At 39.9% G+C, this 144,179-nt stretch overlaps 2 protein-coding genes across 4 annotated transcripts; both read right to left on the reverse strand.

Annotated features, from left to right (window-relative positions):
- Positions 1-5,090: 5,090 nt before the first annotated feature.
- PHKA2 (phosphorylase kinase regulatory subunit alpha 2) lies at positions 5,091-51,619 on the reverse strand. 3 transcript variants are annotated; one of them, XM_065628309.1, is made up of 32 exons: positions 51,416-51,619; positions 46,131-46,289; positions 44,704-44,751; positions 44,052-44,220; positions 43,113-43,195; positions 42,410-42,490; positions 39,156-39,254; positions 38,691-38,837; positions 38,404-38,457; positions 37,726-37,848; positions 35,601-35,696; positions 34,057-34,164; positions 33,300-33,378; positions 31,741-31,875; positions 30,277-30,386; positions 27,711-27,855; positions 27,151-27,229; positions 26,091-26,254; positions 25,271-25,444; positions 24,042-24,130; positions 22,770-22,903; positions 21,087-21,243; positions 19,539-19,618; positions 19,212-19,290; positions 18,957-19,086; positions 17,203-17,304; positions 16,449-16,567; positions 13,447-13,494; positions 11,392-11,559; positions 8,758-8,811; positions 6,541-6,741; positions 5,091-6,019 (listed from the first exon to the last, which is right to left on the reverse strand). In XM_065628309.1, exons 1-32 carry the CDS (start codon positions 51,491-51,493, stop codon positions 5,846-5,848), a joined length of 3,666 nt encoding a protein of 1,221 aa, XP_065484381.1. In that variant the 5' UTR covers positions 51,494-51,619; the 3' UTR covers positions 5,091-5,845. The 3 variants fall into 3 exon arrangements, with proteins under 3 accessions (XP_065484381.1, XP_065484391.1, XP_065484400.1); XM_065628319.1 differs by lacking the exon at positions 13,447-13,494; XM_065628328.1 differs by lacking the exon at positions 8,758-8,811.
- Positions 51,620-55,207: 3,588 nt separating this feature from the next.
- ADGRG2 (adhesion G protein-coupled receptor G2) lies at positions 55,208-98,182 on the reverse strand. The gene is made up of 27 exons (XM_065628908.1): positions 98,065-98,182; positions 92,860-93,477; positions 80,897-80,938; positions 79,484-79,522; positions 77,560-77,592; positions 76,609-76,650; positions 74,997-75,053; positions 73,803-73,870; positions 72,116-72,189; positions 70,992-71,031; positions 70,826-70,860; positions 69,358-69,440; positions 69,073-69,133; positions 67,835-68,562; positions 67,089-67,278; positions 66,604-66,760; positions 64,397-64,546; positions 64,049-64,171; positions 63,622-63,667; positions 63,416-63,519; positions 62,704-62,828; positions 61,601-61,869; positions 60,673-60,772; positions 60,101-60,375; positions 58,043-58,144; positions 57,145-57,297; positions 55,208-55,829 (listed from the first exon to the last, which is right to left on the reverse strand). Exons 1-27 carry the CDS (start codon positions 98,180-98,182, stop codon positions 55,645-55,647), a joined length of 4,017 nt encoding a protein of 1,338 aa, XP_065484980.1. The 3' UTR covers positions 55,208-55,644.
- Positions 98,183-144,179: the final 45,997 nt, after the last annotated feature.

Here is a 144,179-nt window from a genome sequence, read left to right on the forward strand (position 1 = left end):
GAAAAGTGAGAAAACTTGTGGGCTGAGAGAAAGACAGTTTAATAAGTAAAGCAAAAGCCACACGTGGAAGCAAAGCAAAATGGGATTCATTCACCACTTCCCATGGGCAGGTGTTCAGCCATCTCCAGGAAAGCCGGGCTCCATCACATGTAACAGTTACTTGGGAAGACAAATGCCATCACTCCAAATGTCCTCCCTTTCTTCTTCTTTCCCCAGCTTTATGCTGAGCATGATGCCATATGGTGTGGAATATCCCTTTGGCCAGTTGGGGTCAGCTGTCCCGGCTGTGTCCCCTCCCAGCCTCTTGTGTACCCCCAGCCCTCTTGCTGAAAAGTCCTTGACTTGGTATAAACATTGCTTGGCAACAACTAAAGCATCAGTGTATTATCAACATTCTTCTAATGCTAAATCCAAACCACAGCACTATACCAACTACTAGGGAGAAAACAAACTCTGCCCCAGCTGAAACCAGGACACTATCTATCCTCCTTGAAGTTTACAGACACAACTTAAAGGCATTTAAGCTTGCACTAGATTTCTTCTTGCCACTGGTTATTTTTCTCTATATTTGTTGGGGTTTGGAGCTAATAAAAGTCATAACTCATCACCTTAATGCTAAATCCATAGCATGTTAATGTAACATAATGTAACATACCATAGATCACAAGATAAAGCTTTATCTTCACAGTAATATGTAAGTGTGGTGTCTTTTTGCCTGTATTTTGACGTCTTATACATACCAGAGTACAACATGTTTTTCCTGACAATTAACTGGACTACTTTAACACAAAAAGATGAGTAAGAACACAAAGGTAAAAAAATTTTCATACTAGTGAGCCTAAATATTCTTGCATATACTTAAGCATGCATCCTTTACCAAGTAAACCGAGAAATTCTGAAACGGAGTTTTTGGAACAAAGCAAGACGGAAGAGTCCTGAGCCCCCGGCCTTCCTCCCATTCCTGCAAGTACCACCCTGCTGGCTCCTAGGGGGGAGAGTAGGGAGATCTGCACCTAATTCTCTTGCATAATATACTCTGAAAACAACACACTGATATCAAGTGAAGTGCAGCCAGATCAGGAGCTTCTTGAAAACAGTATTACTAATTCACCTTAAGTAAATACAGTGTGCAGAAAGTGCTTTTTGGATAGGAAAAGGTTCCAGCCTAGCCTGTCGTTAAATTTTAATAGCAAAAGATAAACTAAGTAAAGTAGCTATTTTTTATTTCATAACAGTGTTGAAAGTACAAAAAAAAGCACACGTCCTTCCCAGTTTATCATCACAGAATGTAACAGCAGCCCAAACTTAAGGTACTGCATGCACATACTTATTTCCATTGCCTAGGGGAGAGGAAAAGAAAAATCTTTAACAGTGCAAACACAATTTACAGTAACATTTTAATGGCATTGGTAATTGTGAATGTTTATTTGTAGCATGTATTTATCCTGATCTATGGACTGTATCAGTCCCACCCTATTCCAGTGGAGTGACAAAAAGTCTTCGCCTGAGATGGACAAACACCACAGTGTGTGGTGGGATCTTGCTTCCCACTGTCTGTTTCCCTGCTGTGGGCACAAAGTGACAAGGTGGAATAGGCAAGTGCAGGTCTCGAGTCCTCCTTTGTCACCACCACCCCTCCAGAAGAGAGGACAAAGCCAGGGTGTGCAACAAGACGTGGGAGCTCAGAAATGTGGCCAACAGCCTCCAGCTTCGATGTCCCCCTCTAATGACACACTGCTGAAGCTCCCCTAGCATGAAGTTGAGGGATACTTGCCTTGAGGGATCGCATCCTGAGTGGGGATGGAAAGGTAATGTGGTGAAGCAGTGCTTCCCTCTGCAGGCAGAGAGATGAGGATTGCAGGGATGTGGCACTGAAGCATGAGAGGAGCTGAGTCATTGAGCCAAAAAAGAAAAAAGCCTGCCCCGTCAGCTGCTAGCGCACACAGAAGCCCCTTAACCCTAACGGAAGAAGGAGGGACTAACTGTGAAACATCTAATGCCAGAAATAAAAACCACTCCAGACTAAAACTAGGAGTGGGAGAGACCCCGGCTACTTGTACTTAAATCAAAACTGCTCCAGCTGAAGCTCTTTTTCCATAACCCCCAATCTTTTTTTTTTTCCCTATCCCACTGTTTTATGCAGCAGCTACCCAATATTACAGCTGTGAGCGGTCCTTTGAGCAGGGACTGAATCAGTCTGCAGCCAAATGCCCAAACTCTTGCCCTACAGGTGCAGGTGCCACCACTGGTGGCATCTCCCTTTCTCCCACTTTCTGAACAACTCTGCTCCTACCTCTAGACCACACCAGAAAGTTTTTTAAGCTGGACCTGGACTGACCCAGGCTCCCACTTCACTCCAGCCCCTGGCTGCTGCCAGAGGGGTGACACAGTCCCGCAGTGCCCTGTCCCTGCAGGGGTGCAGCCCAGATGTCCCATGACCCACCACAGAAAGTGACCGTCCCTTTCTAGAACTCCTGGGGACTGCCCAGCTCCCCTCTGCCTCCCAGGAATGAGCGGGGCTCTTTCCCTGAGCAAGGACACCGCAATTAGCAGGACAGAAGCCAGGCAAATTTCATACTCCGACCATTAAGTTTTCACATCTGCTTGTAGGAGCAGCAGCCGAATGGGATTAATGCCGCTTGCGATCTGTCCAGTTTGACAAACCTGTGTCCTTTGCACGGCAGCCCTGAGGGTGGGCGCTGGCCTGGCGGGGCTGGGTTGGGGCCAGCATGGGGTATGTGCTCCGAGCTGGACACAGTTCATCGTTCTGGCCAGTGCCCCCGGTCAGCCCCAGTTCTGTCTGCGGGCACAGCTAGCTGCCCCCAGGGCCGTGGAGGTGCTTCTGTCCCCACAGCTGCAAACCGCTCAGGGCAGCAGTGCCCGTCAGACTAGAAAGACCAGGTCTCCGGTGGGTCTCTTTTAATTCATCAGTGCTCTTATTTCTGAGGCACAGAATGTGTCTGTTTGCCTTCTTTCCATAGATGAGTTTTCCAGGGACTTGGAGTTGGCCATGTCATCCTCTGCTGGCTCCCCTGGGACGCCCGACGGCCAAGTTGAGCCTCTGCCAATCAGCTCAGCCCGGCACAAACTGCAAAGCTGCCACATATTCTAACTGGGAGCACACCCTCGCGACCGCCGGTGCTAGCTCTGCTCTGCAACAGCTTAACACACACACAGGGGGATCCTCAGCAAAGCAGGGGCTCTATATAAAACCCGATTTGCTTAATTAGGTTTGCACTAAAATGGTACTTTCCATTTGGAATGGTTCTTCGCCCTGAGTAGTAACACAGCAGCAACTTGCAGCTGTGCCTGATCTGGATGAAACACAAGTTTCCCTTCCATTGGTGTTGTGTTTCCAAATCCCACCCTTCACCACCAGGTACCCAAACTTTTCAAATTACCACATAAATACTACCTGAGTGCCTGCACTCCATGTGATAACTGATCATGATGATCGTAAATGTACCAAAACCTAGGTCATACTATGAATTTCAAATTAAAGATACCAGTGATACTCCCAATAAAGAGTTAAGGGGTGTCGAGGTATGTTTTGCTGTAGGCTCAATTGTTTCAGACTTCAATGCAGCTGAATGTAAAACCAACTATAGCACCCTTCTTGTTTCCAAAAACAAGATCACACTGTAGGTTTAAAAAAACAAAACAAAACAAGAGTCTGAGGGAAAATCATCTTGCATCTCTCAATCTAGTATTCCACAAGAAAAGCAAAAAATAACTGTTCCTACTGCCTTTCTGATCGATACGGGGTAGAACCAGAAACTATTACACAGGCTCTTGTGTGCTCACACTCTGCACTGTCACATTTGTCTGCTTACACTAGACAAAGGATTTTCCTTTTATTTTCTGGGAAAAAAATTAAGTGATCTTTCATAATATAGATGAAAAGAAAAAACAAAACAAAACATAATGAAGGCAAACCCCTACAACACAGGCACCACGCCAATCAAATGACTTCTACATCCAAGGGCTAACTGTACCTGAACCACGCCTTTACACCAGCCCCTCAGCAGGCCCACAGTTTTAACGGTGGTGAACACAGTATATGCCTCTCCCAGGCTCACCTGGTCTCTGCAAAAACATGAAATTACCTCTTCAGGCCTCCTAAACCTTTCCTCTCTTCAGCCAGTGTCCAGACGTTGTTAGAGCAGCAGCAGCAGCTCCGCAGAGGGACAGAAGGAAGGGTGGCACTGCCATTCAGTAGCTTTGCCTCCCCAGGACCATGGATGCTGGCCACCGGCAAGTGAGACAGGGGTTTACTTCCCTCCTTTCGTCAAGGTATTTCAGATACCTGAATGAAACTGGAACCAAAAACTTTGTTCTCAAAAGTACCAGGTACTATTGTTGCAAAAAAAAAAAAAAAGAAAAAAAGAGTCTTCAAATTCTGTAAAAATGGCATAGTTGTTTTGAAAGAGTGGAGAGAAATATTCTTATCAGGCTTATTAGCACAGAATATATGTACTTTTTACAGGCCATATCTGCTCTTTTCCCCTCTACCTGGCAAGGCAGAACCGCTCTGATCCCCTCTGCTCGCAGGGCAGCGGTGCCGGCACATCCCAGTGCTGCTGAGGAGCCCGTGGCTAAAGCCACAGCCACCTTCCTGAGCTGTCAGCCAGATGCCTGCTGGCTGGTGGCAAAACCAGCAGCGCTGGCAGCACAAGGAAAACCGAAGCTGAGCCCTGAGGGAAAGCTGGGGGCTCTCCTCCAGAGGCAGCCTACCTCTCTCTGCTTTCAGTTTAAATAGCCATGGAGCTATTTCCCTGCAGGACACACCTGTTCTCCTTGCAGCAGCTCGGAGCAGCCACAGAAATTGGTTTCCAGTGGACAGATTCAAGGTGCAGGCACTAACCTGGGAGCTGTCTGAAGGGAGATTTCCAGGCAGCCCACCCCTAACTGCATGTGGTAAGTGCAACTTTAAATAGAAAAAAGAAAAAACAAAAAGGAGAAACATCAAAGCCTTCCATAAACTCATGCTGTGCTGGAAAGGCGGCAATTATGCCATTCTTAACTCTGAGCCTATTTGCAAAGGAAAGGATCAGGAGATCGGAAAGGGTGTCCGAATGGAAGAGGTTTATTTTGCTCCATTCAGAGGAATGGATTACAGGCATAGAACTGTCTGTCACCTTGGAGAAGCTGGAGTCTTGAAATTTTGCCTCAAAAGCCTTGGGGATGCAGGGAAGGAAGCGATTTTGTTCAGATTAAAGAGAGGTGCAGCTTCCCAAGAGAGGCCATCCTCTCAAATTAGTGGATACTGTAAGACACTTGTCTCTACTGGCGTTAGCCCTGCACTGACTAGGTGCAAATGAGATGAGAATCAGGATAAACGTGTATTAGAGATATCACCTGGTTATTTCAAGTTATTCCTGCTCCTCTAATTTGCATTTCCCTGGATGTTTCACACTGTGCATTAGTGATTCACAATGATGTACATTTGCACAAAGCAGGAGAAAAATTAATGAATTCCATCACTTCCCTTATATGGGAGACTTTATGGCTGAGATATAGCTCACTCGTTTTATTATGCCTTTTGATCTCCACAGAGATCTCTTTTCCCCTTGGCAGAACTGTATAATTCTTGCTAATTTAATATGAATTACATTTACGCACTTCGGGCAGAATAAGCCTCATTATTTGTTATTTCTCGTGCGCTCTCTTAAAACCAGGCCAAATTCCTGGCCCCCCACAGGTAGGCGTGCATGTAACATGACAACTAGTGTAACAGGCTGAGGTAGTGCATGGCGCACACACATGCAGCAACTAAACCAGAGGTTCATGGCAGGGAAATGGGTAGAAAGGGCTTCTGAGCCTTCACTCCCGCACAAGGCATCACTTATTGCATCGCACAGCCTGTGCTAGGCAGGAAATCGTGTAAATAAATAATTATGGCTTTTGTTAGGTATGTCATGGTGCCATAAGCCCCACTTGGAGCACTGTCATAAAAAAAGTGGCAAATTCCTGTAGCTACATCTTTCTCCAAGATGCTACCAGTAGCTCCAAATGATTTCTGAAAAGACACAAGCAAAGAAGTAGGGAAAGTCAGGCATGCATGCTTATTTATTGGAAAAAACCCACCACATTATGATTTTGCATATATGCTGAATACTGAAAGCAATTCTCCCTTCCCTCATGAAAACCTTAATCAGGATTATTATAGGACCCAAATGACTTACTTGGATCAGTGTAAGTAAATGATGAACATATCACTTCACACATTTTTGTCCTTTGGGGGAGGCAGGTGGAGTTACTCAAATACTGGTAATTGTAATTCCTTGGTAAAGCAAAACTTCACTTCAATCTACCCACTTAGTTCAGAGCTTGTTAGCTGCTACAATTTTATTCCCTTTAAATCTTGCACAATTCTTAAATTAGTTTCCCAAATATATTTCCAGAAGACACTTAAGCAATTTGGTCTGTCTTTGTAGCGGAATTAACAAGGATAAGATCAAGCTCATCGCACGTATTAAAAAAGGAGCAGGGGACAATTTTCAAACGTGGAGGCTTCCCACCGCTGCCCTTTGAACTCACCAGCTCCTGCAGAAACAGGTCGTTGGCCATGTGCACGATTCGATCCACATGGATGATGCCCCCGATGCTGTTCACCTCGATATCAGACAGGAAGGTGAGAACGAGAATCGCTTCCACCAAGAGCTGCCTGTACTCAGGCTGGGGTACGTGGTTCAGCACCGACTCCACGTGCACAGCAAACTTGATTTCGCACGGGGTCATCTGGCAAGTCGGAGTGGAAAAGGAAAGAAAAAAACCTGACAAATCCAAAAGACTAGTTCCCCGCATTCTGCAAGTACTTAAACATATGCTCCTCTCTGCACGTGGGGGCAGACCGACTGAAGCGAACAAAATGTTTGCGCGGCTTTAGCACTTCAAGAAACTTTTTGTGTTGCTAGGCCCTGATCCTGCAAACAGTTACGCAACTTCCAGAAGGCTGCTCCAGCCCTGCAACCCATCACACACACGGTTTAGCTGCATACAGGACTGCTGGTGCCTGGCTGGCAAATTAACTCTTCGCTCCTCACACTGCAGTCTCGTGCACTCTGCCTTGTAAGTATCTTTCTGGCATCGCAGGTTAGTTGCAAAGCCAAAATTGCTTTTGAGTTTTAAAAATAACCACAGGCTTAGAGGGAATGCTGTTCCACACAGAGATATAGCCATATTGTTCGTAGAGCAGCCTAATTTGCACCGGCATAGCTCTGCGGGTGTTACATGAAAGGCTGCTGCCTTAGGAGGTTTGTGCTTATTTCATTTGATTCCTTTAAACAGCAAAATTAGATACTGTCTAGGTCTGACAGGCTAAAAATATAAGCCTATTTATCTACACAATAGGAATAAATAAAGCTCCTCATTCTGAAAAAAAGGTTTAAATTTGGCAGAAAATTCCAGCTCCTCTCTTCAACTGTTACCACCGTCCCTCAAAGGAGAAGGAACCCAGAGACAAATCTGAGGGAAACAGACAGGAAAACAGTCTCAGGCACACACGCACTTCTCTTGTGTTGATGGATTACTGTTCACAAGAGTTTGTTTTATAGATATGAATTCAAAACTTGCCAAAGCACCTAAAGACAGAGGAGCAATCCAACTAAGGGGAAAAAAAAGTAAGGAAAGGTTATGGATTTAAAAATCAAAGCTTTGGTTAGAAACAATCATCCTTAATTGCTATTTACTTTCGAGACTGAGATGCCAAAATACACTGGCTACTGGTAGAATCATAGAATCATTTCGGCTGGAAGAGACCCTCAGGATCATCGAGTCCAACCATAACCAAATCTAACTCTAGCACTAAACCATGTTCCTAAGAACCTCGTCTAAACGCCTTTTAAACCCCTCCAGGGATGGTGACTCTACCACTTCCCTGGGCAGCTTGTTCCAATGTCTGACAACCCCTTCTGTGAAGAAGTTTTTCCTAATATCCAATCTGAACCTCCCCTGGTGCAACTTGAGGCCATTTCCTCTTGTCCTAGCATTTGCTCGTTGGGAGAAGAGACCAACCCGCTCCATGCTACAACCTCCTTTCAGGCAGTTGCAGACAGCGATCAGGTCTCCCCTCAGCCTCCTTTTCTCCAGGCTGAACAGCCCCAGTTCCCTCAGCCGCTCCTCATCAGACTTGTGCTCCAGACCCCTCACCAGCTTCGTTGCCCTTCTCTGAACTCTCTCCAGCACCTCAATGTCTTTCCTGTAGTGAGGGGCCCAAAACTGAACACAGGATTTGAGGTGGGGCCTCACCAGGGCTGAGTACAGGGGACCATCACTTCCCTAGTCCTGCTGGCCACACTATTCCTGATACAAGCCAGGATGCTGTTGGCCTTCTTGGCCACCTGGGCACACTGTTGGCTCATGTTCAGCATATTCAGCTCATATTCAGCAGCATATTAAAAAAACTAAGTGGCAAGCAATGTGTCTGCTTCATTCCAACACGGCTGCGCGGTCACCTCCCCCTGCCCGAGGGGCGGCCATCGGGCACCCTCTGCCAAGCGCTGCCCGTGGGGTCAGTGCAGGCGTGTGGAGGGCGGGCTCGGTAAAGGGAAAATCTGCAGAAAGCTGCTCCCAGGCCTGCCTGGCAGGAACTCATCCGCACGGCCCTGGGGACACCGGCAGAAGTGCTGGAGGGAAGGTCCAGATCTTCTAACCTCCTTAAAACCGAGGATCTGCAACAGCAGCCCCACTACGTCTTACACTGTCAAACCAAACATTCAGTCATGGGGCTATGAAACCGTTGGCATTTTACTGTACCTCTCTGGTGGTTGAAGAAGGAAGGACATACCCGTCAATGGACAGACCATGGCACTGAAACAACAACATTTTGGCAATGAACAGAAATTCAGTTCTTCCAAGTGAATCTAAGTGTTCTCTGATACCAGCCAGTGTGTAGCAACCCTCAGTTAAAAACAAACAAAACCACCGAACACAAAAATCCACAAAAAACCCCAAACAACAACAATAAAACCTATTAAAAAGATTATGTCACCTTTGCTGACGAAGTTATTATGTAACCTGGCAAATGTTAGAATAGCCTGACATGACACTCGGGGAGCGTGCCGGGCTCCAGCCCGGCTACCGATGGGAAGGAAAGCGCTTAGAGAGCCACTACAGCAAGAGGCACACAAAGGAGGAAAACAAATCAATGAGAACGTTCTCTAGGAAAGGATGTAGAAATAAAAGAAAATGCAAAAGCACAACAACAGACCACAAAAGTGAGAACGTTTAGTTTTCATTTTTGCTAAAACAACATTGACTGAAGTGTTTCATATCCAGGGCACCACAACTCAAAGATGTCAACATGTTGTGGTGTTTGGACACGGGCCACCAACAGTGGGGGAGAGGTGGCGTTAGAAATATCAAGTGGTATATAAGAAAAGAGTGACAAAACCTAAATGGTGAGAAGTCAGGGAAGGAATGACACTTCTGGGTACCCAAGATACAAAAACACACAAAGGAGTGAGCTTTTTTATGAATAGTCCAAAGAGAGTTTAAGAATGAAATATTGAAGACAACTTAAATAAGCACAATTGATTTTAATAGCCAGAAAACCATTCTAATAGTCCCAGCTATGACGTTAGGTGAGGACAGAAGTGACGCTCACTCTATTGAAAGGTCCTGTTAGTAAATAGCCACGAGGTCATATGTGACTCATCTTGGCCGACGTCAACACTAACAGCTTCAGCATAAGTGATTTTAGAAGGACAATCAACCTCAACCTGGGCTGGTGATGCACATTTTTCCCAACTGTGCAGGCATGAACAGCTCAGTGTTGCAAGGTGCTGTGTGCTGGCTTCCATCCAGCAAAGCAGAAGAACAGGTGCATAATCACTTTGAAATTAGTAAAAATTCATAATTCCCCTCTCCTCCTTCCTGGAGAGCTGCTTCAACACATTTCCAGTCCCCTGATCTCCAAGGTGCTGGCACGGACTTACTTTTCACTTTAAAAAAAAACCAAAGCAAAACAGAACAACAAAACGTTAAGAATGCCATACAGCTCAGAAGAGCCAGCAAGAGATCTCAAGACATTTTGGAAGAGTCAGTGCTGTTTCCTACTTAATCCCTCGCAGCCTTTCTGACCTGGAGCACACGAACCGCACCACATCGCAGTGCTCCTCAGCAGCACTCACCACAACTTGCATTAGGCTGTGGGCGAGGCAAAACAGACAGTGCTGGAACAGAACCATTCAGACAAAATTCAGCACCGACAGTTTCAGAGAAAAATACTCTTTCAAACAAATGCATGAACTTGTGTTAATCACAGAACCATGGGATCATTTTGGTTAGAAAAGACCTTTAAGATCACCAAGTCCAACCACTAACCTCGCACTGCCAAGTCCACTACTAAACCATGTCCCGAAGAGCCTCACCTACATGTCTTTTAAACACCTCCAGGGATGGTGACTCCACCACTTCCCTGGGCAGCCTGTTCCAATGCCTGACAACCCTTTCTGTGAAGAAGTTTTTCGTCATATCCAACCTAAACCTCTCCTGGCACAACTTGAGGCCATTTCCTCTTGTGCTATCACTTGCTACTTGGGAGAAGAAACCAACACCCTCCACGCTACAAGCTCCTTTCAGGCAGTTGCAGACAGCGATCAGGTCTCCCCTCAGCCTCCTTTTCTCCAGGCTGAACAGCCCCAGTTCCCTCAGCCGCTCCTCATCAGACTTGTGTTCCAGATGCTTCACCAACCTCGTCACCCTTCTCTGAACTCTCTCCAGCACCTCAATGTCTTTCCTGTAGTGAGGGGCCCAAAACTGAACACAGTATCCAGATGCAGCATCACCAGTGCTGAGTACAGTGGCACAATCAGTTCTCTAGTCCTGCTGGCCACACTATTCCTGATACAAGCCAGGATGCTGTTGGCCTTTTTGGCCACCTGGGCACACTGCTGGCTCATGTTCAGCTGGCTGTCAATCAACACCCCCAAATCCCTTTCTCCCAGGCAGCTTTCCAGCCACTCTTCCCTGAGCCTGTAGCGCTGCCTGGGGTTGTTGTGACTCAAGCACAGGACCTGGCACTTGGCCTTGTTGAACCTCACACAATTGGCCTCAGCCCAATGATCTGGCTGGTCCAGTTCCCTCTGTAGAGTCTTCCTATCCTCCAGCAGATCAACACTCCCACCCAACTTGGTGTTGTCTGCAAACTTACTGAGGGTGCACTCAATACCCTTGTCCAGAACATTGATAAAAATACTAAGAAGAACTGGCCTTTTTTTTTTTTCGCAAGAGACACGCTACTACTAATGACTCCAGTTTCCACCAGTCTTCCAACTGAAGAGCAACTTCACCTCCCAGCAACACACCACCTCTGGACCTCCACGTCCCCAAGTTACCATACAGCTTGACAGCTTGCTTGCTTCCTGCCCTCCACAGCCATCAACTTACCTTCTGAAGGATTTTCCACACTTTCTCATAAAAGCCAACAGGAACTCTGTTAATAGCACCATCAAGCCTCCTTCTGCGTAGCCACTGCCCTTTTCGGTCACCCCAGCTTGTGTTTCCACTGGAGCCAGCAGGAGAAGTTCTAGTGGGAGATGATGGAGTACTGCCCCTCTGAAAGAAACATCAAAGCCTTGGTTAGTCGCTTTCTACCACCCTTCGTGCTACTCCTGGTGAATACATCATTCTGTTACAAAGCTATCTCAGAATCAGGGAAAAATACAGGCCATGATGTCATACAAGATGACTGAGCAAGACTGATCCCCTTCTCTTCCATTCACAACAAGCTTCGCTTGTCCAGTACTTCAACCACTTCTCAACAAAACAGACAAGCAGTTCAACAAGGCCTGACCCAGTAAACTTCCTTGCTTGGTTCAACACGGGGCATGACGACTTTAACAAGTATGAGTTGGATGCCAGGTCACTGTCACTGGTGTGCAAGACTTGCAGGATAGGTCTGACTCAAACTTCGGGCTCCATGTTGTAAGAGAACCAAAGGGTCCATGAATCCAGCAAGACAAGCCATCCATGCAAAAAGCTCCATTAAATTAAGTAGATTAAAAATTGACTTAATGTGACCATGTAATCATCATGCCCGCCTCTCTGTAAGTATGAGTCTTGTTTCCTTTGTTGTCACAATTGCTCTATTTTTTTACTCTACCAGACTTGGAGACTAAATTAGACAGCAAATCATCTTCAAAGCTGTGGCACTATCACCAAATTCTTGTTCCCATTTCCACACATGCAGTCTGCCTACTCTTTGCACTCCCTGAGCCAGTGCTCTTCTGCTTCCTCCTTCCTTTTTGCACACCTATTACTTTCAGCCCAGAAAAGACTCCACTGACAGCTCCATCTCAAATCCCACCATCTCTGAGTAAGGAACTGCCTGAGGAAAGTACTGGGGGCGGTGAGAAATAAGAACGAAAGTTGTACATTTGCAAAGGATAGGCTCACTGACTCTACACAGCCAAGCTCTGCAAAAGGGCCGACAAATGCAACCAAAGTCCATATTGACTCCTGTTGGTGTCAGTGAGGCATAGGTGGCATTCCCTGGATGGCGTGATGGATGCCATTCCCGAGACAGACAGAACCCTGCACCCTGTTGGACAGAGGAAGGGGATGCAGGAGGTCAGCGGGAGGGTGGGTGCCAAAGCGGAGAAATCCATCTGCACACAATAATTAATCTGGCTACTCAGGTGGTTCAGGGAAGCAAAGATCTCATGGAACAATTCTGTGCACTTGAATCGAACACCCAGTTGAAGCCTGCCTTTCTGCACAGGTATGTGGGAAGAGACAGGCAAAAGCGAGCTGGCAGCTGTCAAGCCAGGCCACAGGGCCAGTGGCGCTCTGCAGTTGTGTACTGAGGACATGGGGAAGGCGTGCCATTGACAGCGAGTCTGTGACCACAAATCACAACCGCCACTTCAAAGTGCACGCGTAGCTGCAAACCTTCATCTCTTCATGACAGATTTGGAGCCTCAGACTTACTTTAAATTGCTCATGTTTCTGTTGGTAAAATATTTAAACAATTATCTTAACAGTGAGAGCTTAAGAAGAGCTACAGTTCTTTGCCCTGAATGAAGATGACTGCCTGAGGAGATACCCAGGCCCATAAACCCGCTGTCTCAAGAACCTGAAGCTATTCTGGGTTCATTACCGTCCAGAGACTGCCAGCATTTATCAACACTATACTACTTTTAAGTACTGATGGCACCTGTAACATAATCCACCATCAAGTAGCTAAATCTGCTATAGTGTTTTATCTGCTAGAAATGCTTAAGCTTCAGAAGAACTAAGTGGATCTAAAGGTGAGACTCCACTACTATTAAAAGATTACCAATGACAATTGGTTCCCAGTGAAGATGAACAAGACAAAGAGGTAGGGCTTGAAAACAAGTTTTTACACGGGAGAAGCCACAAGAGGTGTCTAGAGCCAAGACCTTGCACACACACACAGACACAGGGTGAAGAGCAGGTGCAGAGCTGCAGACGGTGTTTTACCATGGAAGTGAACATGCTGCTGGACATGGAGTGGCCCTCACGAAAGAACTACAAAACAAAAACAGACACCAACGCATCAGACAGACAGCCATGACGGAACAGGACGCAAACAAGGTTAAGTAACCCATCCGTGCAAAGACAAGAAACATGGAATAAGCTCAGGTACCCCAGCAAAAAGCACGGCAGCCCCTGGCCTCCTGCAGTGCTGCACTTCAGCTGATGTTGAGGCAGCTGCTGCCGATGCCCAGCGTCGCCAAGAGGCATATCCCACCATGCCAGGAGCCTGCTTGGTTGTGGTGGAGCCACAAGCTGCCCACGCCATCCACTGAGCTCCAAGCATGGCCAACACAAACCGCCACAGTTTTAAGTCGCATGCAAAACTTTCCCCGTGGCTCAGGGGTGGGAAAAAAAAAAACCCAACAAAACAAGCTCCCCACTTCCATTCCCCATTCGTTGCAATGTCAGCAGCTTCTCTTTGCAGGAGTAGGCCATCTTGCTGCAGAAGGTCTGAGGGCTGCCAACTGGGTGGGCAGCGCTAAACAAAGAGCTGCAAGGCACAATTTTTGCTGAAATGTGGATGCAGCACCTCAGGCTTGCAGCACTTTTCTGTAACTGTCCATACCGCCTATTTAAGTATTAATGGTTCAGACCCAGGCAAAGGCTTGTTGTTCAGACTCCAGAAACAATTGCATCAAACGAGAGAGCTACAGCCACTCAACACCTGAGGTCTGGTGCAAGGAGATATTAGCACAAGTACTTGAAATGTTTCTTGTAACACAAAATTGATTCCCCCCCACTAAAATGACATTAAATTAATGAATTTTTCAGAGAATGCAGTGAGATGTGGCTGGAAGCAGCATGAGTGGAAAGATGGGGGGAACAAAAATAAAACCAGTCAAGTCTTCCTCTGTGCCAAAATACCAGCTTTCCATCTAATGCAAAAGCAATGCAGGAAATACCTTTCTCACCTCAACAAACCACCAAGTGTTTCAGCTCAGGTCGACCTCTGTAACTTAAAACAAAATCGTGCTGCCACCTAGTGCCTAGTCCCTCTTCCTTTCTGGAAAGGTCCAGAAGTCAGACACCCACCACAGGACTGCAAGCCCTGCTCTGGCCGAACCCCCAGATCATAGAATCATTCCAGTTGGAAGAGAACCTCAAAATCGAGTCCAACCACAAACTAACTCTAGCACTAAACCATGTTCCTAAGAACCCCATCTAAACACCTTTTAAACACCTCCAGGGATGGTGACTCCACCACTTCCCTGGGCAGCCTGTTCCAATGCCTGACAACCCTTTCTGTGAAGAAGTTTTTCCTACTATCCAGTCTAAACCTCCCCTGGCACAACTTGAGGCCATTTCCTCTTGTCCTACCACTTGCTACTTGGGAGAAGAGACCAACCCCCTCCATGCTACAACCTCCTTTCAGGTGGTTGCAGACAGCGATCAGGTCTCCCCTCAGCCTCCTTTTCTCCAGGCTGAACAGCCCCAGTTCCCTCAGCCGCTCCTCATCAGACTTGTGCTCCAGGCCCCTCACCAGCTCCCTTGCCCTTCTCTGAACTCTCTCCAGCACCTCAGTGTCTTTCCTGTAGTGAGGGGCCCAAACACTTCAGAGCTGGCGGGAGGCAGCTGGCAGCACCTTCACAGCAACTGCTGTACCACAAGGCTTGGCCACAATGACGCTCAGGCAGCGGCACAGCTCAAACGTGGTGACCAGGTCTCATGAGACAAGACTCCACATGTTTCACTGGCGCCTTCGCTTCTCTGCCTTATTGTGTCCCATGAAGGACCATTAACTGATCTTTATTGTCACCATCGAACGATCCATGTTAAGGCCACGCAGAAATGCCACTCCTTTCTGAAGCAGCAAATCTGTTTCATACAGTCAAAGGAAAACATCACATACTTCCTCAGAAACTTATAGAAACAGCCTCTTGTTCACCTTGCTTGTTAAGAGGGTCTTTAAAAAATAGGTTTCTAATATAAAATCATAGAATGGTTTGCACTGGAAGGGACCTTTAAGGACCATGCCATGGGCAGGGACACCTTCCACTAGACCAGGTTGCTCAGAGCCCCATCCAACCTATCCTTGAATGTTTCCAGGGACGAGGCACCTACCACCTCTCTGGGCAACCTGTGCCAGTGCCTCACTTCCTTCATAGTGAAGAATTTCTCCCTTATGTCTACTCTAAATCTACGCTCTTTCAGTTGGAAACTGTTGTCCCTTGTCCTGTCACTACAGGCCTTGGCAAAAAGCACGTCTCCATCTTTCTTTCTAAACCCCCTCTATATGTTGAAAGGCTGCAACAAGGTCTCCCTGGAGCCTTCTCTTCTCCAGGCTGAATAATCCAGGCTGAAAAATACAGAACCTTTCTTATAAAGGTATTTAGTTGACCACTACCTTCCCATTTATCTAACCACCCGTCACATGCATTCAGAATATTTTGGTTGTGTTTTCTGTGATCTCTCTCCATATACTCAGCTGCTGTGTAATTTAAAGTACTGAACTTACATATATACACATATATATACACATGTATATATACATATACACACATTCTAACAGCAATCATCCTCTATTCCTGAAGAAACAAAACAAGAAGATTAGAAACCAAGATTTCTTTTCCAAGTGTATCTTTTCCAAAAGGCATGTGGAACACTTTAGCAACTTGGGCAGAGTACAAGAATGAAAACTGTTCGCATGAAAGCTTCACTTTGTACATCTGACTTATCCTTAGCTAAAGATTATGAAAGAGCTGTTTTAAAGTTGATGCCATGAATGCATTAGTTTGTTCAAGTTCTTCTATATTCAGCATGTGAAACAAGAACAAAAAAGTAAGTTTATTTTTGGAGGAAACATCCCCTTACTGCCTTCTATTTAGTGATCAGCTTTAAACCAAAGGATCTTTGAAAACTTCCATCATTTACCAAGCATAAAACCTCACATAACACAGTTCCAGAACAGCTGCCTTTTCTGATGAGCATTGCCAGAAAACCCTTACCTGCTTCATCTCACTCTTCAGTTTAGTAATACCACTTCTTTCTGTTTTGGTTGCTCCAGAATGCCCCATTTCATGAATAGAAATCGCAGGGCTAGATGAAGAAGAATCTACAGCTCGCACTAAAGGAAGCAAAGGGACATTTTTACAATTCTAGAGGTAGAAAACCAGATGAAATTGTATCTAGAAGTTAAACACATATCCCTTTGGAAGTATAAAATGCTCTTGGTGACAGCGTCCTTTCAAATCATATCAATAGTTCAAATATGATTGCATCAAGTAAGGAGCCTAGATCCATACTTGGATATCGGGGACTGATTTTCCAAGACACTGAGCAATTATAGCTTTAAAAGATGTAAGAGTTGCAATGAGTCTGTGAGGGCCTAAGAATGAACCCAGGAGACAGCTGATGTGCCAGTTGGGAATATCTGGGCATCACAGACCTGGTCCCTGAAGGCAGGTTAGGTGTGACCTTTTTATGGTTTACATTCTGATCACATAAAATTTCTTCATTTCAAAAGTTTTCCTTCGTGTAATTGAAAACATGATACGATCTTATTTCGGTGCAGGACAGCTTCCATTATATTTGTTTTGTTTATTCCACAGCAGACACACACATGTATTGGCTACCCATGATTAACACATTACCTATACCTCTATTTTACATGCCGAGAGTCGATTCCTATTTATAAGACAATCTAACTTTATATTTGTAGTTCTTATTTAATATATACAGATACCCAAGTGGACAACTTACAGCTTCTTTCCACTCCAAACTCTTTTCCACTGAGAATATGGTGTAGGAGATTTTTCATATCAAAGGGGCTTAGATTCATCAAACTCTCTGAAGCTTCTTCACCTAGTTAAAAAAAAAAAGACAAACTCATTATAGGTGGCTTTATAGCTAGTTTTCCTAAGTAAACCGTTGATGAATGAAGTTCAGTCACATTGATGTTTGTGGCTAACCCTTCCTTTAAAAAAATTAATATGTAGAGTCACGTTTCAAAGAAAATACATTGCAGGACTAAACAACAAACACTGCATGGAAATAACACTGTATGCATTAGTGATTATTATGCTGCAGCTTGTGTGAAATCTCACCGAAGCTGATGATGAGAAAGCAGTTGCTCCTTTGTAGAGCAAGATGACTTAGAAAGGCATTGCAGCCATCTCCCAATAGCAGATGACATATAGATCCAAATTACAGAGCCAGAGTTATTCCTTAAAGAAATGCATGCATGTAGAAGGCTTGTGTTTTATTTGATTAAGGATCGTGCTAGTAAGTGAGAGGAAAAGCACATACATATACATGAGCACACGTGTGCACAGACAGCTCTCCCATTAGAGAACACGGACAAGGCAGCAGCGAAGCGGAGGGCAGTGTACAAAGCAGCTGGTGTTTAAAGCTAAGGAACAGCAAGAGGGACCCCAGGAAAGAACAGGCTTTGCACTGTGAACAAAGCTGCTTCTGCTACTCAGCTACAGGCTTGGGGGAAACTGGGCTTTCTGTACAGTCTTCATACAGAAACAGAATTATCCCACAAAATTACTTGGCTGCTTTTGTCACCTTCTCGTAAGTTAGAAACCTGCCACCCCCCAGTGGCAGCCAGCCACTCAAGACAGCGAGCAGCAGCCTCCAAAGCAGGTTCCACCTGACCAGCTACCAGGGACCTCCTCTTCACTCCACCAGGGTGTGCCAGGGCATTAGAAACGGTAATGAGAGCTGAGCCACAAAAATATGGCCCAGATCACGCTCCTATGTGACAGCACTTGACTATATATTTGTCACATTAACTTGATTACTTTTTGTGATGACTCCTTAGACTTCTGACTCCTTTCAAGGGGGAAAATTCCTCAGTGATTTTTCAGATCTCTCTTCAGTCATGATTTCTCTCTAGCTTCACTTTTCCAAAATGAGTTTTAAGATATTTTTGCCTTGCACCACTTGTTTTTTATTTACTTCTTGGGTTTTTGTAGGCCTTATGCAATATCTTGGGAGCCTGTAAGGATTTGATTTTACTGATGTCCTGGCAAAATAACATATCACTAGCTAAAATCTAAACAGCAAATATTTTTCAACTAAGCACATTCAAGGGCAGAAGGCTTATACATAAAAGGAAGAAGATCAGAAGTTATTTGAATAAAAACTACCAGAACTATGAATTAAGGCTCAAATATTCAGAAGACATCTAGGGTCCTCATTCTCATTGACATTAGTAGCACTGGGTCTCTAAATAGACACACGTGGAATTTGATGACCTGGACCTCAACCATCTACTGAAAGTCAGGGGACTTAAGTATTTAATATCCACCTCAGTTTGAATAACACGGGGATGGGGTGACAGGAATCTTTCATTAAGCCAAAAAGAGAAGCTATTTTCAAAGTTCGTAAGTGCCCATGCTCCATGAAGAAGTTAACAAAAGGATTTAACACATATAAATGATAAATCAACCACTGAGGTAAAGCATAAAAAAATGCCATAAGTGCCCTTATGATAAAATTGCTCTTACCTGAGCATTTCAGACTTCGAGCCAGTTCAGTGGCCATCACCTGAATTATCAGACCAATGCGGAGCCTAAGCATTTCCACAAAAAGACTGGGCTGTGACCGGACGTACATTGCCAAGTACATAATTATTTCCTGTAAGGACAAATCCATAAGGGCACCCATTCAGAGAAGGTCCTCTTGGCCTTCCCAGTCACAGAGCAAACACTGATGCTGCACTGGGCACAGCTAGAAGAACCCTTCTTACACATGCTGCTTACCTGTGTCAGGACTGCAATACTGATGTCTTGGCCACTGGCTTCATAAATAAGATCTGTCAGCTCCTCAGGTGGCAGTGGGCTGCAAGAAGGCAAAGCACAGTGAGCAGTGACTCTGGCAGCTGCTATTAACCTCATCAACAAGCACTGGAACCAAGTCACCCAGAAACATCTTTGCACCACAAAGGTGCCCACGATTCTGACTGGGTGGCTGCAATCCCTTCTGTATGCAAGGAGTAAGTTTTAAAACGAGATAACAGCAGCAGAACGGTACTGGCAGGAAGATGAAGGGCAGGCTGCTTCTGTAACTACGGCAGAGCTCCAACTTACGTGGTGATGATCTTCTCACGGGGTTCTGGTGGCAGGCCCACCGTAAGTTGCTTGTGGTGCGACAGAAGGTCCGTGCATGCCTATCACAATAGGACAGAAAACAAGAGACCTTGCTTTGAGTCATGTGGAAGTGATACAGTCCCTAATTCTCCAAAATGAAGCATTTCTTTAGCAATTTTTAAGTGCATTTCTGTTAATTGTCAGACATGTAGATCCAGCAGAATACTGTTAACTAGTTGCCAAAGACTCCCTGAGGTCAACAGGGCTACGAGAGTCTGCCCAGGCTGAAAGCCTGCTTCCCTGCACAGTGAAATCAGCAGCATAATGATTAGGGACTCCAGTGGGGCTGGCAGATCAATAAAGGACTTTATCCTTTATCATAAGATAAACCTTTGTTCTTTATTTAAGACAGAAAAGAACATTTTAATCAATGAAAAGCCTCGCAGTATAAGCTAAAAAAAGTCCTGTGTACTAATATATCTCTTAAAGCAAACACCAAACATATTGCATCGTATTCCTGAATTAGACACCCTGATACATTCTGAAATAGGTGCTTCCCCCAATACCACTGTGTTTACTCTTCTCTATCAACCTCCTTTAAAAGTGGGTGTTCAGTTTACCTGTTTTAGCATCCTGAATCAAATTCCTCTGATTTTGAAGAGTATATTTTCCCTCCCTAAATGTGGAACAAAACAGACCACCTCTACTCTTTTCCTCCCAAATTCTTTGTGTCTTTTGGATTTAATACACATGGCTGTCTGTGAACACGTCTGTACTGCTGTCCATCATGTCTTCAGGATGGAAGGTGTTATATGCTTAATGAAGTACCATGCAGGGCTATTATCACAAATTGCTCCCCACAGATATGATTGTGACTAAAACAGGGCACCCTAGGTGTGACAATCAAAGCTTTGAAAATGGCCAGAAATTAGAGAAAGAGCTCTTCAGAAATATGCAGGGATAAGTACAAAATTAAACAAATATTTTATAGTACTTGAGAGGAAACACTTGTAATGTTCAAAATCAAATCTGTGCTCTTACAGTGGATCTTTCTTGTTACCATTTAATAGCCCCAAATATTTTAAAGCTTCTGAACATCCACATTCATGCACAAGGCCGACTGTCTGCCCAATGGGATGGAAATCGGCAGAACATGGTTTTGCATCATGGCTAGCACCTTGACATACTGGTGCTCCAGAAGCGTTCATGCCATCACAATAGCAACAGACAATTACCAATGACAACTACAGCTTTCAAATCACATAATTAAGCTTCTCTGTTTAACAGAGATGAAATGAAGCCTTCAGAATCATTTGCAGTGTGACATTCCCAGTCCATGCCAACACTAGCACAGTTTGCAGTACAGATGAAAGGTAAAGATGTCATAATAAGATTTTAGATCAGAAAAGCAACCAGTGTTTACTGAAAAATGCTGCACTATGTATGTTGTGAAGACTAGAAGAAGGGCAAGCACAAGCCCCACCAAACTGGTAGTCTCACCTCTGTTTCCCGGCAGGAAACTGAACCAGTATTATTTCTATTTCATACCTCAGCCAGGACTTCCACTCTCTTTTTGAGTATACCAGAAATATAACGGATTAAGCCCCACTCCTGATTGAGGCCTGCCTCTCTGTAGAGCTCGTTGAGCAGGCAATGAACAGTGACGCCGTACTGCCCATCCAGCTCTGTGTCCCAGTCAGCGCCTCTGCCGGAAAAGACACCGAAGGTTAATTGTCATCAGATAAAATGCTACACTGCTTAACCTTACCACACAACATTTTGATCGCATTGCTCATTTTGGTGACAGAATTAAGTAGTACACGGGACATGTGGGCCTTCACCAGAGATTGGTTATATGGGGACAAAACCCTCTTGGTACCAGGAACATTTATATTTACTTGAGCATTCACTTAGCCACGAGACTGTGACTTCAAAGTAACTACCCAAAGGATTTCCCACCAGACTTTGAAGTGAGCATGCATGCAGACAGTTTGCTGGAGGAACACTCCACATGGTGCTTTTTCAGAGCAGAATTCAGCAATGTCTTTGGTACTGCTGAAGACTGCACCCAATTTTCAGATGCCTCAGGGGACTCAAAGTTTTTTGCCTTGCCTCTTTCTTAGCTATTAACTAAGCTTCCATGCTGCTTATGCTGTTACTGAAAAAGCAAAGGAAATTTCTGTTCCTCTCCTGGTTTTGAAATACACTGCATTATGGCTTTTCTTTGTTAATGTTTTGAAGGGTCACAGAATGACCTTGCAACACCTGCTGGAAACACAGAGTCCACCAGAAGTCCACCTGCCTGCCCAACAGAGACTCCTACAGTGAAACAAGTCCAGAATGGAAAATTAAGTGTTACATGTAGTTAAACAACAAAATGATTTTTTTTTCAGGATTTCCTTTGCTCTTTAAGAGAGGCTGCTAAATATTTTGCTTGGGAAATCAAGACGACCAAAGAAGAGGTCCTCACAGGAGAAAGACTAAACAAAAAGACAATCTCTGTAGCAGTAAGGAAGACCATCTGTGATTAACACATGCTTGTCTTTGCACCCAAAGCTAACTTCCTGACAGGTTCCGGCAGTATTATCCTGCACAGGAAGAAAAAAACCACCAATAAATGCATTCAAGAGGATGATTTTGTTGGTTTGTATTTGCATTTTATTCCCATCAAACCTATTTAAATAGCAGCTGTTTACTAATGCAAGCAGCTGGGGTTAGACAGTTAAGACTGTTTCCAATAATGTTTTGAAGAGCACTGAGTTTCAGGTGGTGGTGCCCTTAAACATGCAGAGGGATTAGAGGAAAAATAGTGACTACTCATTAAAATCACATTTTACTTCCAATCAGAAAATGACAAGATGAAGTTCCCCTTCGCTTCCCTTCTGCGTATAAAATTCACACCAAATCTTTGTGAACTTAATATGGGTGCAACAAAGATAAGAAGGTGAGTTCTCATTCATGGAAGGAATTTGTGCATTTCATTTGTGAGCCTTAGAGCCTGTACGTATTCACGACTGTGTGCCAATCAACTCTAAAATCTGCACAAGCATTTTTTTGCATCCAAATTATTTATGTAATCAAGCTAACTGCAAAGATGCTTGCTAAAGCACAAAATATTTTAACCTCTCCCCTCAAAACACAACCCTGAACAGTGGAAAGCTTTTGCACAAGCATAATAAGATAGTTGCAACCAAACTTAAAGATGCTGAAGTTTATACTCAGACAACTCACTTCAGTATATGCAAGATATATAAGATATCTGCTTGATCATGGAGCGTTGGACATTCCTTCAGCTGCTCAACAAGCTTCCTGCAATCCAAATCACCGTGAGCATCTTTAGGTAAATGCAAAACATTTTCACGGTCCTGAAAACAAAGATGAATGAAAAAAATCAAATAAATGATCTTGAAAAACGTAGCAGATCAAATTCAAACTGTAACTTCCCACTGAACAATACAACAGACTTGCACCATAACTCTAAACTTGAAATGCAGACACATCATATAGTTCTTGCTAGACTACTACAGACATCACATGGAGACTAATCCCGGGAAACACAACATTCAGAATAGAACCTTGTCTCTAGTTTTGGTTCAATCAATAAGAAAAGCTTTTTTTTGGACAAAACAAATATTTTGTCATGAAGGAAACCAAACTATTTGCATGCTTTCCCTGTCATTTGCTGCTACTTGTAAAGAGAAAAGCAGGAGGATACTACCTTTTTTTTAGTTGAAATAATTTAGAGCTTTTTGAGTTCCATGTCCAACCTACATATATGTGGTGCTTTATGAATGTAGATGTTGCCATCATAAATCTTCCAAGCTTATGAAACTAACACGTTAACTAATCAGATGTTGCAATCCTGTGATGAGTTCTTGGATGAAGAGATTTGTTTAATTAGCTATTCAGCAACTTATATTGTCCTAAAATACCATTTCTACAAACAGAGCCTGTAGAGCAGAATCCTTCAGGAGGCTGGATACAACCTCCCGTAACCATTCTCAGGACCTGGTCACAGGCAAGACAAAACAAGTGCCCAGCACAACCCCACATTCATGCCTTGTGGTGGGATTTGGCTGGTGCCTTGAGGACACCTGTCCTTTCACACACTCCTCTCCTGCCCAGACATTACTGTACATGGCATTTCTTGGAGATCATCTCTAAAGACTGTGAACATCCCATCCTTCCCTTTGTGTGTTCAGTTAGAACTAAAGATGATGACCTAACCTTAGGCCTTTAAAAATAAGCACCTATCATATTATTGTCTGTTTTGCGCACATAATTAAAAATTTTCTACTTGATAATGTCTATTTAACCAAAAAAACCATCACCCAGCCAAAAAATAAATTCCAAACCAAGGGAGTAGCTATCCGGTGCCTTGGGAGGAATGGCTTGTCTGTGAAGGAAAATGAGAACTAGCACAGGATTTGGCTGGGAAACACAGAAAAGGTTACAATATTGCGCCCAAAAACCACAAACAGCATAAAACTTCCCACAGCTTACTTTTGTCTCGAAGAAATGGGGATTATCAACAAGATTCAGAGACTTCCGGTGCGTGTTCAGAACTTTAGTGGGAAGAGACATAGACACAGCTGGAAAGCAAAGCCACCAGAAAAAAAAAAAAAAAAAAAGAGTCCATTTCAAGCAACATCAAAATTGAAAACACCTACATGAAGAAATGATACTAGGTAAAAACAACAGAAATACCTCCAAGAGTCCAAATATAGAGGTGCTGCTTCTGAGATTCTGTGGAACTTGGAGGCAAGGTCATGTTCTGAACCTTATCTCCTTGCACGCTTGCTCCAAGAGCTTCTGAGAGCAGCCTGTCAAAGGCTCAGGTGCTACAGGCTCAACTGATACCTCTTATGAGGGCTCATGCCTCAGAAATCCTACAGCCCAATGACCCGATCCCGCTCAGTGTTTTAAACATTTTAGTGGGAAGTATGTGGAGAAAATGGTCTAACTGGTAAGATATTGTAATTAAATGGATAACGCTAAATGCAAACTAATGCTTTGTTAATGTCATTTGTTGAATTCAATAGAGGATCGGATGACGTGGCACATGAAAGATGGGAGAAAAAAATGACAAAAAAGGTTGAAAGTTATTTACACTGAAGTTAAGGGAAGCTTTCGCTTAACCAGGCCATTGAGTACTGTATACCTACATATTAAAAAATGCCTATGTTGGAATCTAATTACAAATTCAGTCAAAGCTTATTGTTTTGGTATAAATCCTCAAATCAGTCTATTAGTAACGTAGCAGAATTAGGAATACTGCCCCACCTCTCTACTCCATTTGTTCTTACAAATTTAGAAAGTACCTGCACACAGTTATGCTTTTCTGACATTGAAACATATCATTTCACCATAACTTCATTAAAATAAGAAAGTACATTTTGTCTGCCTTTGTATAAACAAAGAAAAAAAAATGAATTCACTGACTCAGGTTCTAAAATTCTATCCAACTGAGAAGTTGCAGCAGTTTCCATAACATTAAATTTGATTAAATTATACATTTCATAGCATTATCTATGTGTACACCAAGACACAAGATACTGTGGGAAAGTGACAGTAACTGCTTCTGACTCATTCTTATTTCTTGATAACTACAACATATTTGTACCACTAGTTATTTTAAAATGGCAGAATTTTGAAATAGTTGAACTTACACCTTGTAGCACCCAAACCACATTTTCAATTATTATCAGTAAATAAATAATAGGCAGAAATACCTGGAACCTCTAAGCCCTTTGTCTTGGCCATTATTGACAGTATGTCTGTTGTGGAATGGTTTGCACTGAACACAGGTGGTTGATTCGCAGTCTTTGAGGTTGGAGGCAGGTATGACTTCAGTGCTGTACTCTGCAGGACATCATTTATATACTGATCCAGCTCATCCTGGCTTTCTAGTATGACATACACAAAAGGTTTATTAAATGTAAAATCATAATTTGTCAGTGCTTTCTTTTTCAAACACACCACTCTATTCTTGCTTATATAGAAGAGCACACAAAAAAGCAGTATCATAAGCATTCAATTTTTAAGCTGAACAAACTGGAAAGAAAAAAAATTAATCAGTTTTTGACACTTTGAAAACAGTTACATTAAGAAATTGCTTTTCTCTTCGAAAGGAAGCAAAGAAGTTTTTATCTTGCTGGTAGTCCACAGGTCATGGTTGGGCTCGATGATCTTAAAGGGCTTTTCCAACCTAAATGATTCTATGATTCTATCTTCTCTTCCACACAAGCTCGTCTATGACTTCTCACAGTCTCTTCCTCCCTCTAATCTCTTCCACACCTGGTCTCATCTGCTGACTCTCAGACCCAGCTTTACTGCAGCAGTTACTGGTCAATGCCATACTATGAATGTAGAAAGAATATGCACAAATTCCTTCTCCAAATTACATCATGCAGGTCCTGCCCTCACACTGATGCATGAGAAGCCTGAATGATTAACAACGGCACACAAAATAGACTCTGCATTGTAGGTAAACCCAGGCGCTGCTGATAGAACTTGACAGAGAAAAAAAAAACTGAAGTGAAAACACATTACCTTTTTCACAGAAATCTGATGGATAGCCTCCATATTCACTGTCAGGACTACTACAGCCTTCATTAGGGTCATCAAACAGTTTGACGTCGCAGTCTGGATCCAGGAAGCTCAGATACGTATGAAAAGAGGTGGTAAGAAATTCTGAGAGCTTACCTATCTTCACCCTGCAAAGAGGAACAGAGGCCAAAGAGCATTAACATCCACCATTCTGATACTGATTAATACTCACTGAGCTTTCAAAAACTCCTCCAAAATTTATGAGACCTGCTGTTAAATCCAGCCTTGGTAACTACAATACAGGAGATACTGACACTGAGAAAAACAAATGTAAAACAACAGATGCAGACCCAGCTGGGTACTTACTGCTCTAGCTACTAATTGAACTTATAAATAACTGTGTTATGGTAACACCTACAGTAGTAACTCAAAGCCTAATTATGCAGGGTGCTGTATGTTTAAATGAAGAGAGACCCGAAGAAAGACTTAAACTCCAAGGATGATGCACGAGAAACTGGGCCTGAGAAGTTCCCATGAACAGCGGCATCTTCTCACAGAACTGCAGTGCTGCCAAAAACCAGAAAGCACATCTGACTGTCAGAGGGAGACACTGGCTGAATGAGGGCAAGCAGAAAGAGAACAGAGAGATACTGTGGCATCATATTAAATTGCTTTTATATGTAGATGAATGGAACACATAAGCTTACAAGTACTACATGAAATTCATGTTTCAAAGATGTCCAATAACTGTGAAAGATAATTACTTCTTAAAAACAGAAACCCAGCCAAGAGCAAGCTGTTGTATCTCCAAAGGTTTGACATTTGTTTTTCCTCATCCATTAATGGCAGCCAGAGATGGTACGCCTTTTGGGAGACAGATCTTTTCCATTGCATTTGAGGTCCAGCTACCATGTGATTGCCACAAAATAACTAAAGCTGAAACTTCTCTCTCTGCACAGTTCTGGTACACGGTCTCTGCACTATCACAAGTTGAAAACTGAGGCTTGTATAGAATTCAATTAAAAATATCATGGAGACAATCATTTGGGGGTTATGACATTACCTTGCACCTCCAAAATAACCATCCTCTAATTTTCTTATGGTGGCAAGAACTGCTGGATGAATGTCAGTACCATCATCAACTAAAAAAGAATAATGGAAGAGCTGAAGCTTACGAACACATTCTTAAATCATCATGTCCAAATAAAATGGATTACTGAGTGTTTCCTACAAAGTAAATCACAGCTATTTAAAACAGAACCCATAATTGCTGTCATTACTAGCTTATTAAAAAAAAACCAAACAAGCAAATAAAAAACAACCCTGAGACGAGTTCTAAAGGGATTTCTCCAGACAAAAATGAACCCACTCAAGACAAGTTCCAAAGGGATTTCTATCAAATTTATTTGGACAGAAATAGTATGGAAATGATGGGGAGATGCAAGGATATAAAGGGGGAAATGAAATATGACCATGTCATCCAAACTCAGCGTACACTTGAGAAAGTGAAATTGTACTTTTGATGTTAGAAACACTCATGCCACCTGCCTCCTCTCAAACCGACTTCTATCCTACTCCCCTGCAGTAATCTACTCTGCTTGAAACAGAGAAAATTAAGCTTACCAAGCATTGTGTGGGTGATGGGAAATGTCAGGGTTGGTCTCCCTGTCATCCTCCAACAAGAAGTGAGGTAAGCCAGCTCTATCTTGAGCATCTCCATGATCATCTGATTGTCTAGAGCCAGATAGAAGTGATGCTGGTCAGTAAACTAGAGAACAGAGAAATACGGCATATGAGTAGTTGTCAGTACTGTCATTTTTTTCCATTTCCTCTCTTTAATCAAGCCATATGTGCTGTTCTAGACCACAACACAGACTGCAAAAAAAGAAAAAGAAATCCATGCTTGTGCAGAGTCCAGTTTCTTAAACTTGTAGGCTGCCCGCGAAAGAAGTAAGCCATACAAATAAAAAGCAGACAATCACACCCACGAAGCAGAATCTTCCCAATGATGAATTTCAGTAACCTATGATCTGGAAGATGGAAGTACTCTAAATGTAGAAGAAAAAGCTAACAATAGCAACAAAACCAATAAACAGGCTTAAGTGCACACAGGGGACTGGGAACTAGTGACTGTATGTCTCTTGGGAACAATCTGAAAGTCAAGCAGAATACAGAAATGCTGGCAGTTACTGTGGAAAAAAGGTACATTAAATGTACAATGGTAAAGTGTGGTGCTCCCGCTACAGAAGAAAGCCGAGAACCTCAATAAAAGACTATTACAGCTACTTCAGGAGCTGGAAACCAAAAAAGCAAGACAAACAATGGAAGAGCAGAGCAGCCATAACAAAAGTTAAGGAAGCACATAACCCTTTGGGAGGGGTTAGCACGTATTGTAAATTCAAGCTGTTAAAGTCCAGATAAATTACTTCACAGAACTTAAGGAAATGGCAGAAGCAATCCCTGAGCCACTTGCAATTTGTTTTGATAATTCAGGAAAAACAGGTCCCAGAAATCCAGAGAGAAGCAAAGACACTGCCTGTCTTTAAAAAGGAAGAGCCAGGATAACATAGAGCAGTCAAGTTCATTTCAGTGCCTGAAAGCACAGGAAAACAAAGCCAATTTGAGACTGCCAAGATAATTACAAAATGATCAAGCAAAAGGGCCAGACAGTCATATCAAAAAAAAAAAAAAAAAAAAAAAAAAAAAAAAAAAAAAAAATCAATCTCAGCAAACAAGTCCAATTTCCTTCTTTGGGAGCAGCTAGATGGTAGGTCCAAGAAAGTGGCTGACATCTCTTAACTTTTGCACATTTTCACACTAGTGAGCTGAAGAATAAACATCTGAGGAGGCAGAACTGCTTGAAAAATTGTTCTCAAAACATAGCTATTAAACATTTTTTCAGAATGAGAGGGTATCTTAATGGGCTCAGTCTCTGCCCCACACCTAATCAATGTTTTCATTAGAGGACAGAACTAAATACAAACTACAAAACCACAAAATTTGTGGACATTAGTGAAGATCAACACAGATGAGTTAACTGCTAACCTTAGGAAGGTGAAATTAAACATTAATTCCACCCCCCTCAAAAAAAGTCAGGGGCAATGTCTGGCTACAAAGTACAATGGGAAATGTTATGGAGGTTTTAGTCAAACACTGAGTAAGCAGAAACTGTCAGCATGTTGCTAATGCAAAGGTAAGTGCCTTTTGGGAATATTTTAATAAGTATGTCCATACTTGATATGTGGCGAGATTTCAGCTGGAATATTGGGTCCTCCTTACATAGTAAGATGTGGACAAAGAGATACTTTGAAAAAACCTCACAACTCTAAGGAATTTTTCTCTAATTTGCAAACGTGAAAATTGGCATGGGGGAGCAGCACAACAAATAATCTGTTACAAAGCTGCTTGTGATCAATTGACACGGGGAAGAACAGGAAGGGTTCCACTTTTTTTGCAGTAAATCTGGCATTGTTTGGACATCATGAAGCACTGCAGAAGCCACCTATGGAGTCCACTGAATGTCTGCCATGGAATTTAAAGAGTACACCAGTAAAACATCTATTTAGGAGGGTATGAGTCCCATTTGCACGTTTGGAGTAAGTGAGTCCTTGGCCTTCTAGCTCAAACTGCTAGAATAAGTCTATAGGAATAAGCATGTCATATTTCATTAAATGTATAAATAAGAGCCATTAATTCTGGGAGGATACAAACTTCCAGCTACATTGAAAAGGCACTAAACAGAAAACAAAGAGAGAACATCCCTTTATCAGCACTATTGACCCTTTCAACAATATAATGAAAAGATGACATCTTAGTCTCTTGGGGGTTACAGTACTTGGCACGCTTATGTGAAACTAAATTGTCCATCAAAGCAACCACTAGAAAGATACATTAAGTGACCTATTTCTGGAGAAACTATTTTTCATTAGCTAGAATGTTGATTCGGGCAAAGATCAGTAACAACTTTGTACTACTGATTTGCTGTGCTCTCCTAAGCCAGAAGCCAAACTCTGTATAACAAAGATTCAACAGCACTCCTATCATGCTTGTCACCCAATGTTCTGAAAAACCTCACAAAGCAAAGTGCATCTGCTTTATCAGCCCTGCTCTACCTAAGTGACAGCACGTAAAAGCAAAGTGATTAGCCATTAAGTAAGCAGTGATTTCCCTGCCAGCTTTACATGCTCACCTGAGGGGTAAAAGCAAATATTTGATTTCTTATCACATACAGCTTGGAGGTGCCTAACACTCCAATATGTCGGTGTGGCCGTCCGCTTAATTTCATGTTCTTGTTCCGGCCTGTAACGAAAAGCAAAAGAAAAAAAATGTCTCATCTAACAGTTTCTGTGTGGTTGGTTTTCCACAACAACTATTTCAGACAAGGAGATCTACTTCATTGGTATCAGCAAGGCAGAAGACATACAACAGAGCGAGATGCTACAGACTGGTCTGTTTTGTAGCAACCACCAGTATAATAGTTAGAGTTCTTCAAAGAACTGATCAAAAATTTTGGCTTCACTGACCATGGGATTGAATCTTTTAATTATAGCCATTGCTCAGCACCCAAAGCTTCCCCACCAAGAAGGACAGGAGGTATGTCCTTTCAAAAACAAGGCAAAAAAACCCCCAACAGAAATTGTAATGATTTCGTTGAAGAACCTTAAAAATTCTTGCCCACAGAAGGCTAAATCCAAAGTACATTCAAATACAAAGACAGATTTTCATTCTTTTCATCTAATAAGCTCCAGTTTTCTCAGCAGAACTTATTAGCAAATGATCCGCACCACAACCTCTGCTGGAGCAGCCAGGAGCTGACATGAATCTGTTTGAGAAGGAATATGAGCCAAACAACCATGTGCCTGAAAAAATACCACTGTGAGCATTCCCAAAAAAGTCACTGTTAAGAACAATACACCAACGTGTCAAATCATCCAAGTCATCCCCCCACTAGTTAAATAAAGCTATTGTGAATTATTATTAAATAAATGTAAGCTTCAAAACCCTGAAAATGTTTTCTTTGTTAAAAGTTCTTCATGATACAGACACAGATTCTTTCCGAAAAGCAGCACATGCAATCTCCCTTCTCCATGTAAAGGGCACACTTCCTAAGGCTTATTTGAAGGTCCTATTATGTCGGATGCTTCCAAAAAAATTCCTTTTAAAACAACAAAAAAAACCCAACAAAAACCACCATAACAACAAAAAACCCAGTAGAATGGCAGCCACACTGCTCAGTTTCCAGACTCAAAATAGAAGCACTCTCACTTCTGAAAGCAAAAACATTTGATTTTTTTCTGTGATTTCCCAGGGATTTTTTCTAAAGCCACTTTCTCTGTAGAAGTAGTTCCTGCAGGACAAAAAAGAGTCAGTTCTTGCCTAACTTCAAGGGCACAGGGAAACTTGTATTTTGGCCATCTTTTCTAACAAAGCAACTTTCTTCTCCCCTGTTGGAGTCCCTTATTTAAGACAAAAGTTCTAACTTCGTTGAGCTTCTTTGCACGAACGCATTTTTTTTTAAATCAAAAAAATTTATTTCAGTAAAATAAATTAAATCAAAGAAACGGAGACAGCATGGAGCAAGAAAAACAAAACACCACCCTTAAAAAGCACCATGCACAGCAGCAGAGAGAGGCTTCCACGTTTAAATACCTACCCAGCATGGTGTAGAGGTTACTCAAGATGCGAGCTGGCTGCACTCTGAGTGGGTGGATATCAGCAATGCTCTGAACACTGATTCCATGGTCTTGCAAGAGATTCTTAATTTGATTAGTTTCAGCCAAAACAGTTACTGCATAACAGAATAACAAAAAACAAAAGCACTAGTAAGAACCAACTTTCTACTCTTTTTAACTGACTGTCTCTACTGTCACCTCTCAGCTAACCCATTTAGTTGACTAAAAGGGCACAAAGGCCTCACTGCTTTCTTAATTTGTGAGCCTGTGAGATCAAAACAGATTGCCAGGGGGCATCAGACAGATTTTGGTTCTCTGCTTTTCAACATGTGTTGCCATTCTTGTCTACTTTGGACTACAGAGTAATTCAAGTTGGAAGGGTCCTTACAAGGTCTCTACTCCAACCTCCTGCTCAAAGCAGGGTCAGGTCTGAGGTTAGATCAGGTTCTTTGGGGCTTTATCTGTTTTTTCTCATTTATTTCAGTACCATTAGTTTGGATCATGCAGTCTCTTTTAGCAGATAGGGCTCTTCCTCCATGAAACCATGGGAAACATGACTTGAAAAATCTTTGTTGTTCTAACACAGCACACTATAACAACACAGCCGTGTCAATGGGGAACAGGTGCTGTTACTTGTATAGCAATAACTGTTAGTCCATAAAATGGAAGAGGCAGGGGAAAAAAGTCCCAAAATCTGAGGTATTTACAATCCAGGCCCTGATCCCACCTCTTGTTCTGCTTGAGGTTTTGTTCATGTTAGGTGGCTTATTGGTTTGTGACTAATAATTCCGTTCTCGTCTTTGCATTATAAATACTTATGAAAGAACACTAAAAATAAGCAAGCACTTCTATTTCTACTAGAAATTAAGTACTTCAAAAATAACAAAATGCCACCCCCACGAGACACCAACAGGAGGTAAACAAGCACCTGCCCAGGTCACAGTACAACTGACAAAGGCAGCTCCCTATAACGAGCTGGTTGCTTTTCCAGAGCAGTACAGACCCTTGAAAAGCCTTTAAGCCTCGATCAGCTGGTGTTTGCCTTCTACTTAATTTTCTGGTTTTGGCTGTTCCTGCACTGACTACAGAAGCCACCCCCTGCCGCAGCTAAAAGGTGGCACTAAGTCTGGCTGCCTCACCTCTGTGTGCAGAGATCCTCCCCACTCATTGCTCTCTGGTTCCTCCAAGACGGGGCTGCACAGACACCTAACTAAACTGACCCATCTCCTGTCACTCCTGCTATTTCTCGCTAGAATCCACCCAGATTTTCCTTTTCCCTACAAGATTAAGTTTGCCACTCTCCCATCCCTGACAAGTTTTAACATTTTAACAAATATATATTTTTTAAAAGTTTGTTAAACCTGGTCTTCCCTCCTGGAAATAAAGCTACTGGGCAAACAACCACTTTCTCCTTCTCAAAGTATCACATCAAAGTGAAAATCCACATTTATTTCAAACGTGTCTTTCTTCTCTCCTGTACACAGGGACTTTGCCATCACATGATCCAACTCAACCAGAATATTCAAAAAACCTCCCTTACCTTGTACCACAACATCAGGTTTAAATCCAGTGGAAAATCTCCTGTTTAAGGGATCAATTTCACCTGCAGCAAGAAATCCCTACCAAAAATGCAAATGAAAGAAAAAATAAAGGAAATAAAAAATAAGTAAAAGGCTTCTGATGACATCTAGAAGAAATCTTAACCAAATTTCATGTTTTGTCAGGAGAGCGGGACTTAAAGCCTGGTTTATCTACCCCGTCCACTAAGTAGTACATTCGGTAAAAACAATGGCTGCAATATTTTTTCAGAACAAGAAAATACTTATGACTGACACAATCTGCATGTTCATATTTCCTATTTTAGAGTCGCAGCAACTGTCACAATTTCACCAGACCAGTGATTTTTTTTGTAGCTCCACAAAGATATTCAGTGGTTCCTTTAACAAGTCCATGGCTAATACAGGACAACTCTGTAGGCATCCTAGTGGAGCTGAAACAGTGCAAAATCCCAGCTCTGGGACAGCCAAGTCAGACCAGGCATTTTCCTCTAGCCTAACCACATATTCAGGCCATGTAACAACTTATTTGGCTTGATTAGAAACAGACAATTGCATATCAATATACAAAAAAAAAAAAAAGCGCTCCTGAAAGCTGAGAGTCAGCTCTCCATAGTTCATGTACATGTTTCTACTGGAAAACACATTATTCCCTACCTGTCAATCAAATTGTCCTTAAAGCCCAAGCCATCTCAAAACAAAATGAAATTCAAGGTCACCTACTATACAAGAAACAATTACCTCTGCTAATAGGCAGCCAAGGACATACAACGATTGGCCCCAAAGATGAGGCAACTTTCCCACTGGGACACGATCCACTGAGTGAGGATTTTCATACTCCTCATCCACCTGAAAACAAACACATAAGCAAGAAAAATTACTCTAAAGTTGTGAAGAACAATCAGTAGCATGGAAGTATTTGAAAAAAAATATGGTTTATCATCTACTCTTTCTAACCTGGCATTATTACCGACATAAAGATTTCCTGGTTTTATTTTTATGGCTGCATGTTTTCTGGGATAAGAACTATGCTTCCCTTCCATATACCACCCCACCCTTCGAAGCTGGAGGTTGAATGGAGATTCTGCATATAGTTATAGCTTTGGTGTTTGCGCTTCCCTTTCTTCTCGCCATGCCTTTGCTGCCTTCCTCTGGGCAGCTTGTAGGTAATTGCGTGTCTGCTTTCCAACCCCTGGCAACGTGACACTTGAAGTTCACTGATGTCTACCTAGTTCCCGAATTAAAGGTGCTTTCCAAAAATAAAGGCTATTTCAACTTTCCCGTGTTAGCAAGAATGGTCAATGGGAAAATTAAGAGTAGACTCATTAATTTAGAAAAAATGCCTTGGTTTTGCAGTATGCAGAGATCTACTGAGCATGGGGGGAAAACTCTCCTAGAAAATATCTTTACCATAGCCATTCTAAAATTTATAAATGACAGCCAAAATCTACCCCATTTATTTGGCATATTCATCAGATCATGGTATCAGAATTCACAAGAAGGCTCTGAACTCTTACATGCTTGTTTTCCACTAGGAAGGCAATTGAGAGTTCCCACCCCTCATCTGCGGCCAACATATTAGCTGTCGACGCTCCCTGCTCAAACTCAGACCAACCCAGGAGGCTCCACACCCCTAGTGAGTGAGGGCTGACAAGTCTGGAGTGGAAGACGAAGTTGGCAGGGAAGGATGCAAAGGCAAAGAGCATGGTAGAGCATATAAGCTCATCTGAACTTCTCTGTCACAATGGAAGCATCAGGTAAGAAGTAACAGCAAAGATGAGGGGAAAAAACAAAACAAAACAAAACACCCAAGCAAAAAAACACACCACAACAAACAAAACAAACAAAAAACCCAGCCCAAACCCTAATTCATCTGAAACCTGATTCCCTCCCACATACAAACTCTGGAAAAGAAAGAGCACAACCAATCATTAGACTAGGCAGGCAGGACGGTCTATGCTTTATTTTGTCATTGAGCTTCAGTTCCTAAGTCAGCATTAGCACTTCTTAAATATATGTCTTACTATGAGCACTTAAAGCTTTAGACCTGCTCTAATATTTCTGTAGGCACTCAGATTCCCAAGTTAAAAATATGACCATTTGAAACCCTGAAGTTTACCGTTTCTCAGCGGGACCTGTGAGATGTCTCTTAGTTTTTAAAGAATGTGAATTAGTCTTTTCTATTGCTGGTTTAGATTTATCAGCTACAGGAAAACTATAAAACCAACATTCATCTTGATATCTGTACTTTGCATACCGAAGTGGATGCTACATTTTCACAATACCTTTTCTGGAGGGACCGCGTATAGTTCAGGCATTAGCACTATTCCGTTCTTCTCTCTAATAAGTATTCCTTCCAGCGCCTCTCTGTATTCTTGTACCTGGAAATATTTTTAAAAGAGAGTGAGAATTCACATTACAGTCAGCAAAACTGACACAGTAAAGTTATAATACCTTCCCACAGTACATTTTAGCTGAAAGTTCATTAAAAAAAGAGGGGGGGAGGGGCTTGAAATCATGACTTGCTGATGCAAGATCAGGGTCCAAATTCTCAGCATCTCTCTTCCAGCATCTCTGTATTATCAGCCACAGAAACATGAACATACATATTTAACCTACACTACACCACTGCAGTACAAAGCTTCTAATATTTTCCTATCAAGAAGCCACAGGAAAAAATCCTACATGAAATTTGCAACAGATGATAATGCAGTGACATGGATGTCAGGACTGCCAATATCCATAAAAATGTAAGGTGTATAATAATTATTAGTTTTCTACCATGCACATTTGTCTATGATTTTCTGAATTCTGCAAGGCAGAATTAGGAAATCAGTTTCACTTAACAGATTAGCTTAAAAAATTGCCCCATGGAAAACTTAAAATACATTTGAGCCATTTTAAGATATCTAAGTTAATCGAATAGAAAACAGACAACATATTATGAACAGGAATACTAGACTGATACAAAATGAAGAACATTTAATATTCTTTTTACCAGGTACCTTATTTTGTTCCATTTCTTAACTATCCCATTCCGAGTTTTTACATACAAGAAAGTGGTTTTCAAGCTTCCCCAGCACCTGCCTCTGAAATCCTACTTCTGCGATCCCTTTCTGAGCGCAGTGGAAAATACAAAGTAAGGTACTTACAGGTTCGTTTTATGGTACACTGATATTTTCAGTATCCCATCCTTCTCTACTTATTTGAGTCCCCAGTGTGCTTATTTTTCTAACAATTGCTGCCATTGCAACCACTTGTTTGCAGGAGTAATTGGGGAAGACGAGACACTCACCTGAGTGTCCCAGTGTGTCACTCAGCTGTGCTTAAATGGTGGGGACTGGGAGCAATTGCCTGGTCTGACCATGCCCTAGCACAGCCTGCCTGCACACCATAAAGGCAACCAGGTACAAACCATCTCAGATAATCCAAATAAATTCTAGAGACTGCTTTGTGAAGTGGTATTTTATTGACATGATTGAAGTTTCAGTAAACGTTCCGCTTTTTTTTCCCCTCATGAAATAACGCCTTTTCTCTCTCCACTGGTCTACTTTTACTGTGTTCAGGAAAGCAACCTACATTTCTAGTGTCAGTAAGTATTTCATTTGATATACAGCATCTGGTACAGAAAGAGGGCTTTTTTTGGTCTGAAATTCCCTGCCTTGTTTCTGATGTCATTTTATTTTTTAAGAGATTATGTTTAGTAATCTCTTGTCTCCCTGCATACTAGGTAACTTTAAATCACATGTATTTTTTACTTCCTTCAAGCCACCAAGCTACAGAAGTCTTGGTATGAATACATTTAGTCCTGGATACTTGTCACTCTTTAATTCACCAGTGCTCTCCAGGTGCCACTATAACCTTTGGAGGGCTACAATCAATTTAGCTCCCATGACCACTGGATACTTGACACAGTAAAGACATGAAGTAACTTAGGGAGTTGTTAATTAACTTAGGAAATTAGTGAAAATTAAATAGCTCCTCATAGTCCAATGCCAAATCTCCCTGAACGTACAAAAGGACTGAAGGTACTATGAATCCTGTTCTCAGAGCCAAGCCACAGAGATTGGGTGAAAAAAGAAGCTGATCTCATCCTGCAGTAATTGGGAAAGAGGCACAAAGGTTGACAATCAGACGGAATCAGGCAAATTAACCCCGTTCGACTCAGTTTGACCACACCAGCTAACAGAGCCACTCAGCCTAGTAGAGAGAGGGCAACGAGGCCCCGGTGTGCCCAACACTGCAGCCTCTACCACATCATGAACTCCCCAAAAAGAAGAGATTGGCTGAAGACTGCTCTCATCCTACTGATGTTCAACTGATACCCAAAATAAACATGGAGCAAAGCTACAAAACACTGTGGGCAAACGGCTTCGCATTTCCTTTGAAAGCAATGTCTTCTTTCCTCACCTGAATTTTGTCCTCATTAAATACTCCGTCAATTAGCAAGTATGTCCAGAATACCGGCCACTCGCATTCAATATTTTCAAAAAGCTTGAGCTCAGCAGGATCATAGTGCAGCCTGCTTGGATCCTGGAAATTCAATCATACTCGTTCAGTCACAGTGCTCAATTAGTCATTCATATTCCAATCATAATGGCAGCCTATTTTACACACAAATTAAAATCAAGAAACAAATAAAACCACCAGAAATAGTTTCCACACAGTCTCTTGACTTCTTTTTCACACTCAGTCTCAAACTCATTTAATCATTCCCTAGACAAATCTACCCTTCCCAGTCACAGAATCTAGGTGTCACCCAAATCATCTTGGCTCTGCCTCAGTTCAGAGGTATTTTGGGAAGCCTCAGAGACAATGGTTCCACTTAGGCACCATAAGCATATCTAAGGGCTCATTTCTTACAGAATTATGAATTAAGTTGTGTGCTTAATAACTGGTTTTCAAACCCATAGCCTCCTTCAGATATGTGTCGTTTCCAGGGTGGATACGTAGACTACCTCCAAATCCACGAAGATGGCTTAACAGCAATACAGAACTTCACTCCTTCATGTAAATGTGACAAAACATGTCTATAAACAAGAGAAAAAATTCTTTCTAATGCCTATTGAAAATATACATCAGAAGTACCTCTCTGGGCGTCTTGTAACCATCTCGGAGAAAGCGACAACAGCCATAGCGGCCCTGTAAAAACAGACAAAATTACAGAAAACTTCACATACTGTTCTTCCTCACAGACTAACATCAGCATAAAAGTACGTGCTGAGCTTTAAGGGTCACTTAGGGACTTTCCTCCTTCTCTTCCACAACATATGAACCTAGTCTGGCAACCCATCTTTAATTACGATTTTTGGTTCAGAAAGGGGGGGTTCTGCTTCTCTTTCCTTCCAGAAAATAAAAATAAAAGAAATCCTTACCTGCAATTTGGATATGATTTCACTCTTGGTTACATTAACGAGGTTTAGATCCTCCACTGCAAAAGCCGGGTAAGAAATAATAGAGAGCAGGCCAGCGTCTATTTCCTTTGAGGTGGATGCCCTTGGCAACATGGAGTACAGAATAGACTGAGCAAAACAGGAACAGAAGAGAGGGATGTAAAACAATTTACCTGCTTCAAAAGATTACGTCAAGTACAAATTGAATAGACTGTATTATTTGCAAACTGACAGAGAACTCAATGCATAATTATTTTTAACTGAGTTAGAACGAGAATGCTTCACATCACTCACTTTCACATGATCTACTAGAAACAGGGTGAATAGCACAGCCTGAAGCCATCCTATTAAATTCAGTTCTTGGTTCAGTTAATCAACATTTCATTTAAAAACAAAAGGGACAGGGTGTTGTTCCCCTAGCAAAGGAAACAAAAGACTCATTTTTACCTGACAATGTTCTACTTCATCAGGAAGAACATGAATCACTGATTTGTGTCCTCCATGAGCTCCAAAAAGATCTAGTTCATCAATTGCTTCCAAAGCAGCCTTCAAAAAAACCCAAACAACAACCCAAATCATTAGATACCTTTTAAGCCAAGTATAAAGTCCAGCACCTGCACTTATCCTCTGAAAGAAATTACTTAAGACAGAAGTTTGCTCCATAGACATTTTTTCATCTTTAAAGCTTGGCAATATTTTAGAAAAAGTAAATATTTGTCTTTCTGCTAGTAGAATACAGGACTGATATGCTGATGATCCTTGTTACAATTTAAAGGCAATGCAAAACAATGAGGAGCTGGGCTTCCACCAAGATAATATCTAAATATAAACGTATTTAGTAATAAATATATCTAAAAGTATTTAGTAATAAATATATCTGTCCTATATTCCAAAATAACCCCCATTCAGTGGCTTTTCACTCCTCCTGCCTGAAGGGCTCTTCGAAGAAGGCGGTTTGTTCCAGGCACCCCAGAATTGGCAGAGGGTGGTGCCCCAAGAGCATTGCCGTCTCTCTGATGCTATCACTTCCCAAGGGAAAGAGAAACGAGATGTCTGCTCTTTGCACAGCCAACGCAGGCACACCATGCTCATGTCAATAGATGAACCACCACATCCCACACCTCTTGGCCACAGCACATTTGCCTAGTGAAGGCAGAAGTGAAGCTGCTCTGGGGAGCAGCTCCATGGAGAGTGATCTGGGGGTTCTGGTTGATGGCAAGTTGAACATGAGTCAACTGGCACCCAAGAGGGCCACCCGTGTCCTGGGTGCATCCAGCACAGCATGGCCAGCCAGGCCAGGGAGGCGATTGTCCTGCTCTGCTCTGCGCTGGTGCGGCCTCGCCTGGAGCTCTGTGTGCAGTGCTGGGAGACACAGGATAAAAAGGATATAAAGCTACTGTAGAATATCCAGAGGAGGGTCACGAAGTTGGTCAAGGGTTTGGAGGGGAAGCTGTATGAGGAGCAGCTAAAGTCACTGGGTTTGTTCAGCCTGGAGGAGACTGAGGGGAGACCTCGTGGGGCTACAGCTGCCTCACAAGGGGAGGAGGAGGGGCAGGTGCTGATCTCTTCTCCCTGACACCAATGACAGAACCCGAGGCAATGGCAGGAGGATGTGCCAGGGGAGGTTTAGGTTGGACATGAGGAAAAGGTTCTTCCCCCAGAGGGTGGTGGACACTGGAACAGGCTCCCCAGGGAGGTGTCACGGCCCCAAGCCTGGCAGTGTTCAAGAAGAGACCGGACAAGGCCTCAGACACACGGTGTGAACTGTGGGGTTGTCCTGTGCAGGGACAGGAGTTGGACTCCATGATCCTTGTGGGTCCCTTCCAACTCAGGACATTCTATGATTCTAAGACATCTGCAGCCCAAACACTGACTCTACGTGGGTTCTCCTGCTTTCACCCTGCAGGCTACAAAACCCAGCTTTGCAGAAGGAGGGTGTGCAGCACCTCACAGGCAATATGGCAGGGAAGAAAGTAAGGACTGGACAGCCAGAGCCAGCCCAGCAGCGCTTTCCTCTGAAATGCATATTCACAGGGTGGTGGTAACACTGAATGTTGCTCCATGCCCATTTTCATCCTGCAGATTCATGGTAATGTCAATCTCTGACAAAGGAAGGATAACACAGTGCAGCTTGCCTTATTCTCTCTGCAGAGAAACAAGGGTATTTTTCTTCTTCCAACACAAACATGGGGTTACTGCCTCTGCAGAGCCTCTCCCTAGCTCAGCACTAGCGCAGCACATGTTCCTGGTGGCAGCAGAAAGTCTCACTGAGGAATTCGTAGCCGGGACCATGGACAGTCTTAGTGGCGAACAAAAGGCACTGAGATCAACCATGCTCCCTGCTGTACTGCTGCCTCAGATGGCCACACAAAGCAGATGGGGGGAGAGAAATGTTAAAACGGAGAATTCCTGAGGCAGGTTACAAAAAACCAGCATCTACTGTGCCCTCTGCAGCAGGGCCTCCAGCATGCCTCCTGGTCCCCACCCTGAACAGCACTTCTATTGAACCCAGAGCCACCAGGATGTAAAGCTGTGCAGGCAAGTCCCACAGCTCATCCTGACATCAATGCACCCAGAAGTCATGCAGAGACCACAGCGACCCGAGTCAGGCTGATCACCGAAAAAAAAGTCATGCTGGACAGCTAAGGAATAGCCTCCCCCACGAACACTGCCCCATCACTGTTCAACTGAACTGTGGCCAAGACCAGCAGGTTCTCCCTCTTGCAGCCACACAAGATCCTCGTAACTAATAAATCCTGCTGAAGTGCAACTACACCTTTTACCTTAACAATATTTGGCTTCTATCAGTCCACCAGACACCATGTAAAAAGGTAGCTGTCAATTGCACATTTACATTTATGGCCTTCTGAGCTTCATTTAGTATCTCCGTGACCATGTGCTATGGGGGAACCAGAAATAGCTACTTTCTTTTAGAATCATAGAATCATTCTGGTTGGAAGAGACCCTCAAGATTACTGAGTCCAACTGTTAACTTAACACTGGCACTACACCATGACCCTAAGAGCCTCATGTACGCGTCTTCTAAACCCCTCCAGGGATGGTGACTCCACCACTTCCCTGGGCAGCCTGTTCCAGTGCCTGACAACTCTTTCCGTGAAGAAATTTTTCCTAATATCCAATCTAAACCTTCCCTGGCACAACTTGAGGCCATTTCCTCCTATCCAATCACTTGTTACTTGGGAGAAGAGACCAACACCCTCCATGCTACAACTACAAGTTAGTTGTAGACAGCGATATAAGTACATCTTTACTCAATTTCTCTCTAAATTACTTGTGAATAATTTATTAGACTGATATTCTGTTGTTTTCCACAATTTACATCTGACTTCATCTTACCATGAAAACATCACATGTAATACTGGGGTTGGAGAATTAAGATAGAGGGACAGATAACCAGAGGACACTTTATGAGACTGCACTTCAGTGAATCAGATTCATGCCTCAATGAATCTGGTACCTTTCTTGAAATTCCTGGAATAACTGTGCTGAGGTCTTTCAATGAAAGCCATTATTACAAGGATTTTACACTGAAAAATATTCACACTCAAACAAAAATTCGTATACAATCAGTTAATTATTGCAACGGCCACGAAGACTATGCAAAGGAAGCCATCACGTTTGTCAGAACCCTTCAGCGTGACAGAACAGCCATGAAGGAAGTGTTAGGAAGACATTCTCACTTTGGCCATCCCTACGGAGCTCGCGTTCAGTTCAGGGATGCCCTGGTTTGTCTTGTCACCACGTTCCCAAATTCCATAGTCCTGCAACGACATCATCAAGAAAAAATCTGCATGATCATATACGAAAACAATGTTTTCCCCTTTTATCCCACAACAAAACCAGACCCCTACATGAAATTAGTTTACTTGCCTTAGGAAAAAAAAAATAAAAAAATTTAAAAAGAAAAAAAGGAAAAATAAAGACTCCAAGTCTCCAAAGAGCCCTCCTCATGTTCAAAGGGCAGCACATAAAAATATACCCCAACAGGATCAGGTCTACACCCATGAATCACTGTCTTCACAGAACACACAAAGTTCTTTATCCCTCCCCCTGTGCCCCTTCAACTCATCGCTTTCCAGGAAGTTTTTTAACAGCTTGCTCTTTTTAGAAATGTCAATAAGATTTTAATGAGATATCAGGAAATAATATTAATTATGAATAAACTAGTATTATGATAGAACAAGTATACTTCACACAGGCAGCCATAAATCCTCTACAGTCCTCCTACCACCTCCAAAGAAGCTCTTCACAATGTAAATTACTGACAGGTTCTAATATATTCTTACGGAAAAATAAGTCTGTATTTTCCTTCCCCAACAGTAAATAATTTTCCACCCACATCTGAGCAGTGTTCAGGCATTTTACATAAAAGTAACTACTTACAGCAACTTTGTAGGCAGCTTCTATGTAAAAAACAAGATTCTGAATAAAGGTAACTTCATCGAGGGTAAAGATAATACGTAACCCTGATTAAAAGAAGGGAAGAGAGTAATTATACTGTATTAGAATTAAAGTATTTACTCCTCAGTGAGTTTCATGATTTTGTTTATTTGCTACTAACTCCTGCCCACTGAAATCCATGGAAAAATGCTGATTTCGAAAGATCAGGCAGCAAGCCTCAATACTCACTGCTGATAAAATACTTCGAATGCCACCAAGACATCCTGCTTCGAAGACCAACCAAAAACCACTCCTGGGAGGGTGGCATTGAGAGATGGTGGGTACAGAGCAGATGGATCTGAGCCAGCTCTGGCTCTCAAGAGCAGTTCACCCCAATTCCCGTGGCTCCCCACCCCTCCACCCGCTCAGTGCTTTATGGAGGGACCACCAGGACAACCAGGCACCCGCGCTGCAGGAGTCAGTTGTGAGGGGCTCTGAGGACAGAAAAACATGTAAGGAAACAAATCCTTATCCTCACAGGAGTACAGTTGAGAACAGCACAAAATAAAACAGTGCCAGAAAGAAGAGGAACACGGATGGCGCTAGCGGCACCTGTCTCGGTGTCGCCACTCTCTGAAGAAAACTGGTTGTCCATTAGGATGCCCTACAAAGTCTTCAAACGCTAAGCTTCTCTGACGTGATTCTGAATATCTCGTATATTTGTACGTCAACAAACATTAAGGGAATGGACGCTGCCGGTTACTACAAACATGAAATCTTAACTAAGCCACATCTCTTTTTCCAGAGAAATATTACTTTATTCTGAGCAATAACTATGTACAGGTCTGTGAAGCTAGTTACAACTTTTTTTTCCTCTTTCAATGAAAACTAGAAGAGAAAAAGACTGCAATGATAGTCAAGGCTAAAATATCTTCTGCTTACCTGATGCAGTCATCTGTGCCAAGAAGAGCAGGTAAAGGGAGGTCGCATCCACTTGTAAATGCCCCCACTGGTCGTCTCCAACCACCGTGGCACAAGTTGCAGAGTTATACTTGGCATGTAGGCAGTCTTTGGTACTCTGTGTGCGCTTGAACTTCTCTACCTTATCTACCTAAAGAACACCATAAATCTCAAATCCGAAACATTGCAGAAGAAAATCTCCAAACTATTTCAAAATTAGCGACTTTTCTCAGGTGAGGAGAAGCTTGAGGTCTTAATTTTTGTTACCTCACTTCAGTGTGTTTTGATCGATCAGAGTGCTTAAACACAACTCTAACTTTAGGCTCCAGCTAAATCCACATCTCTTCAGGGAAGGGTAAGAAGAAATTACTTTGTTGAGTTGAGACCTTGGTTACATATAAACATCTTGGTAAAAATCAGTTTGCAAAGGCAAACCTGCGATTTGCTACAAGTACAATCTCAAAAAGGTGCAAGTAAGATCGGACTTTTGCTCCAGTTAAAAATACTCCCCACGCCACCATCTACACACATGCAGAAAACTCACTCTTCAGAAAGGACACAAGGAATATATGCTGGAGATGAAATGCTTTGTAAACGCAACACGTACTAGTTCAGCTCATACTTATGACATTACCTGTCTCATCATGCACTGTAACAGTCCCCGCATCAGCTTCACAACGTTCTGCAGGAACAAAACAGACCAGTGACACCCTCACAGGGCCAGAGCCATCAGCTGTTACAAACAACATTCGAAAGTGACAAAGGTCGCATCCTCTACTAACATCCTGCCAAAGGTAAAAAAATGCGTACTTGTCTGAAATGCTTTACCTGCCTTTTTTAAAATATACTGATTGATATTTATTCCCACATCTTTATCTAGGAGAACAAATCTTTTCCCAAAGGTCCTCTCTAAACAGTGGAGCAAATCTCTGTGATCCTTTTATCCAGTTAAGGAAGTAAGCAGAATGTTATGTCTTGTAAAAATAATAATAATGATGATAATGATGATTTTTAGAGTGACAGATCCAGGGAACACTGGTAGATGACTGCAAGACATTGACATGTTTGGAAAACCCGTGGAGCTTCTTTGCCTCTTTATACAGCATAACAAAGCAGATGACTAATGTAAAGAAAGGGTCTTTAGTGTGTACAAAGAGTACAAGATTTTGTCTTAAATGAAGAAATCAGCCCCATCTTTTTATCCACAGATTACTATAGACTCAAAACATGATCATGCAAACTAAGCCAAGGTTATTTAGTCACCACAGACCTCCCTGGTTTGAGCAGTACATGTGAGCATAAAATTTACCCAGTGCCTACAAAAACAACAGCAGGACACTGACACCAACGCTCCCTCACTTCCCATGTAACCCACCTCTGCACTCTCACTTCTGGTACCCACTTTCCCAGCTGCAGATTATAGAAATTAATTGCTTGAGTTACCTCCCCTTCCAATTCTCCAGCACACAAGTCTTAACAGTTTGGAGACTGTTGCTTTGTCTGATATGATCAAACATGTCTATACGCCAGGTACGACTTCTGTGAGATGACACAACTGCCTATGTCAAAAATTGCTACATTAAACGGCAGGCTTCTCCTTACGAGGAAGAATGGCCTAGCGAATAAATTGCTACCCTAGTATCCAAGTGACCTTGGCTTGATCTTCTGCTCCGTAATGTACCTCACGAGGGATCTCAAGGTTTAATTAGAGGCTCGTAAATCTGAGCATAAAATCTCTCAGAAGCCTAATTTTCAACAGTCGGCCAAATGATGGAAGTCTGATTCCTATACGTATTTGTTTTGTTTATATTCTAATTCAGATGTAAGCCTCTCCGCCACAGTTCTCCAAATCTTGCTTGCCAGAAGGCTGCCAGGAACACCGTACACCATGTACTGCACAGATACTGACATGATAGGAACACAACATGTACTCCAAGCTGGGAAAACCCTGCCAGGTCCTAGATAGAACGGCAATGCAAACACACTGTTCAAAACCACTACGATATGAAAAAAAAAAAAAAATCAAACAGCGTAAGTGGTTTACACTAAATTTTGACATACCTGCTCGAGCTCGTAGGCTTTGGCCTTATCCTCATCCCGGTCCGCGTTCTTCCGATAAGCCATCCCCAGTCCCCACACGGCCAGGATGCTGTAGATGTTGTCCCGTACCCAGGCATCCTTATGGTCCGCACCGGCTGAGAGCAGCCCCGTAACTGGATTCTAATCACGGAAGAAGGAATAAAAACCAAACATTACTAGCCAAAATCCCATCTTTCCATATCAAAGGGTTACAAAACGAGAGAGACAAAGATGATTGCGTACTGCGGCTGCCCACAACTTTGCAACAGAAGTGAGGTCCCATCTTTCTTTCCCCAACTCACACCAGTGAAATGCAAAATTTCTTTGAACACTTCAGGATATAAAGCTTATGGTGTCCAGCTGGGCATCCTCATCCCCATAGGATTATTAGCTAAGTCACTAAGTGAAACTTGAAATATATTGAGGAAATAGGAATTTAAATGTTATATATTTGCAAGGAAAAGAGGGTACTGAGTTAACATTAGCAAATGAGTCTGGAATCTATTCTTCTCTATGCAACTAGTCTGTGGCATAATCTTGAGGAAGTAAAAAACCGACTACTTCCCTTTTAGGAAAATAAAAAAGTGTTTCTCTTTATTTATAATACCTGCTTGGTTTATGACAGCTAAAGCATGAATACACGCAAAGCCTTTTTATATCCTCCTCTGAAAAATGTACACAAAGATAAATTCTGGTGGTGTTGAAAAGCAGGAGTGTCTGAAAAGCAGCACACTGAGTAGTCTCCTGCATCCCAAATACTCCATTAAATTTTTCATTGCATCATGAATTCCCATCACTTCATTATCATTAATTTTTAAGACCATCTTTCTCAGTTGTATGTTCTCCACTACCAAAAAAATGAGGTAGAGAGGCAAAAGGTCAATAGAGCTTTCAATCAACTCAAGCCTTTACAGCAAATTTAACTGACCAAAGACCAGTTGCCAGGGCTGGAGTGACAAAGATTACAACAATAAAGGTAAGTAAAATTCAAAAAAAATACACACATCAATTGCTCATTTCTGCCACACACCAGCCCACTCAACTCCTTCCGTAGTTATTTTTAAGGAAGAAGTTCTGGGTGGGGAGGAGCTTCAATTACAATTTCCTGGGCTTTGCATGTGACAACTGAACAAGATGCGGGTGACAGCCGGACACACATGACCGGGCAGGGCCCATGCTATTGTTAGGGTTTATATGGAAAAATGTCTCATGGCTCGCAGAGAGTACAAACGTGTAGTTCTGCTGAAAAAGTCCCTCAGCACGGCCTGCACAAACAACACAACGACAGCAGGACACCCACTCGGCTGTTTGCTGGGGAAAATATGATCCCGAAGAGCTTTAAAAAACCTTCTTTCTGAACTTCAAAAGCCAAACCAAGGAGTAAGAGAAGAACAAGTGAGAGAGCGAGGCCGGGAGAACCCGCTTCCATTTCAGTGCTGTACCCGTGAGGCAAAAACCAGGGTCTCGAAAGGCAGATTGCATGTTCCCAGCTCTTTTAGAGAGCACTTGGTTTCCCTTCTCTCATGCAGCACAACAAATTTCTACATACCCACAGCCCTGGCTTGACAGAGATCACCTTGCTGCCTGAGAAACGATGATTTTGGTTTGTTTTCCCCCACCCTTCGTGCGAGGCTGGCTGTCAGCTGCAAATTAAAAAAGCCTCCAGGTACCAAGATGGAAATCCCTGAAAAAAGGCCCACACGAGACTTTAAATAAACCATTCAGCCCTCGGGAAGGGACCTGCCTGCCTCCAAGAGGCCACATTAAACACATCCAACAGCAGCTATCACCATTTCAGTGCCTCTGGTTCCTCTACAAGAAGGTCTCAGCTCCTGGGGAACACTGAGGTGGCTCTCATGGACTGACAACGCATTAATGGCTTTCCTCATGCACATTCAGAATGTTAGCAGAACAACACAATATTTTTTTAATAAAAAGCTTATTCTTTACAATTATTTTCTTCGGTTACCTCTGACACATGAAAAGTACAACGCTTACAAGGTGCTACAGAACCTGAAGAAACACCGTGTGTTTAACTCCAAAGGTGTCAAAGGAATTTTAGCTCAACAAGTGCTTCAAAGCATCACATGTATGCAGTGATGTCTAACTGGACTAGCAGGTCTCACCCTGCAAATCACACTGCACATACAGACGCATGGAGCAAAGAATTTTACCAGCGTCTATGGGCTCTGTGAGCTGAGAGCACTGGAACAGAAAGCTGATTGCTGGACTAAGACTTTAAACAGTTGTATGGTAGTGTGTTTTGGGGTTTTTAGTTTCCAGACTAACAGATAGACTTATGCCCACCTTATTTGTAAGTCTATCTGTTAGTCTGGAAACTAGTTCCTACAGAGGGCCAGACACTAATATGAACTTCAGTAATACAGGCACAAAAATAGCGAGGTTCTAACCAGAATAGCAACACAAGAAAGCCTACTTTTAGCATCCTGTTGAAAATGTATTTAATTGGTTTCATTGATCTGCCACATGAAAAGCAACGTAAGCTCTAGCAAAGTTTGCAGATAGATTATTTGTGTGAAACTGGACATAACACGATTCGTGTTACCCAAAAACGTATGCGAAATGTGCTTTCCTTATCAGCTCCATATGCTTTTCCCTTGTAGTACCCTAGCAACACTTAAAATGTATACAGATGTTACGTTTTGCTATTTTATGGACATATCCTAAGATTCACATTTTTTCTTATTCAAATTAACAAGTGTAATAAGCAGCTGAGCACAGCCTTCTGGTGATGCTCTTCAGTGCTTGCTCAGCTACACTATGGAAGCGCCCCTCTGGCCCCTGTCCCCACGGACACGCGCAATAGCTGGCAGACCCCACACCATGGCAGGCCAGTAGAGCCAACACAAGGGCATGAGACAGGAGCCGGCAGCTTGGTCTCAGCCTCCGTGTACAACCTTTAACAGGATCATACCTACCACCGTGCATGCTGCAGGGACTGATCAATGTTTGCAACGCTTGCGAAACAATAAGAAGCTGGCTTCTGATCCAGTACCGCAAGGCACTGCATAAGGAAAACTGTCAGCCCCGGTGAAGGGTCTGGACTTGTATGTCTGCCTAGTAGCATCGGAATTAAAATTTGCCTCTAAAATTACATTGATTTAGAGTGATTGGAATGAACGCAAGATCAACTGCTGCTACTGAGAAACCTGACCCCTGCTGTATTAAACGTCTTCTTATCAAAGCAAAATGTTCCTGAGCACGCTAAGTGTTCTCATTGCTGCATCTGTACAAGAGCGAGCTCATCACTGCCCTCCATCACAGCACACCAGCCGCTCTGCCAAGTCTGTACCGCTGGCATGCCTGTGGATGTGAGGTACAAGGTCATGGTCACACGTCACCCCTGTGCTGAGCAGCAGCACCTCAGAGGCATTTCAAATGCCTCCCGGCTCTTCTGCCCAGGCTGCTCCCGGGAAAAACGATGGCTTAAATTCTCCTCCCTGGCTCTACCCTGAAAGACACCAGCAGCAGTGAAGCAGCAGCTCAGCTCATCTCGTCACACGCTATTCTGTTCTCAAGCAAGACGGGGCTGCACCTGGCCCAAGGACAACCATCCTAAGTTGCCCAAGCAAGCACTGCATCTCTTCACCCAGCTGAGTGGGATATTTCCATCTATTGCAGTGGAAAATCGTAAAGAGTATTGATAAAGAAAACAAGAAACCCTCCTTGCAGCATCTCTCTGGGCCCTCTTCTGATATTGCTGTCCCTCTGCATTGCTGCTACCCTGTGACTTGCTTTCCACACACAGAAGAAAACTTATTTATCTCCTTCCATGACCTCTGAACTCTCCGCAGCATTGAGCACCTGGTGGAAAAGGCAGCGCTGAGTCATGAACACACATTCAAGCACTGTAGATAGCAACTATAAAATTCAGGGACACTGGTATAAACTCCCATATTTCCTTTAAGTTACCCTTCTTACTATTGTTAACCATTAACATCATTAAGGCACAGCTTTCACAGGGCATTTTTGATCTCTGGATCCCAGAGGCTCCATCTCTCCTCTAATGGGGGCTGTTATTGGCATCCCCATCCTATAAACATGGAACTCGAGGCAGGCACTGGAAGCCAAAGTGACATGTCCAAGTTCATCCGACAGACAAAAGGCAGAGACAGGAGCACAACTCGGCATCTCCTGCACCCCAGCACAGTGAGGGAGGAAAATTATCTTCTCACACCACTTATTCCTTGCATTTTTTTCTAATGAGTTCACAATAATTCGTACCCAAACATTAATTCATGGGTGTCTGGACCCTGTGCCCACCACAGTCATTGACAAAAACCTTAAAGACCCAAGAGGATTTCAGTCCTCACCTCTTCTTTCACTGCTTTCCAGTTTCTTGTAACTCTCAGCAATATTCGGGAACCAATTAGTGAAAAAAACCCTGTTGCTCTCATCTTTATGTAGTGGATTGTTTTAACTGAAGCATGACACTGTGAGTGCCCATCCTCGGAGCTCGCCTGGGTGAAGCGAGCACGCGAAGCAGAGAGCACTACACTATATATTTATGCAGATGCACCGGCCAAAAAACACAGAGCGGATAAGTTTTTCCCCACCAGCCTTGACATCTTCATTCTTTTACAGCTCACACAGGCAGGCAGCACCGCCCAAGAAGCCGGTGTAACCCCAGGACAAGTCGCGCCACTAAACCCGTGGCTGCAGAAGCTGCCCCAGCAGCAGCTCGGGGCCAGGGATCTCCGGGACGTGTCCCGCTGCACACACGTACCGCACACAGCGCAGCGGCCCCCGCGGGCCCTATCCTGGGTTCACAGCGAGCTGATGCTGACAGACACATTTTAAAGGATCTGCTACGGACCTCTGCGTTACTGGGACTTCATAGTGTTACGAGCACGTATATATATATATATATAGCCTTACAGCAGATAGCTTTGTATCATATGACCACGAACACGTTCTATACGTGTTTGCAAGCACAGGCTTGTGGTATTTCCCACGCATCTCCCAACGTGCGCTTACAGCAGCGGCCGGCCGGCACCCCCGAGGCTCCGCGCCGCCTCGGCTTCCCCGCGCTGCTGCTCGGGCGGGGGCAGGCGGAGATCCGGAGAGGAGGCCATGCGCCGGGGAGAGGAGATGTTTTCTCCCCCCGGCCCCGTCGTGCCCCTTGTGCAACCGAGCTGCGGTCAGCGGCCCCGGCCACCCCCGCCGCGGCCCCCCGCGCCCTGCCCAACCCCATCGATCCGGGCGCCTCCAGCCCGGGCCAGGCGTCCCGCGGCGGCTGCCCTCACCTGGTGGCAAAGGATGGTCCGCTGGACCAGGCGGGCGTAGCCGTCCAGCCGCACCCCAGAGTTGCTGCGGCTCCTCATCGCGCCACAGCCGGCCCGCCCGCCGCCCCCGAGCCTCCCGCCTCAGCCGGGGCGGCTGCCGGGCCCGCCCCCTCTCCCCCGGTAGCGATCGGCGCGCCGGCTGCCGGAGATGGCGGCGGCCTGTTCCCTCGCTGCCGGCCTGGGCAACGGGCGGAGCGCCAGCCTGCCCTCCCGCCGGCGGGGCGGGGCGGGGCGGGGAGAACCGGCCTCCTCCCTCCGGGCAGGCAGGCGGGCGGGCGGCAGGTCCCCGGCGGGGCGGGAGTGGGCTGGCTCGGAGGCGGCGTGAGCGGGAGCCTGCAGACCCCCGGAGGGAAGGGGCGTGTCCGTGAAGGTGGGATGCTTGAAACCCCAAATTCAGCTTTTCTGAAGAACCAGCAGGCTTTTCCCTGCGGTGTTTGCAGCTACTCTCCCAAGCCTCACCACCTGGGAAGCGCCAGGAGAAGGGCGAGTGTGAGGGACGAGAGGCACCGCAACCCGCAGGGATACTGGAGAGGGAAAGGGGTTGTCGATGCCCAAGGGACTCACGTGGACAAAGGCAAAGCCGAGCAGCGTGAGCCGTCAGGCTAAATTGTCAAAAATAAAGGCGATTTTGTACATCCACTTTGTAAATTCGTAAGATAAAATGCAAAATGGCAAAACATTTATTGGAAGCCTTTTTTTTTTAGTTCCCTAGCCTTAAAAAATACCAGTTTGAGATCTGATAGGCAAAAAAAAAAAAAGACTTTATTAGGTGACTTCACACCCCATCCTCGGCTTTCCAGCTTAATAAAGAAACAAGATTTATGATGGAAATGAACCTGCTATTCCCACAGGCACTCACTGGGGCCATCATGGGATAGGACAGGAGCAAGCAGAAAGAAGGCTAGCCTGGGAAAGAATGCCTAGACTTGGGTACTTGACAGAGACTTAAAAAAAAAACCCAAAATATGTGTGTTACACACAGTTGCAAAATCTTCAGCGGGTTCCCCCTGTGGTCCTCGCACCAGGAAGAAAAACAATGGTAAATGGGGATGTGGTGCTGAAGCACAGAAGGGATGTTGCAGAGTAGCTGGAGATGTGGGATTCACTCAGACTTCAGAAAGGATTTTTCTGGTTTTTGTTTGTTTGTTCTTCTCATGTGAAACAGCACCATTAACTGAGTTAATTTCGTAACTTTTTTTTTTCCTGTACTTACTTTGTTGACTGTGTAACTGACAGCCATTGTTGAGAAAACAGGCTTAAAAGGAGACCTGTTGGTTCAGTGGTGGCAATCAGACAGCTTTTCTGTAGGTCCTGCACAGCAGAAGGTGACAGGGCACTGCTCCAAGGTTCGGTAACACCGTCAGCCAGAGCCCCTCAGCTGTGGTTCGGTGAAGGCTGCACAGTCCCAGAACATGGACCAGTTCACTCTCCCCTAAACTCTGTAGGACCTTCCTGCTTCAGGGCACCACTTTTTAGAGAGAAGATGGCGTACACTTAGGGAACGGGTTTGCTGAGCAAGGTGATGCCAGCTGTACACAGCATGTTGCTGTTTATCGATGACTAAGCTTAAAACCTCCTTACGGATGTCCCCGAGTTGGCTTTGCAGCCCCAAGATGATGCACAGAGTTTTACTTTGTGCTCTGGGAAGGGGTTGCAGCTTTCATCAAGCTCTGGGCTGCCATGGCAAAACTGCTAGCAGCACACAAGAGACCAGGTACCAAAAGGATACCATGATATCCAATACGCAAACACTTTTTCAGCTAGTTTAATGATAGTAATGATTTACTGAGCTAAAATAATATGCTGCTGTGGGTGCAAAATTTTACAGTATGTGCGTGCTGTTAAGTGGAAAAATCAGAAAAGACTTCCCACTCCCAGGAATATATCAAATAAAAATGATTAAAAGAATCCTACCACATGTTAGTGTGCAAAAATAAAAACAAAGGAGGACTCCAAGCAGGTCAGTGACAGGGGAGTATGTGTTTTCATAGGGAATTTAATTACTGAAGCCAAACCCAACTATGTGCTTTTGCTCACAGCATTCTTGTGGAAGAGCTTCAGCAGACTTGAGGGCACGCATTAACTGGACACACTTATGTCAGGGTTTTCTCTGCTAAAAACCACATCTGCTAGAACCATGAAAGGTAAAATATGTGGAAGACAATAAATGGAAGGACCAAGTCAGCAGTTTCTCCAAGAGTTTACATACTCCAGCTCATGTAATCTGAAGAATTGTAACACAGCCCAGTATAACGGCACATTTATCTAAAAGACAAAGTTTATGTATTTTATGTGTTGTACTTGCTGTAAATTTATTATTTTTTTTACAGTTGAAAATATAAATACAAGAACATTAAATAAATTTACAAGAAACAGTGCAAAGGCAATTAGCCAAATAGTTAAAGCTATTCACAGAAATGCATTCCAGCTACTAGCATTCCAGTACCATCTTTTATTAACATGCAGTTAAAACCTTGTGGATAAAGACAACAAATACTTCAAATTCTCACTTTAAAAGCATATTCAGAGTAGTCTTGGACATAGCCGACCAAAAGAGCCCATGCATTGCATATAAAACCACAAGAGGGTTTGAGTACTGAACAGGTTCAATTGCTGAACTACAACAGAGCCCCAGACAGGAGGCATTTTTCTGATGCTTCTTGCTGAGAAGAGTGTTTCCGGAGCTCCCTACCGAGTCCTCTGGGAAAGCAAAGCCCTTGCTCTGCTCCTGCATGCATCTGCCTCAAAAAATCCCCTTTACGGGGTCTGGCACTCCACAGTTTGGTGCCAGTTTGTTCCAGCTCTTGCTCCAGGAGCATCCAACCTTTGGCCAAGAGCACAAGGAAAAAAAGTAATGGCCACAGCTGCATGCCTGCATGAGGAAGAGGAGGTACAACCAGGGCTCAGCCTAATTTCTGTTCAGGAAGAATCTTCACAATGTTGTATGGGCTTTCAGCTGCTGTGCATGAAGAGCCAAAACTCAGCTTTTTCAGACAACTGTCATAAAGGGAATGGAATTTTGCTTCAGGAATTACTGAGCTAGGGCCTCAGGATTTGGCTTCCAACCAAGGGCCAAAGTACAAGCAGAAATACTCATCAGATTAGCTCAAGAGCTGCCCCTTAAAAAACAGCCACACAATGGAACAATTTCTCGGCTACTAAATATAGCAGCTAGTATTTATTCTCTGTATTTTTTCTTCAAAAAAATAACACTTCTCTACTTTTATTTATCATTGCAAATGAGAAATGGCAGTGTGCTTAATCTCTGGAACCACCATGCAAGATAAAATATTGACCCTGCTGAAATCAATGGCGAAAGCTCCCATTGACTTACTCAAGCCACTAACAAAACTTAGTTGTATTTGATAACCTACTGACTACTTTATTTATCAGTCCTTTGTTCACGGCACTCTATTTTGATGATACCCAGTTTTTATCCCTCTAAGGTGTACTAAGAGGTCACTAAAGGTTCAAGACTGATAGCATTTGTATTTACAGTTCTGTGTCAAGTGAGTGTATTTAAACCACTGTAAGTGATTTCACTTACTGAACAAATAAACTCCTGTATCATTCTATATTAAAGTTAATTATCTCAGTTAAAGAAAACTGCAAACTATAATAAAAGTTAAAACAAAATACCAATTATTTTTCTATACATAGGAATATTAAAATTTATATTACAAGAAATAAATATAAAAAGTATCATTAAGATGCTTAAAGGTCGATATTTTTGTGCTTATGTACATCACTATAGAGTTTGCTACTACAACGTACAAAAACTTGAAGACAGCGTAGCTAACATTTTTAAAGATAACATCATTTGTATGCACAAGTTGTAACTTCCTACATTTATACAATACTACTATGCATTATATCCAGATAAACTTAGTTGTAATGAAAAAAGTCTTAACAAAATTTTCCTTTAAATGTAAAAAAACCCTCAAAAAATCCTCTAATAAAGAACCAAAATGGAAATGTGCCAGCTGTAATTTGACATCCAAGATACCTTGTCAAATTAGTAGCTTCCTTTTTTTTTGATAATTGTCCTTGTCAATCCATTGCATGGCTGCCTTGAAGTTCCAGTACCATATATTAAATAAAATCAGTTATTGGTCTGCTCACATTATGTTAAACTGTTAAAGTAAATCTCTACTTCACACTGTAAAAAAAATGTGCTGTTTAAAAGGAAATCACATTTTCTCAATAAAACTTAGGCTTCCCCTCTTTGAAGTCCTTTTGAGCAAGATACGGCCTTTCTGGCTGCCTGTATCATCCTTTTCTTGAAATACAAGTTGTTTGCCTGAAAATTCATGGAGACACACGTCACCATTCTTTATACTGAAAGAAACACCATTCTTCTCACTGGGAAGATGGCCTGTTGAAACAAAAAAAGTGCATCTGCTATCAGAAAGGTTCAGAATCAAGTCTCCCATCCCTTTTCAGTTAATGTAGGGAGTCCACATACTCTATTTTTATCCCTCTGACAATTTAAAAATGTGGATTTTTCTGTACATATTCTCTATATATTTATTTTCCTGTGTGAAATCAGTAAGAGATTTCAGAGATGTTAATCTATTTACACACAATAGGATTCAGTATTTTCAGCAGCAAAGGTCACAATTCTCGGAATATAGACTTTGACTCAAAATAAATATCACTAGGTAAGATGCAAAATATGTCTTATTCTAGTTTTGCTTTAACACATTAAATTTAAAGATTTCTGAGGTTTGCCATGCATCTGAAACAAAGTATTTGAGAAAACAAGGATATTTTTTTTCCTTTCAAAGGCACTCAACTTGCAGCGTTTATTTCTGGAGGACAATCAGAATATGTCCTATGTCCAGTCATGGATCTAAGCCATATTTTGATGAGAATCTTGTGCATTTAGGTGAATCTACAATGAACACGTGTAATACCACTGCTGATTGCAGCCTATTAATTAAATGCTCCACAAATGCTCCATTCACTGGATAGAATCTCCTACCTCTATGCATCACATTCTAGATGCAGAGCTGTCATTTATCATTTATACCAGAAACAGAATAAAAAATATAAAACATCTCAGTTTGCTATTTATGTTAATACTCACAACACTTCATATACAAACATCATCATGATTCAGTAGATTTCAGTAAATCTACTGAAAAGACACAACAGTGTTACAGCCTCTATTTTCTGCTATTTGCATAAGCAGCTTCCATGTGAGCGTTCTATTAATGTTCTTCCTCACATTCCATCCTATATTATTTCTTTCATACTTTCAAGCTACATTATCCTGTATTTCTTTCTTCTTCAGGCATTGTTTGTTTTAATAAGGTTTACAAGATGAATTGTTTTAAAACATGCTTGGAGTTTATTGTTATATATTCAGGTGACAAGGGAAGTGTTAACAGCAGCTTCTGGTAAGTAATTGCTCTAATAATGAATATTACCTACTATTTGATATATAAACCAAGAGTTCCCTCCAAGTAGGAGAAATGGATATTTTAAAACTTTCTATAGTCCCCTAAAACCGATGTGTGGTAGTATTTGTGAGGACATCCTGAAATAGACTTACATATATACCCTGTACTTAAGAATAATATTTTGTCAGCACTTCACTTTATATTAGCATGAAAGAGCATATAGCACTTCTGTTTTAAGATAAGAAAAAAAATAGCTTCAGAAATACTATGTTGCATTACACGTACCATTTCCATTTGTGTGCACTGAATAATCACTATTCATTAGCAGTGTTGTAGAGTTAGTGGAGTTACTGTTTGATTGTAAGGAATTGGAAGAACTGGATACTCCTTGATTCGTAGTCTGCTTCTTTAAACCGTTAGTAGCAGTTCTACTCCAGTCTACAATAGATACATATTACAGAAAATAGCACAACTCATACAAGGAAAATATACAGTTAAGAATGCAACTGAATTAAAATAAAAACAAGGCTTTACCCACTCACCTCACAGTATTCCAGACAGAATGACATTATCCTAGGAATTTAATTATTCTTGATGCTTAAAATTATTTAAATCTACTTCCTTTTTCTCTTGGCCCTTTTTTTAATACAAGCAGTCAACTGTCATGGTTTTACAAATGCAGCCCGGATCAGAGAAATAACTGAAGTACAGTTGATCCTCTTAGTTAAAGTGTCTAAAAAGTATACAGCTTCATGAGAAGTAAACTATGGAGCAACTAAAGAACCTAAACTCATTTACAGTTTTTTTGGTTTAAACTATGCTTCACCTTGTTTTTGTGGAAGTCACTAGTAAAACTACAGTTGACTCAGAAGCTAGAACACATCTTACAGTTTTTCACTATGATCAAAAGTCTTCTGCAAAGACATGCCTTGATACTGCAGTGGAAGAGATGAACTGGAGTTATAGCTTAATGCAACAGCATGTAAGCATGTAAGAACTGCATCAACGAGCCCCTTAAAGAGTATAATTTTATAGGTTTATTGCACCTTGGATAATAAATTAGACCTGCAACTACAGCAACATGATTTATTGACTATTTTTTTAAGTATTACAAAATACTCTGAACTCAACACTGAGTATAAGTATTCAGAAGTAAAAAAAAAAAAAAAAAAAAAAAATTTACCAGAGTTTTCGGCCAGCCTGAATTTCCCACAACAGAGATATCTTCTCCACTGTTTACGGACATTGTCCTTTGTTACACAATAGAAGATAAAAATGAAGAACCCTGCAAAGCAATAATATTAGAGTTCGTTGCAAAATTGACTTTTGCTACTTCTTAATGAACAATGTTTTGGTTTTCTTTCATTTCTTTTAAGTTTCTAAACAAAAGTTATGGTGAAAAAGTTTACAACTGAACACTGAGGAGTACTTTTCCCTTATATAGATGAGAAGAATCATACACAAAAATGTAAGAACAACAAATATAACCAAATTCACAAAGTGCATAAGGTTTCCATCTATCAAATAAGAAGAGAAAAATTCTGTGGATCCTGAAATTTACTTAACGCTTTTGGAAAAGAATTCAAAGCAATGTCAAACAGAGGGTATGATATGACACTGTCACGCTATGCAGCTGTTAGCACATGGTGTGACACTGTCCCATCTTTTATTTGAAGTTAATCTGTTACCACCAACTGCAATAGAACCAGTAACACCATAAAATTCTGAGCATTCATACAAAGAAAATAACTCATATCTAAAATAATAATGAATGTTCCCTCCTTTACAACAAACTCAAAGACAAGTATTTTCTAGAAGGGATGGGGCTCATCCCTGTCTCTTTTGAGTGCCACACTACAGACAGAATGCTGGCTTCTCATTCAATTCTAACTGACACAAGGTGGGACCTAACTTTCCCTGCTTAAAAGTCCATCGTTATCATCCCCCTTGCAATGTGTCCCTGAGAGCAGATATTAGGCTTTCAATGAATAGAAAATAACAAAGGAAAACTAAATGATCAGACTGGTGCAGACACGCATGTATGCTATGTTTACACTGCTTTTGAGGCCAGTTAAACATGTAAAATCACACTAGAAGAGATTACTCACATCTTTCTTTGCTTAAGTATCTTTCTTAACTTGGGCTTTTAGGATTAATTTTTGAATGTATCTAAGTGTTGCTATACACAGATGATCCTATATGTTTTTCAAATACAGTTTTGAAACACTGGCATAAGCTTAATTAAAGTCAATACAATTTATGCACCTTTATTATTCTAATATCAAAATTTGCCCAGAACCTCACTTAAAAGTGGGAAAAGAGGTACTTATTTTCACTTAACAGATTACTCTGACCACACAGAATCTAGTCTTGTGGTAGTTCAACACAATCCCATGCAAGACCTGGAAAGATGTGGGTTTAACCCTTCAAGTTACCAAAGAGTAATGTACTCTAAAATCAACATAACAAATAGGGGAGGGGTGTATACACTGAACTGCAATTTTCATTGTTTTGGTCTGTCTGGGAAATCATCCAGAATCATCTGCAAATCTTCTCATGTGCCATTTAAGCAGAAGTTTGGATCCAAACTTGAGTAGGGCAATTCAGGTATACTTAGATAACTGTAGGCACCGATGGTACCTCATATTTACATGGAAGTTTTTGCAGCCTCTGAAACTCTGCTTTTGGATATGTCCAGTAGCATCCTGGCCTTTGCAAAGCTGCATGCCTTCACATCTATTTCCTGTATGTTCTTAAGTACTAAAGGTCACGGTTGAGAATTAGACCACTAACTAGATGTTGCAGCCCTTCCTGTCTCAATGGCCCTTTGCTGAATGTCACAGCCCAGCCTTAAGCTTTAGGGGTAAGTGGAGAAATGATAGAGTCTTCACTATATTAATTGCATTATTATGTGAATGCTTACAGTAACTGAGTATTTGCAATTGATCTGTTGCCTAGAGGAATACAGTCACTTCCAGTGGTGTCTGGTTTGCATTCATTTTAAAAATTATAATATTTATAAATATAAATATCCTATAAATAGTAGCTAGCTTTCCTGTACCTTACTGTAGCATAACTGTAACTTAAGATTACAGTAAAGCAGAATCATCTCTAATTTAATTAATATGTTAAAGCACATCTCAAAATTACATCTTTATTGCTGAATCAAGAAAATGCCATTTCCAAATGTTTTGATCATTATATTGCACTCAATGGGCTGTCACATAAAGGATAAACTTACCTTGCAAGGTGTTGAAAATGGTAAAGAGGTAAGTAAATACATCATTTACTGTGAAGAAAGCAAATCCCCAAGTAATCCCCAACAAGAATGTGAGGCCAGCAACACTCCTAAGATCTTGAATACTGTTTCTTCTTTGAGCACCAAGTTGTTTTCTCTTTTTGATACGACACAGCTGGATCAGCACAACAATGAACATGCTGATATTGATGAGGAATATAACGCAAAAGTATCCCACAGCAGTAATATAGAAGACAATTCTATTTTTAATCCAGCAGCTAGAAGACAAGAACAGTCTGTCAATCATTGTCGGAAAGATAAATTAAGTAACAAGAGATAAAGTGGTAGTTTGTTGCACATGCAAGCTATTTTGCCTCTTTAGTAAAAAGCGGGTTTTTGGCCAAAGAGTAAGAGCTTTCATATAGGCAATAACCACAAAACACATGACATACTGTAGAGACATACCATTTCAAAGCTCCCCCATTGCTTCCCTCGCCACTTTTACTTTAAAAAAACCTGATTTTGTAGGACCTCCCTCTCACCCACCCTCCAAAAAGCATCTCCCTTTAACTCACAATTCATCAGGTCTGCTTATTGAAACCGTTCCAGTGGATATAAGTCCATAATTATCTGGTGATACTGCCAACACAATGGACACAACTACTGCTGGTAACCCTAAAAGATTACGAGCAAACACATAAGTGAAAATCACAACAAAGACAGTATTATGACTTGAAATTATTATGTTTTTCTATGAAAACTACAACTTGTTTCTGAAATTTGTCTGTTGAATTCTGCTGACTACTAGCTGTCTGGAAGAATCTAAAAACTGGAGCATTCAAACTGCTCAAGAACTTGCAAAGAAACAAGAGTTGTTCTCCACAGCTAGCTCCAAAGCTTTCTGAATATGGCAACAAATACCATCACTCATCAAACTGATTTCAAACATGTGAAATACAGAATACCTGATTTTATTTCTTACATCTGTTTTAAGAAAACAATTCTATTGATTCTAGTGCCTTCACATTCAGTCATATTTACTGAAGTGGCCAGAGAGGATAATCAGGTCCAGAATCTCTTCATCCTTTATCCAGTTCTGTTTCTTTTAGCATCAGTGTTATCCCAGAAATGGAATATATATATACGTATTGGCATTTATTTTCAAAACTGAACTGACACCATCTGTCTGCTAAATGGAATTGGAAGTATGCACATTCAAAACTGGTTTTATTGTACTTGGCACAAGGGAAATTCATTATCAATTTGCATTGCGGCAGCCTCAGTTCTGCAGTTAGGGGGCAGTTCCCTACCTCAGAAAGGTGGAATATGTAGGATCGGGTTTACTGATAATGAGTACGTGGTCACTGAAAGGTCGTAACATTTAATGACTGCTTCACTTTCATTTCTGAACTATGTCACATTCACTGAAATACTTGATAAGAGGATTGATTTATTTAGCATCCAAAAGGAAAAAAAAAACAAACCACAATTAAAAATACATACCCCAACCAACAATGCAAAATTTAATAATGTATCTCCGTACATAGGTATTAAAAACTTTCACAAGTGCCAGATACATGTGGAAAGCTTCTAGGCCCATCCAGGTGAAGGAAACCAAGAGGAAATAGTGAAGAAATACTGCAGCTGCAATGCATAGGCCTCGTGAATCATGCAGTGCAATCCATGAGTCAAGGAGGAAAACTAAGTTGAGTAGCAGTAATGCAGCACACAGCTGAATAAGGATTTTGGAGGGGTAGTCTCTCCGGATTTTCCTAAAAAAGCAAATTAGTGAGATGATATCAGTTGTCCATGGATCCCTGGCTTACTTCCTCTCTTGTAGTCTTTAGTGCACAAATGCCAAAAAAAAAAAAAAATTTCATTCATATATAATGCTTCATATACTGCATTTCTACATGGAGAGAGTAATTCACAAAAGATCGCCAAATTAATGTTCTGTATGAATAAAGTTTGTTATAATAAGGTTACATAAATACAAACAACAACTTGGATTCTTAGAGTTTAGTACCATGAATTTTTTTTTTTTTTACACTGTATGTTGGACTCTTGGTACTTCCAAAAAACAAAATGTGACTGTTCTTACTGCTAAGCTACATTACACTTTTGACTGGGCTTCTAGAGCTGTGATAGAGACAAGTAAGTCCTTGATGATAGGATAATGAGAGAACAAACACATGCTTTGAGGAGGATTTTCAAAACATAGTATGGAGGATTCAATAGTTAAGGCTCAAACATAAGAAAACGTTCCAACAAACAACAAAGAACACAAATGCATTTAAATTTGCTATCATTCTGCACTGCTCTATATATATCTTAAACACATTCCTTCACACTTCTATTACAATAATCTGTTATAAATTATTTAATAGTGCTACTTCTTCACTTCTTACTGCATAGAGCTACATGATTAATTCACTTGTCCACAAGATTAACATTCCTGAAGACTGAATCAACACAATCCTGGTAAACTGTACAAATTTGTGCATTATTAAAGGAGACAGAATCTATAACTATTAGAAAGGACTTTGTAGTGAAGAGCACAAGCAATCATCATTTAAGAATAACAGTTCAGTTGAACAGGTACTTACTCAAAGGCTATGTAGGTCACAAGTGTAATAGAAAGAAAAATTGCAGAGATGCCACAGCCTATATAGGATATAAAAGTCAGTACCAATTCTTGTGTGGGATTCAAAGGAGTATCTCCATACAAGTTCTAAAACAGAAAGAGAAGTTAATTTCAGAGAACACGTTTATTAAATCGAAAAAGATCAGAAAAAACCAAAATGCACCTTTCTCTCTGCAATTTAAAACAAACAAACAAACAAAAAAAACCCCCACATTATTTTCATCATGGATCTTATAAAAGGTTAATTGAAAAACAGAAAAGCTAATCTATTCCTGCGAGAAGCAGGGAGTTGAACCTGATGATCCTTATGGGTGCCTTCCAAATTGAGATATTCTATGATTCTAATTGTGTAATCTCATTTGATTAAAAATCTATTTAAAATTTGATTTATCCTAATTTTCATTTCTTACAACATAAACAACTGCCTAAATGTAAAATCTGCAGTTTAATAAGCACTTACAGAATTTTTTACTTCAATGGAACTCATGGGTCTCCACTTAACAAGCGGCTTAAGCATGCAACTAGTTTTATGGCTATATGTGGTAACACCAAAGTGACTAGAACCTGAGTAGTATTTCATAGGTGGTATATGCTTGCTGAATCCTCACTTGCTTAAGATAACACATGCTTAAGTCTTTTCTTGAGTCAGATTGCATAATTTTTAAAATAATTACCATCAAAACTGCAAAGCTTGTGAGATGGTTGCATGAACAGACTGTTTCAGTTACTCTACTCTCTTTAACTATGCAGCCTTCATATGACCAGCCTCCTTCTCCATCTGTTAAAGAAAACAGCTTTGTTATTCATAAAAGTCTTTATTTATATTAACATGTATTAACATAGCTAAAACAGCATATCTTGGGTGCTATCAAGTACTTACCATTCTTATTGAAGTCCCAAAAAACACATCTAACTGTTGAATTATCCTGTTTGGGAGGTAAACAAAAAAAAGGAAAAATAAAAAGATATTTTACTAAACTATGAGTGTATTATCAAGTAATTTATGAATTATCTACAAAATACAGGCAAGAATAAATACTGTATGCAGCAAATATACCTGGTTTTTATGAATTTAGGTGCATAGAATAGATTAATCTTGCAACACATGTGAAAAAATGCTGAACAAATTCAAAGTCACCATGCAGGAGCTAGCTCTCATGCTTACATGAAGATTCTGTTCTTGGTAGAACATTATGAATGCTGTTTCTTTGTCTTCCCACACCACACAAATTCTTGGAATTTCTCATTTTTCCTGATTTTGTAAGTATCAGAAAATGATCACAGGTCTGCCAAAATGTAAGCCATACCTGATTAGGTTTTATATTCTGTAAAGTGACAGTAACATTTGCCTTTAAGTTGCTCATTTTGAGGTTAGCAACACTTGATGATATAACACTGCTGATTAAAGATGCGTTCTTCAAGGACAGATCCTGGAACAACAAAAAAAAATCAGATTTTAAATCTTAAAGGAAACAATAATAGAGTACAGCACCCACAAGCTCAGCTATTACGTGGAGTGAGCACTCGACAAAACCAATTACTTTTTAAATCAGGAAGTTTTGAAACATCTTTTGTGGGAAAAAAAGTCCACTCGTGTTTTATTTTGCTCTAGGCTTGAATTTAAACCTCTTATGAACAGAGGATCAGAAAGATACCTGGAACACAGTAGTCTTTTTAAAGAAATTGAATATAATTCTAGAAGCCAAGTCCAACTCTTCAGGAGGTAAATTCGTTAGCAATGATGAAGGAAGCGTAATTGATCCGAGATTATTTAAGCCATGATTTGCATTAGAGTCTAGAGAGATCTGAAAAATAAATGCAATGATTATGCTTCATTTCAGTCACTAAAGAAAAATAAAATTATGACTTATTTCCCATTTAGAATTTCAAAATACATATCTCTGTAATCACTGTCAGGAACTTATTGCTGCTCTCTCATTCCTTTCCTGTTCCAATGAATAAATAGTGTCTGCAGGCCTGAAAAGGATGCAACTCATTTCAGGTCTGCCTACCACTGAAAACACTCAGTCTTTACCCATTTGCTTATAGGGACAGAACACATCACTGTGGTGGATACTACTGCTTTGAAAAAGGTGAAGAGCAACAACCTATGTTGGTCTATTTAACTGTGTAGGGAGATGAACATTTCATGGCATGCAAAGGCAAAGAATTTTTATACCCCATATGAAGTATGTCAGAATTCAGAAAAAAATGTAAATAGCTGTTATTTGTCAAGAGTTTTTTAAGTACAGTAGGTTAAGCAGAACCTAAGAACAGAAACCCTACCTTTATGATCATCTGGCAAAAATGGCAAAAATAAACTGCATAGGCTTCAGTTCAGGTATCTCAAGAGCTTAGTGATCTAACATTATTAAAAAAAGATCTGAACTTTCAGCTAGTTGTCTGTGCTGTAGTTACAGGTCAGAGAGCTTTGCTTAGTAGAAAATCTCTAGCATTTTCTCATTGCACATTAGTTACTTAACACAAATACAGTAATATCTGAGTTCCTGAGAGATGTGAAACATTAGCAGAACTGAAGAAAGAAATTATCTGTGAATGCAAAGAGTGGTTGTAATAGGACTAACACTGTGAGCTCTCCACAGTGCCCTAACAGCATGGTTTAAGTCTTCTGTTTAGACCAATGGTCTCCAAACTATTTTGATCATGCACTCTCTAAACATTTTTTAAGCACACACCCCAAAATAAATCTAAGTTATATACATGCACTACTGTACTAATATATTATGCACTTTATAAAACATACACAAAAATAGAACTTTTTAAAGGATGAGATAAGGATTAATAATATTTTTAAACTATATTTTCTATTTATTAATTGTATAAAAATATTTTCTTCCTGTGCCCCAATGGACTGTCATGTGCACATCCTGGCGTACTCACACCCCACTTTGGAGATCACTGGCTTAGATAGCCACCAAAGAAATCCCGAATCAATGCCACGAAAGCATTCCTGTTGCTCTGGTTTGAACTAGATGATACTTGTTGAAAATGATCTGCATTTCAATGCCAGTGCCATGAGATTTCCAGAAAATCATTACTTAGCAAATATCTGGTTTTCAGGGCTACCACCTCCTAGACACCTCACATTCATGCACCACATATTGCTAAGAAAATAGGAAAGAACTCATATGTTAACATTTCTATCATTTTCAGTTTCACGGAACAGTTCCAGTACTACTTATGGCTCATGCTACATTAAGATATTTCCTTCTCTGAAAGGACAGAACTTTCCATCTCTCCTTGCTTAAGCCGCCAAGGCTGGTATTGTCCAAATTATTAGATCCTTAGCCAGGAGGGGGTTTTGAGTGAGATAAAGTGGATCCAAACTTTCTAAGCACTTATTTCTTGGAGAGACCAACTAGTCAATGAGAGACAAATCCATGAATGTCTTTATACAAGCAACATAGTAGTTCTTTCCTGGAACCCTCTGCCATTAATCTTCTTCTAACAGATGAGACCATCTGGCAACACTCCTTGACAAATTCCAGCACTGTCAGGTTGGGTGATTAAGTGACTCAGGATTCAGGGTTTTTGAGGCAAACTTATTCCACCAAGCACTCTGGCCATTCCAGTGTTCTGGCTGTACCCTAACAGCTTATTAGTCAAATGCCAGTTTCTGATAAGTCTGTTGCTTATTTACACCATAATAGAAAACGAAACGCAAAACAACAGAGGGCTTCAAAAATGAAGTATTTCTTCTGTGCAACTAACATGAGCAAAAGACCCCAAAATTGTGACATAAACACAGAAAAAACTCATGTTCCATATAAGTATGAAAGCATAAATACTTAAAATTAAATGTTTGAGACTTTGTGAGTATTTAGAATTATCTATGTTTAACCTGGAGATTAGCCGAATCCTGGACAGCAAAAGACACTTGGTTGGAGCGCATGCTGTTGGTTTTGATAACTGCCAGAGCCACGGAAGGGGAGGCAAAATCAGCAGACGCTGCTGAAAAGCTCAGTTTTAAGCCAATGTAATCCACCAGTTTTATAATTCTGTTAAGAAAAAGAGATACTTAGTATTACCAATCATGCACACCCAAAATTCCCAGGCAAGTTGTGGTTATGGACCAGCAATCCAAGTGTAGTGCAAAACACAGCTGACTCTGCTCACTTATTGTCCTGTCAACACAAAACATATACTGTTTTCCATGGCATCATATTATAGTAGAGCTGGTAACACTAGAATGATACTCCATTTTGTGTAAGTACATTAAAGAAGAAATATTTTGGATTGTGATTATGAAAAAATGAAACTCGCTGAAGCCAATTTATCAAGACATTCAATACAACACACCTTTAATCTATTGCTAGAATGACCTACCTGTTAGAAATTTCAGGTGATAATGGTTGAGAAGAAGTCAGGACTTCACTAATCTCACTGACCATCCTTTCTACATCTTTTGGTTCTACTTTTCCAGCTGCTAAATCATTTTCTATTTTGGACACGATTTGCTCAGCTGTGGTCATATTAAAGATGGTATCTATCGAACTTATATCTGGTAGTACCTTTCCTGTCACAAAAGAAAAGTTATGCATTCACTTAAACTCTGTGTTCAAAAAAAGGAAACAAGCTTTGACAAGCAGAAAAATTAAACAGTTTTCTTGACCAATAAACCTCATCACAACTTGTAAAGACTTTCAACATGTTATGCGAGACAGAATCCCTTTTTCTCCCTATTGGCTACCTTGCAAATACTTTAAATCTCATGAAAACATAAAGCAAGGTTTCAAATGGGCTGCATTATTTTTATTGATTACAAAGTTTCTCACATCAGACCATTAGTGATGTTAAATAATCTATTATTTTGGATTTTTAGCTGCTGGATGCCTGAAAGTAGAAAAAAATCAAGATAAGATAAATGAATCTGTAGGGTGAGGTATCACTCATCATGGCCAAAGGCATCATAATGTATTTTAAAATAACTATACACCTTGTTAGAGTTGTCTCAGGCTTTTCACAGTAACTGCAAGGTCACAGCTCAGATCTATAGTCTTGTTTATAAAGTTTAAAAGCAAATTCAGTATATGGCATTCAAATAAAAAAAGAATTTTACTTGTCATATTTACCTGTGTTCCCATTAGGCAGGTTACCATGGCCATCAGCAGTAGAATGTGAATGAGAAGCTGAGACAGAATGGTTGACAGGACTAATAGTAGGGTTCAAAGTTATTGTGAAAGGCGTAAGGGGACGGATAGGTGCCGTAGTAACATTTTTGTTACCAGAAATAGGTTGGGTGGAATCTGTAGCAGGCTGAATTTGTGAAAGACATTTGGTGGTAGTCTCAAAGGGGGGAATTGCTATTGGAGGATTGGAGGGAAGTTGGGAAGGGGAAGGTTTAGTGAAATTTACAGAAGGAGAAATTATTGTAATAGGCTTGCTAAGGTATGCAGTATCAGATTTACTTGAGAAAGCAGCATTAGTGACAGATTTTGTTTCAGGTGTGGAAGCAGTGACAGATTTATTAGAAGCTATGGAAGGAAAAGTTGGCATGGTAGGTTGGCCAAGAGACTCAGAAGAGGAAAGTGTAGTGGTAGCACTGGTGGAAGACACAGAAGTTTCAGTAGAAGATGTGGTAGAAGTTTCAGAGAGAGGATTTGTAGTGGGAGATGCAGAGAGAATTCCAGAAAAAGTAGTTTCTGTGAATGGTGGGATCAGTGGTCTAACTGTGGGGCTTTGTTTGCTAGAAAGCATAGTGGGGGAAATAAAAGTGTTAGATTTGGGCGGAGTCTTTTTAGGGAGAGAAGGAGAATGAGAGAAAGGAACCCATATAGAATGAGGAGGTACTTGTATAATACTGTAAAAAGAAAAAAAAAAGCACAGAAATACATGTCAAATTTAACATTGTTTATATTTTAAAGAAAACACATTATAATAGAGGAATATACATGAATTCTATGGACCTACTACATTGCATGTTTCATGCTCTAGTAATAAATATGAATTCCATAATATTTTGAGGGTTCTTACTTTCTATTTTGCTGTAGTTGTTAACTATGTTAACTATGTCCATAAATACTACTGCTGCCTTCACTGCCTATTCTGGAGGTGACCTGATGCTGAACACACAAGCTATCTGCATCGGGGAAAAAAAAAGCCAGGGGGGGAAGAAGGGAAAAAAAAAAAGTGAAAAGAAGGGAGGGAAGGGGAAGATAGAGGAATGGGGAGGGAGCTATATAGGAAAATGCCTGTCAAGTTGTTCTTGTAGACTCCTTCCTAGCTATTACACTGCAACATGGAACTTGACTCTATTAATGCATTAGGAAATTTAGGAAATAAGCAAGTCAAATTTTGTATTTATACATACTACATTTGTAATTCTTCAGCAGTCAAGGAGCAATACTTCAGTGACGAACAGCAGCACCGCTCTGAGATGAGAGAGAAGCATTAACCTAGTTTATCCTGAAGCATAAAAAATGCTAATAACGTTAAGTAGGATATCCAATTAAGCATGTGGTTTATGTTTTTTAAACAATAGTGCATATTGCAGAATTTCTTTTTTTCTTTTAGGTACTTGAAAGTGACTTTTAAATATATGAAATTTAATCTGAAGGGATAACTGTTATGAGACTGTGTTTAAAGCATAACTTACCAAGTTGGCTTAATTTTACTTTGTCTGTTAAACTGCTTATATTCTCTCTCTCAGCCAGCTTCATTATGAAATTGCAGTGTATACTATAATGAGAAGACAAAGCTTTAGACTCAAGAAACAGATCTGTGTCATCTTTACAACACATGAAACTAACATCAAATGCTAAGTGAAAGCACATTCTCACAAATGCTAAGTTTGAAAGCACATTTTTCCTAGGGTCTTTTAGATTTGGAGATATTCTTAATGCACATGAAACACTATGCCAGGCTAAATAGAAGAGTAATACATCAGTTTGTGGCAGCTTATTTTTTCTCTACAGACACTGTTGATGCTTAAATGGGGTCCTCCCTAACCAATATAATCCATTAATGAATTGACCGTTTTGTAAAGATAATAACGTAATCTTCACTGTTACTGTAAAAAAACTCCATAAAGGAACTAGCACGTGTCCTAGGTGGCTATGTCAGTCTATATGAAATCTCCATCACCTGGAGGAAGCCAGTGTTCTCTCTCTTGACTTCAGAGAGAACTTAAAATGACCCACTTAATCATGTACCTACACATTAACAACTATGGTTCGATGACATGAAACCCTGCCTAAACTAGCAAACTTGTAGTAAGAATTCTTCACGTTCAGCGAACTCAAACACACAGGTGAATGAAAAGGCAACACACATTAAAGATGAAGTGAAGCTTCTTTTCAGCTAACAAGAATGAAAAGAGTGCCTTAACTACATGAAGGTGTGATCTGACTTCCTGTCTATTACTATTTGAGTGTTTTGGACTTTCACCCTAACCCAGGATGATAAACACCAAATTCAGGTATTTGGGGAAAGGAAGTTCTTAATTTTCTTTTATAATATGGTGTTTCCAAGCTGATCAGTTTAAAGGACCAGCAATTTAGTGGTAAGTAACAATTAAATTGACAGACATTATCTACATTTCAGCATTTCCAGGATCACCTCTGTGGAGCAGTCTTGCTATTCTGATACCCCATGGCTTCCAAACTCTGAACTACTTCTCAGGCTTCCACTCTGCCGAGGATGGCTGGTTGCCCAAGCCAAAGAACAGCAACATGGGATGTCTAAAGCGATTTCCTCATAAAGACTGCATCGTATTCACAAGCTCTTGAAGCATGGTGATTCCAAATCACCATAGCCTTAGTGGTTAGGTTGCTGTGTGACTCAGCTAACACAAAGATGCAGAAGACATATGGCAGGCAAGCCCGTGCTTCAGCAGAAGATTAATGAAAAGCAATACAGTTTGGTTTAAAAAAATAAAAATAAAAATGACTAATGGTAGGAGAATAACAGGGTCAGCCTACATATATTTCTCCAGTCTGTTTCTCAAACTTAACTTCCTAGAAAGTCTGTTTCTTCTTCTGTTACATAGCCATTCATACTTGATATATCACAAGATAATACACGAGCTTTTAAATACACGAGCATTTAAAAAATTAACAACAAACCTTTGGTTTTCTGCACTGCATTCCATAACGTAGGACTGTAATGACAAGTGAAAATAGAAAAAATTATTTTGTCAGGAGAAAACAGGAGTGTTGCTTAGATAATGACATTATCAGAAATAAGTTGGAAAAGAGTTTTCCAAACACTAACAACAATTAGTAATCTTACCTCACTTACTGCTTGCAAGGTTTTGTTGAATTCTGAAATTCTTTAAAATAAAAAGTTACCATTATGAAGGATTTCTATGTATGTTTCTAGAGGCAATTATAACAATATAACAAAAAGAACAAGAATTACTGAGGAAAAAAAAAAACAACACAAACCAAAAACATTTTTCCATTTGTTCAGTGATTTTTTTAAAATCATGCCAGTTCTAATATTGTAAAACCACTTTTCAAAGGATTAAACATTTTAAAAGTTGTCTTTTATTAGGCACTCCATAAACTAAGTTTAAACATCTCCTTTCACATATCTTAACATCAATACACTTCTTTAAAAGTTCTTTAAAAGAGCAAAACATAAATCTTGATGTTGCCTTTTGGCAGGCAAGCATTTGGAACAGAATTCTAAATTTATACTCAAGCTATAAAAACAAAACGAGTAAGAAATATGGATTTCTTCTACAAACAAGACCTGTTGGTTTATTACATGTTTTTAATTTTCAGGACAAGTTTTGAGAATAGTAGTAAATATTCACTCATTTAAACCTATCCTTCTAAACACTGTGAAATAAGAAACTACACTAAAATAAAAATATAGCTTTGACTCCAAGAATATATATTAAAAACCATGCAACTATGGAAGTTCTCTTAGTAATTTCCTAATAGACAGACCAAATAGCTGAAATCATGCAAAACATTTATTCATGAAGATCAGCAGCCAGACTGGCATTCTCTACAACCCACAGCTCATGCCCTCAGATATTACTACTACTACTACTACTACTACTACTACTACTACTATTGCTACTATTGCTACTATTATTAAGATTGGCACCATATAAAACCCAAGGTCTTTGGGCATTGTTGAGCCCCAAGAAAACTGAAAGACCTGAAAGGAAATCAGCAAGTGTACCGTTTCTTAAAACAAAGTCCAGTGGCACATAAAACAAAACTAAGAGTATTCTAACCAATACGAACTTTATGTTAAAGAACAATAACTTACAACTCCTGAAATTTTTAGTTTATAAAGTGCAGTAATAATGCAAAGTGAAGCGTCTGCTAGAGCACATGCAAGGTCTCACTTAATCTTTTTCAAATATAGCAGAGATTTCAATCCTTATTCAAAATTACCTCAGTTGTTGTAGGGTAGGTGCTGGAATTGTAATTAATTTTGTAACTTGATTGTCAGTGGTCATGTTATTAATCTGTTAGAAACAAAGATTCCCACGACTAAGTAAAACTAGTAATTTTTAGACTTAAAAGAAACTTATGTTTATTTCACACATTTTAACAGTCTGAAATTCCGAAGATAAGAAGCACATTTGCTCATTAATACACTTCAACAAGTATTTACCATGACACTGTTTTCACAACTTACGGAAGGAACTGGCTAATCTAGTATAGAGGGAAAAACAGGATCTGATTTGTGAAAGATATGGGTGATAATGACTTCACTGTATCTCATGTTGGAAAAAGAGGAATTTGGCTTAGTTTGCAACAAAACCAGCTTAGACCAGACACTGAACAAACTTTTTAACTGTAAGTGTAGCAATGAGACAAGCTCCATAAGTGACCTACGTAACAGACAACATAGAATCCTGGGAGTAACAAGTCAAGAACTGAGGTAAAAGACATGGCAGCAATGTTCTAAATATATATGATGTAGCCTTAGGGCTAGAGGATGCACCAAGGTTTAGTTAAAGGCCCTTTATAGATCTGCATTCTTATGCTCTGCTTGCCACCATTACCGGATATTTTTACATTTCAGGCAAGCAGCAACCACCATGATGAAAACGTCATCTAACATATATGGTATTGACATTACCTAAAAATATTCTGTTAAAAAGTCAAAGAGTTTCAAGAGAAAGGAAACCTGTTTTTCTAATAGCTGTTACACATAACGTTAATACACTGGGATGGTTTCAGTAGGCATTATCACCACTGAAACGCAACACAATGCAGAGGTGGCTTTTGCCAGGGGCCTACCCCTGCCCAAACTCAGTGCCTCATGTGCACCTGTGCAGAAGCCCTCTGCAGTGATTTTGCTGTCTACTCCCATGTTTGCAGAGATTGGCACATGAAATCTCAGACTGAGAGCAGACAGGGATGTGTAGGAGAAAGACACAAGGTCTTTTACACTATAACGTCTTTTTTTGTTTGGTTGATTGGGTTTTTTTTCTCCTTTCAGTTTTCTATCTATAACAAATGAACATACTCATGCTCACAGTATTATTTCAATACTGAATGATCTATATGGCCCTTGCTTTGCATGGTATCATTCTCTTAAACCTCTGTTATGTTGTATAAGTAGACACACGTCACATAGGCCTATTGCAAATTAATAACTGATTAATCACATGCCAAAAAGCATAGAACAATACCCTATTTATAAGAGTCTCAACATGAATTATTCCCAGGATGCAATCCAACAGAACTTATGCCCCTGCTGTTGCCATGTAATGATGCTCGCTTTCTAAAGTAAAGTGCCTAAATTCATCTCCAAAGGAAGATCCTGTGTCCCTAAATGCAAATCCTTAATTAGGCAGTTCCTCTCTCCTTTCAGTGGCTATGTAGAGAATATAGGCACTTACTGTAGGAAGTTTATTTATCTGGAATTCTAAATTTAGCTGTAAATCAGCTGTTTAAGAGAAAGTAGACACATGTACTGCAAATATTAATTTGTACTGCAAACTGTATTTGAAATAAAACTATAAAGGACATAATAAGAATCATATCAGGGTATCAGTATTTTAAGTGTAGACAAAGAAACGTATTTCAACCTCCCTTACAATAAGGTTTTAAAAGAGGGAACACTTACTATTTCTACATTTAGTGACGTGTTACTTTCTTCATTTGCATGAAGTTTTACCTTGCCCACATAGAACACTAAAACCGAAAGGCAAAAAAGTTAAGAAAATCAATGCTAAACCACATGATATATAATTGAATATTTAAAAACTCACTGTCTTGTGTTACAGTAGAAGGGAAATAAGAACACACCAGCTTTTCTGATCATTCGGTATTTTTGCAACTGTTCTTCCATCCTTTCATTTACTATTTACACAAATGAAGTAGTCCAATAGCTTCATTATTTTCTGGAAATTTATTTTTGCCGGCTGTCTCTTAAATTCCTTCTAGTTCTTCCCCCCCCCCCATTAATACAACTCCAGCTCCCACAATGAGAATAAACTGTGTGCGAAAAGGTAAAATGATGCTCTGAAAATTATTCCCATGGAGATTAAAGAACTTTCAGGATACCATAATTCAGAGCATTGTTGAACAGTCCTTGACAGCTGGTAGGCCCATTTTGGAGACAAAATGGAACTTCCACCCAAATCACCTAGCATTTTACTGTGTCAACCAGTAGGGAAACTTTAGAAGGCAGGGGGGGCAGATACTTATTCTGCCTCTTTCTAATTTATAAAGTACTCAGCATATGCCTATTTGGCAGAAGTGACTTCATTTTCAAAGCATTTCTCACGGAAGCTCTTTATCAAAGTGTTTTGGAAGGCAGCAACACATTTCAACAAAATCTTCGTTTACTTCGTCTTTGTTAACACACATAAAGGGAACTTCAGTGCCTCTTCAATTTTCCTTTGTTTACCTGTTCTGTCACATTACAGTTTTAAAACACATGCAGACTTTTACAGTAATTCTCCTAAACACTTTCAACTTCTATTCCTGATACAGAGTTAGGCTCAATATGGCAGATATTAGTGCCTACCATAGCATACTAGTTTCTTGTTTTCTCAGGTTTGTAATTCTTATCTGCAACTGTGTGTCATTCAATAAGAAACCAAAGATCAAAAATACAATAGACTAAATATTACTTTTAAATTTAAAAAAAATTATAATAATGTTTTAGAAGTTACACAAAATCTCTCTAAATTCACAAGAAAATTTATTACAGAGCTAGCTTTTACATAGCAACTAAAAGTCGCCTCATTACTCAGAATGGAAAATATTTGAACATGGTTTTTATAAGAAAAAAAGGAAAAAGGAAACCACTAACCTGAAAAATTACAGGCAGGTGTTATGTTGCATAAAATGGTTTCTTCTGCTATAGCTTCTTTGGGGGAAAAAAAATCTAGTGAGTAAAAAAGTTGAACTTAAAGCCAGTACTGACAAACATATATATTTACAATCATTTCAATGTTTTAAATGTAAAGGTCTTTACTTTTTAGAAAGCTTTTGGCTGCTCCCATATTTTTAATACTACCTACACGACAAAGAAATAACACTGATCCCAAAATAAAGGTACTGTAAACAGCTGGCTCTGTTGTATAAAATCAAAATAAAGGACTGGAAAGATATTTGCATCCAAGACAAAACACCTACTCTTGTTCATAAAAACAATGTGGAAGCACAACTTTCATTACATTACTTAAGCAGATTGCTCAGTTACGCTGAGGACAGCAAAATGGTTCAAAATAAACACCATATTTTGGTATAAGAATACAGATCGGCATCCATCAACAGAAAAACAAATGCTATTTTCTCTGCTGTTACCATTAGCTAGTACCAAATAAGATGGGAATTTTACTTTTTTTCTGTGGTACAAACATTTGCCTGTTATAGCTTCATGCTTCATCAATTTTACCACCATCAACAAACAGCCATCAGAGGGTACAAATAGTGAGCTGGTGGCAATATTCAAATTATTAGAAAAAACAAATTTCAGACAGCAATTTAGATTCAAATAAGTTTGCCTTCCCTTCTGTGTTGGCAGTTGTCAGTGAAATAGTTATGAAAATTGTATCAGCACTTTACCCTTTTTAAACAATCCTTAAAGAAATAAAATGTTCATAAATAACTGAGTTGGACAAAACTATCAACTACATAAAGAACAAAACCACTTATAAAACCCCAAAACAAAACCCAGGAGTGACACAAAAGTAAAAGGTAACATTGGCCTCTTTTTCTTTACAGAGCACACATTTGTGTGCCACCTAGTCTTGCTTAGGATATGTACATGCCACCAAAATGCACAAAATACATAGGTAGTGTGGAGGATAAAAAACTGATGAAAAATCGCTAGTGCATCCAGCCCCCAAAGATCTTCAGGTAACAGCGGCAAACTTCCTGCAGGTCACATTCACAGTCAAATTATACTAGCCAGTATAGTAGCCAGGATGGCCTCATGCCAGTTCTGCTACCACTTGCATTAATTCAGTGCAAATACATTCTAATTGGTCTACCAGACTCCTACAAAGATAATAATAAAATTAAATCCAGCCTACTCCTATAGACTGGACCTGCCATGAGAAAGAACTTCATGACTGGATTCAGTCTGCTTCAATCTACTGAAAAGCACAAGGGTATTTTTTTAAAGTAAACATGGTCCCTGAGGTTGTGTTTCTTACATCGTTGTGGTAACCTGCTGCTCTGAATTACAAAATAACCAGACTCTTCTATATCTGGCCATCTAGGCAAGCATTGCAGAATTAGGCCTTCTACTAGACTGGAAATCTATGCAAAGTAAGACAGACTGCTAATACAACACACCATAATACCAAGAAAAAAAAAATCTTGTTAAAAATATTTGGGAGCAGACTTCCTGAACTCACACACGCTCAAATTTTGAGGAGTGTAAAAGAAGATCAGTGATGATATATGAATCCTACCTGGTGCTATGGTGGAGTAATAATCAGTGATGTTAAGAGGTTCTGTTAAAAAAAAAAAAAAAAGTTTTAAAATTAATTTTTCACATTTTAACTTTAAAAGCCTATGAAATATATGTCACAAAAATAAGTTTCCTAATTTCTACTTTAGACAGTGTCCCCAGGAGAAGTGTAAACATCTGACCATTTATAAGGGAGTTAAGTTACTGTCAGCATGGGAGTGAGATCCATCCAATCAAACGTTTATGTCCCCATGTGAGGCAGTTACTCCAGGCTCCCTGTTATTCAGTGGAGAAAGCGGTGCTTTTAAGGTGTGATTCCCATTTAACCTGTTCTACACGGGCACTTCAGCATAAGATTAATTATGTTGTATAAATGCGTCTTGCTCTCCATCAGCTATGAAGTACAGCAGGATGTCTAGCTCATACACAGACATGTAGGAGTCTGATAATGGGATGAACCTCCTCCTTGTTTTCAAATGCAAACATCAGGAAAAAAAGGAGTAGCAAATTCTTCTGATTGAGTCTTTACTGATCCTATTTGACAACTTACTGCAAGAACATGTATCATTTAAGTGCCTTTAAGGAATGGTGTGTATATTTTAGTTCTGTAAAATACTTTAAATAGTATCAGAAAGTATAGAAAACATTCTATCTATAAATATACCAAAAAACCCCCATACTTGCTAAAGATGAATATGCTTAGTTTGGGCTTTGGTAAGCAATGTAATATTTTCAATTAAAAAGAAAGGTTAACAGCTCAGAGTCAGTTTAATTTCCTTCAAAACCCTGCCATGCAGACTTAAAATACAGATTGGAGATAATACAAATTTTAAGATCATGTAAGAAAATAATTTGGACTAAACGAATCACAGTTATTTAAAAAAAAAGCAAACTTTCATGAATGCAGCAAAGATCTTCCTTCACACTTTACTCTCTTCATGCTAATTCTCACCTGGAGTTTGTGTAGTCTCCTCTGAAGTCGTATCTGAAGAAGAAAAAATAATAACAGTAAGAGCAATAAAAATAAAAATCTAAAGAAATCTAAAAATATCTAACTCTAACTAAATCTAAATAAGAGAAATATTAATAAAACCTTGCCTGAAGGATTAATAGGATAGGTGATAAAAGTAATAATAGAGGATTCTGGAGGAAAAAAAAAGAGAGAAAATAAGTACATAAGTAGAAACTATTTAATATAATATTTTCTTTCCATGAATTTTGGAGAAAAAATGTCAAGCATGCAAAACCTCGAACAGGAACTGAATTTTAATTATCTAAGTTCTGTTTTAAGAACAACTGCAGTACTTGTTAGGAATGTTCACATTATTTCAATAGAAATATTTGGAAAAATGTTCACATTATTTAAAAAATCTGAGCATCTGATTATGAACAGCTGGTAATCAATTTCCTTCAGATAAATTCCTTTTATTGATTTCATTCTTTTAGAAAATGCAGATGAATTTGGCATATCCAACAGCAATAACTGCTTCACCCCAATGACCTTTTCCAGCAGCAACTCACAATACTCATGAGCAGAGACAAGACACAGTGTTTGGCAAACTGTCTTTCAAAAAAAGCTATTTTTGCCAGTAACCATACATAAATAAAACAGAGTGAGGATGCAAGGTTTTTTTAGCTACATCAAAGAAAAAAAAATTACATTAAGATGATAGAAGAAAATATAAGGATTGCTGAGGAACAATGTGCTTAGTAGGCATATTTTAGGTGTCAGCGCAGGAATACAAAGTGGTTAGACCACTTTATATCACTCCAATATGACAACTTAGTGCCTTTTTAAAAATGGGCCAGAGCAGCTTTATAACAGAAGAACATTATACTTCCTAAACTTGTTTACTAAAAGCACCACTGTCATTAGAAGCAATATCTTACATATAATAAAAAAAAGTTGGTGGCTCTCCATAAAGATAATTGCATATCAAGAAAAAAAGCAATCTATTTCATCGCATAGAAAGGGAAAGGGAGTTTTTCTTTCTGGTATATTTATTTCAAGTGGACTGGCCATTTTGAGCCTTTTCAAGAATGACCTCTTAATTCCATACACTGAGCAAAAGCTAAGCATATTTGGTTCTTAAGTAACAATCCCAAAGACAACTAATTTTCGAAGGCAATTAACAAGCGGCCAAGATATGAGGAATCGGAGTGAAAATTAAGTGCTGACTTCATCTATATTATTTGGATTGGTATAAACTGCAAAAAATATTGAATTGGCTGCAGTTAAAGATGAACAATTCCCAGAGAAAGACTGTATCTGTAAAAGAACATAAGCACGTGTGTTCGTGTCTGCTAGTATTCCTTTTCTCCAGAGCACGATATGTCAGTATACATTAAGCAAGAAAGCAACTGGCTTTCACACAGCTGTTGCTGTGTGTCCACATCCTTCGTTTTTCAAAAATGCTTTCACAGGTGATGTTCATCACCTCAGGTCTCAGAAATTAAGAGTCTCGTGTGTCTGTGTGTGTAGTATACCACACTACATCAGCTGACACATGCATATCTGCTAGGATAGGATGAGAGGGAAGGTAAGCTCTCTCACTACGATGTTCCTCCTCTGCCACCTCTGCAAACTGTTCACTGTTCAGGTTACTGGACAAAAGGTTCCTGATCAAGCAGCTTGCACCTACTTCATCCCCAAGCAACACTGCCACTAACCATGAGTGGTTACCTATAAGGCTTGCTATTTCATTACAAAGTAGAAAAAATAAATTAATTTTCTCTTCAAAAAATAAGCAATGAAAACACGAAATGTTGGAACTCATTTACATTGCAACTTTTCTGCATTACCTCAGACAAAAGCAGATTTATCTAACAGGAAATAACAAACATTGCAATAATCAGTAAAGTCCTGATTTTCTTACCAGAACTGGTTGTTGCAGCTGATTCATCTGAATTTGCATCTTTTGTTTCAGTTACAAAAAAAAAAAGGGGGAGGGAGAAGGGAAGAAAAATGACCATAATGAAGTTTCAGACACATATATCATCATCCTCAGCAGCCTTGCCTTATATTAACACAAGTTTACTGCGTTCACCAGAAGAGGGCAACACCTACTTATGAGAAGAACACTTCCAGGTTGTGAAAAAAAGGCATATATAACAATCTCTGATAAAAAAAATTTACAATTTTAATGAATTCAAATAGCATTCTACTGAAGACAATTTATTTTCAACAAATACTGGATAGTTTACATTATATAATGTTAAGAAAGCAAAAATCATTGACCCAAGATATGTGCCATGCTAGCCTGAAAGCTGCATGCCTCTCCTGAGTGTTTTGCTAATTGTGTTTTGCTAATTCTGGGAATGTGAATCAAGCATACATAACAAAGTGGCTGTAGCTGGGTACGAAGAACTCTTCTCAGACTTCGTATAATAACACTGAGACTTGTAATTTAAAATTTACCCCATACATATCTGTTCTCTTTTCTATCCTGCAAAAAGCAGCATTACAAAAAGCTAATTCATTTCAAGTTTGAACCTCTGATCTTGATAGGAGCCAGCCAAATATTTATATAGCAAACACTAGCCACTAAATCTTTGATGTTGTTACAGTCAGTATTTTGATCAAAAATAAATTAGGAAATTGGATATCTGGTTCACACAGCAACTTCAAAGTTAGCCCTTTCAGTGAGTGGTTTTTGACAGTGCCCTGGATAAGTCAAGTCACAGTTACCAAAGAAATATAATCTAAAAGCTGGCTGCAAATATGAAACACTATTTTAAAAATATACTTAAGGTATTTCAATATCCTCTCTCAAAACTCAAAAGTCATCCTGTAATGTTATTTCCAATACACTAATTATACTGTAATTATACTGTAAAGCCTTTCCTATCCTTGTAGAGAGTTAAAAGTCAGAGAAACCAAAAGTCTCTGCAGAAAATCAGGGGTTTTTTTTTGTTAAACATAGTAAACAAGGAGTTTCTGAAATGCTAATCACTCACATGATTCCTTGCTCAGACTATTTTACTTGCCTTACTGAGAACTAGTAATAGTTTCTTTCCAAAGGATAAATGTAAATATAATTTCGGCAATGAAAGGAGAATCAGAGTCACCTCAGTGACCCTATTGTCATTTTCTCTGGAAAATTAGTGATGCTATTTGCACCATGAAATATGTTAATAAGTCAAAAGAATTATATGGATAATTAATTTGCAAGTATTTACATATTCTTAGCTATCTCCATGAATTAAAAAGTAACAGCAGTAACAATTTTCCTAGGCACTTTCTAAAATACAAGAACAATGGGGAAAAAATTATGAAGAACCTCATATACCTGTTATCTGTTTTCTGCCAGGCAGCGTAGCAGTAGTTTCAACTATAAAGGAAAAAGATTTTTTAGGAGCAGAACTTTTAATATGTATTTAGACACACACACACACATATATATACATGCTTTTTTAAACATAACTATTTTGGATGTGCTACTTACCTCAATTCAAGCTGGTTTGCAAAACTACTTTGCATCCATTGAGAAATGTGTGTTAAGTCTTTTTGAAAGCTGGAAGGTGAACTCTTTTGAGTTCAATTTTTTACTCAGTTTATCACTTTATGCTTTTGGAAGACACAGATTAGGCTGTGAGTTTTCCCACTGCCCTTCCATTGGCAATGCCGTCAGAAACCCTTTCAACACATTTGCTTGAGTGAAGAAGTAGACTAAGTAGCAACAACCAAAAACATAACAGGTACACACAACTGTGATTTCACACAGCTATTTGTGAAAAAAATGTGGAAAAGACATGCTGATGAATTATTCAAGAAGTGAAATTTTATTAATGCAAAGAAAAGCAGAGAAATTAAACGAAAAAGAAGCAGAGGACAGGTGATTTGGGTAAGACAGGGATGCTTTATTCCATACATATTTACAAATCACATGAGATGTATTTTGAGAATATATCTACATCATTATGTGCATATACATCGTGTAGATGCTCACATGCTCAAGAGCTGCACCACCAAAGAACATCTAAATAATGAAATCGTGTGGCCAGCAGGACTAGGGAAGTGATTGCCCCCCTGTACTCAGCCCTGGTGAGGCTGCAACTTGAATCCTGTGTTCAGTTTTGGGCCCCTCACTACAGGAAAGACATTGAGGTGCTGGAGAGAGTTCAGAGAAGGGCAATGAAGCTGGTGAGGGGCCTGGAGCACAAGTCTGATGAGGAGCAGCTGAGGGAACTGGGGCTGTTCAGCCTGGAGAAAAGGAGGCTGAGGGGAGACCTGATCGCTGTCTGCAACTACCTGAAAGGAGGTTGTAGCATGGAAGGTGTTGATCTCTTCTCTGACATAGCAAGTGATAGAAGAAGAGGAAATGGCCTCAAGTTGTGCCAGGGAAGGTTCAGATTGGGTATTAGGAAAAAATTCTTCACAGAAAGGGTTGTCAGGCATTGGAACAGGCTGCCCAGGGAAGTAGTTGAGTCACCATCCCTGGAGGTGTTTAAAAAGGCCTATAGATGAGGTTCTTAGGGACGTTTAGTGCTAGATTTAGTTTATGGTTGGACTTGATGATCCTGAGGGTCTCTTCCAACTGGAATTATTCTATGATTCTATAATTCTATGAGCAGATAGATCAAGCTGCCAGAAATGAAGCAGCTCAGGAGAACCTGCACTGGGAATGAAAAGGTGAACTATTTCTAGCTCAATGGGCCCATTAAACATGTCCCTAGGGACACCTAAGGAGAGATGCAACAAGGCGTGGATCTGAAAATTGAAGCTACTGCACAGGCTACCCATGAATGTGAAACATGTGCCGTAATCAAGTGAGGCCAGCGACTAAAGCCTCCCAGGAAGAGAAGATGGTGGCTGGGCCATCAATATGGGCAGGCCTAGCAGATCGATTACATCAGACCAACACTGCAAACATGCCACCAAGGCAAGTGCTATGTGCTTCCCGTGGTGGAGGCAACTAGCAGGTGGCTAGAAATGTACCCTGCAACCTATGCCACCAATCAAAACATCATCCTGGGCCTTGAAAAACAAGTGGCGAAACACCACGACATACAGTTAAGGCACTGTCACCTACTTCAACACCACTGATAGCTGAGACCCTGGCTGTTTGGGCAAGAAGGAAGAGATACTCTCTTCGAGTCACTGAACCTGATGGGGCACTCTAGCCACAGCCAAGATGCAGGTCCACAGGGATGAGGAAGAAGAGAGATTCTCTTTGAATTGCCAAAGCTGATGTGACAGTTTCTCCACAGTTAGTACCTTGATATCTGTCCAGTTCATCATCACCAACCAAGGTGTTGGTACATTACACTGGTGTGTACTGTGTTAAGCTCTGCAACATAGCCCATATGCAATGTCCATCATCCAGATCTTTTGAGACCTGGTTGTTGTCTAGGTTGCTGCAGACCACCTCTCCGCTACTGCTAACTCTTTCAAGATACTGGACACCTTCTTTCTTCCATCTATGCTGGTCCACTTGCATCGGTAGTCTACAAGACCATCCTCAGACTCTGAATCCAGTGATCCAAGTTCAAATATCTCTGTGGAACCTGCAGCAACCAACCAGTTGGGGATGACGCACAGGAACGTGTTCTGAGGCAGCAAATTTCTGGGTAGCAATTTGTGTGGGAAAATTAGGGCAGGTGCCTAGAGCAGTTTTCACCTCTGACAGCCTGGGAGTTTGCACCTGAACAGGCATGGAATCCTGTTGAAATGGCAGACCGCTTGAAGGAAGGATGTCTTGCTTTTACACCAAAGACAGAGACTCACAGTGCTGTGTTGAGGCCTGGCCTGTGCCTATAAAGCCTGTGGCCAGGGCCCTGAAAGGAGCAAGAGGGTCTCTGGATCTAAGGACATGCAGATGGATGTTGCGGCTAAACCAGAGACAATCCTAACCATAACGGTCACTCCTGCAGTCAAGAGGAAACAATGAAAGTGGAAGTTGAGCCAGTTAGTGAAGGAAGAAGAAGATTCTTTTGAGGGGATGCAGGAGGAAGACTCAGAAGAGGTAGCCTGTTCTGCAGCAGGACAGCCACAAGAAAAGGAGGGGGAAGTGACAGAAATCATAAACAAGACAGAAACCATCCAGTCCCTATTCCTGAGTGAGCTGTGAGATATGCACAAAGATTACAGCTGCTGTTAGTTTTAGTTGATTTGCATCCTGGGTAGAAATTTTCTCATGTAAAAGAGAAAACATCAATACTCTAAGTAAAATGATACACATTCATTATGTAAAAAGTATAAGTAAAAAGTTATACCTTCATGCCTATCAGCCTACTGAATTTAAACTATTTCAGTAAAGACAAAACCAAGTTAGATCAAACATCTCATTTGAGACAACTAGGATTCTGCCTACAGGGAAATACAATAGGTCTTTTTAACAACTAGCACTGTATGAACTTTACAGATCATGAAAATTTGGCTATAACCATAATTTTTATAGTCAATTTTAAGGAAAATTAGGACTTCTCACTATATGGTAAGTCCGGCTAAAATACATTATATTATAAGGTATGTGTTCTAGAGCTGTTATGTAGAAGTGTTGTTACTTTAACATTGTACAGTGATTAGGTATTACGGCACCTATAAAATTATTAACACCTTGTGTGGGTTTAGGGAAGACCCTTAACATACAACACCAACTTTAAATAAATGCAGAACTGAAGTAGTAGTCAGATAAAACTGATCTGTATTGTTTAAACAGTAAATAGTTTTTTTAAGGCAGAATGTGGTAAATAAAAATAATTGAGTCAATTCTGCATGAAGTAAGGTGGACTTCAGGTTAGAGGAGAAAGTATCCTTCCACATGGGGGCAAACTGGCCTTCCTACCACAGGAAGTGAATTCCATCTCCAAAACTTTACCTGCCACTGGTCCTGTCTTACTAAGTGGTTAGCCCCTTGTGTAAAAGCCTTTATCATCAATGAAAGGGCCCTGAAAGAAATTAAATTCTCAAAAGGAACCCACCTCTTGAAGTATGCAGCATCTCACAGAAAAGACCACCACACTGCTTCTTCTGCCCACTAAAAAAATAAATCTGACCTTAAGGTCTTTCTCATATACTCCTGAGGAGTCAATATAGACATAGTCACTGTTGACAAACTGCATTTCCCATCCTCCATATCCCTTCAACCTGCTTTGTGAATTTTTGAGAATACGAGTAGTATCCTGAGGTAGGTAAGAAAATTGTCCACTGAAGTGTTTAGTACTATAGGTTAGACAAAGATAGTGAACTCTAAAAAGGCCAAATGCTTTTAGTAACAAATCCAGCCATACAGAGAGCAAAATAAGCTAAACACAAGCCATGAATATGGAGCTGGCAAATGCAGAAAGTGATGATGGCATGTATAATCTGAGGCGTATGTTTTTTCTGGACACAAATCTAACTGTGACTTCTCTTACAGCACAATATTCACATGCCTACAGTTGCCAGAAAAGATCTGTGAGAATGAGACTTGTCACTGATCAAATTGCAGCATGAAGTTCACTAACCAAGTCTTTCACCAGAATCACCTTTGCATGCAGAAAGGGGGAAGGAGGAGAGGCTGCCATACGTTATTTAATTTCACTTACATTTGTCAACCCTCCTCCTTTGTTGTGTTTAAGAACTAGAAAAGAAGGTGAATAGGGTTTATTTGGAGAAGGATTAAAGTCCAATCTAAAATATCCCTAAAGTTGACATGTAAAAAGGAAAGTAAAATAACTCAAGTTGTGCTAGTTACAAGCTAACAGAAAATTTCTTTCTCTTAGGTTGTTTACTATCAATATGAGCAAGAAAATCCTTACGTATATGAAACCTCATTTTATTTGCTCCATGCATTTTTATTTGCAACACTGTTAGTTTAGGATCACCAAATCAACATACCTAATATCCTAGTCCAAAACAAGGCATTATATATTATAGTAATACTTTTCTCTAATAGAAAACATTCCTCCGGATCCTAACAGCAAATACAGGCAAATAGCATTAATCAGTATTATTCTTCGTTTTTGCTGAAAGGGAGACAGAAGAGGTCCCTACAAGAACTACTGTTTTCTTCTAAAGGAAAAGGCAACTCCATTAAACGAGATAAGCACCAGTTTCTGTTACTAATATGCATCATTAGAAACAAAAGCAGCAACTCCCTTACTGTCTTCTTATCACTTTGTACTGTTCTGACATAAATAGCTAGCTAAGCCAAGACTTGAGAATCCCACCTGTGCAAGCAGAGGAAACTGTTCCACTGGTATGAAACCTGTTCAGCAACTCTTGCCATCGCTCCAAACCACAGCTGCAAAAATCTTATCTGAGAACCAGTACTTGCAGTGACAACCTTCTTTTCCAATAATGACTTTGTATGACTCTGGGAACCAGTGTAATCTAACAGCTTCAGTCTGGTAGGAGACTAAATCCATTAACAACAGTACTTAAGGCTACGTCCACAAACTGAAGTAGCTCTGAGAGAGATCAGTTCCTGGCCGTCTACAAAATAGCCTTGTGTTTACAGCATTTCTTAGCATGACAGATCTTAACTACCAGTCTACTGGTTTTTTTAGGATGGGATGGTCTCTGCATGTCCTGCTGAAGCTGTTCCACCAAGCAAAGCAGAATTCAAAAATCAAATCAGCCAAAAGGAAAGAAAGGCAGAAGGGAGGCTTTGTAACGCAGTTGTCAAGATGGGATGGATGGTTCTGGTCCCTGCACCACAGGCACTGTCACTCTCTGCATGTCCTTTATTCATTAACTTAGACACTAGATACAGAAAAAGCCCTTAAAGCATCAACAGTGTACGATGTTCTGTCTCCAGCTGGAATAATGAAAAATATCCTTTTCTTCTCTCTACCTCAAATCTAACTTTTGATCAGTACACTCCTAAGATTTTTGGAAAGGCAACACCCTTTCTGATTCACCTGTCTTCAGGCAACTCACTCTGCCAGAAGCAGTTCAGTTTTTCCAGGGTGGAGGAGTGAGAAGCAGCTAGAACCTGGCTGCAGATAATGACATCGTGCAAGAACTAAGTTACTGGCAGCTGCTTCTTGCTCCCCTGTCTTTGGGGAACAGTGTTGTCGCTGAGTAAATACTGTTTGACCTAACACTTCATGATCGCCTTTAAACTTTTGCAGAAAGCATCCTTTGAGCAAGTCTGAGACAGCAACTAGAGTGCTTTCTTAGGAGAAGGAGAGAAAGAGTATGAACTGTAGTGAACTAGAACCTCCTGCCACATGGACACATCCTCTGCCCAGTCTGTGGGGTGTGGAGGGGCAGTGGATGGTACAGCAAGAGGGTTGTGCCTGCTGGCCTCTGCCTCTCAGGAAACACAGTGAGAGAATGCAAGGGGCAGTTGCTTTCTAGCCAGGTCCATACATGAAATATGTACTGAACACTTAAGCAGTAGCAACAGCCCTGGAAATCTGTAGGAGCACAGACAACATTATTCACATAAAAACATACATTTATGGACTTAGATGCTCTGGGTCCTAGAAGACAGGTTTATAAAATGAAGTCCCTTAAATTTTACTGGTGTTATTGAAAAACATGCCAAAAATGAGAACAGTTTGTATTATCACCCAAGACTATTCTATAAAACTAAAGGTAACCTCAACCCTGTCAGGTCCCACAAATGGATCAACAGCAGAATCCAGATGGAAGAATCCCAAGGGACACCTTGGTGGCTATGTAATTTGGTCTCCCCATGCCTCAGTACTTGGTTGACACCACAGAATGGCATTAGATAACCACAACTGTGTATTGCTGATGAGATCAGTTTTGATTTACAAATACACACAAAAATACTAGGAAATTTATAAAAATCAGATTTTCTAAATAAGGTGTGATAGAAAATGTAGTACTGAAAGGTTTTTCAACAAAAATTCAACTGATTGAGGCAGGGGAATTAATTGGCATTAAAAATTCCCATCAGAAATGCCAAAGTGGAAATTTTATTCAAATAGATACACGATACACTTTTTGGCTTAAAAAAATAATTAAAACCATTTTACATCAAAAAATTGATTCCATACTGCATTTTTAAGTCTATACAAATTCTCTTCTAAACATTCTCACAAGCAACAGTTATCAGTACATATTACATCAGCTGTGCAGCAACTACTATCCATTTGTATTTAGTGTTACTAGGATACAATCATGTGAAAATGCCTGGCATTAATACATTTCACAGGTCTTGCTTGCGAACAAAACAGAGTAGCCCAAACAGCAAAATTTCAAAATGGTGCTTTTCTAAAATCCATCTCTTTACAGAACTAGGCATCGAAAAGATTACTTCAATTCTCATATTCAGATTAAATCCATATTTTCTATTGAGAAATTGGGTCCCTTTAACATTTGATAAACTTTTCAGCTGGATAAACATTCTGCCAAAATGAACCATCTTGTCACACACGGCATTAATAACAGTAACACGTAAAAAACCTCCCCAATTTTTCCACTGTATACATTAGCCCATGTTGACTTTCTACATAAGTTAGGTTTTGAGACACATTGTACAAGTTTATAGGATAAAACTACGTGCAATCTTAATTTCATGTTTTGGAGCCCCTCATGACACCTCAAATCTGCTCTGACTCTTAGGGGTGACACCATGAAGTGTGGATGAATTATCACTGGCTTTGGACAGCAGCAAATATAAGAAAACAATATAAGTGCTTGTTCACATCAGGCTCTGTCACTTCGGCCAGTTCATTTTAGTATTCTTAACAGAAAACTTAGGTGCAACATTTTAACTCAGCTTTGATGTTACACAGGTTTTTAGGAAATTAGGTTATAAATAAAGTTTTATTCATTTGTATAAAGTTCTGTTTGTATAAAGCTGTACTTTAAATACTGAGGTCAATCAAATAACTTCTTCTCTGGCAGGCTGATTTCCAAAAAGCTACTTCCTTTGATATCACAGTAGAGGGAGGCAACAAGAGCAAAGAAAAGGAAGGTCAAACATACATTCTGTTAATAGGTACAAAATAGAGTGGTACGTGAGTCATCAAATAGGCACTCCAGAGTTAGGTATTTCTTCCCCATCACATTTATTTCCTTTAAGAGCTTCTAGTGTTTTCTCTAGTGTTCTGTCCTCACAGGTTTAGAAAGAAAATGGTATCAGGCCAAATTTATGTTTTCATCTCCACCTTTCATGATCCACTCAGTAAACATAACAATATGGCCCAAAGTTTGACACCAAACAGACTGGAATACAGACTGGATGAGTGGATGAGTGGCAACTACATTTCCACCTTCTGCTTGAGGAGGTAAAGCCTTGGGACTCCAGGAAAGCTGATCCTGTCATCAGAAGTGCACACAGCTCAGGAAATCTTTAAAAGGGATTGCATGAGCCTAAATCTTACCTCCTATTGCCCACACCTGCAAACTAGAACAACAGCCCAAACTGCAGTTTTTCTCTTCCTTGAGCATACAAAGGCAACATAGTCACACAAGGCACCAGTCACTTCCCACTTCTCCCATCAGCATTAAACAGCTTTGTTCCCACAAACTTGGAAACCTCTTCCAACAACACCAGTAGCAGGCTCAGCAATACCGGGAGTGAAAAGGATACATGGAAGAGCAGGGGCAACACCTTAACCTTGAAGGCTGGACAGTTTAGAAAAATCTAAAATGCCACATTATAAACACTGAATTGTATTTATGCAAAAAAATGCAATCGAAAGCAACAGGCACTGGACTCCTGCTAAAAGTTAGGGCACTAATGAGATGACAGTGTTCTACTGCCTGTGATACTATTTACAGTTATGCCATAAATCATCTATTTTATTTATTCATTGAAATTTGTAAAAGATAGCCCACCGTCTCTGTGCTTCTTGCATAAATGCACAGTGTAAGAGTTTGGATACTTATATATGGATTAAGAATGTTACTGTTTAATGTGTAACTGAAATAATTAATGTTTAAACAGTACATTTCTTCCAGTTGTCACATTATTTTTAAAGGCAACTTGCAAATATCCCATGTAAAAATGACAACTAAAAAGCTGGTACTCACAGATGACTAAAGTTTCTTTTCAAGCATTTAGCATTTTCAACTCACCTATTTTGTTGTGGGTTTGTATTCTGTTAAATCACCCAGGGCTTCATATTACTTGGTGCACTTTTTTCTTGGTTTATGAAGAGACAATAGTGATATCATTCATATTGTCCACATTAAAGTACATAGATAAATAGGAATTATTCATCAAAGAACAAGATAAAGAATTTTTCCAAAGTTGGCATTTGGAACAGTGAGCACATCTTTCTTCACTTCTATATTTTTAAATACCAGGAGATTATCTTTAAAGTGAGATACATTCAATCTGTGGCATTCTTTCTCCATATCACAGCTGTTATGCTATTTCTTATTCTCAGCACATGGGGAATTATCAAAGGAGCCTGAGGAATGTAAGTGGAAGGTTAGTGATGCACAATGTATGGGGCCTCGTTCCCTCTTTGGCCCTACCTGCAGTATTTACACCTGCTCAGCATGCAATGGCTACACCAAGCAGAGAAGAACCAGAAGACTGTGTGACTGCAAGAAGGAAGAGTTGCATCTTTAAGTCAGATCAAAAAAGTTATTATTTCTAAGTTCCATTAGTCCAAGAAACGTGATCAGTCCTCAACACATACTGGGAAGCAGTCAGATATGTCCTTTCTTGCAAATCTTCAGATGCATAAGATACATAGCTACTGCAAATTTAATCCCATCTGCTTCTGGGGAGTGAGCTACTTGGTTAAAGTTGATCATGCCTTTAAGTGCTAAGCATGTATGTAAATCTTACCAGAATCAGGATTCTGGTCTTTATTAGACCTCATATGGTTAAGGAAAAACAAAATATATTTTTAGTAACCTGAAAAATTATTAGAAAAATAAATAATAAAACCAAAATAAAAATAATCTGAAGAGTCAACAGAAAGGCAGGAAAGGGAGGTAAGGAAACATAAACTAATAATGTGATGTTAAGTAAATCTAGACTTAATAATGGAGTGCATCACTGCATATGAGACACCAATTAGATAATGGCCTACACTGCGCAATGATTTTGAGTATTTAAGCAAAGGAGAAATCACAGAAATCATGGGAACCCTTGACTGAACATTTTAAAAATTGTTGGTTTATGTAGGCACAAAATGCCAAACAGATCCAAAAAAAATTCTGAAACTTGTCCTCTGGCACAATTATGACTGTAATGAACCATTTTCTTTTCACTTTTTGTATCTAGACAGGAGGCATAGCCCTTTCTCAAGCTTTAGCCATTTGCCTGTTAAGTTCTTTATGGATGTAAAATCAGACCTTTCTGAAGACTTACTACTCAAAGTCCTTCTGTTTTAACAAAAACAGAGAGGCTTTCAAAGTCAGATAAGTTTTACACAGGTGTACAGAGGAACTGTGTTTTACACAGGTGTACAGAAAGAAATCAGATTCTAAGACAAGTAGCACCATCAATTAAAATTGCCTGACACTGATTATTATATGCTCCTATTGTCAATGCTTTGGTTTTGTTTATTTGTTAGACTGATATTTGTTAAATATATGCTTCTCACAGGCTGACTTGGAGGGGGAGGGCAAACAGCTAAAATGCATCTATTCCTGAAAACGGGCAAATAAACTGTTAAAAAAATCCAGTGAACTTTTATTCAAAAAGCTGCTATTCTGCCAAGTTATCTAGAGGAGATAACTTACATTTAGCAGTAGAGATGGTGTCTGGACTGAATCAAACTTCTGTCAGCACAATTGAAGTTCAATTTGTTTAAGTAACAGAGCTTAGGAAACCATGATTCTTACACACTCACTAGAGAGCTCTTGCAGTTAGACAAAGGATTCCACAAGCCCCAAAATTACTAATTCTAAAATCATTGATCAGTTAGGGCTGGAGTTGGGTATTGCCTAATCAAGCTGCCCTGTGATGCTCAAGGACTATCTATATTCAAGGCAGAAAGTACTGGAACTGAAAACTAGAAGGTTGTCCTTTCAATGCCTCAGTGAAAGACAATCAGATGCTCCACTGACCAGGTTTTATCCCACTATCCAGACAGATCTCTATCAGACTTTCTTTGTAACAAACCTTTTTCTGGTAGCCAGAATGTTTCTCCTTTCAGCCTTAGGACAATGTTCCTTCAAACACAGTCACACATGAGCAAAAGAAAGACATCCTGTCTTCAGCTCCTCTCCCAAATCACACAACCCAGCAGAGAAGATGTGCTCCCAACCACAGCATCAGGCCAGCAGAGGAATTTCATTCATCGTGACCCAGTGTTGGAGGCATTTTCCATGAGTCCTGTTTTTTTGGACAGATTTCTTTCTCTCCCAGAAAAAGAAATGTGGTCACCTTACTTTAATGCCCTTAATAAGACACTTTTAATCTACCCAGTCAGGCAGTTATTATAACATTACATAGTTAAAAGATATTTTTTAGTCTGCACAAAATAGATAGGTACAGTTTTTAAGAATAAAGGTGATGATTGGTGCCACTATTTAACTGAATAACTTACGCTATATAAGAATTTTAGGAACCAATTGAGCTAGTCACCTTAAAAATCTCTGAAGGCCTTAGGGGGTAATACCATTTACTACGGTTGATAAATTGGATGCCACCCGAACTTGATTCAAATTTGTCTTTCTTGTCAACAGATATGATAACAAAAGCTAGAAAGAAGGTTATTCTCGTGCTTTAACTCAATTTATCTGAAAAAAAATCTTTGTTTTGGTTCAAAGCTTTTTATGGTTCTTTTTCAGGACAGAGTTTAATTTTGAGAAATGTGTGGGAAACCATTTGGCCGTTTTAATAATGGAAGACATTACTGGTACAGAAACAAGAAGAAATCAGAGCATCCAGTAATCTTTACAGATGTAGACCTTACCAGCTAAAGATGGTGTAATGTGCCAGTGAAGCAGTGAAAAGTTGCACTCATTGAAGTTCTGGCCCAACAAATATGCAGAAAGAGGACCAGCAATGCTTTACTCTACATATATTCCCTGAACAGAAGGTGTGTAAATTAATTATTTTAAGATGACATTGATAGAAAGCCTTAATATTCCAAGGAGTTTTAGTTGGACGCATCCTGCTCTCGTTACCATTACACGGACAGTAGACAGGCACAAAAGTTGAAGCAAGTTGAAAGTCTTTAAAGGACTGCTGCTATGCTTTCTACATTTGGATAAAAGCTGGCGAAAGCTGCACATCCTCATATGGTCTCATTAAGCATTTAGCTAGAAATGACTACTAAACAAAGACTTTGTAAAATCTGGAAGATAAATGTTAGACATTCATATCAACTTTTGTTAAAAACAGAATTTTAAAAACAGGAGTGCAATAGTACTTACCACATGGCAAAGAGTTATCCTCTTCTATTGTCTTATTATAGACCCAATCCTCCTTTCTCCAGCGTATAACACCACTATCTTCACAGTCCCAAGAATTCTTTATATTTGCTTTATCCCACATTCTGAACATGTACAGCTCCCCAGTCATACCCGGGTTAGGTGACGTAGCTGTACCTGGCAGCTTTGAACAGCCAAGTAAGAACTGTCCTTTTCCAGGCAAATTAACTTTTCCAGTTAGTTTTTTGTTTACTTTTTTTGTTTCATTTATGAATACTTTCATCTCCTCATCTTCACTTTTCCACTGGATACATATTCGGTTCCAGGTGTTTTCATGAAGTCTCACTGTTGTATTTATTTGATTTCCAAACAACCATATCCTCAATTTACCATGATCTCCTGTAAGTCCAAGATCATACCTATTTACAGAGAGATTGGTGTGAGGTGTTTCTTGATTGTATACATATGCTGTCCAGGGACTCTCCGAGGAATATAGCTTGATGTGCACACAGACAATGAATTCTTTCAAGGGACGCAGAGAAATTCTTGGTGACATAATCCAAGGGTCTTCGCATGCAGTCTTAAAGATGGCTTTATATTTTCCTAGGAATTCCTCCTGATCTAAATAAAGAAAAGGTGATTTGTAAAATTATTTTGTTTTTAAAAAGATCTTCTACGTGAATGTTATTCTTCCATATAGTACTGCTCCTAGGATTTTTAAAAGTAACACATTAAGAAACATTGTATCCTTCTCTTTTGCTTTTCTGTAGTGGGGAAGGGGCAAATTTGGAGGCAGTCAATAAACTCTAGCTGCTCATGAAAGTTTTGAAGTAAACTCATGCACAAGACAGAAGATGACCATGCAGTTCTCTAAGGCAGCACTAAAATGACAAGTGGGAGGCAAAAAGAGAATCACAGATCCTGGTTCCTGTTCCCAGGGCTGCACAGGTATTTTGCATTTAATAGAAACTGGATAAAAAAACAGAAACAGAGCTAGAAAAAGGGACTATAGGCCTTACTGTCTCCTCAAGTCCCAGCCTTGTATCCTCCTTCTCTGAAAAAGACAGTGCTTCTCCATGCCACTTTTTTCCAACCCTGAGTTTCTTAAATCCCCTGCTGCACACTGGCAGAGTTTCGGCAACAAAGGTAGAAAACAGCCACATTCTAGAAGAGAATGAGTTGAGGTAACTTTCAGGAAATGTGTTCTGGAGCCACTGGTTTATTTAAAATCTAATCCCATTCAGCCCATGTTCTCTATTCTCTACTGGGGCATTTACTTGCAGAGACATCTTATCTGTGAATCTCAAACCTGCTGAGGCATTGAGATGGTGGTAACCCGGAGTTCAAGTGTGACAGTAAATAGAATTTCAGGTACTAACAGCAAATTTACTGGTGAAAACAGAGTGTCAGAAAAAGAAACAAGAACAAGTAGTGCCAGGGAAGGCCTGTGTTGTACCTTATTGAGTAAAACAGGATCCACTTGAGCAAAATAATGCCTTCAAAGCCAGCACGAAGCAGCTACAAGCTATCAACAATATCTGCAGCTAATCAAGATAAGGGCCTGTCAGAAGACAGTGAAAGAATTCAATGAGAAGCAAGAAGACCCCAGACTCAAATATTACTATTGGACTGAATCATTGCGTGATGGGTACAATTGCCCAGGGACTTCTTTGCTCAAGTGGGCATGTCTGCAAAAGCATCCAGCTCTCATCAATCCTGCTGCTGCACTACTCCATTAAATTACTTATTTCTATGAACTTTGATGCCTGAGAGCTTGCTTCATGAGACCTAGAATTCAGACTTTGGAGAGACCTGGCACCCCTAGAGGGGAGGTAAGCAGGTTGAGATGCAGCATGATGGAACTTTGAAATCCTAGCCAAGCAGTATAAAGAATCAGGTGTGCACATATAATCCTTTTGCCATAAACAAATATAATCACTTACCTGTTTTCCCTCACTTTTTGTGTCCCTTGGGCATAAAACGTTGACCAAGTCTGGGACTACGTTTGAACAAATTCTGAGAGAGGCTTGATTTAATATTAAGCATTAAATCAGTGTTTATGTGCAAACAGCGAATTAATTAAAGGACTGCAAAATCCCATTGCATTCTTTAGGAGAGCTGACGCTACGAAGTTGTCAAGAGAGCCAGAGTGGACATAAACTTGCAGGTGAAAACAGTCTTAAGGCAGGTAACCAAGAGAAATTACGCAAAATGAGATGAATCCTGATGATGATTCTCCTAGTCTGCTTTGTATCACTCAAAAAGACTGCTGTTGATCAGTATGCAAGGCCTGACAAATTAATTTAAACTAACAAAAGAATTTACTTAGAAAGGTCTACCCTTCTGGAAACTGGAAAATCCAGCCCACATTGATCTAAATAGTTAAAAAAAAAAAAAAAAAAAAACAAAAAGGGGTACCAAAGTTAAGAGAATAGACATCAATACTATCTGAATTGTGACAAGAAAGGCTTGGAAAATTTTCTATGGTTTGTCTACCCAAACAATGCTGAAAAAGCACAAAGGAAATCACAACCATAGTCAGAAAATGCACTTCACTGTTCCAAGTGGAACACATGCAGTACAGTGTTAAATTAGTTAGAAATTAATTATCAACATGATCCTGGCTAAGTCTGTTTCATATGTGGGTGGATGCAATGTAAGTAGGAGATGACATTACTTTAAAGATTTTGGAAGTTCTGTTAATCATTGCTTATTTTCTCTAGTAAAGATACTTGTGGGCTGTGGCCCACCCTTGACCATGGCACCGAGGAGCTAGAACTGGCTGTGCTCTGACAATGGCATTCAGGGTTTTTAAGTAGTTCCTTTGGGTCCAGACAGTAGAAATCACATTCAGAAACCCAGCGATGAACATTACTTTGCCACCACAGCACAGAAAAGGTAGCATAGCAGAAAGAATGCTCAAAACATCTCCAGAATAAGAAAAATAAGCAAAAAACACAACTTGGAATCAAGTAAATTCCAGGCAATATTGATTGTGAGCTGACTTTTCAATGTTAGTTGCTGTATTCAGGCACTTCATCTCTTTCAGAAATGCAAATTGTTTCTTCTTAATATGTTTTTCTCTTATAGATGCAAGAGCTGAGGTTGTTTCCCTCACTAAAACTAAGCGTGCTCTCTTAAGCCCTAAAACAAATCCTAAAATGCATGTGCATACTTACAAACATTTTAAATAAACTTTCTAAGAATGACAAGGTAATGAAAACATAAACCAAAAATGTCATCTCTCTTTTTTTAAACATTTTCATATAGTAATAATTGACGTATTTACGAGAGATAGCCAACCATAAGTAGACATACAGGAGCAGATCCTCACAGTGTAGAAGCACCAGTGTTATTTTCCTTATATTACTAGTAGCTACTGTATTAGTATAGCTGAGCGTTAATACAGTTGAGTATATTCTTGAATAAAAATAGTCACAAGTTTATATGTCTGCACAATCTGGCTTTTAACCAGTAAAAACAAGAGTTATTAATTTCTCTGTCAGTGTTTGCCACCTGTAACACATTTGGCTTGTTATGGTCCATTAAAATGACATCATAAGAATCTTGTTTCTTTATGTACTCCACCTAGAGCTCATAACTGTTCTTTAAAAAAAATTTAAAAGTCTAAACTTTCTACATGTGGGTCACTTGTTTATGCTGAATGTTTTGGGAATCTGAAGCTAAGAACTATTTCCTCAAAATTGATTTCATCTCCTTTTCCTTCTCAGTTGTATTTGGATATCTGGGGAAAAACTACACCACATTATCCAGAGTGTCCTAGACACTGGAAAAACACAGGCAGTTCTCTGCTCATATTTCCCAGAGAACACAAACGTCCTTTGGCACCTTAGACAAGGAGAGAACTGAGTAGGGATGTTGCTGACAGTGCTAACAGCCTAAAAAATAAACAAACAAAAAAATAGGGTGGAACCATAAATAAAATCTTGCATCAGTTTAGCTTTTCTTGAAGGACTATTGACACTTGCAAATGATATGCAGTTGAAAGACAAAATCCCTCTTTGCTTTCTGCATCAGAACTCTAGATGTAGTTGAATATTCCCTGGAAAAATTCTTGTAGAACATCTATCCATCTGCAGAGCAGCACTGTCCTTTTTATTATTCAAAGTACATAAGGTTAAAACCTGACCATCTTAATAACAATTTTATCAGCTGAATCTCAAATTCTGTCTCAATAGAAGCTTCATTTTATGAAAATTATTACATCTGGAGAATTGGAATCAGAACCAGTCTAGTCTGTAAATCTGATAAATTTAATTGCTAGTTTGATGTCATTAAGCAGGCATAGTTACGAGGTACGTTTGAACTGCAATAAACTTTGACCTATTAGAGTAAAATAACATGCCATGACATAAGAAGCAGTTTCTAAAACTAGCCATGAAGTACATGGCAAAAAGCACTTATAATTTTTTAATATTCCATGCACATTACTAACATGGTAAATGTATTACACAATATGGATATAAGGAAGTTTTATGAAAGACAAGCACTGTTTTCTGTATCTGTTGAGGTCCAGAGTAGTGACAGATTTGTATCCGCCAGCTTACAGAACAGGCATGAATAAATCACAAATTTCTGATTCTACTGTACCTCATACAAAAGCATCACCATGTCAGTTATCCAATTTGTACAAGAACCTTATAAATTTATTTTTCATTCATTATATAAAGAGCACAGACTCTCAAATTCAAATACATAACTTCTGTTACATGTTTTGGACCTTACTACCTTTTTTCTAACCATATTTGGATCCACGACCAAGAGCAATGCAAATGTTCTACGTTCATACATGCACGAGGTAGATTCAGGCTCAAAGGATCTTGTGGTGTTTGTGTAAGAGCAGTGTAAAAGATTTAAGGACATGTCCTGAAAATAGTAACACTTCCAGTTTAAAAAAATAGCAAGAAAGTAACACATAACCGCGTTTACATCCTCTCCTTATCCATAACCAAAAAGAAGTTACTACTGATGACTTTCTGTGAAAACAAATACTGTAAACACAGGGTTGGTATATCCAAACTGCTAAGCATCAACTGTTCCATTTCTTGTTAATGGCAGGTTTTCCTCTTGATTTCAAGAGGGCAGAAACTTGCCCGTTCTGAATATATTCAAAAGTCCTATTCATCAAGACTAATGCTATTTATTTGGAATACCAACACTAGATAAATCAGGAAAAAATTGTCTTACCTTTGCCTGCTGTAGCCAGGAACAAATGAAGTAAAAGGACTGCTAGAACAACCCTGAATCTCAAGAAAATATCGTGTATTCTGCCAACACAGCAGTGCTGTTTTCTCCAGGCAACCATTCTAGAATAAAAAATAAATAAATAAACCTCAATGACTAGAAAACATGCAGCTGTGCAGATATCATGACAGATTATGTTTCCAACCCAAGAGTGTAAATCTTTTCAACCCTGTTATACTATTGGGTATATATGGTACAGAAATGAACAAACACTCTGTAGAGTCTTGCCAAGTCACTAAGAAAGAACTGTTTGCTGGAGGGGAGGGTGAGGGGGATAGGAAAAAACAAACAAACAAAACCGCTCAAAATCTAATTCTCCAATGATTCACAAATACACCAGAGTATGGCCATGAGTCCTTGCACAAATAAGGCTTTCAAAAAGCGAGCAAACCAACAACCAACAAAAAAACACACCAAAAAAGCCCCCAAGCAAAACAACTAGAAAGCAAGCTTGGAGAGCTTATCCAAAAGCTTTGTTAATCTCAGTAAGTGTATAGAAAGCATCTCTTCAGTCCCCTAGCCACAGGTTCCATCATCTGACATTTTAATAGCAACACTGTGAACTCCTAAGGAAGAAGCAAGAGTTTGATTCTGAATCCTCATTTCATTCTCAAGGCAAGAAGCTACTGCAAAAAAAAAAAGAAATGCCATCATTCACTGTGGGCAGCAAGTTCATGAAAAGTAGGATCAAAACCTTGTTTGTCCACATTTATTCCTAGTGATGGTTGCCTAATTTGAGCAACAAGACATGGCAGTGGACAAAAGAACATGCCTCCCACTGTAAGAGATAATGTTCTATGAAATTATACACTTTTTAAAAGAGGTCTTTTCAATAAAGGTACATTGTAATATTTTGCATGTCACAAAAAACATCAAGTGAAATGTGCTTTTTGCATGTAGTACTTCCTAAATAAATCTTTTAGGGATACATAGTTACAAGTGATTCTATAATTGATTCTTGAAACAAATGCAAAGCAGTAAACTTTACGTATTGTTTATGTTTAATATATCAGCTTTATGGTAGACCAGAGCATTATGCATGACACCAGAAGATTAACTTCGCCATCACAAGTTTGACGTATGTGTGAGTATGCTGGTTAGCATTCATACTGCTCGCAAACTTCACTGTATTTTCGTGCATGCTTAGGTTCCCTTCTTTCCAGGAACGGTAAATTGTGAATTCTTTCAGGAGCTGTAAATTCCTGTTAAGGTTAGGACTAAAATGTATTTTTTGCAAGCATTCACATTAATGTAAACATTTAGCAGCATAAAATCATTACTATGGGCTGAACTCTCCAAGAGAAGTGGTAGAGGAATAAACTGCCAAAGAGTGAAGTTTCTAGATAACTGACATTTTGGAAATTGATTAAATGTACATGTACATAAATTATACAGATACAATAACATAACATAGGTAACATAAAGCAAAGGCTTTTTAAAAATTAGAGCACTGCAACATTGTTGCCAGCCAGTGGGCATGTGGTCAGTTACACAATATGTGATATTTCTAGTCCAAAAATAAGATCATACTGCTTGCATTGAAGCAAACCAATCTGGATGATGACACATACTGCTTCCACTTTGCAGATTCTGGATACTATGCTTAAAATTCAAATACACTAAGGAAATAACAGTCAAATTGAGGCACCATCGTGACTGGCATCTGCATGGGTGCTGCAAATGTTAATGAGCAGAAGAAAAAGCTATTGATGAAAGGAATACAAAAATCAAGCATACTAAAGCTGAGAGAAAATAAAGAATATGCTAAAACAATGGACATAGCTAGTACACAGAATCCTATGCAGGAGCAGACCAGTACTGAATAAAAGCAAGTTAAAAAAGCAAGAAATGTCAAAGGTGGGCTAGCTTTCTAGAGATTCACAGGAATCATGTCCAAACCTGTCTTCAGCTTACTTCTCTTGAATGCCTAAAAATAATGAATTAATAAATTGTTCAGTCAGTAAACTAAGTAGCAGAATTACATTCATTCCCCTAAGAACCTGTAATGAAAGCTGCAATGCTTAAATATATTTGACAAGGATTCAAGGATTGTGCATCTACAATGTAATTTACTAGGGTTAAGATAGATGCCCATACAAAAGCTGTGTTTCTGTGATTACTCACACTTCCCATTCTAGTCTCAAGTTAGGTCCCTTCCAAGGAAAGCCAAGATGTCCATCTATTCCTTCATTTTAGGGTGAAAGCTCTTCTTTTGTACAGTAAACCATGTATACATAGTGATGTATTTAGACAGCAAACCATGCACAGATAGCGGAATCGCTTGCCTGTACTGCCTAGACATCAAGAGTTGAAATGTGAATGGGATGGAGCCCAAAAATACTCAGTGGCACCCACAAGTTTAGGCATAGATGCTGCTAAGTACTGAAGCAAACTGCTTGCTCAGTGCCATATATAATACTGATTCAGAATGCTCCTTCATTCCCTGAATTTAGTTTCCTTCTAAAGTCTCAGTTCTGCAAAGCAATATACATGAAATGAGTCAACTAGGACAAAGGTTTACTCCCATACCATCAAGCATGTCTTCTCTTTGGTTTGGTAGACCTCATTACACAAATACGTTAGTGCCCCATCCACCAGGAGCAACAATTGCATTCTAAGAGTCTAAATTTGTGGGCAGGAGCCAAGAAATTCCTGGTTCTGACTCCAGCTCTGCTTGAGCCCTGAAGAGTTTGAACAGACGTTCTTCTAACTCAAGCCTTACAGAATGAGCTTTGCTAATATTTGCCCAGTGTTTAAATGCAAGACTGTAATAAATACTTTCAGTACTTTTTTATCCCCTCCAGTTTTTTTTACATTAATCTCACTTCCTGAGATAGGCCTGGCAAAGACAAATGGAGACAGAGAGACAGCTTCTTGTTGACAGAATACAGTCATATCAAGAACTCCAAAGCTATTCAAAGCTATGAACGCAGATTAATGGTCCCACGGAAAGCAATAAAATCCAGATAGCAGGAAAGGGAGTAAATGTATCAAGCAAAATCCTGATATGGTCACAGCTCAGTTGACTTTTTGCAATACTTTGGGCATTTATGCTAGCTGAAGATTAGTTCCAATGTCTGGATAAAAAGTATAATTAAAAGAGTTAGGAAAATAACATTAGTATTTCTTTCTTTTTGCAACAATTCTGTTTAGACACTAGCAAAGAAAAAGATGCTGCTAGCTTTGATAGATTGTTTTAGATTAAAAAAAAACCCAAACCGTAAAATATTATTTCACCTTATCTATTGAAAAAACTATCATATGATACATTCCAAAACATTTTCTTAAACTTATTTAAACCCTTCTTTGTATTGGAATTCTAAAACTCTACTCTTAATTATGATCCTGAAAAGTAATATAATTGTAAATATATAGTTGTGGACATTACAGAATTAGGCATAAGTGATTTTTTCATTTGTTATTAATTTTGTTCATTTGTTCAAATAAACACTTGTATTGTTCATTATAATAGATGGATGCAGCATGATTTAGAGAGCCCAGCATGAATCTGCACAGTTTTTGCAGTAGGATGAAAAATTTTCACTTGTAAATCAGGCAAATCTAATCAAGTAAACCACTACTGGGCACAACTACTGAGCCACCCAAGTGTGGGAGAGAATTCTATGCACAGACCACAGGTACAGATATAACTGTCTTTCTCACTTACTATTCTCAAATAACAATTAAGTCACTTTTATGCACAAAGAGCTAACTGTCGGAAGTAGAAGAGAATGTAATCAATTATTTTTCTTTATGGTCGGTAGGTAAAATGGAAATTCAGAAAACAGAAAGGAAGGGTTTAGGCACAAATCTGTTCCCTCTTATTTGCTCTCCATGAAAAGTGCTCTATTTTGACCAGTGATGATCTTGTAGCATTGGTACCCAGGTTTCACAACCAATCACACCATACATTAACTTGAAAGTGAAACTAGAATTGATAGAACTTTTCTTAAAATAAATTAACAAACATAGTTACGCACCTTGAAGTTCTGCATTAATACCACATTCTCTAGAAATTAAAGAGGTTACTGGAAATGAAGACAGGAAAACAGTACAAAGGGGAGTCTGTATTCTTATCATTAGTATTAACTAGGTTATGTCATGCTATTTTACTAGTTTTCTGATGGAATTGTCCTTCAACACAATGGGAGTTTTACTTGCTTAAAGAGCACAGAGTTTCTGCAGGAGAAGTTACTGAAATCTAACAGGTTGACCAAGACAAACACTGGAGAGGGAGCTTGCTGCAGAAGGACCAGCAGAAGAAAGGGATGAAGGTCAGTAAGTCAACAGCAACTTTAAAAGAGTAGGCAAAGAAAACTGTTAAAACCAAGGCTTGTAAGTCTTTTAACATGTTTACTCTGCTGTACTCAGCTTTGTACTGCTGAAAGATGAGAAACATTGTTTGAAGTTGACTTTTAAATGGCTTTTAGCTAGTTAGTCACAAGTATCCACAGGGCAAGGATTTTGAGGTGCCACAGGAAACTGGTCTAGTGTTACAAACACAACTGGAAGGCAGATGACATGGAGTCAATGCCACTGCAACCAGCCTCACAGGGAACTACATGATGCAGCTCCATCCAAAGTGCAGTGTGAGAAATCTGGACTGCTTTCCAAGTGTGCACCCACAGGTGACATATCGAAAGATATAGGGGCTTACCTTAAGCCACTACTTGCCTTGTATTATAGCAGATATATTTTCAGTAAGCTTAAAGCCAAAGAAAAATGCAAAAATGAAAAGAAAGCTGGTTTGTGCTGTACTGTACTTCATTAAATCACCTTTTGAAAAATACATTCAAATTTTACAGTTCCTGTTGAATATATCTATTTATTGACAGTCTCTAAAATTTAATAAACTATTAGTTTTTTTATGCCAAGTATTAGCCAGAGCAGGTTCTCACTGCCAATGCATAAACTGTTGGTAACAGAAACTTAGGTTGGAAATCATGACCCAAAGCAATCACTCATTTATTTCTAACCATGCTGTCTACTGTTGCACTTCAAGCTGTTTTGTTCAAGTCACACTTATTCCACTCACAGTCTTTGGGGTCCACTCTTGTCTATTTTTGTAGATAGCCTCTATTAAAATCTTGCATTTCAATAAAAATATTTCCCAAATGTATGGAATTTACTCTTAAGGAAGATGGCAATCATGAATGGTAAGCTTCTGGCCATTGCTTTGTGACAGTCTGCAGTATTCTAATCTACACCAGCTGATAAATGCAGAAGTGAGCAAGAGAAACATCTTACGGCTCAAGTATGTGAACCTCTTGATGCTGCAGGCTTCTTCCATCAACCCCTTATATTTTCCAGACTGGAACCAAAACGTAGTAAAGTTTTTATGTTATTTTTAAATTTTGGCCGAAGCAAGTTAGATGTAATAGGGAGGACGCTTACATTGGAAAGTCTTATGTCACTGTGAATTTTGGCACATACAGCATCCACTGACTTAACAGCAGAAGTAGCACTATTGATTTAAAAATATTGTTCCATGGGATTTTTTTAATGCATTTTTCCAGAAGACATTAACAGGATTATTACCGTCTGATAATAGCTTGGTTTTCAATATTTTTCTCCACTTTTTATTGAAGGCTGTAAAAACAGACATACTGTGTTCTACACATAGTCGCTTTATGTAGAACACCAGCATTTTCTAAGACTGCAGTGGTAATGTGTGGAGCCAGTTCCAGGACCTCTCAAACTTATCCTCATGACACAAATCTTTACTGTTTTCAAAGACATTAAATATTTTACTTTTTAATAAGTTGGCTTACACAGAGCAACAAACCACTTAGTTAGACACCAGTCTTCTGGAAAACTCACAGCCCATTGGTTCAGTTCTTAACAGAAATAAACAGGAGAAAGTACTCTCCAAACAATGCATTCTTCTGTCTAGTCTTTCAACTTCTGAGGATAGTGGTATAAGAAAAGTTTTTTTAATTTTATTTTACAAATACCAAGCTTATAAGTGAACGTCTACCCTCAGTTCAACTCATAGATCTCTCCTTAGATTCATGTAAAAATGTAAGCTCAATCATTAAGGTTTGTATAAGTGGATTAATGAGTATAATATGCTATTGGATGGCTCTCCATTACAGACCTCAGAGCCAAAAAGTACTTTTGGTACTGAATTCTCTCTTACAGTAACTTGTGTCATTGTATATAGTGCAAAAATGGAACAGGCAACAATTTCAAAAAAAGTTTTTCTTCCCACTTATCCAGTTTGGCAATGTTTCCGCGTATCCAGCAATCAGCTAGGAGATGAGCAAGAGGCCTCTTTCTAGCTCTTATAAAAGTTCTACACTATCCAGGAAATCCTCTTCTGCATTGTGTATTCCTTTGAGAGAACAATGTTATCCACATGCTCTATTAAATCTTCCAGAGTAAACACAAAAGCCCTTCAGTGACAATACCTGAGCAGGATTCCACTTCAAAGAGTTTACAAAGTACTGATGAGACATAAGAAGCAGAGATGTCATAACGTAGTTATGTTTGTCACAAGTCTGGTTGCTTCAACTACAGGCAGGTTTTTATATTTCCATTTTTAACAGCTCCAAGTGCAAGATCCAAGAGACCTGTATACTTCAGGGAATACAGGTATATAAGTTCATGGGGGTGAAATAACGAAAGAAGTGTTCTGCAGAGTAGACAACTGAAAGTACAACAAAGACTACATTTCAGTTGGCACATAGAAAAAGATCAAAGGAATGCTAGACATGCACCTTGAGCCATGCGAAAGGGATGAGGAAGTGTGTACAAAGATACAAGCATAGAAAAGAAGACAAAGTTTTGCAAAATCTTTATATTCAGTAACAGGACTTGAATTTGATGCAGAGAAAAAGAGGGAAGGACAAAGACTTTTCTAAAGCTGGAATATTCAAACCAATGAACAACATAAGCAGGCTGTAAGGAATCAAGTGAAAGCCAGAAAGAAGACTGTTCAGCTCATGCTTTAAATTTTGCTACTTTTCAAAAAATGAGACCTGAAAGTTTCTTTTCCTCTTAATGTAAGGGAGGTGGGGGGAGGGAAACCAGTTGTTTCTGCTCAGTTTACACTCTCCTTCCCCACTCCCCTTTCCATGCTCTCTTGGCTTGAAAAGCAACACCCCAAAAAAAGAAATTATATTATGATTTCATCCTAAGCTTCGCTTTATGGACTTAACAGGTCTCTTGGATCTTGCACTTGGAGCTGTTAAAATTTCTCTGGAAGCTAAGAAGCACAATACTTGGTGGAGACATTTTGCTTGTTGGATTTTTTGGTTGTGGTGGGTTTTTTTTTTTGGGGGGGGGGGGCAGTTCTTTTAAACAGTCTCTCAGACTGTTTTAATCAACAGCCCAATGACCAAAATGAATAGTTTGTACCAAAGAAATAAAGCTCGACAGTTTTGAAAGAAGGATGCACTGAAGCAAGCATCTTCCTGAGTCCCACTACAACTCTGCTTAGGAATATGGCATCACTATACAGTCTAAGGAAATACAGTCACTTTGGCACCTCACTCTTTCTATGGGGTAAATATTTAGGGGTCCTCTATTAATATATTCTAGGAAACGGGACGATGTCAGAACAGCATTCTGGGCCTCTTCTAGCACTGCTCCTCTGATACAATATAAGTCTATGGAGAACAGGGGAAAGGAGATGGTACCACTGCCAGGACAAGCCCCATGATCAGTTAGGGAAAGAAGGGGAGGCAAAGTTCCAACTAGAACCTACGTTAGACTAATAAAACTGAAACAAATTAGTCAATAGCAGTCATTCTTAAATATTTGAAAGTTACCACACAAGAAAGTAGATGATTTCCAAGCAACTTCAGAATAATTTATTTAAACCAGCACAACTTCTGTGTGCAGCCCACATTAATGTATCAGCTCAGAAAATGTACTTTGTACAGCTACACTTGACATGGCTTCTTTCACCATCACCACCTCTATAAAAAAAAAGTGATTAGCCCACTTACAAGTAAACCACCCTAACCACAGTGCCAACTTGCTGAAACATAGATAAGGGAGGTATTTTTCAAATCAAGTTACATGAATACTTGGACTCTGTTATGAATAAGTAATGATGGAACAAAGTTCCCCAGACTTCAAAACATAAAGTGACAAGTATTATCAGAAACCCATTCAGTCAGCTCATGTCCATAATTAATTGGGTGCAAAGGAAACAAAGATATTCAAAGTCTGCAAGGGAACTCAGAAATTCAATGTGGAATTTGGCAGCATTCACAATCAGGCATGCCCAGATGTCTAATAAATCCACGAAGAGAGCCACAGTAATTTTTTGTCTAAGGAATATATAAGGGATTTTTAAGAGAATATCTAAACCACTAAAAGCATCAGTAAAAAAGATGCTGGGTTTTGTTACGTGTGCACAATAATGTTTCCATAATCAGCATACTCACATTATCCATTCACTTGCTAGTTCTACCATTTCTAAATGTGTTATATCTTGTCAAACACCACAGCTTCTGGCAAACCTACTACTGGATCTCTTAGGTCTTAATTATTTGACAATTCCTTTAAGGAGCACCATAAATGAGAACATACACAGTGCTTAATTTGTGAGTGGTTGTTCTTTTTTTGGTAAGTAAAGCATCACCTGAGGTACTCACGCAAATTTCAGAGAACAGAAATAATGTGATAAATTCTAGTCATTTCCTCTAAATACTGTGGAGTGAAAAAGTATTTTTAGTAGATTGGAGAACTTCACAGGCTATTTCTTTTCTATACATTGTCTCATCTAGCATAACTGACATTCTACAGTTTTCACAGAATCATAGAATGTTAGGGATTGGAAGGGACCTCCAAAGATCATCCAGTCCAATCCCCCCGCTGGAGAAGGGACACCTAGATGAGGTTACACAGGAAGGCATCCAGGAGGGTGTTGAATGTCTCCAGAGAAGGAGAATCCACAACCCCCCTGGGAAGCCTGTTCCAGTGTTCTGTTACCCTCACTGAGAAGAAGTTTCCTCTCATATTTAAGTGGAACCTCTTGTGTTCCAGTTTGTGCCTATTGCCCCTTGTCCTATCATTGGTTGTCACCAAGAAGAGCCTGGCTCCATCCTCCTGACACTCACCCTTTACATATTTACAAACATTAATGAGGTCACCCCTCAGTCTCCTCTTCTCCAAGCTAAAGAGACCCAGCTCCCTCAGCCTTTCCTCATAAGGGAGATGCTCCACTCCTTTAATCATCTTTGTTGCCCTACGCTGGACTCTCTCCAGCAGTTCCCTGTCCTTCTTGAACTGAGGGGCCCAGAACTGGACACAATATTCCAGATGAGGTCTCACCAGGGCAGAATAGAGGGGGAGGAGAACCTCTCTCGACCTACTAATCATCCCCCTTCTAATACACCCCAGGATGCCATTGGCCTTCTTGGCCACAAGGGCACAGTGCTGGCTCATGGTCATCCTGCTGTCCACCAGGACCCCCAGGTCCCTTTCCCCTACACTGCTCTCTAACAGGTCGTTCCCCAACTTATACCAGAACCTGGGGTTGTTCTTGCCCACATGTAAGACTCTACACTTGCCCTCATTATATTTCATTAAATTTTTCCCCGCTCAACTCTCCAGCCTGTCCAGGTCTCGCTGGATGGCAGCACAGCCTTCTGGTGTGTCAGCCACTCCTCCCAGTTTGGTGTCATCAGCAAACTTGCTGACAGTGCACTCTATTCCCTCATCCAAGTTGTTGATGAATATATTGAATAATACTGGTCTCAGTACTGACCCTTGAGGCACTCCACTAGATACAGGCCTCCAACTAGACTCTGCCCCATTGACCACAACTCTCTGGCTTCTTTCCTTCAGCCAGTTCACAGTCCACCTCCCTACCTGATCGTCCAGACCACACTTCCTCAGTTTAGCAGCAAGGATGCTGTGGGAGACGGTGTCAAATGCTTTACTAAAATCAAGATAGACCACATCCACTGCTTTGCCATCATCTAGCCACCTGGTTATGTCCTCATAAAAGGCTATGAGGTTGGTTAAGCGTGACTTCCCTTTGGTGAAGCCATGCTGACTGCCCCTAATGACCCTCTTATCCTTGATATGCCTTGAGATGGCACCAAGGAGAAGTTGTTCCATCACCTTTCCAGGGATAGAGGTGAGGCTGACCGGTCTATAGCTACCCGGATCTTCCTTCTTGCCCTTTTTGAAGACTGGAGTGACATTTGCTTTCCTCCAGTCCTCAGGCACCTCTCCAGTTTCCCACGACTTAGCAAAGATGATGGAGAGTGGTCTAGCAATGACTTCAGCCAGCTCCCTCAGCACCCACGGGTGTATCCCACCTGGACCCATGGATTTATGGATGTCCAGATTGCTTAATTGCTCCCTAACCCAGTCCTCATCAACTAAGGCAAACTCCTCCATTGTCCTGACTTCCTCTGGGGCCTCAGGGGTACGGGGCTCCTCAGGACAGCCTCCGGCAGTGTAGACAGAGACAAAGAAGGCATTCAGTAACTTTGCCTTCTCTGTATCTTCTGTCACCAGGGGACCCACCTCATTCATCAGTGGGCCTACATTGCCTCTAGTGTTCGTTTTATCTGCCATGTATTTGAAGAAGCTCTTTTATTTTAAAGCAAATAAGTAAATCATGTTACAAACTACAGTTTTTCTCTGAGATGTTAAAAACACTATTTCAGTAGTCAGCAGAAGAGGACCTAGAACAGAAGAACAAAATCAATGTTTTAATAAGGTACTAGCTGAAAAGCAGATGTTGTGTCAAAAAATAATTAGGTTTCTGAGCTACACTGCTCATCAATAAAACAAAAACAGAAAATGCTGAGTCTGGGGCTTTAGTTGCCAAATACTCTCCTAAAATCTTGTGTCAGTTCCACTACATACTACCTAAAATAAAACTGTCCTGAATCTGATGGAAGTAACACTCGTGGGTTAAGCACCTGCGGTATACATGCCCAGCTCACAGCTGGAGACAAATGCATGTGACTCATGCAGGGAGGAGTGCGAGATTCATTTTTTTTGTCTTTGACTTATTGTCAGCTACAAAGGATTCTTTGTCTACCCTGAACAACCATAAATTTCAAAGATATTTTGGCACAAAAGGAATGCAAAATTCCAAAATAATTGAGTCCTATTAAGTACCATATAGTTACACAAGACTATCTTTTGATAGAGCAAATATAGATCCTTTCCATATTATAATTACACTGACTGGAAGAATAAGACCCTCATAATCATGAGCATCTATCTAAGAAAAATGCAATTACTCACTTTGTTCCTTTCTTCTTCACAAGCTGAGTAGCACCTACCAGTGTCCTGCAACAAATTAATATTCTCTAAATTTGTGCATCTGAAAAAAGAGCAAAGCTTTTACCTGAATCTAGATATAACAATACTACTGCACTTACCATTTATCAGAAAGCTAATGTTTCAGGCCAAATAGCATGCCTTATTCATGCCAATACTTCTGTTGAAGAACAAGACTAATTGTATGAGCTACCCTGATTTTGGCCTTCCAATAATCCGCTATTCCACTGAAAACAGAAAATTCCAAAGCCAAGTGTAGTGATCAGCTTTAAAGGTATACTGTGTTTGCCAAGGTCACTGATTATTTTACATATTAAGAACTAAAAATTGTCCAAATTTAACAATTTATTCTCTCATGAAATCCAAAACTTTCCCTGTGTGCCAACACTCTACAGCTATTTGTGAAAGACCTGACTAAAGCATTCACAGCACAAAAACCATATAAATTGAGCAATTAACTTGAGACTGGGAATTTAGTCCTTTATCTCTCTCCAGCTGGCTCTAATTTGAGCCAAGTTCTGTTGATGTATAAGAAATAGAGGTTTAACATTAAATTTGGAAGTATGTACTCACAAACTTCATCTGATCTATAGAATTACCTTAAGATACTAAAGTAATATTAATAAAGATATTAATAACATTAGTTTACTTGGTGTCTGACTGCCACAGCAGAAATAAGATGATACTAGCTTGCAGTGTAAGCAGAAAATTTTGTGGTCCCAATTCCTACCTGAGCAAACTTTGTTTACACACAATTTCTTCCCTGAATCTTCTTTCAAAGCATTTCACTTCAGAGACTGTCTTTATCAATAAATTTTAAGTGTGCTTACTCAGTGAAGACAAGTACTTGGAGACTCTCCTAAGCAAAGGACATATTTTCTATTCTTTAGTTTAATTCAACAAATGCATTTCTGGCCACCTGGTAGAAGACCAAGTCCTGCTTGTTTCCCCCATGCAAACAGTTATGGAAGTGTACTTTCGTCCTAGGAAGAAAGGGCTATAGCCACAAGCTTAAAGCTTAAGAACAGGAATCTCAACTTGCGCAGCTCTCTTCTAGTGATGATGCACGCTGTTAGCCTACGCAACCAAAAGGAGGAAACGTATTTTGAGCAGAGGCACACAATGCCAGCTTTAGCTTTTTAGCAGAAGTGACAGAGCTAAATAGCCAAATAGTTTGCTTTGGGACCAAATAACACTTAGATCTGCACGCCTGAGGTTGTAAACTTTATTTTGGCTCCCACTGAAGCTCATTCTACCATGTATTCAGCATTACTATAACTGACTTCATGTAAGCCACAACCAGCCCGGGCTTGTACAATCACACGTTTAATTTGCTGGATAGGCATGCCTTTAGAAAGATAGTTAAATAGTTTACAAACGTTGCTTCAACATTTCCGCATAAATCAATGCAAGACAATCACACAGTTGCTTTTGCAACAGAGTTCAGCACTGTTATAAATTCTACCTGTGAATGACGGAACCTATATATTTGCAAAGCAAAAATAAATGCAGCCAGGAAAGGATGCTTCCAGTACACTGATCTTTCCTCACTTAGCCAGTGTAAAGCAAAAAGTAAAAATTTTTTTTAAAAGGACAAAAAAAACCCTCCAAACAAATATTGTGCACAACAGGTGACTCCAAAGACATTTTACTTTCAGTGACACTGGTGACCTTGCAGAATGTACAAGAAACAAGCAGCAAAGACTTTTGATCTTAATATATTCTCAGCACCCATTCCCACAGAAAACGTGTGTGAGCGCAAAACCTGACCCAGCCTAGAAATGCAGACCCAACGGGACATTGCCCTTGCTCTTCATTGTAGAAAACATTCAGACCCTACTGATGCGTCAAACAAAACCATTCACTTTTAAACCGACTTCAGTATGTTACTGTTTTTTCATCGTCGCTTATTAAGCGCTTAAAATAAGGCTGGAAACCAGAAGGAAACCTTTCCACTAGCACCACCCAGAAATATACCTGGTAAGAAGAGCAGTCCCCCTTCAAGACGAACTCTGAAGCGTGTCCTCTGCAGCCCCTGACCGTGGCCTCACACCCCGCACCAGCCCGCCCGCGAATCCCAACGGTCACCAACGGCCACCAACGGCCCCGGCAGCGCGCGGTCCCCGCCCACGGCCCCACAGCACGCCTCGTGCCCGCAGGCGGGATCCCCCTCAGGCCACCCGGACTGTGCTTCCCTCGACCAGGCGAAACCCTTAAGTGCCACTCAGGGGAAGGGATCCCTGAGGGGGACGTGACTAAGGGGGAGCCGCAGGGCTTGGCTGCAGCGAGCGAAGCTCCACGACCTGCCCTCCTCCGCCCGCCACCGCCAGCTTCGCAGGCAGCTTCCCGCTGGACCCTTCTGCCCTCACCCCGGCCGCCCCTCCAGGGCCGGTGGGCGGGAGAGCCCACCCGCAGAGAGCCGCGCACCTCTGCCGCTCAGCCCCAGAGCGTCGCTCACCTCAGCCCGCCAGGGCGACTCCCACCTTCGCAGCCCGCCGTGTTGCCGGTCCCCCTCGCCCTGGAGAGCCCGCCGCCTCCGGCCGCCCACGCCCCCGCGAGCCCCGCAGCCGCTCACCTGGCCCCGGGAGATCGCCCGTCCCGTCCCGTCCCGTCCCGCGCCGCCGCCCCGCCGCGCTGCCCGCTCGGCACTGGGCGCAGAGACGCGGCGGCCGGCCCCCGCAGCTGGGGCAGCCGCTGGACGCGCTCGGGGGGCGGAGGCAGGCGAGGGAGGTGCTGCGAGAAGCTGAGAGGGAACCCAGCGCGGCGGCGGCCGGTGGGGCCGCCTGGGAGGTGCCCCCGCGCCCCTTCGCAAGGCGGGCGCGGCGGCGGCTGCGGGCGCCTCCCCGGCCGGCGGCCCCACGGGTGCGGGCGTCGTCCCCGGCTGCTGCGGGGAGCGCGGGCCTGGCGAGGCAGCTCCTGAGGCGTTCGGCTGGCCGGGGGCAGGTCGAAGGGTTTAAAGGCAGCAAGCAGCAGCTGGATACAGCGAACTCCGGGGGACGAATCACCGCTCCGATTAAACTGTTTTAAAGTCCTTGGTGGAAAACACCTTCAGTGCTAAAACAGCCTTTCTTTTTTTTTTCCTTGTCTAGCTTACTTCACTTTATAACAGACTTAACTACATTAAGCCCTAATGTAAATGTAGTTTTTCAGAATTAGCAGCTTTCATTCGATTTCGTTTGAGATTCATTCCTTCAGTCAGTTCACATTATTGACAGTGTAAATGAACTTCGCTTAGCCATCAGAACGACAGCAGTAAGCTGCAGCTGTGGCCCTACTCTTCCCTCTTTTTAATTGCTTGGGATAAAGTGAATTCTGAAAATGCAGACTTTTCAGTGACCTTTTGTTTGTTTGTTTGTTTGTTAATTGCTTAATGTACCAAAATGTTTAGGAACTGCTCTCTGGGTGTGGGCTGGAGCTTTGGTCACTAGGCACTGCTGAGAAGAGCCTGGCTCCAGGGCACAGCTGGGCAAAGCAGTTCACACTGCACATCCTGAGGGAAAGGTTGGAGCCTTAGGCAACAGCTCTCCTCAGTGTTGCTGAAGGTGAGACAGGGATAAATTCTACAAATTCCACAGACAGCAGGTGTTCCTAGGGATGCAGTGTAATGAGTCCACATGATGAGTAGGATTTCATAGAGAAGTACTTGTAAAGAAGAGCTGGGATTAGATGAAGAGGCTTGTTTCATTTTGCTTAGATTGATAGTGTCTTTGGATGCTTTGGAGTCAGCATCCAGTGAAACATAAAACCAGTGCTTTTGCAGTTCCTTACACAGGAAAAAACAGGAGGCATTTATCTTTCTCTGCCTTGATTATCTTCAACTTCCTCAAATGTTTAAGTACCACAAATGGTGTTCTCTTCCTACCTTATACCACCTGAGAGAATTACGTCTCCTTCATGTTGATCGGGATGTCTGAGGTCAATAAGGAAGAAGAGAAAAATTGTCCTGAAGCTAATGCTAAGGGTGTGATATATGAGAATATTGTTTGTCTATGAAAAGACTTGCCCAGTGGTTCTACATCAGTGCTCTTTTGACACATCCACAGTGTGCTTTATTAATGTAGCTTAGTGATGTCTCAGCAGAAAGGCCGAAACTTTGAATGATGCTCGAAACTGAAGGCCAACTTACCTCTGGACATGTTACACATTGGCAGTGCAGGGTTATTAAGCTTATTGTGTTGCTTCTTGTGTGAATAGTTACCAGTGTACAGATAAATGGAAGTCTGTCCCTGTCCACTGGGCACCTGTGACAAACGCCACATTGTTTTGGATAAAAATCAGCCAGTGTCAGAATTTTCAAGCACTGAAATGTAGCTGTAGGCAATTACCTCAAAATTCCTATTCCCTTTCTACTCAGGCCAAGTTAATTTATTATGAGAAAATAAAGTGTAATTTACAAAGGAAACTACTCAATTTATATCTGTAATTGTTTATTTAAACTTGTAATTGTTTGTTTAAACTGTCTATTACATACAACTGGGTAGTGTCCAGTATCATGCAGAGAAACTAAACAGAACAGATGGGTAATGACCTACAAGCCAGGGCTAAGTAAAGAGCTTAATTCCCAGAATGTATTTTTATAGCTGTGCTTAGCTGGAAAAGTTCCTGAAATCTATGTATATTCACTCAGATACCAGTACACCAGCTATACAGTTCCAGGACTACATTGAGTCTGGCCAGTGTCACATGCAAGCCAAAGGCAAACTCATATGCACTTAGCAAGAAAACGTAGATTATAGCAGGTCTGAGCAACAAGCATGGATAACTGAATGATAAAGAACTTTTCAGTCCCATTAGTTTTGTCTTGTTTTTGAGAAAATGGAAAAAAAAAAAAAAAAAAAGGAAAGGTTGCCTTAATTCAGATTGCTCAATACCTCCTTTGTTGTGTGGTTGTGCAATACTGAGCACCGGTTTAGTAGGAACAGCAGGTGACATATGCAGGTTTAAGAGAATGGAGAGAAGGGGCAAATCTTCTCTCCTCAGGCAAGATGATCATATTAACAACATCTTGAATAAAGCTAATAGTTCCTGGAGCTGGAAGAGTCTCTAGAAATTTGCTGATCAAAAGGTGACTAACTTGAAAACGGGAGCATGGATACCATAATCTGGTGTTGATATAAATTGTGCCGTGCACCCACCTACTAGAGATTACTGGATTTCAAGGATTTGACAATTCAAGCATTTTATTTTCACCTGTGTTCAACAAGGTTGAACATAAAAACCCCAACAGTGACTTCAACGAAGGCAGTACCTAAGTTCCCGTTAATTTCCCCTTTACCAGAACTTCATGTTATGCTTTCTAATTGATTTGGGATTATTATTTTTTCCTTTAAACTCTTTCTTTATTTATGCGTGTGTGTATCTGTGTTTCCTAGGGAGATAAGACATTGCTGTGACATATTGCAGCATTCATTTCATGTTTATAATTTATGTATCCAAATGGGACTTGTTCTAATGATGTAATTCATGTCTCGGTAGGGAAAAACACAAGTAATTGATAAGTGAAAGGAGATGGGAGAAGTGGTGGAAGAGGTGAGGTCTGTTTGCCTTTTCATTCGTGCTCTGAAGGTAGGATGCTGTTGTTTCACAGGTGCTCGACAGGACAGACATCCTGTGCTTGCTTCTCCCTGATCCTTCCCTTTTACTAGTGTGCAGGATTGGAGATTGCTTTGCCCTGTGATCCATATATGGTCAATCCCAGAGAGTTTCAGTAGATTATTCTTTTAAAAAGAAGTAAGCATAAAGTTAGGGGGACGACTGCTTCAATGAATCATGTTAAGGTAGCACCATTTATATCTAACCTACTCAATTTAAAAACAAAGCAAAAAGGCGTTCTGATAATCTACATGGCTTTGGATTTTGTGGGGTTTTATCCTCTTCTTTGCCACATTAAATGTTTCTGTGAGCACCAGAAACTGCCTGGAGGTACAAAGAAACAGTTAAAATGGTTATACTTCTTTATTTAATATATAAATATAGTCCCCCCCCCACCAGTCATTCATGTTCTGTTCTATAATCTCATATACTTGTTATGAGTCATGTAAATTACAGATTATTAGGTCAAAAGTAGCTTAGGTGTTTTTTTTAAACTGATGGTGACATTGAAGATTAAATAAAATCATCTATGAGTCTTTCAGTCTATTTTCTGCATTCGGTATTACAAAGGTGTAAACAATGGGTGAGCAATTTTAGGATAAGGAAATGATATGGACTAGCTGTGATGCTGAAGGGAGTTAAACATATCAAGGGAGGAGGATCTTAAGTCTAATCTTAAAACTGCACATATTTAGCACAAAGTTGAGAGCTCAGTTTGTGAAAAAGAGTCTGCCTCTGTTCAAAATTTGTGCCTGACCACAAATCCATATCTTACAAGAGAGTCCTTGGAGTAGATATACCTATCTAACATTCTAATAGAATAACTACTTATTAATATTCTTTTGTCAGAAAGTAGCATATAGGTGTGGATACTATGAACACAGTGTTTGCTGAATGTCAACTGAACCAATATGTAAAAGAAATCTCTTAGATATGTAATCATTAAATAAGGAGGTTTAGTCTATCCAGCTGTGATTTTACACGTGTTGTCAAACAGTAAGTACAACGCCCGGGGTAAGATTTTCATTTGACTGTTGCAGTTTCTTCATGAAACAAAAGAAATATATAATATCTTCTCTACTGAAGGTCCAAATGATATTATTAATATTAATATTAACTATATCTCTGTGGTTAACTTCTAAGCCTCAAGTCACCAAAGAAACATGCATTTCACTATTTAAAAAAAAAAAAAACATGTTTCAAGAGTCGTGTCTTGTATCATTACTGATGACAAGTGATATTTATGTTCACCAGGTTATTTGACCCTGCTGAACTCCATGTTGCAGGTCCTCTTGCTTACAGACACACAATGGTGCATTCCAGCTCAGTGGCCCTTTTGCATTTACATTCCAAAATGGGATGGGAGGCAATTTGTTAGGCCAGGCCAAAAGAAAAGAGAAATCTCTGGTTTGTTTAGCAAAATTTCATTATACTTATACAAAGAATGAGTGGTTATACATAGCAGCAGGATGAACATTCTTCTCTGTTGTGTGGTCAGCCCTTCAATGGTTCACTCTCTGCATACGTTTCCTTGCAACACTCCATTTTGTGGAATTAAGAGCCTTCATTATTACCTGTTGGAATTAAAAGGGAATGGAGCACAAAACGAAATGCAAGAAATTAGATTTAAACATAAAAACCCCCCTTTTTTACGGTGAGGGTGATCAAACACTGGACCAGGGTGCCCAGAGAGGTTGTGAAGTCTCCTCCCTTGGAGATACTCAAAAGCTGTCTGCATACAGTCCTGAGCAACCCCCTGCAGCAGCCCCTGCTCTGAGCAGGAGGTTGGACCAGACAATCTCCAGAGGTGCCCTGCAGCCTCAGCCAGTCTCTGACGCTGTGAGAACAACTGCCAACATGTTGCTTTCTCTCAGTATAAAAATACATGTTTGGCCAAGAAAAGGACAATGATCCTCAAATTGTAAAAAACTTGAAGGTGACTAAAGGCTCGTGTACCCAAAAGCCCAGACCAAGGTCCTAATTAACATTATGGGAAAATACAAAGAAGAGTTGCCAAGGAAAGCAGTTCCAAAGAGAACACCTGGAAAGAATAATAAAACCTTTCAGTTCTCAATTTATGGCACTCACTCTCTTTAAACTATACCAACACTTGTCTTTCCATTAAACAAACATTTTAATGGATTTGTAAATTGTTCATAAAAAATGAGTCTGTGTGGATCTTGGCAGGCAAATTCTCATTCTGGGAACATTTCATATTTTTGCTTTTTTAAAAAAATCTTAATTTACAAAAAAGCTGTGTTAACCTCCGAAAGTTTACACTAACTCTAGTGATTCCACATTAAATACTCTTGTGTAGTAAGACCTTGATCATAGCGTGAACTGTTAAAATAAAGTCAAGGAGGTTACTATACTCCTGTTGATTCTCCACTCTACATAACTTGTAAAGAAACAGAGGAGGATCTTTTTTTATCAGGGAACACTTTTCCAATGTATGGTCTGCAATGTGTATCTTTCACACACTAGGGAAAGGATTTTAGCTTTCAGGCCAAGTCCTTTCTTCCCTGACAACACTTTTTTCCTCTTTTCTTGAGAGGAAAACTTGAGTTAATAGTTGTCCTGTCTAACTCTGTTCTTGGCTCTGCTGTGTCTTTTAAACAAAGTATGTTCATCTCAACTGTAAAATAAGAGGTAGATGGTGTCAGGCAGAATAAAATGTGAGATTCCAGCATGTTTTGAGGATCAGCAAGAAAGGCAACATGCTTTCGATGCGTCAAAGGAGAGGAGATTTCCTTCCCCCAGTTTAACTTTGTAATTAATTCACCTATTTTGCAGTGTTGAACTCTGTCCACACTTTACAGCAAGTGATTGAATCAGAGAGTGGGGAGAGACCTTGGCAAACTGTTGCAGTACTTCTGGAAGATCTTTCTGCTGAAGTTCCAATTCCTACAATTTTAATGCCACTGACTATATTATTTTTTCAACCCCATAATTTTTTCAGTCTTTTACTGGTTTGAAAAGAAAGAAAGTAGTTCATAAAAGGTCAGCTAATCCATGCTGCCTTTGATTTTACACCAACATAAACCTGTTTCACAAAGTTTCTTTCTAATCATAATAGCACATTTGGGAGGAAAACCAGACTATGACAAATTTTCAGCTCAGAAGAGCCCTTCCTCGATGGTTCTGTCTATGATGCAGGAATACAGGGTGCTTCAAAAAGATGGACCCAATTTGAAATCACTACATCTTTGAAACTGGGTTCATCTTTTTGAAACACCCTGTATATACATACAGAAACCACAAACCCAGCTGTCAATACTGGTGTTCTTTAGGAGGGTTAAGGCAAAGGAGATATCTAGATTTCCAAAGACTTCAGCATATGTAGACTTTACAATAAATGATTTCTGAGGTGAAGGCTGGAATTTCAAGTGCTGTTCAAGTTCAAGGCTATGTGCAGCTAGACAACCCGCTACAGGTCAACTATGTTTCAACAATCCTTACACCTGGTTGGAAGCAGATACTACGCCATAACGTAAGATGTGGCTAGTTATCTTCATCTGGGTTGCATTGAAATCACTAGTGGCATGTCTGATGGAAAAGGAAAATAAAATGGTAGACAGCAATTTCATTGTTCATCTGTAGACCAGAGATAATATTTCAGCCTTTTTCTGTACACATCAGTTGTTTTATACTAAACATCTTTTTATTTAATCTTTTAAAATGTTAACAGTGATGCCAATGTGTCATTCTTGGTGGTGCCAGAAAGCTCTTTGGCTAAGTGAACCACAGGAGTTTTAATAAACCTCAGCACTGCCATTAGTTGTAACTTGACTGACATTCTGAATGCTCTGTGCAGAAAATCCACTTCTTGTTTCTACCTAGGTCAAATAATTTGCAACATTAAATATTAAACAACCTATAATACTGGATGATTGAGATAAAAAAAGAAGCACATAAAGCCTCAAGTGCCAGGAAATTAATGTTTTCTTCTACCGTTATGTGCCTGTCTCCTCTAATAGTTTGCAATGTCTTCTTAAAAGTTCCGGATCTTTTGCAGAACTTGATTATATTAAAATTTTTTTTTTTTCCAGCTGGAATGACTCAATTGGATAAAATATATTTTTATAATATAAGCTATTATATTTTGTGTCATGGCAGGGGGAGGACCTTTTTTAATTTAAAGAATTACAACTTTCTGGCTGTAGAGCTTTTCTGTATTGAATCCCTTAACAATTATTTTTGGTCTTGACTTTTCTTCTTCCAGACTTCTTTGCTAATTGCCCTGTTTTTCAGATATTGTATGTATTTAGCTGAATGAAAGCCTCCATTGGGATAAACATGCTGAAGCTCCATGGAGCTTAAAGGAGTAAAACCTTTTAAAGAAAACTATCGACCTGATTGTAGACCACTGTATCTTTTCTATGAATGCTTTTCTACTCCTGAAGCCTTATTTACTCCTATTGCTTGTCTGCATTACTTAATATATTCTTTTCTTAACCACTTTTTATATCTCCAGTTCACTGCTGTGTTCCCTCTTCCTACCCACCCTATTTTGGTGTTCAGCTAATTGCCGTGGAAAACACAGGATTGTACTGCCCTAAATTCAGCTTTGCATAAATAGAACTCACTTTAATGTTGAATTTAATCCACGTGTTAATTATTTCATGGAAATCAAATGGGCATTTTACTGAGCATACAGGTCTTTACTTTTGTATCTATTACACTTGCAGGAATGCTTTCCGTGTCTTTCACAGCATCTTTAAACTTTGAGCAAAATTCTCCTTGAAGCAAGCGGTCATATACCTGTACATATTGCAAATAAGACGATATTGCTATGTTTAGAGAAAACATTTTCATAACTTTATGCAACCCCAAATTTTGCTCCAAGGCTCTCTAATTTTGTTTTGTTTCAAAGTTTTGCTTACATTTCTGTACTTTATGTCAAGTCCTTGCTCAATCTGCTAGCTTTGAGACCAGGCAACTGAAACATGGAGAGGAATAGTGGCACAGGGCTTCCACTGCAGAAAACTAAAATTGAAACCACCATAACTGATATGTCAATATGATAAGTTAACTATGTCCTATAAATTTTCTTTTGCCAAGGTTCCATTTTGTAGTCCCTAAACTTGCTTGGGAGTTTGAGGGGGATGGTGTGTGTTTTGTTTATTTTCTTGGGATTTTTTTTTTTCCTGTGAATTATCTTTTATCACCTTCAAACTTAGCCTGACTCTGAATCAAACTTAGGTGTCACATAATTTTCTGAAATATATTACTTCCAAGATTAAATTAGAATTTATCAAGGTCCTGAATCTTTATGTTATTCTGGGTAATCAAATCATAAATAAAAGCACATATGTTTCAAGTATCATTTGTTCCTGTTCAAAAGGCCAGGAGAAAGTCTACACACAGTTTGTGGAATTAAAAGTCTGTTTTGAGGACTTAGGTATCATTTAAGTGATTACTAGGTCTTGTGCAAATTTTCTGAACATAGGTGAAAGTCATTCTTTGTGTATTCCTTTGGATATAGAATTGGACCTAGTCCCGTCTTCTGGAAAGGAGGGACACATTGCTTAGGATTTGATGACTACCTTGGGTACTTTTCATGTTCAGTGGCATCAGAGTCTGACTTTTAACCTGAGATGCATGGCAAAACTGAAGAACTGTATGATTCTTCTTCATGAACAAACAAGAGATTTCCACAGAAAACCAGCTTACACATGACTTTATTTTTAGGATCTTTTCTGTATGATAAATTATTTTACCTAACTTATCTCATTCTTTGATTACTGCACTGATTATAGATTAATGTTTGCAAAGATGCAAAATAACCCTCACTAATGATGACAGAACTTTGTCCTGCCTTTTAGGAAAGGCCCAATGGTGGTCCCTTGTACCTCCAGCAAAGTATTGAGCAGAAACTTCTTTATGCCACTTTGTATTAATCTCTTTGGCTTGCCAAAGAATCACTAAGGTCTTAAGAGGAGTTTTGTTTAGTCCTATTTGTTCAGAAAGGTCCATTCAAACAGAAATTGGCCTGGAAATGTAGTTGATTGTGCTAGGTTCCTGGGTCAGCAAAATGCCCGTGGCTGTGACCACAAAAACAAATAAATAAAGGGACAAAATATGACTGTACTACATGTCTGAAAATAATATCACAAAATAAACTTAATGACCAGCTGAGATCATCATGTCAGCTGACACCTGGAACATGCTTCAGTAAGATGCAGTTTTGCTGAGCTTGATATAAGGATAGTTGCTTGGATCAGACCAGAATGGATATAACAATGGTCTTCAATTTTCCAAGAATACTGTGGAATAAAAGGATAGTATAACGAAAAAAAAAGCAAGAACATGGATGTTAGTATTCAGACAGTAGAATCTAAATTTTTTTTCTTGGTAGTTGTGTTTGGCCTTACATTCATAATTATTCTTAAATCCATTGCACACTGAGATTCATATATGATCTTTAGGGACCATATATGACATATCGTGAGATCTGGTCTTGGCAGTTTTCCACCAGTAATATAGGGGCTAACCTTATACCTTCTGTTAACTTTAGGAAAATCATCTTTGCAAAGTCTTCTGTCAATACAGTCTTGGGTACCTTGCATCTTTTTTACCTGCTAAGCTTAGCCACATTAGTTGTGGTTTCTTTGTTTGCTGTTGAGTACATTTGTCATTTTCTTCAATGGTTTAATACATTAAAATATTGCTCCACAGAATTATTTCAGTTTCAAAATAATCAGTCATATTAAATTAATTATTGGCTCTTTAAAATATCAATTTAGCTTTATGGTATTTTCAAAGTATTGTCTTCAAGATTTGTCTTTCATGATATTAAAACATTCGAAGCTGAATAATATGATTTCAAATGTATGGCATTCGCAAAGTTGGTTCCAGAGACTGTATTGGGCATAGTAAGTGTAAGAATTATTATTGTCACTAAGGGCAAGGTAATCCAGAAATCATAGCGAGCATGTGGCATGTGTTTCTCTCATCAATATCTGCGCAGTTCTTGAGTTCCATATTTTGCAGCACTGTGAAGTGAGAATGTGGCCCGAACCGCATTAAAAACACTTAAGAAGTGGCAGTCTGTTGTAAAAGAAAACAGACACTGTTTCTTATAAAAGGTAACAGAAGCCATCATAGAGCATGTGGTGGGTTGGCCTTCTCCAGCTGCCAGGCATCCATCCAGATGTTCTCTCATCCCCCTCCTTAGCAGAACAGGAGAGAAAATATGATGAAAAAGCTCATAGTCAAGATAAAGGCAGGGACATCAGTTACCAATTATCACCACAGGCAAAACAGGCTCAACACACCTTGGGAAAAATTAGTTTATTTCCAAGTAACATTGAGTTGGATGCCAAGAAACAAAGGAAAAAACTAAAACACCTTCCTCCCACCCTCTGTTTTTCCCAGGCTCAAATTCTTTTATACATTCTCAGCTCCTCTCCCTCCTTCTTTTATGTGTACCGGCTCTCCAGTGTTCCATTAAAAATACAATTAAAGCTTAAAAGATGCAGCTATTGAAATATAAAGATGTTATTGGATTAAAGATAATGTAGATCCTTTAGGCTCTAGGACTAATCCTGGTAGCAGATGTTTCAGCCTTCAAGCTATTGTGATGTGACCAGGGAGACAAAAAAAGACTTCAAGCATTCCCGCATGATTGGAACTTAATTTTCACAGTTGATAGCTGGAAAAGAAAAATCTTGACAGTGCTTATCTTAAGATACAATGAACCTAGCAAGGAAAAAGTAATTTACTGGGAAAAATAGAAGTTGCTGCTTGGATTCTTCTTCTGAATTGTTTTGCGATATTGTAGCTCTGGATTTGTAAATGCCTATCCATATGTAATGTATAATTTATATAATATATAATATATAGTATATAGTAGATAATGTGTAATTAATAAGTGATAATACGATGATACAATAATATGTCTCTATCAGTCTGCAGTATACACTCTTAATGCCTGATTCTTGTACATTCTTAATGCCTTGCTTTTGTAAAAGTATAAATTTAGCCTGAGTTACAACCCTGAAACATGTATCACTCCTTGTGTGAGGTATATAAAGTATTTAATATCTGTATGAATTTATGCTTATCTTTTAGGTGCATATGTGAATAATAAAGGATAATCATCAATGCGATTAAGATCTGATTTGGTTTTAATTATTTAGCATCATAAAAATGGAAAATCATAAACTTTTTCTGAAATGTAAAAACAAAGTGAGTTTGGTTACATATGTATGCAATAATGCATATTAACCAAACTTGAATTGAGAAGTACCCTTGAGTGGCTGTTCTCTGGAAGCAGTTTATCTGAAAACATTTACTTTTGTCTGAAAATTACTTTTTAATTTGCTTTTGAATTACTCTCAATTATTAGGTCACTATTATTCACAAGAAGTAAAAGAGAATATTTGGTTGTCAAGTAACAGCATTCAGTTTTTTGGGACAAATGTGTTTCCCTGCAGCAATCTGAAGCACTGCTGGTGTAAGAAGGAAGCAAGTTCATCTGCATGTTACCATTGCGTGGGCTAAACACCCAGGTCTTTGTTGGCTTAGGTCCATTGAACCAGTGCCTCTCCACTGACTTAATTGTCAGTGTAAACTGGATTATCATTCCACATACTTATAGGTATTGATAGCTTCCTGTATGCTATTTACAGACAACTTAGTGGCTAGAACGGGGAAATGAAAATTGAAGTTTGGCTTAATGGCCTCAGAAAAGTATTTAACTCTTCATGATTCATTTTGCTTGCAGGTAAAACAGGTATATAATGCTCAGACCTTTAGTGAACAAACCAGGGCCAGATTCTTTCCAAATACTTGAAACAAATCTGCCATGACACTTGGCTAGATGTTATGGTCACCTCTCTTCATCCTCTTCCACTGAAAAACAAGCTGAAGGTTTGGAATATGCTACCAGGCATGACTGCTTGAGTGAAAGCTTTTTCACAGCTGTTGGTTTCTCCCAGAGTCCATATGTTTTCCTAATAGAGTTTTTCCTGAAGTCTGTCTATGACACAGCTAGTAGCACAGATAAAGTAAGCTTTATCAGGAACTAACCTGCTCAAACAATTTCAATCTAAAAGATGCTCACGCTTCTTTATAACTTACATATCCGGGGTATTTCACTCTATCCTTGAAAAAAGAAAAATATTTCTTTGCTGCTGGCAGACACATAGATAACCAAATAGAGCTTCCTCTGCTCTGACCCTTAGTCAGGAGTTGTGATTTTTGACTGACTTCTGTTTGGAGAAGAGGTGAAGCATTTCCTGGAGATGCATAAATATCTCTTTGACGCACATGGTTTTGAAAAATTTTGTCAGAGACTGAAGAACAAGAATGCAATTGCAAGCAAGGGAGTGGAGCTGGGACAGGAATAAATACGACCCAGTTTCTTTCTAGTGGCCTGCTAACAGCAGATGAATGTATCGACATAATTCAAAGGGCAGGAGAGAAAATTTCTTTTCGGTTCTACAGATTCTGATATGATATTGTAACAGAGGCATGAGAGAGTGAAAAGCTGGATGAGAAGCTGCCTGAGCTTCTGTGTGAATGCACTGAAGAGATGTGGGCAACCCAGTATCTATGGCTCTTGTTTTGACTTCATAGCAACAAACTGTGAACTCATCTCAGTTTGGGAGAAGAAAAGGAAGCAAAATGTGTCCCAGTCTCAAATCATCAGAGCAAACAGGGGAAGGATGATTCTCACTCCCCAGGCAATGAGCTACAAGGAGGCATGATTTACAGGAAATGTGTGGGGGTAACAAAGGTCCCTTCTGATTCCCGGCCCTGTGATTGGGTGCAAGATCATTTGTCTCCATTTAAGGTATGCATTTCTGAGTGAACCAACTGTGTTTTCTCCAAAAAAAGAGCACCTACTTGTTGATGGTTAAAAATCTGCTGCCATTCTATGCCAGAATTTGACACAGATTGAATCAGAATCTTGGCAGCCTTCACTGATCTGTCCCCCTGCATATTCCTCCCATCGTTTAATTATATGAGCAGTAATGAAATAGAGAGCTGGGAGCTAATACTGTTACTTTAAACTACTACTTTGACCAAGAATGACAGATAATGACATTTTACAGATGAATGAATGAAGATTAATAGAGACATAGCTGTGAAGATTAAATAATCTAGAATCTCAACTGGATGGAGAAAACTCTCATGAAATGTGCTGGGAAAACGTAATAAGCATTTTAAAGAATGAATGTAAAAAAAAAATCATGTTTTTACCTACAAAGACTGGAAATTCATCAGTATTTATCTTAGTAATAAGTTTGATGTTTAGCTTCAGAAATATCAAAAAATATTGTTTTTCCATAGACACAACTGCTCCCACAGGAGCAGTCAGTAAGTATAAAGGGTGAGGAAGTCCTCACAAAGTTTTCTATGGGGAAAAGAAGCAATGAAAGGCCATTACAATTAAGGACTGTATAGAAAGTCTTCGTGGGTAAATTCATTAAGAAAGGCAAGTGTGAAATGCCCCAGGCATACCTGCTCCCTATTCATGGGTTTTCAGGCTGGTCATACTTGCTGCAGAGTGCAGGACCAAGAGATCTGCTGATACCCCTTGACTCACTATTTGTGAAAGGATGCTGCCACAAACTATAGGATTTTCGGATATGAAATTGCATTTTGAATTGTACTGATGTTATTGTTCCATAATAAATAACTGTGAAATTGCCCAATATACCTGAGCTTCCTCAGCAATAAATAGAGATATTGAATTATAAAGAAATTCGGTCCCTGGGCATGTGTGAAGCAGAAGTCAGTGTTTGCTGCTGTAGTTCCATGTGATATCTAAGACAAGCTAAGCTGGTACACCACACCTTCTGCTTTTCTCCATTTCCCTGTCTCCGTGGTTACTTCTCCCCTGTTCTTATCATGTCCTGCTTTGTATGAGCATAGCTACTCACATATCCACCCAGTGAACTGTGATTGATTGCAAGGATAGCTTTCATGCCTTGGCCCAGGACATGAGGGACCACACAGGATGCTTTTGCATGATGAGAGGAGAATGGCTCAGGGGCAGGAGCAGCAGGGGTGCGGGTGAGACAGGGCCACTCCTTCCAGTGGCAGTCTCGGCCTGAAGCGCTCATGGGATTGCTGTGTCAGTTAATGCAATCATTTCCTGTTCTAAATTTAGTGAAAGTGGTAATGCCAGATATTGCTGTGTGGTAACTGCTAGTAAATTCCTCCCTTTTGAAATAATGAGCACCAAATGTGCAGCCAGTTAGACATTTGTTGCCTGAGAGGAATACAGAGAAATTGTCCGAGCTGCCAAGGATCAGGTTAGGAAAGCTAAAGCCCTGACAGAATTAAATCTGCCCAGGGATGTCAAGGACAACAAGAAAATGAAGACCAGGGAAAACATGAGCCCTCTCCACGAGGAAATGGGAGACCTGGTTGCCTGGGATATGGAGAAGCCTGAGGTACTCAATGACTTCTTTGCCTCAGTCTTCACCATTAAGTGCTCCAGCCACATTGCCTAAGTTGCAGAAGGCAAAGCCAGGGACATGGAGAATGAGGAACCACCTACTGTAGGAGAAGATCAGGTTCAAGACCATCTAAGGAACCTATGGTGCACAAGTCCATGGGACCTGATGAGATGTATCTGCGGGTCCTGAGGGAACTGGTGGGTGAAGTTGCTGATGCACTGCCCATTATATTTGAGAAGTTGTGGCAGTCTGGTGAAGTTTCCATTGACTGGAAAAGGGGAAACATAACCCTCATTTTTAAAAAGGGAAAAAAGGAAGACCCGGGGTACTACAGGCCAGTCAGTCTCACCTCTGTGCCTGGCAAGATCATGGAGCAGATAATCTTTGAAACTATGCTAAGACACATGGAAAAGAGGGAGGTCACTGGTGACAGCCAGCATAGCTTCACTAAGGGCAAATCATGCTTGACATATTTTATGGCCTTCTATAACAGGGTTACAGTGTTGGCAGATAAGGGAAGAGGAACTGATGTCATTTAACTGGACTTGTGCAAAGCATTTGATGCTGTCCCATATGACATCCTTGTCTCTAAATTGGAGAGACTTGGATTCAACAGATGGACCAATCGGTGGATAAGGAACTGGCTGGATGGTTGCTCTCAAAGGGTTGTCGTCAACAATGTCCAAGTGGAGACCAGTGAGGAGCAGCATTCCTCGGGAGTCAGTATTGGGACCAGTGCTGTTTAACATCTTTATCATCAACATGGACAGTGGAATCAAGTGCACCTTCAGCAGGATTTGCTGATGACACCAAGCTGTGTGCTGTAGTCAACATGCTGGAGGGAAGGGAAGGCATTCAAAGGGACCTTGACAGGCTTGAAAGGTGGGCCCAAGTGAACCTCACAAATTTCAACAAGGCCAAGTTCAAGGCTTGGCACATGAATCGGGGCAATCCTAAGCACAAATACAGGCTTGGCAGAGAATGGGTTGAGAGCAGCCCTGAGGAGAAGGATTTGGGGTGTTAGTAGACAAGAAGCTCAACATGACCTGGCAGTGTGTGCTTGCAGCCCAGAAAGCAAACCATATCCTGGGCTGCATCAAAAGAAGTGTGACCAGCAAGTTGATGGAGGTGATTCTGCCCCTCTACTCCGATCTTGTGGGAACCCACCTGGAGTGCTGCATCCACCTCTTATGTTGGAGGCCTTCTCCAACATAAGAAGGACATGGACCTGTTGGAACAAGTCCAGAGGAGGGCCACGAAGATGATCAGAGAGCTGGAACACCTCTCCTATGAAGAAAGGCTAAAGGAGTTGGGGCTGTTCCACCTGGAGAAGAGAAGGCTCCATGTAGACCTTATAGCAGCCTTCCAGTAACTAAAAGGGACCTATGAGAAAGCTGGAGAGGGACTTTTTGCAAAGGCATGTAGAGACAGGACAAGAGGAAATGGCTTTAAACTGAAAGAGGGTAGATTTGGATCAGATATAAGGAAGAAATTTTTCACCAGGAGGGTGGCGAGGCACTGGAACAGGCTGCCCAGAGAAGCTGTGGATGCTTCATCTCTGGAACTGTTCAAGGCCAGGTTAGATGGGGCCTTCATTCAGTTACTGTATGCATGAGTGTATGCAGGTGACTACATTCCCAGTCTGATCTGTATGCCACATACAAACATGCCAAAGAGTTTCTAAATTGCAAACACTGTAGAACACTCCTGGTTGCAGAGAAACTTCGTGATTTGCATAAGAGGATAGGCCAGGCAGGACCTGATATCTGAATATAACAAGTTTACTAATTTCTGGACATCCAAAAAAGCCAGAATAAAAGTATATTTATTTCTATAAGATGCTGTGGTCTAGTTTACAGGTGGTAGAACAAAAATGCTTACAGTATCACGGATTTTACCACATCTTCTTCCACTTAGCATATTTTTTCTGTGGAAGGGCAGGATTTGAGGATGTTTTCATTCATTTGACTTCAGTAAAACTAAAGTGAAAATGCATGTTGTTCCAGGCTTCCAGTCGGAAGACATCTGGGCCTTTATTTGATTGTTTGAGTCAGTGGTTGCCAAAGTGAGGTTACAAATCAGTGAAATTACCAGGGCATCATAAGAGGTTGGAAAATATAGATTGCTATGTTAAAAGGTAGAATAGATAGATTTTTAAATTAAAATATTCATGATAAAAGCATGTGAATATTAACAATAATCTGATCCTGTCTTTCAGTTTGTGGACACAGGCATAAGAAAAATGCTCATAGAAGATAGTAGTTTCTTAGGGAGCTATTGAAAATGTTTTAATTAATTCACAGTAAAATCGCCCCACTGTATATAAACTATACATTTCAGGGGTTTCACTTCTCTTCTTTAAGCATCAGAATGCCTGAGCAATGACCAAGGTCTTTCTCATCCTATACCAGATAGAGACTGTTTCCAGGAGCTCGTTGTGTGAGGTGATGACCCAAGTCCTGGTAATTCTGGTTTGTACCCAAGGAACTCTATCCCACTGTATTTGGGTAGATTGCAATTTTGTGTGGGTCTGCTTCTTGTTTAAATATGAAGCGATTGGTTGGCAAACTTCTCTAAAGCCTATTTTTATATATTTGAGTCATCACATGCTCCTGGGAAGGTAAAGAGCAATGTTAGTAATGTATTTTCTCATGCACAGCCCTGCCCATGCAGTATGTACACAAGAAATCAAAAGCAGAAAGGATTAAAGACAAGGAGCCATTGGGATAAGAAAACCAGGTTAGGGCAAACCAGAGGCAAGGAGGCAACTTGAGATAAGGACGTTCTGGAAGAAACTTCCCCTTTACTCCCATGTTTGTAGTCCACAAAGTACTGAACATTGTGTGGGGAGAGAAGCTACTGCAACATACTGTTTTCTCCACAGACATCAACTGGCTATTTAAGTAGAAACACAGTACTGGGAAGCCAGTCTGTCTCCTATGAGAAGGGGTACACTTCCCTCATGAGGTGGTCAGCGTATGGATTAATGCCAAATGCCAGAGAACAGCAAGGTCCTAGTTCTGCAGACAGACAGGAAGGTGTTTGTTGAGGCATACTCATGCTCATGAAGTTTAAGACCATGGCCTGATGTGGCAGGCCTGCTGTTTTCCCCTCACATCTCTCCACAAGGTGTAAGAAACTATAAGAACCACAAGTTTAGGCTGGTACTGGCATCTTTTATCTCCTTACAGTAAAAAGGTATTTAATTGAGTTGAATGTCTCTGCCCAGCATTTTCAAATGTGTTTTCAGACAAATTAATCCTTTGGAAACTTAATGTACTGCAGGAATTATATATGTCAGATCTTTCCTTTATTTCATATCTAGAAAGATGAACAAAACTATTGCTGGTGGTGAGTCCAGGCCTGAACACAGTAGTCCAACAGGTACACAGTAAGGGAAGTTTTACTGTAATACTGGGACTGTTACCAAAGTTTGATAAAGCTCATATCAAACTTCAGCATAAGGCTGTATAGATACCTAGGATTCCTACACAGGAGATCTACAGTCAGCGTAAACTAGCCTATTTTTTTCTTATTAATGGGATCTTTATGCTTTGATGACCAAGTTGTCTCCTAAATTGGAGTTTTTAACAGGTGAATTTTGCAAGCTTTCTTCTCAATAACTCATGACAATTTCAAGGGTTGTTGTTAAACTAACTTGGGATCTGCACAAAATACAAGTTAGTTTGTTTCCAATGTATTCCAATTATGACATCTTCTTGGCTCAGTGATAGCTGATGTTGCCAAGATAACTTCTAACATTTTTTGAATAATTGGGTGATTTCACAATAGTGTCTAAAGCGATCTGATTTTTCTTGGACAATAGCCCAAGATTTTTCAAATGACAGAATGATGACCTAACTGCAGATGAAATGTATGTTGCCTGCTTAGAAGTTGTATTCAAAACCTTACTAAAATCCACCATCTTGAATTAGTTACGGAGTTTTCAGAAAACTGGGAAAATCGTGTTACATAGAGGATAAGTTCCCCTCTTAGAATTCATTTCTCCAGCAACTATGGGTCCCCTATGACGACTCATGCCTATCAGTCAAGAAGGACCATCAATCTGATCCAGAGATGATGCAGAATTGATTTTCAGTGTAAGAGCCACAAGAATGTTAAACAAGTCATGTTCTTTTGACGTTTCTACCTGGTAAACCATTCCCTCTACCTTCTAAAATAAAACATGCAAGGTAACCGCCATGGTAATTTTTACAGGGGCAACTAACACACTGCTGCACACTGAGCTGACTTTTCAGCTCTGCCTGCCTGATGTAGGCATCTAAACAAAGGTGGATCCCTGAGATGGCAAAGGCCTGCTCTTGTCATTGACTTTCTCCCATGCAAAAAGGAGGCTGTTTGACTTAGACATCTAAATCCAGATGTGAATGCCTAAATTTATTCTGTTATAGGAAGAAGACACTCAAAATTCTAGCCACAGTATCTTTTTTTTTTTTTTAGGATTTTCAGGATTTTAGGGCTGAAGGACATTTCAGTCCCATCAGCTCATCAGATATACCTAAAAGGAAGGAAACAAATCATATGAGTTAGCTAGCTGAACATTATGTAAAGCTGACAATAAATAATGGTGAAATCACTAGGTATTTTTAAAGGCCCCTAATTAATGTGGACAATGTAAAGAAAGCCTTAGGAAAAAAATAAGAAATGTTTTTTTCTTCTTCTAATCAATAAAAAATAAAGAGTTGCAAGATTGGGCCTATTATTTCTGTAAGATGTGGTGCTCTGAAATAATTGTTTCAGTTACCTAACTACACATATACATTGTTTAATAAATTGTCTTAAAATTCAAAGCATGTTTTCATAATCTTACTTATAATTTGGTTTGCTATTTCTAAAAAATCACCTAATTATCAAAATAGTAAAAATTATTTTTGGGCACTAATTATATTTATATTTTTATCTAAATGCACCTTGACATGATTCAACATTAACAAAAATACCAACTAGCACAAAAGAAACATGTCATAGAAGATCTCAAGCAGTTTCTTTTCTGTGGCCACCAGCAGTTCCAACAGTAGAACAGCCTCCTAAGGCTGAGAGTGGTTCAGAACAGGGGATTATTTTACAGAGCTTTATATGACTTCTTTGCTTCCTCTAATGTAGAAATAATCATCCTCATTTTTTTGTAATTCACATTTTGGTCAACTGAGAAGACTGTGTAATTCCTTTTAGAAACATTACATGTAAATCTTTGTTGATCTCTGCCAAAGTTCTCAAGAACATCCAAGAAGGAAAAGCATTTCATGGCTTATTATGATTACATTGGTGAAGTATTAGGCAAAGTGATTGTCTGATTTGGAAACTTAAAAATCCATTTCATTTAACCTAGGACTCAGCATGCCAGAATGCTGGAATTCTGAGGGCAGCTTTCTACTAAATAAAATGGCAGTTACTAAAATGTTCTGCATTTTGAACAATCTCTTTCCAGCTGTTTATCTCCTAGCAAGTTACCAGCAGCATCCATTATGTACGGTAAAAAGTTTATAAAAAAACCTCTCAATTTCTAAAGCTAAATATGTTCGTTTCGCAATATGATTAGGTTAAAGAAGCAAAGCATCCCATAATTTTTAAAGGAAAATATTATCGGAGACTTTGTAGTGTTTTCTGGTTATATCAAAATATGTAAATAAAGGAAGTGAGCCAACACAAAAATATTGAAACAAAAATGTTGCAATATGAAGGAAAAATTATTACGTGAGATCATAGACACTATAATTATCAAATAGTATTTACAATTCGAATGTGCCAATTTCAGTTTTTGTTTCTCTAAAGCTATTAAAATTTCTACATCACAGGCACAGCTGCAGAAATCCAGCCCTTCACTGATTCCAGGAGCATGAGATTTCAGCTGCTCTGTTAAACTGGGTATTTTATTGCAGAACATTTGAAATTAAATATATATTCAATGTTCAACTTTAATAATCATGACACATCCTTTTCTTTTGGAACAATATGCACAAGAGACGTAGAATAAGAGTGGAGCCTCTGACATTTTTAGTGTTGGTGTGTCAATTTTTCCATTCTAAACCCTTACTTTGAGGTGGTTTTCAGTAAACTGTAACATATGGCAGAGAAGCTTTTAGCACTGGGGAGTTGTTTGTTTGTGCTTTTTTTAAATAAATAAATATAAAACTAACATGAATTCTCTATGTTACAGGACACAGAAAAAGAAACTAAGTCTGTCGTTCTTACCTCCCCCAAGCTGATTGCCTTAAAAAGAGCCCTGCTTTTAAGTGTTATAAATCTGTCTGGCCTCTCATGTGGGCTGAGATATTTAAGAGTTGGGGAAAACATAGAAGAATAAATGAGAAGACGAAAAGAAAACTGCTTTTGTAATAAGCAGTGATTTCATTTATTTGTAATGAATAAATGAATTAATTTATGTAACATGTATTCATGATTTGAAGTGAATCAACATTTGATAAGCGACCAGCGTCAGTGTATCATATCTGGGTTAGGACCATGTTTTGGAAAGCTTGGGGAGCCACGGCAGCCTCTGGGATGCATTAGGGAGTGGCAGAGCAGAGCTCGCGGCCGGACCCAGCAGCTGCATCTCATTCTCTTTTCCTTGGACCACGCAGCTGCTGCCGTCGCAAAAGCAAGCCCAAGGGTGTGGTGTCCCAGACCTTGGAAATTTTGGCCAGCCTGTGCACTGCCCCAAACAAACGAAGCCTTTTCAGCACCTACTTAGCGTCAGCTGGAGCCCTCCCTGCTGGCCTTGTGGCCAGGATCCCGCGTGCTCACCTCTGGCTCTGGACTTGACTTCTGGCCAGGGACGGCTCAAAAAGATGCACTAGCCAGCGCCCAGCCACACGGCGACATGGACTGCCTCATGAGCAGAGCTGAAAAAGAGCCCATAAAAAATGTACATAGCTGTCAGAGGAGCGGCTTGATCCAGTCAACTATGCGCTGCATGACTGATGCTGCCGACACCAGCGTTACAATAGGAAATCATAGGTGGGGCGAAGGGGATGGAAGGAACCGTCCCCACCAGCCACAGCACGACTGCGGGTCAGCCGGCTGAATGGGGAAACTCAGCCTGAGGCGTTTCTCATCCCAGCTTTCCCAGCCTCATACAGGCAACCTCAGGGAAGAAACTCGGTGTACTTTTGTTTGCATTAACTGCAAGAATCAATTTTTAGAAGTCCACCTAAATGGGCGTGCAAAAAAGCATCAACAATATTTGTCTGGTTGAAGAAATCCAAAGACTAGATTTTTTCCTTTTAAATTATTTTAATTATCATGCCCAAGTTATTACATCACACAGCATAGTTAGCAGCTTGGCATAAACATATAAATAATGAGATATCCTGTAGCTGAATAGACAGCAACAATAAATTACTGTAATAAAAAAACCAACAATATGACCCAAGCTCACCGTGGTCAGAGAAGTTTCAAATGCTTTATGGATCAGAAACTGAGTGCTTGGAAAACAGTTTAAAAGTAAACGGTTTGTGCCCAGGCAGCTGAGGCTAGAGATTTTTTTTTTTTCTCTAATGGATTAGCCAAATATGGAACAGGATGGCTCATAAAAATGTTATATAAACAATTTCTTCCAGTGTTTCTTCAAGAGTGTATCAGGAGGAAATATTGTAGGGAGTCCAACACTCCAGCCTAAAAATACCCCAAGCCTACAACATTTTTATTCCTTTAAGACATAGATTCAACTAACAATTTGAAAGAAAATAATTACCTCTTCTCTATGTTTTTAGGCCAACACAAGGAAATGAAAAGCTAACATTCTGTAATGGAGTTGGGGATATGTGAAATTAAATATCAGTCTGGTTCCAGGAGAACCCAAACACCATTTGGTTTATATGCTCTTTAGGACTGGTAGATTTATTTTCCAAATCGCTCCGTAAAAGGGTTGGGAAATCTTTTCACCTTGGGCAAGCCACCCAGTAACATGTATATAGCTTTCTGCTATCATTGGTCTTATTGTATGACCTCAGCCTATACCTGTTCTGGTCTTTCTTTGCCAGTTTTGCCTTTTGTGCTTTCTTATCTTAAGTTATAGCTCCAGTGTTTCACTGGGGCAGTTCCTATATTCACCAGACAGTATCTTCTTACACACTACTTAAACTAAAGGTAGGTGAGCACTAGCTGATACTTGAGCTGATGTTTGAACTGAGGGTGCTGCTTAGTCAGCAGATTTTAGGCAGGTCACCTGTACTCCTGGTCAGATGGGAATGCAGCTCTCTCCCCAGCTGGGATTGCTCACACTTCCACTAAGCGAATTCAAGCGAATTGAGATAACTGGTGGACACCCAGGATACTGCTGTTGCTGTCAGTTCCAGCTGGTTATTGTAGTTATGAGGCTGCATTTCTCACAAAAAGATCTTCCTACTTGTGCATAATTCACACAGGTAGGAAAGTACCTATTCATGGGTTCACGGTGGTCACTATAAACATATTTTGCTATCCTTAACCTTGTGCCAAAGAGCTCAGGAAATAAATTTCAGTTTTGTTTTGTTCTATTGGTTTGGGGTTTTGTTTTGTTTTGTTTTTTTCAAACAGTATTTCATTTGACTATTGACTCTTCACTATTAATAGTATGTGATTAGTCACATATGTCTAACAAAATTTTCCAATTGACTGCCCGGATGCCTGAAAGCTTTAAAACAGGAGAAAAAGGAAGGATGATTATCAAATACTGAACAATCTACAAAAGTTCTTGAAAAATTTTCTTATTGCTGCATATTAGAGTATATTAGAATATGTACTCTGTAAAACAAGACACTGTTTGTGCTCCAGAATATATCTGAAGTTACATTCCACTGTAAAAGAAGGTTAAGTTACAGCTGAAGTTACTTAAATTATTATTTTCATCATTTTACTCCAAGTAAAAAAAGCAAAAGTTGGATTGTGTGTGTTCTATAACACACCAATACCCATGCTCTTTATCTTTCCATCAGAGCATGCACAGCCAATTTGGGTGTTCCCAACTGCGACTCAATGGCTTGCTCATGTTGATTATATAATGAGACATGTTTCCAAGGCTGTGGCTGGGTGCAGGTGCTAAGATCAAGTTCTTGGTGTTTTGATTCTCGGGAGGGTCTTCAGAAGATGAAGCATCTGTGGTTACATTTATAATTATAAATCACGCAATGAGATCATTGTAAGTCTCTGTTTTCATAATAACACCATGTAACATTTTGAAGAACATAGATTGTATACTGGAAAAACCATTTAACAGGAAACATCCCAAGGTAAAGTGCATTGAACTTTTCTGAAGCACTAATTTTTATGTACTAGGAGGTAGCTTTAAAGTCCTCTCACATCTTTTTTTAAGGCAACTCCTTCACACATCGTTTCCAACACTTTTCAAAAAAAGTATACAAACTACTGCAAACAAAGGTAATACCTAACCTATGCACTAATGGAAGAATTTTTGTTTAATAAGTGAAGTTGAAGTGTGAAAAATCTGTAACCACTTTACTATTCTGTAATAAAATCATCTTTTATTTGCATTACTACCTTTTTTTCTTATTAAGGAAGTGGCAGTTTGTACACAGTACTGTTTGCTCTACATGATACAAATGGAAATAATAAGCTAGTGGATAAATATTTACTTATTACATTCTTCCCCTATATGCTATTCACCAAGTCATGCAACCTGCAGTTTTACATAGGAAGATGATCAATGATTAACCACAGGTTACATCAAATTCCCTGCACAATCCCGTAGAGATTTCTACTAAAAGGCTAATGTTTATTAGAGGTGGGTACTCACGCAAAGATTATGTCTTCTTTTTTTTAGCTGAATTCCTTCTGTCCAATATATTGTTTCCTTCTGTATTTTTTCTGTTCTACAGTATTTGGTAGATACTGGAAGAGAAAATTATTAGCTCATATGTCAGAATATGGAAAATGTTCCCAAAATCTTTTTAAAAGTAGAAATACTTCATCATAAACCCCAAGTATTTTCAGTAAAAATAATTAATTGTTTAGACTTGCAGTATCCTGAAAAATTTCTGATTTTCTTAAGGGTGGCAAATGTTTCCCATAAGATGCTTTGCTCATCCATACTATTTTCTATGAAAAACCAAACACAAGCAACAGTTTTAATGAAAATTTCATGCCCTAGAGTGTAAGAACAACTGATAAAGGGAAAGGTGTGCCTCTGTAGCATGACTCACAGTGCAGGAACTCCCGTGTGCCAGGCAATGGTCACCTGGACTGAGTTTCTGTACGCAAGGGCTGTTCTGCCACGAACTGTGCTGCTGGGAGTCATGGTGGTGGTGAGGGCAAGGGGAGATGACAGAAATGTGTCTTAGGATAACTTGGAGAGAAATGGGAATCCTGAACAGGCAGGTGACAGCCTTGTGCAGAACCGAGAAGGGATGTATTCCTCTCCATGGTACGCCAGCTGGTTCCGCTGTGCCACTCCGTTGGGTGGAAGAACTGAATGTGCATCATGAGGCAGGGAAAAGGCCCCTCCTGAGCCAGAAGGGAATATACAGAGTTAGTGTCACAAAAAATGTCAGCCCTGCAGGGCTTCTCGAGGAGTTTGGCACATCCTTCCCTGAGCACATCCTCTCAGGAACTGTTTGCCATTAAGGATGTGCAGGCCAAAAAGTTGTCACAGAGCGTCTCAGAATTACCTGAGTGCTGTGCCAGACACTTCACGATCTGTTGAATACTTTCTCTTGGTGAATCTAGGAGCAAATAATCATCGTCTTCTTTTTGAAAGAGTGATATGTGGAAAAGCTGAAACATATTTGCTTCATCTCCTGGTCTGGGTGCATGCTTCACTGACTAATTCATGTATAACTCTATACACTGGTATACCATACCATGTACTTCACAGAACATTTCTTCTGAAAGCCAGCTAACCCCTTGTTGTCTTAATTTTGACCTCATTTAAAAGTCAAGGCAAAATGTACAGTGGCAGGAACATGTTTACAGACTTTTATTATATGAAAATAAACCACCTTCCATATACCTCTGTGCATGCACATACATTTTAATGTACCATGGTAAACCACCTCTAACCTTATTCCTAAAGAGATTGTTCCACATCTACTTTCATCACAGCAGTCTCTGCCACAACTGCAAATGAAGTAGTGATGGCAAAGGTGAGGCTGAAGTGAATATACCGCTTCCTCAGTGATTTCTATATTATATATTCTTTCACATGACTTCCAGAAGATAAAGGATACTAAAAATATGTGAAGTTAAAAATAAAGTGACAAATATACATTTGAATTATTTTAGAGGCTGCAGGAAGAAAGCAGGAAGTCACAGACTGTTGCGTAGAGTTCTCGGTGTTTGTCACAAGAGATTCACTGAGTCACAGAGTTAATCGACTAATTGCTTCCATGTCACTGCTAGTGTGGAATTATTTCTTATACTACCTTCTCCAGTGCTTAAATCCACTCCTATATTAACATTTTCTATTTTTACTTATTTTCCTTAAGTGCTTTACATTGATTTTGCATTTCAGCACGCCATAAAGGCTCCCATCATTATAACGGTATAGACTAAGCACGCAAAAAAATCCCCATACTCCCAGGTTAAGAGGTTACAATATAAAGCCACAAAATGCCATGTAGAATTCTAGATATTTATCTGAGAGCTTCACTGAGTCACAGAGCTACTAATGCATTAAGAAATCTGTTAAATTTATGTGTGTGAGTAGCCCCCTGATTGTAATGAGAATGTTCATCTTGGTTCTAGAAAGTGTTAGTGTTTAAAACAGTTTTCTGTTCTTTGCCTATGTCTATTCTCTCTTGTTCAGTAGCATCCTGAAGTGGGAAATATATACAGGTAAACAGTCAAGACATCTTTTAAGAGAGCTTTAATGCTGCATTAGAAATGTGTTGTTTTAAAAACAAACAAAACAAACAAACAAACACCAGAAAAAGAAAACAGAAGGACATTTCCTTCTTCCATACAGACAGAAATTCACCTTGAACGGAAAGCTAGCACAAAATTTGTGCACTCCTTTAATTCGATTTACATAAATGGGTCCATTACATGGAGTGTATTGTTTGGGGATTTCACTTGAAAGCGAACGACGTGCAGGTTTCTGTATTCTTTCATGTAACTGTATAGATCACCTCATTGCACTGGATTCTGAAATCACACAAAACATCCTCCCTCCTAGCAATCAAGATCTATGGTCTTCTGTGAAATATCTGTATATTCATAGTATAAAACTGCTGCCATGAATTTGCTAGTAAGCTCCAACTCTAACAAACAAATTTATCTTATTGGTAGCATTCTTCCATGATGTTTCTAGTTTAAGGATAGGCACTCTATGTGACGTTTTTAATGTTTGCATTGAATGATTCCTAAAACAGTTCAGAGATTGCTTAGCACCAACATAAATGTTAGGCCCAAAAGATGACTGAGGTTGTAGCCGCAACTGATTAGTAAGTTTCCAGAGAGACAAACAATCATGGGAAAATACCTGTGTGTCCACCCCACGAATTTTCCACTTAGAAGATGTCAAATTTTAGCAGTGTTTTGCAGAATGGTTCCTAAAGTGCTTCCAAAGCTTCCTGTTGACAGTTCCAGTCCTCAGCGAGGTATGTTATACTCTTGTTGTGGTATTCTAAATAGAAACCACCATATTTTGTAAAGACTAAACTTTTCATTTTAATTCACATTAAATCTGTATCTCTTTTTTGACTCAAAGCATCAGGTTCATAACCTCTCAGTGACTAGTTGAACATCTGAGCTGATTTCCTGCAATACCTAACTCAGTATAATTATACAATTTATTTGAATCTGATGAACAGTACACCAGATTTAGCCAATGAAAAGCAGGATTTGCACTTTGCTGGAGTTTGGTTAGCCTATAAATTCCACTGGTGCTTTAGTTTCCTCAAGCGTAAAATTAGATTCTTCCATATCTGTGCTAAGACTTAAGCCTCACAGAAATCACTGAAGTAATTCATGCCTTCCCATAATGAGCAAGAGGCTCAGTTTATCAGAAAGGTGACTTTCACTTTGCCATTCTTTTTGTAACTACCCCAAGAAGGGGCACAAGACTGAAGGACAAGCACACAGTGTGCTTATCCAGGGAATAAGTGCACCTCTGAATGACTTATTCTCTAGGTAAAACTTGTGCTTGGAAAGATTATGCCAACTTCTTATCATGTGCAAATGTGCATGGCATGTGCACCTCGTACGAGCTGGCAGTAAAGTCTTTCAAGTGCTCATTTCTGCTGAAAACACTTAAGTTATTTGGGAATGGAGCACAAGACCAGTAAGGAGGTAAGCTGAGGGTCTTCTCTTTACTTCTTCCACCTTTCTGTAGTCCAGGCCCCCGTGGACAATGACAGGGACATCCCACCTTCCACGGAGGACTGCTCATCTCCTGTGGCTTATCTTGCTGGAGAAATGTCCAATATTCAGCAAAGATATGTGTACTTGCAGCTCACAGATGAACATTCTTGGACCTAGGATATATTTATGCATTGATGCCTCGTCTTGGAAACTGGAATATAAAAACAGTGACCCTAGAATAATGTATATTATTTGCCCCCTTTTCTACATAATCCTAAACACAGAAACATAAATTAGCATGTGTAACAATATTGTGAAAAGGTTGGAATGGTCGTTCTCTTATTTTATTCTGTTTTTAAAACCTAGATTTAAAAAAATCAATGTGAAACAAAAAAGAATAAGTAGCACTTACAAGACAACCAGGGAAATCTGATAAATGCTAATAGGTTGGTGGACACATTGTCAGCAACATACAGTCTACCATTTGGTCAATAGCTACTGCTACATAGTTTTAGTAATTATATCTTTAAATCAATAGCTTCTTTTTAATATTTGATGTCCTTACACCATTAGCCTGTTGTTGAGTCCCTTTTTTATTGCTAATCAAAGCTATTGGCAATGACGTTGACATTTTTCTAAGTTTTTAAAGGCTCAGGTTTCACTTAAATTAGCAAGCACAGGAAAAGCTTTTTGTTGATTTAAAATTTACCTCCATTTTAAGAACTTTGGTTCCAGTTTGTTATTTCACCAGAAAGCAATTCTATCATTTTTATATGAAATATAAGGCCTAAATTAAAATGCTTTGGACCTTTCTGGTTTTGTTCTATATAGTAACCAGATACAATCAAAGTGACTTCTTATATATATCTAATTATGTGTTAAGACTGCATGATAACAAAAAATAATTTCAATCTTCCATCGTAATTATCCAGAGAAGGCATTGTCAGTTTGGGTTCCCTGTCTGGGTTTTCAGTTTGTTTGAAAGGATATTTGGGACATTTGGTACTTCATGGTTATTGTGTAGCTGTGGTGGAAGGTATTCAAATTCAATTATGAGTTTTTCTGTGTTTTATTAGGTATGGAACATACCTTTATCTTGGAGTTACTGCATAGTTAACTGCATCTCAAGCATTTCCTTGTATATTGAGGACAGCATACAATAATGTTCTCTGTGACAAAGAAAAGCACACAGCATCTCATTATTTCAATTAGCCAGGTAAGAATAAGGACCAAGGTTCCAGAACTGAAATCACGCTCAATTAAATAAGCATCGATCCAACATTGATTTTTCACACAGACTGCTTTCCTGTTAGTGGTGTTTTAGCAATTATCTTATCAGTTGCTACTAGCCCAACAGTGATTTACATAATTCTGCCCATGTAGTTAGACTGCTGTTAGATTATATCCATTGAAATAAACATAGCAGTTGCATTCAACAGTTCATTTACTTTTCAGTGAGTCACAGGAAATACTTAAACCGGTTTTCTTTGTACTAGCAAAAGCTTTGTACTAAAAGTTACCAAAAAAAAAAAAAAAGTAGGATCTTATCCAAAGCTTGTTGAAGTTATCCAGATCTTTCTGCTAACTGCAATCAGCCTCTTATATATGTGCATAATATTTTAAAACTGCTGTTGGTCTCTCCTGTAATTTCTCCTGTCTGCAATAACTCCTGGAGTTTTTCGGTCTGTATCTCCCACTGAAGTTAATCAGATGCCTACACAGAGCTGGGCTGAGAGCTCAGGTCAGCGTGTTGTTCATCTTCCTCTATGCTCAGGGCTGCATCTGTGCAAGTAAAGTCCAGAGGGGTCTTTCCAAGTAGGCTTGGCTGGAGGCACAATTGGCAGATTTCCTAGTGTTATACAGTGCTTTAGAAAGCCGCTGAACAGATCAGAGGGAAACGTCGGTGATATTTGCTTAGAGCAGAATTGCAGAATCGCACGTGTTCTGTGGGAAAACATCTGAGAAGCATGGAAGTTGAATGCCAAGGTCGTGACTTTGCCCTGCAAACCCCTGTTTATAGGAGCCAGCCTTACAGACATGACTCCATGGAGAGAAGCATATTCATTGCCCAAAGACATACGGAAGTGTTGTTAGCAACACTTCTCACAGACCAGAGCCAAAGACAAAGCTGCCCACAAAAGTTAGTGATAGTTTTGAACAAGGAAGAAATTGTAGAACAAATTCCATCATATATACCGGAATAAAAGCGATATTATATGCATGTGAACAATCCTTTTCACATAGAGATTTCAAGACACTTCCCACATGTGGATAAATATTTTCATTCTCTGTGGGCAGGTGCGAAAATTAATTGCAAAATAGTAGCTTCCCACAAGTGACAGTGAGGATGAGTGGTAGACCTAAACAAAATTACATTGGACTACCTTTTAAGGAATCCTCACTGCAAACTGAATGCCATTTTTTGGTGTTATTTCTTCTATTATTGCTTGTTTTTCAGAAATATGCATACCCCTTTTTCACATTGATCCACACTAACAAGTGTAGCTTTGCTGAAGCTACTTATGGAAGAAAATACTAGCAAGAGATCTATATAATACTGCCCTTTAACAAGAAAATTATTTCTGTGCCCCCAAGAGTCAACATTTTTATCTTCTTCTGCAAAAGGAAGCTTCTTCCATTAAAAGGCTACACTATAAATGAATTTCTGGAAAATGTGCCGGTTTTAGAGGTACATTCTAAAATCAGTGGCACCCTACAAATCCTTGTCTAATGAATCCTAAGAGTTAATCTTAAATAAGTAAAAGAATCAGCACTTTAGCAGCATGGATCATGCTCTGTACCACCACAATCTAATCATTAACATTGCTATCATAATATTACAAGTGCTAAGAAATTTCAGGGATTTATTATATAACTGCAATGCTCAATGCGAGAAATGTGAGAAGGTCATGATTATTGTGTGCTCAGCATTTCCTGAACATCAAGCTTCATTTAGGTGTCTCACTCTCAAAATAAAGTATTACAAATTTTAACTCAGCCTTGAAAATATTGGCTGATCTTGATAGATGCACCAGTCAATGGCTCAGTTAAGTGCAAAGAGTTTTAAGGTTAAGTTTCTTTACTGTTGAAATGTGCAAGAGGTATGCTGAAAGCTCAATTTCTGCTGGCTATTGGCACGCTAATGACATACAAAGGAGCAAACATATTTGTAGGGCCTGTTGCTGGTGTTGCAATTGCTCAGTAATTTTCAAAAAAACCCAGAATATAGAGACAACGATGACATTGGGCCAGGTCTGAAAAATTGGAGCTGTTCTTAGATGTTTAAATTAATTTGCATACTTAGAACCAATATACATTATTGTCTTCTGGAAGGAAGCATTCATCTCTTGAATATGGTTTTTATCTGGGACTCCCACATTCAGGTAATGAGACATTTTGCTTACATTTTATATTAACATTCATTTTATAACAAAGACAGAGTAAGTAATAGATTCAGTAGTCATATGTTGTATACTGTTACAAGCACTATATTGGAGGATGTATAACCCAGAAGTTTATATACCATGAAAATAAGCAGCATGATTATCTGTTTAACACTTAACAACACAGAATCATAGTATCATAGAATCATAGAATAGTTTGGGTTGGAAGGGACCTTCAAAGCTCATCTAGCCCAACCCCCTGCAGTGAGCAGGGACATCTGCAACTAGATCAGGTTGCTCAGAGCCCCGTCCAGCCTGGCCTGGAATGTCTCCAGGGATGGGGCATCTACCACCTCTCTGGGCAACATGTTCCAGATTTTACCACCCTCAGGGTAAAAAAATTTCTTCCTCATGTCAATGACAACATGTTGTCATAAATCTCTAAATTTTTTAGCCATTTATTAGTTTTATATAGATAAACTCTTACAGAGACTAGCACTAGATTCACACTGAATGAATGTTAATAACACAGAAAACGTGCATCTAAAATATTCACTTCCTTCTCATGCCTCAGTGTCTTCAGAAACTGTAACAAGATACCCACATCAGAGGCAATTTTAGGAGTGCACAAGCACAGCAATTCCCTTGCATCCCATGTTATGGTTTGAACAAGGGACTGAAAGAGGGCAGAGCCCTCAGACAGCAATGCAAATCATCCATACAGCTAGGGGACAGGAGAAAAAGCAGCTTTTGGGGGCTCCCACAACTCCAACTGTGAATCACAGTAAAAACCAGGCTAACCCATCCAAACGGCAACTCAGCTTCTCAGTGTCTTTCTGAAGAGCATAGGTCAATAGGCTCGTTTTCTCAGAATGCAACTCAATTTCCTAGAAACAACTCAGCGAGGAGCAGAAAGGACATGCTATTTCTATTACAGAATTACCTCGTGCTCCTGGGACGCTTTGTTCTAAGTATGGGCCAGTCCTAAGAATGAGGCCAAAGACAGAAATGTTAACGCTCTTAATTAAAATATGGCAGTGGAATCAAATTTATGGCTTTAGGTCTTCTGTTGAATTTCAACACTAGTGTGCACCCTTCTGATGGTGCCAGTGGAGTTTTGTTTTGACTCTTGAAGTTGCCTTTCACTTCAGAT

The sequence above is a fragment of the Caloenas nicobarica genome, chromosome 1 (genome assembly GCF_036013445.1).
Source record: "Caloenas nicobarica isolate bCalNic1 chromosome 1, bCalNic1.hap1, whole genome shotgun sequence".
NCBI classification, from domain to species: Eukaryota; Metazoa; Chordata; class Aves; order Columbiformes; family Columbidae; genus Caloenas; species Caloenas nicobarica.

What these genes read in the sequence shown, in the direction of transcription:
- PHKA2 (XM_065628309.1), bottom strand. Translation starts at nt 51,493, where the DNA reads ATGAGGAGCCGCAGCAACTCTGGGGTGCGGCTGGACGGCTACGCCCGC. An exon ending in ATGAAGTAGAACATTGTCAG is followed by an intron (nt 38,838 to 39,155) that starts GTAAAAATGAGT and finishes TGTTTTGCTCAG; the next exon opens with TCTATTCTGTACTCCATGTT. An exon ending in CGTGAGAAGATCATCACCAC is followed by an intron (nt 19,291 to 19,538) that starts GTAAGTTGGAGC and finishes GCCTTCTTGCAG; the next exon opens with CCCACTGCCACCTGAGGAGC.
- ADGRG2 (XM_065628908.1), bottom strand. Translation starts at nt 98,182, where the DNA reads ATGGTTGCCTGGAGAAAACAGCACTGCTGTGTTGGCAGAATACACGAT. An exon ending in AGCTGCAACAACCAGTTCTG is followed by an intron (nt 77,593 to 79,483) that starts GTAAGAAAATCA and finishes TTTCTTCTTCAG; the next exon opens with ATACGACTTCAGAGGAGACT. An exon ending in CCTTGCAAGCAGTAAGTGAG is followed by an intron (nt 70,861 to 70,991) that starts GTAAGATTACTA and finishes TTGTCATTACAG; the next exon opens with TCCTACGTTATGGAATGCAG.